Source organism: Crinia signifera, chromosome 3, assembly GCF_055691185.1.
Source record: "Crinia signifera chromosome 3, ASM5569118v1, whole genome shotgun sequence".
Lineage (NCBI taxonomy): Eukaryota > Metazoa > Chordata > Amphibia > Anura > Myobatrachidae > Crinia > Crinia signifera.
In genome coordinates this window covers 274,965,399-275,109,577 of record NC_139219.1, presented here as the reverse complement: position 1 = coordinate 275,109,577, position 144,179 = coordinate 274,965,399, and the positions used below count along the sequence as shown (strand labels likewise).

Sequence of the window (144,179 nt, the reverse complement as noted above, 5' to 3'; positions counted from 1 at the left end):
CTGCTCGTTCATCTTGTTTGCTAATTTGTTCTGCATGCAGAAAGAGAACAGCCAGTTTTGAAGGATTTGGCACACATCGGTCACTGTGTAGGCACGATTAACGACTGCAAATCATTAACGCAAAACACCAAAGGGAGCCCGGTTGTGTATGGAGATTTTTACTATGTTTAATCTGGTGGCAGGAGATTACAAACGGGATACAACTATCATTTTCCTGCATGAACACCTGTGGTTTCTATTGACTCCAAACTACATTATGGGCCTGATTCTGGTTTACTTGCACATTCTCTCTCGAATGGACAAAATCATGTACAATGCAGGTGGGGCAGATGTAACATGTGCAGAGAGAGTTAGAGTTGGGTGAGTTATTTTGTTTCTGTGCAGGGTAAATACTGGCTGCTTTATTTGAACACTACAATATAGATATACGTTTGAAGTACAAACCATACCCAAATCTAACTCTCTCTGCACGTGATACATCTGCCCCCTGCAGTGCACAAGGTTTTCTCCATGAGTGGTAGAGAGAATTTTATTTTACAAGTGAACCAGAATCAGGGCCTATATTGTTTGTCTTCCTTTATTTTCTCTTCCAAGCAAATCCAATGAAAGAAAGACAAAGTGAAATTTGGACCAGGTCACAAGGGTTACTTATGGACATTCAATTTTTTTTTTTCACGCAGTGCATTATTAACCCCTTCCGACATTTGACGTACATTTACGTCATGGCCGGGATGTACTTCCCGACACATGGCATAAATGTACGTCATGCCATTTAACTGTCACCGCGTCTATAGACGCGGTGACAGTTTAAACATGTCTGCTGTCCCTGACAGCAGACATGTCCCTGCATGCCCAGGGGGGGCTGCAATGCCGCCCCCCCGTCGGCGATCGCTGTGATTGGCTGTTCAGTGTGAACAGCCAATTACAGCGTTTTCTGTGTCACCGGCGAATAACGTTCGCCGGTGACACAGGGATCGGTGGTGATTGCTGTACAGCACCAATCACCACGGGGTGTAAGGGTGACACTGGTGTCACCCCACCTCACTTCACCCGCCCCCAAAGGCCGTGATTGGTTCGTCGGACCGACGAACCAATCACAGCCATGGAGGGTGATTTAAAACTAACGGTGTCTGCACTGCAGACGCCATTCCGGTCTGGAATTGCGTGCAGTGCGGTCACCGTGCCTATCTGCCGCGATATACTGACCTGATCCTTGCAAACACTTAACTGATCACTGCTTGTAGCGTTCCTGGATCTTGTTACTTCTTGTGACTTCCTGTGTTGTGCTGTGCTGTGTTGTGCTGCTGCAGTGTGTTCGAGTTATAGATAGAGAGATAGAGAGAGATAGAGAGATAGTGACAGATTGTGCTATATATTTTTTATATATATACAGCTGTACTGCGTGTGCAACTGATTGCTGCCCCCCCCCCCCCCCTTTTGTGCTGATCAGTATAAATTAACTGATCAGCAACTTTTTGGGGGCGCAGGGTTTTTTTTAATATATATACCTGTCAGTGCTGCTGCTGCTGCAGTGTCATAGAGTGATAAATAGTAAGAGATAGAGAGATAGAGAGAGATAGTGATAGAAAGTGCTATATTTTGTGTCTGCTGCCCCCCTTTTGTGCACCCCCAGCAACTTTTTGGGGGTGCAGGGGTTATTTTGTATATATATATAACTGTCAGTGCTGCTGCTGCAGTGTCATAGAGTGATAGATAGAGAGAGATAGAGAGAGTGACAGAGAGTGACAGAGAGTGCTATATTTTGTGTCTGCTGCCCCCCTTTTGTGCACCCCCAGCAACTTTTTGGGGGTGCAGGGGTTATTTTTTATACATATAACTGTCAGTGCTGCTGCTGCAGTGTCATTGAGAGATAGAGAGAGATAGAGAGAGATAGAGAGTGCTATATTTTGTGTCTGCTGCCCCCCCCCCTTTTGTGCTGATCACTATATCTGAGGTGATCATCTCCTGATGAAGACGCGAGCTAGCGTCGAAACGCGTTGAGCAGTATCCAGCACCTCTCCACCGCACCTAACTGCCATTTGCCTTTTTGCACAATACCAAGGACTGCACTTATCCCGCACATTAATCCGGACCGGTTCATCCATTGCTTCCAGGACTTCGTTTAAACCAGCAGACAGCAGCAGTGTCATGCAAGGTACATACATACCAAAAGGACTGCCATAAAAATTATCTGCTTGGATCACCTGGATATACTGGGCATTTACCCGGATTGGGACACTACCTTTGCAGCCAGATCATTAAGGAGACTTCCCCTCCCCCCGTCTCCCCTTGGTAAATATAAGATTTATTGGTGACTACTGTGGAGATACTTGCATCAGAGAGCCTCTGTTTCATGTATGTTTATATACATTTTTTAAATTTTTATATATTTCTATTGTTATGAATTATTATGAGAGCTCTCATTAAAATTGTATTTTTATTAATAAATGTTTTGATTATCAACATGTGGTAGTACATACTTTTTCAGACAACCTAGCGCTGTACATCCATTCTTTTCTTTTTTGCTTATATTATTGGGAGAATTACACACTCCCTGTACAGCAGCTTTGGCCGTGCCTGCGGTTCATACTTTTTTTCTATACTTTTTTTTTATATATACCTGCCAGTTGCACCAAAGGTTGTGCACCTGCTGCCCCTCACTGGTAATCAGTGTCGCATCACTGATCACGTTTTTTTTTTTTTTTTTTGAGGGTGCTGTGGGGTCTTTTTTTAATTATTTTTTTTTTTTGATCAAATTTTTTTGATCAAATTCCTGTTGCCTTTGAGCGCTGTTCAGTGACGGACGTTACTGACCAACATCTGTGCTCAATTTTTGGCGCAGGACCTTTTTTTTTTTTTTTTTTTTCTGCACTACATACACACTACACACTACATACTACATAGAAATAAAGTTTGTACCCCCCCTACACTATACACGTGTTGAAACATTTCACTACCAGAAACACAAAAATAAAAATGGCATCCCAAATGTCATCCCAAATGTCATCCCAGTCATCCAGAAGAATGTATTCAGCGGAGGAGGCATATGCCATGCTTGCCTCTGACTCTGACACAGCCAGTGATGCAAGCGGGGAATTTGAAGGATTCATCTTAAGCTCCTCTTCCTCCTCTAGTGATGAGGGACCCCCTCAAAGACGCCCCCGTAGAGCAGCTGAGACACCCCCCCCCCCCAATAATTGATCTCGTATGGACCCCACCACCAGACAATTTTGAGCCCCAGGTTCCTGAGTTTTTGGCCATCCCAGGAATCCAATTTGATTCCACAGGTCTCAGAGAAATTGACTTTTTCAAATTATTTTTCTCTGATGATTTTATAAATTTAATGGTGGACCAAACTAATTTATATGCCCAGCAGTTTATTGCTCAAAACCCCACGTCATCATTTGCTAGGTGGACCCCTGTAGATGCAGTAGAGATGATGACGTTTTGGGGTCTGGTGTTTCATATGGGCATAGTAAAAAAGCCAGAAATTAGGCAATATTGGAGTACAGATGTTCTGTACAGCACCCCACTTTACCGTATGGCCATGACCCGGACTCGTTTTGAGTTAATCCTTAAATTTTTGCATTACAACGATAATGCACAGTGCCCACACAGAGATGATCCCACCTTTGACCGGCTATTCAAAGTCAGGCCGGTCATTGATCACTTCAGTGCCAAATTTGAAGAGATGTACATCCCAGATAAATTCATTTGCATAGACGAATCCCTTATACATTTTAAAGGAAGGGTTAATTTCCGCCAGTACCTTCCCAGTAAGAGGGCAAGGTATGGCATAAAAATGTATAAGCTGTGTGAAAGCACCTCAGGGTACACTCACAGGTTTAGGGTATATGAAGGGAAGGATTCAAGAATTGAACCGCCAGAATGCCCCCCCTCCCTCGTAGGTGTTAGTGGAAAAATTGTCTGGGATTTAGTGCACCCCTTCCTGGATAAAGGTTATCACCTCTATGTGGATAACTTTTACACCAGCATCCCCCTGTTTAAGGCCCTTGGTTCAAGAGGTACAGCAGCTTGCGGTACTGTCCGCAAGAACCAAAGAGGCCTCCCAAAAACGCACATTGCCCAAGTAATGAGAAGGGGTGAAAGCAGGGGAATATGCACCAAAAAATATGTTGTTGGTCAAATATAAGGACAAGAGGGATGTCCTTATACTGACAACAATTCACGGAGACAGTACCACCTCCGTCCCTGTACGAGGTACCAGTACCCACACCTCAAAACCTAATTGTATCCTGGATTACAATAGGTACATGGGCGGAGTGGATCTTTCAGATCAGGTACTGAAGCCGTACAGTGCCCTGCGGAAAACAAAAATCTGGTACAAGAAGCTGGCCGTGTATATCATCCAGATGGCACTGTATAACGCTTACGTGCTATTCCGTTCTACCAGCCAGAGGGGGACATTTATGCACTTTCAAGAGGAAGTCATAAAGGGCCTAATATTTGGGAACCAGCAGGCAGAGGGCCCCAGTACTTCTAGTACTGGCCCCCGTATTGTACCAGGGCAGCATTTTCCTGATGAAATCCCCTCCACTGGAAAAAAAGGCAGGACACAAAAAAGGTGCAAAGTTTGCTATAAAAAGGGAATAAGAAAGCAAACTATTTTCCAGTGTGACACTTGCCCCGACAAACCCGGCCTATGTATAAAGGAGTGTTTTAAAATATACCACACATCTATGGATTATTAGGTTCATAATTTCACCGTGCTTCGGGGGTCTTGCTAATGCCACATAGCACCCACCATTTATTCCACCAGAATCTGAGCCGCAAAATCCAAAAATCACTCCTTCCCTTCTGAGTCCTGCCATGCACCCAACTGGTATTTTTTGGTCACATGTGAGGCATTGCCATACTCGGGAGAAATTGGGGCACAGATTTTGGGGTGCTTTTTCTCCTTCATACCTTCTGAAAATGAAAAATTTTGAGCCAGAACTGCATTTTTGTGTAAAAAAATGTAATTTTTCATTTTCACTGCCCAGTTGTATCAAAATTGGTGAAACCCCTGGGGGTTTGAAATGTACACTATACCCCTAGATGAATTACCTGAGGGGTGTAGTTTGCAAAATGGGGTCACTTGTGGGGGGGTTCCACTGTATTGGTGCTTCGGGGGTCTTGCTAATGCAACATAGCACCCACCAACATTCCACCAGAATCTGAGCTGCAAAATCCAAAAATCACTCCTTCCCTTCTGAGTCCTGCCATGCACCCAAATGGTATTTTTTGGTCACATGTGAGGCATTGCCGTACTCAGGAGAAATTGGGGCACAGATTTTGGGGTGCTTTGTCTCCTTCATTCCTTGTGAAAATGAAAAATTTTGAGCCAGAACTGCATTTTTGTGTAAAAAAAAATAATTTGTCATTTTCACTGCCCAGTTGTACCACAATTGGTGAAACCCCTGGGGGTTTGAAATGTACACTATACCCCTAGATGAATTCCCTGAGGGGTGTAGTTTGCAAAATGGGGTCACTTGTGGGGGGGTTCCTAACTTTTAGCATCTTATGGTGCCTAGAAACCTACATGGTGCCTAAAAAATAATCTCATAAAAAGGAGGCTCCAAAATCAAGTAGGTGCTCCTTCTATTATGAAGCCTGTGGTTTGGTCAACGTGCACACTAGGGCCACATATAGGATATTTATGAAAACAAAAGAATTGGGGGAATCAATTTTTAGTCACATTTCTCTAGTAAAATCTACTGTGTTCCTTAGAAAAATGTATTAAAATTGCAAATCTGCAAAAAAAATGAAATTTTGAAATTTCACCTACACTTTGTTTTAATTCCTGTGAAACACCTAAAGGGTTAACAAACTTCCAAAATGCTGTTTTGAATACTGTGAGGGGTGCAGTTTTTGAAATGGCATCATTTATGGGGGTGTCTCACATACAAGTCCCTCAAAGTCACATCAGAACTGAACTGGTCCCTAAAAAAAAAATCAGCGTTTGAAATTTTCTTGAAAATTTGCTATTCATATTGTAAGCCTCCTAGTGTCCAAAAAAATTAAAAGGAAGTTGAAATAATGATGGAAACATAAAGTAGACATATGGTCTATGTTAGTTATTAACTATTTTGAGTGGTATGATTATTTGTCTCACAAGCAGAAAATTTAACATTTTGCAAATTGCTAAATTTTCCATTTTTTTACGACATTTTGGTATTTTTCACAAAAAAAACACAGACTGTATCGACCCAAATTTACCACTAATTTGAAGTACAATGTGTCACGAGAAAACAATCTAAAAATCACTGGGATAAGTAAAAGCAAAAAAAAAAAGTTATCCCCACTTAAGTGATACATGTCAGATTTAAAAAAAAAAAGGGCTCTGTCAGGAAGGCAAAAACATGCTGCGTCAGGAAGGGGTTAATATGTTCTCACTGGAGAACACTGGCCCTGACAGATTGCTCAGCACACACATTGCTGTGCAGTGCTGAGCGATCCGCTTTGAGCGGGTTTACTAGTTTAATTTATTGTGTGTAGGATGCATATACTTGTATATTAGTACATTATAATAGCTTAAGCTGGCATTATACACATCGGTTTATCGGTTTTTCTTGCTTTAGAAGATTCTCTCTCCCCCTCTCTCCCCCCCCCCCCCCCCCCCCCTAGACCAGGGGTGGGGAACCTTTTTGGGGCCAAGGGCTGTTTGTATTGGAGGAAAATGCCTCGGGGGATATATATATATATATATATATATATATAAGAATTACATTATGATTAATTAATCAATTATTTTTTTATTTATTATTTTTTTATTAATTAATTTTCTATGTATCATGAAATTAATTATGTATTCCCCTATATATGGATTAACTGATGGATCAACTTCATTAATTGATGTATAATTTTGTATGTAATTTTTTATACAAATTATATATATATATATATATATATATATATATATATATATATATATATATATATATATATATATATATATATATATATATATAGTCTGTGTATATTAAACATTGTAATAGCAGATGTGTGACCCCAAGCATGTTCTGATGTCACATAATACTTATACTTCTATGTAATAAATAAAGACACGGAGACTTGAATTTGGCAGAACAGTTGTTAGCTGAATTTTATTTAGAAAGAATTTTTATGCTAATTTTTGTTATTAATTTGTTTGTTTATTTTATATTTATTTTTATATTATTTTTATATTTTTAATGGTGGCCCAGAAAAGAGCGGCTTTTAACTAAGCTCCACCCAACTCCCATGCGTAATCAATCTAACATAGAAAGCGGTATCCACTCAACCCACAGCACTGGCTGCCACTCCTCCGAGTGGGTTCGCCATCCCCGGTCGGGTAATCTAGCGAAGGCCTAAGCCAAATGAGAGGCGAGCGCACCGCAACATGACCAAATACGCAATAACATAACTTGATAAACCTCTTGAATCAATAACTTGCCGCTCTTTCCCGCCAACGCGGGGCCTCTGCCCAGAGGCCCCCGCCCGCCACCTGCTACAGGACCGAACCTACAACTGCAAGCAAGTCCTCGATGAACCAATACAGACCCTCCTTAACTAGATGAATCCCATCAGGCCTAAAGAGCTGATGATGCCTGAACTTTATACGTTCGTGTGGTACCACAGCCCCCCCAGATCCGATCACCCATTTAGCAACAGCTGAATTCAATTTCTTCCTGGCCTCATCTATGGCCCTACAGTCTCTCGCACCTCTCCAACACAACCGGGGGACCACAAAGGACCAGATCAGGGTGCATCTAGGCCAGGCACCCTTAATGGCAGCCAGGTCATCAATAATCAGGGCCCGCAACTGCAATTGGGACATTTTCCCAAGATCGTTACCACCAAGGTGTATCACCAATATTTCTGGCAAGCCAAACCACTTCACCTTCATCAGTAGGAATGCCCTTAGCTCGCGCCAGGACATTCCTCTCACGCCCATCCACCTCACCAAATGACCAAAATCACATGCGGGGCCCTCGCCTGCAGTTATCAACCTGGCCGCCCAATGCACAAAGGAGTGCCCAACTATCCATACTCTGCATGCATCGTAGCCCACACCTATAAAGAAGGAGATGTTACATCAGTTAGAGCCTGCCTCTAGTATTCCGGAACATAAATTCACTAATTTTAGAAGGGTCTGCCAAAAGAAAAAAAGAATTTGGTGGTTGCTGCACAATTTGGTGCTGAAATGCTTCAATGCCAATTGAAGCCACTCCTGGACACAGAAGGGAAGCCACAAACAAAGGGAGGAATGGGTTTGGATGGGAGTTTGGAAAACAAGGGATTACTCGGCCGGAGGAAAAAACGTCTGAACCTGCTGAGGGACTCTTAATTGAAGCCGAATTAGCCGAATCAGAAATAGCCGAATTCAGTCCGTCAGTTCAGGTAAAAAAGCGTGAAAACTCCGGACGCTGGCCCAACAACAGAGCGTGGCTAATCCCCGAGTAGGAAACAATCGGGCAGGGGTAACATAGGAGTACAACCAAACAGCTGGAAACCATACATGCACAGACAGTTTAGGGCAGGAGGTGAGGCCTAATATACTTTCTGTATGTCGCTGAGCGCCAACGCCCTAGCCTCTTAATTTCCTTAACTGACCGCTCAGCGCTAGCAGCAGATGTTGCAGCTCCAATTCTGAAGGAGTGGGTGCCAAATTCCCCTGGCGACAGACCCAGGCTACCCAACCATTTCCTGAGCATCCAGGTAAATTGATATCTAGTCAAGGGAGACCCATCGTAATGTGCCAACCATGACTTAGCCCCTGCTGGTCGTACCAGTGTATAACGCTCGGCCATTGCCACCGGACAAGCTGACTTGGGTATAACAGAGCCTATATGCACCCACGTCCCTCTCGCTGCTTGGTCAGTTTTGGATCGTCTAATCCTGCACCAAAGAGACCCTGCATCTATGCGAATGTCTGTGTATAACAGCGCAGCAACTTTAACTTTCGATGCCGAAACCAGCTCTAATATTCTAAAAGCCCCATGGAAGGCCATGGAAAAGGCTAAACTGAACAGTAACGTCTCAAACTCGGAGTCCGCAAACAAACTAATTTTATCCAACAAGGATAACAAAAGAGGGAAGCTAATGGGGCGTCTACAATCGGGAGCTACAGGAGCAATGCGAGCCCAACCCTTCAAGGCCCTACGCACTAGGAAGCACTTTGTAAAATCATGCTTCCCTTTCAGCTGCGCAAAAAATGATATTCCTGCCAGGTACCGCGCTGCGACAGCTCTGGATTTTCCTGCCTTGTACAGCCCCCAGACAAAAGATAGGAATAGCTTGTTACCACGCATACCTGGCTGTGCCGACCCTCCAGAAAAAGCCTCCCATTCCGACCAAGCCTGGCGGTATGTTCTAAGAGTAGCCGGCGCTACCGATAATTCCGCTAGCCCCTCCAGTCCGGGCTGATGACCTGCCAAATATAAACCGGGCACGAGACCCCAACAACGTCAGCATCAGGCGCCAGCTCTCTAAAGCGTTCCCACTGAAATCGCGAAAGCGCGTCAGCTACTCCGTTCTGAGTGCCCGGGACATGCCTAGCTCTAAAGAGGATGTTAAAACGTAGACATTGCAGGAATAGCTGTGCCAACACTCTTAGCACTAAAGGCGACTTGGCTTTTTGGTTGTTAATCGCATGCACTGTGCTGTAGTTGTCGCACCAAAAGAGTACACTGCGATTAGCAAGCCGTGCGCCCCAGATTTCCATTGCCACCATGATCGGGAACAGCTCAAGAAGCAACATGTCCTTCGTGAGGCCCTTAGCAGACCACGAAGAGGGCCATGTCTGTGCGCACCAACTACCGTCCAAAAAGCATCCAAAACCCGTCGCGCCAGCAGCATCAGTAAATAGCTGCAGGGAGCAATTGTCAACCACGGGGGCCAGCCAGATACGGATGCCGTTGAAGTCCTCCAAAAAGGTTGACCAGACAGCTAGGTCGCGCCTGATCTCAGCGGATAATCGCACCAGATGGTGAGCTCTGGCGACTCCAGAGGTTGCTCTCTCTAGCTTCCTACAGAACAGCCTACCCATTGGGATGACTCTACAGGCAAAGTTAAGCTGGCCTAGTAGCGACTGAGCCTGGCGCAACGTAATCTTACGAGAATCGCAGCAAGTGTCAATGACTCCTTTCAGCTTGGTAACTTTCTCCAGAGGTAAACAGCAGTGCCCTAAAACTGTGTCTATCTGGATCCCCAGGAACGACAGGCAGGTCATAGGGCCCTCGGTTTTGTCTTCCGCAATTGGCACCCCAAACTGCGAGAAGACAGAACGAACCGTCTCTAGCAATACAGCGCAGCTCTTGGAACCGGCAGGGCCAACGCAAAGGAAATCATCCAGGTAGTGAGCGATCCCGCCCATTCCTGATGATTTTTCCACGCACCAATGCAAAAAGCTACTGAACTTCTCGAAAAAAGCACAGGATACGGAGCACCCCATCGGCAAACACTTGTCGATGAAGTACTCCTCACCTATGCGGAAGCCCATGTACCTAAAAGCATCGGGGTGCAAGGGCATGAGACGAAATGCCGATTCAATATCGACCTTCGCCATCAGTGCCCCCGCACCGTTGGCCCGGACCATCTCTAGTGCGTCATCAAACGACTGATAGGTCACTGAACAGAATTCCTCCGGGATGGCATCGTTAACCGAAGAGCCTGCTGGATAAGAAAGGTGCTGGATAAGTCTGTACTTACCAGGAACTTTCTTTGGCACTACCCCAACGGGGGATAGAATTAGATTGGGCAGGGGAGAAGCAGGGAAGGGCCCGGCCATGCGACCTAAACGCAGCTCGGTGTCAACCTTGTCCCTTAAAACTGAGGACAAGGCGCGAGCAGACTGAAGATTTCTAAACTTCCCCCCAACCACTTCGCTCTGTATAGGGAGGTGAAAACCTTCAGTAAAACCTTGTAACAGAAAAACAGCAGACTCTTTGTCCGGGTATTGGCGGAGCCATGGTGACATGGCTTCCACCCTTACCGGAGTAAAGGCTCTATCTAGGGTTGCCTGACGCGGAGGGCCTTGGTGCTGCCGAGGCAAACGCCCCTCGAGAGGGGCGGCCACCTCGAAAGCAGTTAAATGCAGGATGATTCCCTGAACAGTTGATGCAGACATGCTTGTATCGGCACCGCTGTCCCTGATTGCAGAAGGAATTATTAAAGCCATAGCATTTGCCTTTGGCAGCACCTGGTGTAAAGGACCTCCCGCCCGTAGGGAAACGCTTTGGCCCGGCCGTGTCACTCCCTGTGGGACGCTGAGTCACCGTTGCGGCAGGGGTAGCGGCGACAACAGCTCGCGTGCTCTCCACCGCCTCTACGGGAGTCCTGGTGAGGGCCATCCAGACTTCAACGTCCTTACACCCAAAATCTATGATATGTAAGCAGTCCTGCTTGCGGCGGAACTGCTCATCATATGTCCTCCACGCTACCCCACCATATGTGCGTCTCATCTCGTGTACCATGTGAATGTATCTAATGATGTTCATATGTTCACGTGGCCTATCCTCCAGATAACATGCGGAGAAAACGCAGAATCCCGCCAGCCAATTATCATAAGAGCGGAAAGCCTCCGCTCCAATACCTCCCTTTGCCTTAGCAGCTTTGTAGGCTTTTTTGGACTCGTCAGTTAGGCTGAACAAGTCCACGAATTCTCCTTTTTGAATTTTGGCCCAACAGCTTTCCCTAAGACCCCGAAGCACGGCAGTGTAGTCACAGTGCACGACCCCAGGAAGATTGCGGCGCTTGCGTTCCCTCTTAGTAATTGATGCTGCACGCTTACGCTTGCGACTAAGCGCCTGCCGACCCGCCTCCTTTTTAGCATATTTGGCTGCCCGCTTGCGCGCCTTCTTAGTACTGCCTACCTCAGACCCACCAGCAGATGAGGAGGAGGAGGAAGAGGAAAAACGACTAGAGCCAGACCCCACCGTGGATGAATACGCCACTGAACCGGCCCCCTCATCTGTATTCTCCTCACCTGTAGACTCAGGCTGTGCCGCCCAGGTGTCGTCATCTGTGTCATCCTCCAAATCAGCCTCTCCTTCGTCCGCAGGGTCAGCTTCTCTCTCATCAGGATCTGAGGAAACAACAGACAAAGGCCTGGCGGGCCTTTCTGCCCTGCTCCGGCCCGACCTGCGGCCGCTAGAAGCAATGTTAACATCCTGCCCGCGAGAAGACCTAGGCCTGGAACCGCGCCCTGAGGGGCTGATGTTTCTAAAAGCCCTGACAAATTCCGCACAACCAGGAATGGCTTGCCCCCTAGCAGAAGATCTGCGGTTGGCAGACCGTGATGAAACGGCCTCCTCAGGACCCTCCTCTATCAAAGGAGCCAGAGCCCCTGCCATTGACGATAATGCTGCAGATAATAAAGCCGGATCAAATGCAGCAGGGGAAGGCCTGCGTGCCCTGCTGGGCCCCCTTGTGGGATCCCTGTCCCTGCTAACACTCCTGGGCAACCTACTACTCCTAGTGCTACTGCTACCCCTCGATCTAGAGGGAGCCTGTGTCCCCTCTTCTTCATTATGACTCTGCCTCTCCCATGACGGCCTATAGCCGTACATGGGGGTCTCAGGATCAGGGGAAGGAGAAATGCCCCTCTCAGACTCTCCTGATCCTCCCTCTGGCCCTGTGTCAGTGTTTTCCGACACCCCCCTGCGACCTCCCGGGGGCCTAGGCCCGGGCGCCATGTTGCGTGCTCGCGCTGAGCTGCGTAATGGCCGCCGGTCTGGGCTAGCCATCACGCTAGCTTCAGCGGCGCTGCTCCTATCTCTGCCGCCTCCCGCGCCCCCCGTCCCGCGAGCAGCGCGGCGGGCGCCGTCCACAGACCTGCGCCCGCCGCGTGATGCTGTTCTGCCGCGCCTGGCCGGCTGCACGCGCAGCGGGACACCGTCATCATCCGGCACCCGCTGCGCTGCAGGCGCGGCCTCTCCCCGAGCGCCCTGCTGCAGTGCCTAGGCGTCCCCTACCGCGCCCGGACGCCTGGAAAGCCTGGGGGAAGCTGCTCTCCACCAGCGCCATGCCGCGGCGGGCGCTTGCTGAACCGTCACGCCCGCCGCGCGACGCCCTCCGCCCGCTAGCCGCCGACAGCTCCAAGTCAGGGAGCGCAGGGACCGCAGCGTCAGCCACGCTGCCCCTACGCCCTCCCCCGGAGCCACCAGCGGCACACAGAGCAGAGTTGTCTGCATGAGGTGAGGACGCAGCCCCCCTCCCTGAACCCAAGGCCTCCGCAAAGCGGGCAGGCGGCCTAACAGCACGCCTTGAGCGACTGGGGGCAGAGCGGGACATGTTCCTGACTAAAGGGGGGCACAGAACTAGGGGTGAATTTTAATCTAACTGGGCCTAACCTGCAGAGCAGCAAAAACGTGTACTCACTCAGAAAATTTTCTGGAAGAAGAGGAAGACTCCTCCTTCTCCCAGAGTAATGATTAGAGCCAACAACCCAAATTCAAGACAGCCATAGGCTCTCCATGTCACATGACCTCTTAGGTCACACCCAGCTATCATGTTTAATCTCCTCCATGACTATGCAGCCATTACGTTTTTCATTATGCATATAATTAATTTAATTTATGTATTATTAAGATTTATATTGTTTTATATGGAATTGATGTACCACCTATATTTGTAAAGCTATGACTGAAATTTTGCAATTGACTAATTCATATCACTGATAAATATCACATTATCATTTTTAAAAAATATGGTGCCCCGTTCCCACTGATACTAGGTAAAAATGCACTTAAGCCCTTTAAGATAACACTCATAGAAGCTAGGTATGAGAGAAACGTCTCCAATAATAGCAGGAGGAACATATAGAAAGTATGAACTGTCCCCTGATGACGCGCATCTGAAATAACCGGCGGATCGTACACTTCCGCAAAGAACTTCCTGGTTAAAGATGGCGGTGCGTTCCACTCCGCATCAAGTGGAACGCAAACCGCTTATTAAACCAAATAAGACATTTAAGAAAACTCTTTCAAGAAAAATTAAAACAGAGAAGATGCGCACTTAGTAGTGGTTCCCTCACCCCTAAATATACGATTTTAAGACACGGTTGAAGCCCTAAAAAAGAACTGGGAAAAATAATGAAACGCAATGCACTATGGGGCGTTTTTTTGAAAACACACGTTTATATTTGCATTTATGAATAAGAATAAAAATAAAATCACCAGCCCACACACAAAAGTCTATTCACATACTAAGTTAATACATAAGGAAAAAAACATATATAAATATAAATACTAATAAAAAATAAAATCACTTGAATTGATTGGACAAAGAGAAATTATGTCATAGTCAGTCCCTATATATACCCAGAGCAAGCCAGCATTCACTCACTTGCTGCTTGGATCTCTAGGAGAACACACATGTCCCACACCTAAGGGTAAGATACATAATTAATTTTTTTCTATTTTCTTAATTTTTTAATCTTAAGTGAATTGCAAAGCGCAGTACCAGCTAAAGATAAAATCTCATGTTATATGTATGTATATCTCTTGTCAGGATCTTTGCTACAAAAAAAGTCCATGACCACAGAAATTTATGGTTGAAAATTCTGAGTAAATGGATCTAATTATTTTATGGATCTAATACATTCCTATTTTTAATATTGGACATGCTCCCTACTAAGCTCTAGGAGGTATGAAGTAAAGAAAATGTCCATTTTTTTAGATCCAAATAGGATACTACTATACCTGTATAATTAAAAATGAACCCCCCATTATGTTTTCTTTAGAAAGTCCACTGTAATTTAAAGATATTCTTCTGAAAGAAATTCACTATTTCATCTAATGTCTATATACAGATAAGGTATGTACAACAAACAACCAGATCATATTTATATATATGTGTATATGTGTGTGTACACGTATGTGTGTTTACATATACATATGCATATGTGTAATTATATGTATACCATTTTAACACCTAAAAAGAATTATTTTTGTGTAAACCCACCAGGTTCTATCTGGGTAAAAAAAAACATTGGGCCTACACAGATAAACTCTATCTCATCCATTGTCAAATAAGACCTGACTCTGAAGGGTATTAAACATTACATTCCTAGTAAAAAGGTATTTACCATATATGAAAAACCAAATGTACAATTATGTTTACAAAAACTCTAGAAAATTCTAAAAAGAAAAGGTCTAACAAACCTATTGATGAACAAACTATCCTAAATTGACTATCCATAAGCCTGTTCCTCCTATCCATCTATATATCTTCATAACTGTAATTTTATGTATATAGATATAGATATATATTATATAGCGAGCAGCACTCCTTCTCCAATTCATCAGCCGGGTGCCTTCCAGGTATCCCAAGGCAGGGATCCACATATACTTTCCACAGATCGGGCGGCACTCACAACAGCAAAAGAAATAGTCGACAGCCTCTATGTCGTCATCAACGTTTCGAGATTTTATTTCTTATCTCTTCATCCTGATGAAGAGATAAGAAATAAAATCTCGAAACGTTGATGACGACATAGAGGCTGTCGACTATTTCTTTTGCTGTTGTGAGTGCCGCCCGATCTGTGGAAAGTGTATATATATATATATATATATATATATATATATATATATATATATATATATATATATATATATATATATATATATATATATATATATATATATATATATATATATATATATATATAACAAATTTTTCATGTAAAAAGTTTTTTTATATGTATGTAATGTCCTGAAAAATGATTGTATGTATACTTTTATAGATCACAAACCCCTGATGAAGCTTCTTACCGAGGCGAAACGCGTTGGGTATTAGATCATGTTTTCAAAATAAAAAGAAAAATTTCTTCAAAAGAACTACTTCGGAAGTGTATTTTATTCAATTTTATTATTGTACTATTGTTTTATTGTATATTTTATTACATATGGACATTACAAAAATAGGGCGCTGAAGACACTATTGTTTGGTATAGAAGGTGTTACAATCCCTACTAGTAGGGGATTGAGTGTTAACAGCGACCAGTAAAAGTATAAACTAATAGCGCAACTTTAGAGATTTTTGTATATATATATATATATATATATATATATATATATATATATATATATATATATATATATATATATATATATATATATATATATATATATATATATATATATATATATATATATATATATATATATATATATATATATAGCACCTTGATAAAGTGGCGACACAGCCACGAAACGTTGGGATACTACTGCCTCTGTGTGTTTATTCCTTTACCGCGAGTGCCACCGTCCCCCCCACGCTGTACATCCTTGTCTCCACACCGGAGCCAAGTTAAGGAGGGCACCGCTGTTCTTCACTGCATCCCTGCTGGGATTTGTGCATCTTTTGGAGTGCCGCCCCAATAAATATATATATATATATATATATATATATATATATATATATATATATATATATATTTTTTTTTTTTTTATTATTATAAAAAACACACTTTTGCCCTGCGGAAGCCGTCCCACACTCTGGCAGCTGCTGCAGTTTAAGTCTGGTCTGTGTGGTCCGGTGGCCGTGTCTGCACACTGCATATGAATGCAGGGATAATATGATGACACTGCTTGTGTCTTCACTATTATCAAGCACCTCAGATACTTTCTCCTATAAACGCACTGCATTGAAATGTCCTCAAAGCAAATGAGCACAGGTGGCGCTACAAATCCACATGAAATACTGAGACACCGGTAACACATTGATACATGTTTAGTGGAATATGACTGACCAGCATAAAACGAACAACTTGTGCCATCTATTAATAACTTCAGCTAGTCATTGTGAATGTGGGATAAAGGTGAAGATGGAAGTGACCTTGTGCCGTTATAAAATCACATGCAAACAAGTCACATGATTTATAATAAATGGCATAATGCCCGCTAAATGGATACTTTTCTGGTTGGTATACACTGTAATTAACTTACATTCTTGATTCCATATTTAAAAAGTTACTTAACGACTAGTTGACCAGAGACAGTTTGTACCTTTATGTTAATGTTAAGTGCAACCAACATTTTTCCAGAATAAATAAAAAAAACACTTTATATTGGCTTGCTGGACATTGGATATTGGGCGGCCAGTTCTAGTTTAGCACAGATCGCTCAGCACACATGGGCTACACACATGCTTATGTACCAGCTATGTGTGCGTACCAGTGTTTGTCAATCTGACTAGATTTTGACAGCATGCATTCACGATCTACTCTGGCAATGGCGACGCGTGGATTCGCACATCACCGTCGCTCGGGGGCATACACACCGAGCGATCTGTGCTTAATTTCTAAGTGAACTGGACAGATCGCTTAGAAACAGGGCTGATAAATCGCTCCATGTATATGGCCTTAAAAAAACTGGGTATACAGCTAAACAATACAACGTTTACACTACTATCCGATGGAATGATAATTTAGCTACTTGTTTCCTAGCACGGCCACAATCGCGGGCATCGTGTACCTTTAAGTTAAGGTACACGATGCCCGCGATGGACCCGATTTCCTTTGAAATCAGGTCCATTTTGCCGGCAAAGGAAAAATCGAGGGCATTGCGTTGGTCGCGACCATTAACATGGCCCCCGACGCGACTGACGCGATGCCCCCGATTTTGCCATAGGCTTCAATGTTAAAATATTTTTAACATTGAAATCGGGAGCATCGGGTCGGTCTTGTGCCATTATAATGGCACAAGATGAGATGGACTTGATTAAGTCCATTTTACATAGGGAACAATGTGAAATGGGGCAATGTGACCCATTTCACATTGTATATGGCCCCGTCATGGGTTACGCAAGCCCATTGTGAGCGTCACCCCACGATTGACACCAACCCGAAGCGTGGCGAGCGCAGCGAGCCCGCGAGGGGCGGCGGTGCGCGTCCTCCGACCTTTTCATACCCCTACGATCCACGTCGTTGTGGAGTTGAGAATATAAAGTGTGGCGAGCGCAGCGAGGGGACGCGTATACCTGTGAAGTTATACGCGTCCGCTCGCCACGCTTCGGTATCGGTGGCTCGCCACACTTTATATTCTCAACTCCACGCCGACGTGGATAGTAGGGGTATGAAAAGGTTGGAGGACGCGCACCGCCGCCGCTCGCCACGCTTTGGGTTGGCGTCAAGGGTTAAAATTGGGGGTCTGGGGAATAGTTTACATTGAATCCAATGTAAAATAGGGTCCCAGGGACCCTATTCACATTTGATTCTATGTAAAAATCGGGTCGATCGCAAAAACAACAAAAACAAACAAACAAAAAAAACCACACACGTTCCTTCTAGGCCTTACCCAATAACAGAAACGAGAAAACCCACTGAGACACAGCAGCAGTCTGCAACCTCCGAGCCAGAGGGATGTTCAGAGGCGCAAATTCCACCTTCATCCTTATTCTAATATGTTCTTTGTAGAGGAAACTCTAGTTCCCAACACTCTGAGGAGAAATAAGTTTCAGTCAGAAGATTCAAGTAACAGTTAAATTGTTACTACCACCAGCAGGTTCTGGATTGTTTACTATGCGCACAACGTCATATGTCAATCTGTCTGAAGTACTCCTGTTTGATCAACTGATCAGCTTGCCCACTCGTCAGTTCGTCCCAGTTGCTCCGGAGGAAAGATAAGTGTTGGTGCCCTCCTACAGAGATTACGAAGCTGGTGGGGTGACTGCACCCCTTGTGTCGCCACTGCTTATGGCACTTGGCTCAGCCCCCATGTAACACATCAGTACACTGATTCATTGAAGGAGAGGTGCCCCCTTCACGGCAGGAGCCTGACAGCAGCCGACTTCATGGTCTCGGACTGTTGCTCTACTGTCACTTGTAGTCATGTCGCATGTTACCAGAGTGCAAAACTATAACTGGGCACACACAAGCAGAGATGGCCACCTGAGCAGAGATGCCTTCTACAGGAGCAGCTTAATTGCAGCCACTGCAAGTCATGCAACAGAGCTCAAATAAGTACTGTGCTGGCCCATTCCTTGAGTGCCAGATGTCATGATGTTGCATGCATAGTGTCATTGTACGCAGAGGGGGTGAGCCTGGAACCAACCATAAATGCATTGCTGATCTGTGCATCCCAAGAAAGCCCTGCACAGGCTGCAGAGTGACTCTAGACCTTATGGACCTGGCTATAACGTGAGCTACTAGATTACAGGTTCTTTATTGCAGTCAATACATGATCTAATATACAGCAAGAGAATAGTCTTCTGCAGATCTTTTAAAAGAGTTGCCCCAAAACAATGTGATTTAGATGAGAATTTTATTCGAGCACATGCAGATTGCTTCACACACAGGTCTTGTAACAGCAATATCATTTCTTGTGGACAGCATTAGTGCAATGTGTTTTCTGTAGAGCAGTGATTTTCAACCTTTTTACCTTGCGGCACACTAAATAAGTTTAAAAAATTCCCAAGGCACACTATGATCCCCACAGAGCAAAACACATTGGCCCCCACAGGTAACAAAAATAAAAGACATTGGCCCTTTACATGAAAAGAAGAGACCAGATTAACTGGTGGTGGCTGTAAACTGGTTTGGGAATCTCTATATCTGGGGGCACACTTGAGAACAGCTCAAGGCACACTAGTGTGCCACGGCACAGTGGTTGAAAAACACTGCTGTAGATGAAAGAGGGTTTATTATTGGAAAACAGATATAATAATGTAGTATTATGTGTTCCTGCATGACACAAAATAAATATGAAGATACACTTTGTTATATAACAAATGCATTTACAGTTCTTTATAACTACTAATGCAGGACAATATGGAACAAATTGTGCTTATTTCATAGTTCCATTAAGTCATCACCTGCAGTCTGGAGACTCACTTTGTACTTTTACACAGACAAACAATTAAACAGAAGGAAAATAATAGTGTTAATTTTAGCACACGCTATCTTTGAAAACCCATGCAGTTCCTCTTCCCTGCCTGGGGTGTCGCTGTCTGCTGTAGTGCTTCTAGCACAGTGTGGTCTGTATTTCACCACCGATATGCAAACCAGACCTGTGCTGTAACCACCACAGCAGACAGCGACACCCCAGGCAGGGAAGAGGAATTGCATGGGTTTTCAAAAATAGCGGGTGCTAGAATGAACATTAAATAAGAAAATACTCACAGGCTGTGTATACAGCTTGTGATGTCAATGTGTGCCCCCTGTGAGTCACAGGGGGCACACATTGGCATCACAAGCTGTATACACACCATGCGACACGTACTGTGTTTTCTACCGATATGGACTATATAGTGGTAGTTCAGATCGATAACAATATGCCCCAATATACTTGCAATGGGCTGGGAACACAACACTGGAAACCTCTCACATGCGGTCCTTAAAGCTGCAGATTTTCAATAGCACAAATGTCATGACATTTTACTCATGTTTCTAATTGATTTTGCACTATAACCACTAGAGGGCGCACGATGGAGCTATACCAGTGGTTCCCAAACTTTTTTGGTTTAAGGCACCCTCTGGGTCTCCATGATTTCATCAAGGCACCCTTAACCCAAAATAATTACTGAAGTGTCCCTTTTTTAAAGTTTTTGCTTATTTAAAGCAAAGTCGCAGCCCCATTTTCGTTGGGGCAGGTGAAGCAAATCTTTGATAAGCCGCAGCTCATACTGGTGAGACTATTACCTCTGTAGTGCCATTTACATATAATCACCCCTTTAGTACCAGTAATACACATAATAACCCCTGTAGTTTCACTTGTACACAATACACCCTGTAGTGACACTTATACACTGTTGACTGTTTGGAAACAATGGGCTCGGTGCCAGTCTACACATAGGGACCGTTCCATCCTATACACAGAGGGGGCAGTGCCGGCCTATAATAGGTTGCAAGTAGACACTCACCCCTTGGGACCGGGCACTCCTCCCTTACACCCAGCAACCACCCTCTTACACCCATACCTCAGCCCTGTACCATGCCCCCTACCTCACACACAAATCCATACCTTCTACCCTCTCTGGCACAGCCTTACCCTAGCCCTGCACCCCCCCTCACACACCCATACCCATGCTTAGCACCCAGCACCCTCCCTCACACACCCAAAGCCAAGCCCTGCACCCAGCACCCTCCCTCACACAGACATACACACACACCCAAAGCCCAGCCCTACCATAGTCACCTGTATTATTTCAGCACTGGTAGTACTGTAGCAGCTGCAGCAAGAGCAGTATGGTGGAGTCTGCCAGGGCCAAGTTCTGAGTAGGAGGCAGGGTGCTGGCAGGGGGTGGGCTGCAGGCTGGCATCTGAGTGCAGACTGCAGAGCAGTCTGAGCAGCAGCAGCAGCTATGATGCAGCACCATGACAGCACGGAGGAAGCCTGGAGGCGGGCCTTGCACCCAGAGGAGAGACTGTCAGTGGTGAGGACAGACTCGCTTCCTCCTCTCTTCCCTCTCCTCCCCCACAGTAGAATGTCTGGCCGCTGGGGCACCTTCTCCCCTTTGCTCTCCCTGCCAACTGTTATATCCCTGCCGCAGAATGCGGAGAAGCGTGCGCGCAGCGGCTCACGGGGGTGCAGGCAGGGGATCTAGCTCCTCTCTGTATGTCGCTGCTGCACGCTTGCACCCGGTCACCTGTTAAATTACACCGCCCCCGACACAAGCTGACTCACACAGCACATCTGCCGACCCTGCCGTGACCATACTCCAGCCATGTGAGTGCTTCTCATTTGCACACCACCATCGGCACTGACTCACTGCTGGACCTGCTCTCCACATTAGGGCAGTTGGCCACGGCTCCCCTGTGACAGCGCTGCGGCACCCCAGGGAGCCGCGGCGCACAGTTTGGGAACCACTGAGCTATACAAATCCAGCTGGAGTCATGATTTCATCTCAAACAGGACTTTTCTCTGAGTGACCATTAGTTTGATCAGGTTTAGCCACTATGGCCGGTTTCACACACTCCGGCTCCTGCCGGACGGTGAAATCCCGCACGGCCAGGGAGCCGTGCCGCACACATTAGTTGTAAATGGACATTATGAGGGTATTTGCCAAAGCTTGGACGTTTTTTGAAAGCTACCATAAATATCCTAAATTATGCATGGATCACTATGAAAAGTTGCAGTAGACTGCGTGTAGAAAGCTGCCAACCATACAGAAAACACCCTGTGTCACTTGCACGAATCGCAGATCAGTATGGCGTATTGGGGTGCAAAATGTATTTTTTTTTTATTGTTTTTATGGACGGGGCTTGTATAACACTGTGTGGAGGCAGAACAATCACACACGGAACTTCTGAAGGGATGCAGTCATTTGGTCTACAGCATGATGTTCGACAGTCATTAGGTCGACATGGGAACAAAATAGGGGGGAAAAGCTGACTAAGAGCCTGCCTGTGTACTGTACCCCACTACACTGACTGACAGCTTCTGCCCTCTGCGCACTGACACAGCCTACCTAACAAACGACCACTGACCAGTACAATACCCAGCACACACCCCTCTGCACAACAGCCCCCCCCAACTGACTCAGACCCCTGCCAGGCAAGTAACACACCCCACAGGGACTGACTACATGGCAGAGCTGTGCGCAGCTTGGAAGCGTGACACTAAATGGCGCCGAATTCTCCGGATGCTGAGCCTTTAAAGGCTCTGCGTCTCGCGAGAATCAAACGCAAGACTTCGCCACACGGCTACACTCAGGTCTCCGAGCTAAGCTGGAATCTTGCGAGAGCGGCTTGCGGCAGGCAGTGTTCCGATTCCACGCAATCTGAACCACTCATCTCTAGTATCAATGCTTATTTCCATAAAGAGTGTAAGCTGGCGAGCAGGGCTTACCTACCTCTAGGTCTGTTGCAGTTTGTCTTCAATTATAATGCACAGCAGAATACGCAGTGCTATAAGAAACTGTTAATTGTAAAATAAATAACATTAAAAAGTTAGAAGCTGATTGGCTGGTACTTTAGCTCTCAGTTTTATCACTGTATGAGCTTTGAAGAACATCCCCCTAGCTCAGTCTCAAGTAAAAACAAACAACAATTATTTGGGTTAGGTTTCATATGGTTGTAAAAACTGGTTTAGCACTTGGGAGTCAGACCATAGCCCTCATTGAACATTATGGGGATCGTGGTCAACAGCGCTAATTAGACTTCTACAGGAAAAGTGTGTGGAAACTGTGGCATCAGCACATTAGACTATATTTATCAAAGCTCAGAAACTGACATAATCTTGAGATAACGGGGCCCATTTTTCGTCACAAATATTAAGTTTTACCTGTATGTATCAGAAATCTCTATTCCCTGCTTGGGTCCCTCCCACACCACCGCCGGCTGCATCCCCCATAGGCTACTATAGGTGATGCAAAGCTGCCCGATGTTTCAACATTGGGGGCGTCTCTTCAGGTCTCTGGGCTACCTCCGTTCTGAGCCAGTGTAGCCTAAGGGCTACATATTGCACTTCCGCCGGGACATTGCAGTCAGCGCTGATCACGCATGTGCAGACCCCCGGCAACACGTGTCGCAGGGACAGGCTGTCCATGCAAGTGCAGGATGATACACCCCCGCGACAGGATCACATTTTATGTGCGATCCTTAATAAATGGGTGTGGATCGTATTGTCGACAGTCATTAGGTCAACAGGTGTCTAGGGCGACATGGGGTTAGGTCTTTTGGACCCGAATGTCGACACAGTTGGAAGTCAACCACAGCCCCTCGCTTTGCATTCAGGCACACTATTTTATTCTCCCACCACGTCCTAGTGGATGGTAGGGCATGAAATACCGCCTGTCGGCTCAAAAGACCCATGTCGACCTAACATAGGGAAAAAAAAATAAAAAAACAAAAACACCTCACAAAACAGTGTATCTTACCTTTCTACAAAATTCTTGGTACTGGTTTCCTAGCACGGCGCCCATCAGGTCCCATCGCATACCATTACTTAAGGTATGCGATGGGCCCCAATATTCGGGTTTTAAGACCTTCATATACAATTTTAAAATTGCATCACATGCCATTACAATGGCATGCGATGCGACACGATTATACCCGATTTCCAATTGATTACAATGTTAAATGCACCCACACACCCGATTTTTTATTGTACACCCACCCTGATGGGTAATTATTATGTCAAATGCTCCCCCATTGTTAACGTCACCCCAGTAGCAACGCCAACCCAAAGCGTGGCGAGCGCAGCGAGCCCGCGAGGGGCGGCGGTACGCGTCCTCTGACGTTTTCATACCCCCACTATCCACGTCGGCATGGAGTTGATTTTAGATAGTGTGGCGAGCGCAGCGAGCCCTGCGAGGGGACACGGACTACATGTGAAGTAATCCGCATCCCCTTGCTGCGCTCACCACACTATCTAAAATCAACTCCACGCCGACGTGGATAGTGGGGGAATGAAAAGGTCGTAGGACGCGTACCGCCACGCTTCAGGTTGGCGTTGCGTTAACAATGGGGGGGCATTTGACATACTAATTACCCATCATGGTGGCTGTACAATTAAAAATCGGGTCGCATCGCATGCGAACTGATCTCATACAATTAAAATTGGTGGTGCCGTGCTAGGAAACAAGCACCAAATTTTTTTATTTATATAAAAAAAAAAAAAAAAAAAAAATATAAACACACGCTACAAAGAAACAGATAGCAACAGAAAAGGGACAGGGAAGGAGGGAATTAAGCAAGGTTAAAATACAAGTCTGTAAAGGTCACTGGCCAAAAATCATATCAGGCTTTAACACATCAAAATAGTAGAGTGTAACAATATTTTCACTCCACAATAAGTTATTGTTTAAGAAATATTTGTATGTTGCCACTGTTACTTTCATAACCATTTCTGCCCATAACTAGCCCAATATTTAAATTTGCAGAATATTTTTTTTTTTTTTTCAGTGAACAATATTGTAAAATCAAAGAATCCGACTATCATATAATGCAGGCAGCATGTAGCCCTGTATATGATGCCAGGGCAGAGTGACAGATAATACTGGGACTTGCAATATAACAGCCACAGGGAGATCAAATCTGCCCTAACAATTGTAACCTGACTGACTGCAACATTACAACTACTGCAAAGCACAGTGCAAAAATGCTCTGCTCCTGGACTTCCCTGGTAATGTAGGATTGCCATCACCTGTGGTGAGCTAGGTAATTGATAAGAAAGGTGTTTCACCACAGGTGATGGCAATCCTACATTACCAGGGAAGTCCAGGAGCAGAGTATTTTCTCCAGCATGGAGAGGGTCAGGTAGGCAAGTATGGCATAAAGGTACTTTCTATCCACATGGAAATTGGCTTTGGACACTATGATGCACTGGCAGTACTGATCAGTGATGACTGCAGATACCATGCGGTGCTTAACACTGCACTCCCCAATCTCCAGCATAAAGATACACCGCTGCAGTTTGCCAGCTGATCAGTATCACACAACTAGAACAGAAAATTTTGCTGAGGACGACGCTATTCGGATAGAGACTAGTGCAGTAACAGGGCGGCAGGGGGCACAGCCACTGGTATCACCTACTTTACTCAGTAGCAGGAAGATCCCTGGGCAGTGGGCATGTGAGCAGGCAGTTCCCGTCCTGCAGTGCTGCTGGCTGCGTAGCTGGAGTGGAGGACTTCCCTGCTTAGTCCTTGGTTGAGGTGTACATGTACTGTGCTGACATTAGACACCGGGGGAGGCGCCCGTAGGCAGACACCCAGCTGCTGCAAATGTTAACCCTTCCTGCACCGCTCAGGCGCTGCTTGCACCACTTCTGTGCTCACTGCTCAGTGCTAGGATTTCATAGTTGATAAGAAGCAGTGTTCCGGGGAGCTGAGTAATGTGTCATTCGTTACATGAGCTCAGCGCATCCTGTTGCATAATAAGGGTCTCAATTAATTGAAGAAATACAGTATCGTCTCGTGATGGCTGAGTCTCCGCTTTGCAACAGTAAAGCAGAACCAGTCACTGCCACAGGGATACAGTCACTAGGTTCAATCTAGTAGCAGTGGCGTAGCATACCTCCCAACATGACCCTCTCCAGGAGGGAATCGGTGCATCTGTCAGAATGAACTTAGGTCTACAGTCATTAGGTCGACCCCACTAGGTCGACTGGCAGGAAGGTCGACCTGACTTAAGGTCGACATGGGCCAAGGTCGACATGACTTAAGGTCGAATTTGCATAAAGGTCGACATGAGGAAGGTCGACTGGTCATAAGGTCGACATGGGTTTTTCACTGTTTTTTTATTCGAATGTCGACACAGTTGACATGGACACAGTTGGCAATGAGAATCGGACCCTCGCTTCGCTCGCAATGCTTCGGGCAGGGTGCCTCGCTGCGCTTGGCACACTATTTTATTCTCCCACCACGCCCTAGTGGATGGTAGGGCATGAAATACCGCCTGTTTCTGGACATCCCTCATAATGTATGATTACCTTCATCTGTGTAGAACAGGTTAATTGATAAGAAAGGTGCTTCAACACAGGTGCTGGCAATCATAAATTAAGAGGAAAGTCCAGAAGCAGAGCATTCTGTCCCTCCCGGAGAGGGTCATGTTGGGAGGTATGGCGTAGCCACCGTGCGGCAAACCCCACAGTGGCGGGGAGGCGCTGAGTAATGTGGGTGCCGGGGACTGCGGGAGCTATGCTGCGATCGTGGCCGGGAGCCGGGACCTACTTTGTCTGCGTCCCGGTGCTCCTAGCCTCCTCCTAGGGTTAGGTCTAAATTGTAGTGGGCTAAAGGACCTCCTGACATTACAGGGGAGGAGAGGGGGTGGAGAGAGGAGGAGCAAGTTCGGAAGAAGGGTCCCAAACGGACCCTCGCAGGCTCATTGCGCTCGCCATGCTTCGGGCACGATGGCTCTCTCCACTCGACACCTGGTTACTAGAGGCAACCAGTGGTGGCGTGGATAGTGAAAGAGCAAGCCCCCAGGCCTTGCTCCTCCCCTTGGGCGTGAAAGGTCCTTTAGCCCACCACCATAGGTGTGCGCAGCCCATTTTTTTTAGGGGGTGCACCATTGTAGTGGCATGTCCATCACCGCCTACTGGGCTTGACCATCACCACCTATTGGGCATAAATGCAAACTTATTCCACAAGGAAGACGCGCTGCAGAAATGTAAACTGTAATGCTCATTACACATAATGCCACACACTGTAATGCCCATTACACAAAATGCGACACACAGTATTGCCCATTACACATCATGCCATGCACAGCATTGCCCATTACACATAATGCCACACACCATAATGCCCATCACACATAATGTTACACACAGTAATGCCCATTTCACATAATGCCACACACCATAATGCCCATTACACATTATGCCAGGGCTTGACAAATTTTTGTAAAATACGGACACAAGGGACAGTGCGCGCCGAAGGCACGCACCAAAAATGTACACCATAATGCCTAGTACACATCACACAGCCATTGCATAGTATACCACATGCTCTAATGCCCGTTACACATTATACCACAAACCGTAATGCCCATTACACGTTGCACCTCGCACTGTGATGCCTATTACACCTCACACCATAATGCCAAATACATATTAGGCCACATACCGTAATGCCAATTACCCATTACGCCCCACACTGTAATTCCCCACACCGAATTGATTATTACACATTTTCACACACGCTGGAATGTCCATTACACATTATTCCACACACAGCAATGCCCATTACACATTTTGCAACCCACCAAAGTACCCATTACACATTATACCACACGTATATAGTTTATACATTATATATTATACCACACACCATATTGCTCATTACACATTATGCCACACACCATAATGGCCATTACATAATATGCCATAAAAGTGTGCTTACCTACATGCTCGTTGTCAGGAATAACATGTTCGATGCCAGGGGGTTACATGCTCCTAGACACAGGGAGTTGAGTGCTACTTGCCACAGGGAATACATGCTTGTTGCTGGTGGTAGTTACATGCTTATTGCCAGGAGGGATTACATGCTTGTTGTCCAGGGGGGTTACATGCTCGTTGCCCAGGGGATTACATGCTCATTGTCTGGGGGGGATACATGCTCTTTGCCCACATATAAGGTCCCCCATAGTTCTGCATACATATTGCTCCCCATGGTGCCACACGCATAATGACACCCATAGTGCCGCACGCATAGTGCCCCCTGAAGTGCCACACACATAATGTTCCCCATAGTGCCACACACATAATGCTGACCCTTTAGTGCCACACACAATGCCCCAATAGTGCCACATACATACTGCCCCCCATAGTGCCACACACATAATGCCCCTGTAGTGCCACATGCCTAATGTCCTCTGTAGTTCCACACACATAATGCCCCGCATTGCCACACGCATAATGCTGACCCTTTAGTGCCACACACAATGCCCCAATAGTGCAACATACATACTGCCCCCCCATAGTGCCACACAAATAATGCCCCCACATAGTGCCTTATGCATAATGCCCCCTTTAGTGCCACACACATAATGCCCTGTATTGGCACACATATAATGCCCCCATAAAGCTATTTACACAGGAGCTGCCTGGAGCCTGTGGAAGGAGGGGAGAGCTACTGTAGCAGCCACTGCCTCGGGGTGTTGTGACAGAGCTGCCGCTGACAGGCAGTGGAGAGAAGGAGGAACTGGGCGGAGGGGGACAGTGCTCCCGCTGCCAGGCAGAGGGGAATCTGCCGCTGCGGGGCAGAGAGGGATGTAGGTGTCGGGCGGAGGGGGACGGAGCTCCGAGTCCCGCTGCCAGGCAGAGGTTGGAGGGGAAGCTGCCGGGCGGAAGGGGGATGAATGTTCCGGACGAAGGGGCGGGGTCCGGGGAGATGCTGCTGCCAGGCGGAGGGGGGATAGAGGTGCCGGACGGAGGTGGTAAGGAGCTCATGTCCATGCTGCTAGGCAGCCGCAGATGAGGGACTAATTTGCAGCTGCCAGGCAGGCAGCATCCGGCCAGCGGGCAGCGGCTCAAAGGGGAAGGAGGTGGCGGTGTCATTAGGAGGTGCCTGTGCACCCCTGGCACCCCCTGTGCGCACGCCTATGCCCACCACAATTTAGCATCTACCCTCCTTTTTCTCCTCCTAGCTCCTTATGACGAAATGTCCCTCAAAAAATGTCCGCCCCCTTACAGCAGACAGTATTTAGGATGCTAGAGGGGGCAGCAGCGGCCTCCTTTAGCATCCTTTAAAATGGTCTGCTGTAAGGGGGTGGCCCGGAGGAGACTAGGAGTGCAAGATAGATATGCAGTCCCGACTCCTGGCCACAAATGCGGACATGTAAGATGGGGGGGAGAGGGGGGCGCCAACATTTTGCGGCGGGGGGAGCAACATTTGGCGCTACGCCACTGCCTAGTAGGTTGACTCAATGAATGTTGACAATGACATACATTGGGTCAACCACTAAAGGACAGGGCTTAGGTCGACACCGGAAATAAGTTGTGACATGGCTAAGGTCAGAAGGTCGACACAAGCATTAGGTCGATAATGGTAAAGTTGTCAATCAAAATGGTCAACATGGGTTTTTCATGCTTTTTTTGTCCCAAATGTCGACATAGTGGACACTGTAAGTGTACTGCGCCCCTTGCATGGCTCGCTTTGGGCACACTATTATACTCTTCCACCACGCCGTAGTGGATGGTATGGTATGAAAAACCACCTGTCGCCACATATTTATATATCTAAAAAAAAATTCATTGAAATATTCTGTTATTATTTTGTGTATACTATCAGTTAGGTGCTAGGTAATTGATAAGAAAGGTCTTTTCATCGCAGGTGATGGCAATCATACATTAACAGGGAAGTCCAGGAACAGAGCATTTTCTGCTGCGTGGAGATTGCCACGTAGGGAAGTATGACCTATGCCTGCTTTACCTGCCTATAGACGTGTCCAAACCATACTTGCCTACTTTCGAAAACTAGTTTCAGGGAGATTATAGTTGGTGGTAGAATTTTGCACAGCGCCCCATTGAGGGGGGGGGGGGTTGTTATGCTCCACCCAAAGGACGTGTCTAGTTCTAAATATGGAGAGATTGTGAAAAGAGATTGTCAACGTAGCACCTAAAAGTGTGGGTGTGTTCTGCTACATCTGAGAGGGAGCTTTTCAAATGACTTATATACAAATGTAGATGAGCCCCAAAGCAGTTAGTAAGAGCTACTATACTTGGTATAGTCTCGTTCATTCCTTACCCCCCCCCCCCCCCCCCAAAAAAAAATGTAACAGTGTAATGTGGGCTAGGTGAAATGAGGGAGATTGCTAGACTAATGAGGGAGAGAGGGAGATTGCTGCTATATCAGGGAGTCTCCTGCAGAATGCAGGAGGGTAGGCAACTATGGTCCAAAAGCTTGCTGGTCATGGCAAATTACAAGTAAGAGATGTGTATGTGACCACGGCCTGCTGGTTCCTAGAATTAATGACCAAGGATATTTAACCCTTGCATAACTACAGCAACTTAATCAAAATGTCAAAATGTGATATATGTGCACAGCACACTTTACTGCACTATTTCAAAGCTACTCGAATAAGACGCTGGCTGAGTCGCTGACTACAGCCTTGTCCTGCCTTCTTTCTTGACAGGTCTGACACTGCGTTCCAAGCCTCGCAGTCGCCATGACTCTGGTTTACGATTGGCTGAGTACAGAATCCTCTGCTCCAATGAGTTGCTCTAAAGACCAGGCTTGTACCAGCTACAGATATGATGCAACGCTCGGTAAAGATCGGTCGGTTGTCCTACACTATGCCTGCACAAATAATGCCGCTAGAGCTACGTTTTAGGCTGTTTTGTTATTTTATACATTGAATGTTCAGCAATAGATAACTGTTATCTATTGTGCTATATAGTATATAGGACCATTGACTCCCATGGAGGCGCTTCCAGTGGCTAAGGCGCCGAAGACAGCTCATTGTGTTGGGAAGGACTGCTGGGCTCTCTCTCTCTCTCTGAGGTCCTGCCGGTGCCGGTGCTGGTGCTGCAGCTGCTGGAGCGTGAACCATGCCTACTGTCTCAGTGAAGAGAGATCATCTGTACCAGGCCCTGGGCCGGACCTACAGTGAGTGATGTGCCCGGTCTCCTATTGCTGGATGCCCGGCTCCCCGCTGTCTGTAGTAAAAGCATTGTGACTGTAATTCCCTATGTGGTGGTATTCTACTGTGCCATGCTGCTGCTCACTCCCTGCTGGAACACAATAATGACACTTTGTTTCCTTGCAGCTGATGAAGAGTTTGATGAGCTTTGCTTTGAGTTTGGCCTAGAATTAGATGAGATTGTAAGTATCGTTACTTGCAGACTTCATTGATGTTACTGGTAAAGTCAGCTGCTGCCTATAATACATGAACATTCTATATCGAGGCTATCATCAAAGGCCTTTCTGCCTTTGATGCCATAGATCCTGGGTGGGCAAATTATGTCCAGAATGGCTATTGTGTCTGGCATGTCACCTACTCTTCCACAAAATATATGCTGCCTGCAGAGCATTCTGCAGTGCACACAGGGGGGCTGCCAAGGATACCCACCACCCCAGAACTCGTATGGTACATCAGGGTCACGTGTTGCACCTTACACTTCACTTCCAGTATTGTAACACAAAATGCTTTGCAAGTGGCCCTCAGGAGTTCTTAAAAAAAAAAAACGTCCCATCAGAATTGTATTTGAAATGTACAGTATGGCTGGACACACACTATGGAGTATGTTAATGATCTCGTTCTTAAACACACCAACAATATTATTCAGTGCTGTCACCACACACACACACACACACACACACACACACACACACACACACACACACACACACACACACACACACACACACACACACACACACACACACATTATAGCCGTGTTTCCCAACCTCGGTCTTCAATGCCCATTATCAATGTTTTATTGATAATGGGCCTTGTCAATGTTTAATCATATCCATGCTTTTGCCATTCCTTTAAAGTAACAAAGCTTGTATCCATATGTTAAAGGTTTAATTGGTTCATATAGAATACATAATCTGATTGAAAGTTTTGGCATACAAAGGTGGGAGGTTTCAATATTTGGTGATATATGGCCAGCTTATAGAAGCAGAAGGATTGTGATTTGGAGGAGATGATTTAAAGTTTTATAAATGGCTTTTTTTTTGTGGTAATATTCAGATTTTACAGATTTGTATACATGACTGATTAATAAATATGATTTTTGGGATCATATGTTATGGACATGGGATGAGAAGGTATTAATGTAATGTGTGTACCATTGTTCCATTCAAGACCTCTGAGAGGGAAATCATCAGCAAGGAGAAAGGTGATGGGAAAGCAGATGAGGCGTCAGATGTTGTCCTGTTCAAGATTGACGTCCCCGCCAACCGATATGATCTCCTGTGTCTGGAAGGGCTGGTCCGTGGGCTGCAAGTGTTTAAAGAAAGGTATTGTCTTTATATATTAAACACATCGACCAAGAACCTTTGCAATCTACAATAGATCATACCTACGTACATGAACGCCTATTTCCCTATAGATTGTAAACTTGTGAGCACGGCCTTCCCAACGTTTTGACTGTCTGTAACTATGCAGTTTGTTTTATCTTTATCTACAAATTTAAAGCACAATGGAATCTGCTGCGCTGTATAAGAAACTGTTACCAAATAACTATATTGAGATACTGAGATAACCACATCTATATTCATCTTTCACAACCTTTATTAGCTTTAAATCTTGTAAGAAGGGGACTAATCACCAGAACTCAAATTATATAAAAATACTGTAGGTAATGCCTTCTTCTGAATGGTTTGTTGGTCACTGTACAGTATATTACACTCATGTAAATGTCCTCTTTCACAGACTTGTAAATCTGTTAAGGTGCCCACACACTAGAAAGATCTGCGATCATAAGATGTGCGCATAATTTAGCCTTGAAATCTTTTTTCTGTCCTGGACAAAAGATTTCAGGCAAGCGCACATCTTTACCAAAGATTTTTCTTAAGATCCCGTGTGCGTTCCTATGGATCTTTTGTTAAAAATTCTGATCTTTCATGCAGCACGTAAGATCAAAAGATCCACGGGAGCGCGTATCCGACCAAAATCGGCCGATTTTTGAGCCATTATCGGTAAACATTGGGCGATATATCGGCTGATTTATTGGAAATCAGACAATCGGACCAAAAATCGTTCTAGTGTGTGGGCACCTTAACACTGTTCTTCTTTGCAGTTTGTGGTCTCAAGAAGTGGCACTTCTCTGAGTTAAACATTTTCATGTGGAGTATGACTGAAGGCTTTTTACTGTAAAGCTTGTAGTACAGTAATTACTGAAATGTGGATTTTAGTGCACCCTATAACTCTGTCCATCTTAAGGGACGTGTACAAAAGCAGTAAATGTCAAGTGATTGGAGCAGATTGCAAGCCTCCATACATTCAAGAACATAATTCAGCTGCGGGAAACAATATCAGCACAACTCTAGGACACAACAACTAGGAGACTGCATATAAAATGATGTCTAATACTGGTGCATTAGGTTACTTGCGTACTGTAATTAGATGAAACTATTATTCAAGCGGGAATTCTCTAACATCTTACAGTACCTATGTTATTTTTCAGGATAGCTGCTCCTCGGTATAAAAGGATTACTCCAGCTGACAGTCAGCTGCAAAGAATGTTTATCACAGAGGAGGTGAGATTTGAATTCTGTTCTGGTAAATGTAATGCAGCTGTATGTACAGGTAAATACTGTATGTCTTTATGTTGTTTGTGCAATCGGTGCTAGTTGTTAGTAATTCTTTTTACTTTTACAACACTCATTGGGGGGAGTCTTACTAAGTTGGGAGTTCTATTCAACATGAAGTGTTGCTATGGGCAACTAATCAGAATCTACTTATTTATTTAGCACCTTCTAGAATATAATAGTATCTGATTGGTTGCCCATAGCAATATCCAAAAATAGAACTCCCATCTTAGTAAACGTATCTCATTGTGGGGATGCCCCAACCAATATCCTCCTAATTGTCATTTTTCAAACCCAGCCTGCAACATGGCAGTAAGAAGCTGGTTGTCTATCTATATACTCAACTTTATCACTTTTTGAAGCTCGGTGCATCTGACCCATTGGGGCTTAAGAGTCCATAGGGGTACAGAATCTTACTGGTTGGCTAGCGACTGGGTTTGGATGAGGATTAAGACGCTAGGCTTCTATAGAGCAGTGACTGATGTGAATGTAAAATATTGAGTCTATATAAAAAAAAAAGTTACTAAATATTGTTGAGTGTAGATTGATCAGTTTGATGTTCTGTGTATTAGACGGCAGCAGTACGTCCCTATGCCGTGGCGGCGGTGCTCCGGAACATAACTTTCACACAGGATCGATATGAAAACTTCATTGATCTGCAAGAAAAACTTCACCAGAACATTTGCAGGTATCAGAATGTAACATGTGTGACTTTAATGTGATCATATAGATCATATAGAAAGTATCAGAGATGTGCAGGTTCAGATTTACTCGGTTCTTATCGCCAAATCATTGCAAGTTCAGATTTTTCCGATTGGCTGTCATGTATTTTGGATAGCCAATAAGATGCCGCTGTGAGAACTCTGGGTAAAAGCCACTCTCAGGATGTAATAGCACAGCTATCTGAAGGCACCATTCGGATTCGTCAGACTAGTCATAGGCAACAACTTATATAAAAATATTGGTTGTATGGTAGGGCATATAAATCCAGTTTACAGGAAATTTACACAGAGTGTCGACATAGTGAATAAGAATAGGGTATCTTCGTAGTATTGTAATGTCCACTTAACAATAAGAAAATATACAATATAACAAAAAGCAATCCCCGCTATAAACCCCCACCCTGTATAGCCTACCCCCAACCCAGGCATACTTGGATCCCAAGAAGAATCTACCTTCTCCCTACTAACTACACTATCTATGACTACCTAAAACCCCCCCTCCCGCAAAAATGGGGACAATAGACTAATGGCCCTAAACTTGGCAGAACATGACCCAGCCCCCCCTCAGCAAATATAGATATATATCAGATGTGGCATTTGTAAGTATGTCATATATTAGGCAAACATCGGCATAAGCAGAGAGACAGAATATATATGAGAGGATACATCGGTATATGTTAAAAAAAAAAAAAAAAAATCACAAAAGTAAGAAAAATAAAGAACAATCGGGGCCGAGAGAAGTGGGAAGACATTTTAAGCCTCCATATACTATGTGGAACTCATCGGGCCAGTCTTTGCGTCCCAGAAAAGATCCATATGTAGCTTGTAGGAGGACTTCAGGTACCCGCGTACCCACTGGGGCAGAACCGAAGCACCTGCAGAATACTGTCCAGGATCTCAAAGCTGGCTACAGGAGCAATGTATATAGAGTCGGGTATACCATAACAGCATCTGGACATAGAAAGGTAGGACATCGCATATTTCAAAATCTAGACAGGGCCAGAAAGGAGCACTCCTCCAGGGTCTATGTACGTTGCAGTAGCATGGTGATGAGGCGGAAAATTATCATTCACACAGTCCCCCTCTAGAGCATAACCAGGCGTAGGATCAGTAGGGACTGTGACAGTCCGTTCCTGAGACATGGAATCCTCGCCCATATAACACTCCTCCAGGATAAAGGAAGTCCCAGCCTCAGTTGTAAAAGTTGCAGAAGCATAGTCTTGGGGTGTAAAAATAGTAGTCGGAACAGCAGGATTAGCACTCTTAGATGAAATAGAAAAAGCACAGTCCTGTACTGAGCTCATGACAGAGCCTATAGGCAAAGGCATTTATAGCCTGCAGGATATAGTGTAGAGAGGCCGCCATTTTAGCATTAAAAAAAACAAAACGATATACAGCCGCAGTAAGTTGGATACACGAACCTCCTGCCTGGTAGAAGGGAACTTCAAACGAAATTGGTGGCGGCTAGCACATCACCAGGTCAACGATTATTTATGGCAGGGGCAGCTGGGCTGTAAGTAGTCACCTGACTAGCAGAGGTTGTACCACCGGAGCTTGGAAGTGACAGGAAAGAATGTCCCACCTCTCCATTCAGACCCGTGCTGATGGCTTTGCTGAAAACAGGATTTTGTACAGGATTGATAAGGGAGAGCTGGAAGACACGCTAGCTAGTCAGGCCACGCCCCCCAAATGATATGCATTTATTATTTGTTCATAAGATACAAAGCTTTCTTTGCCTATCTTAAGCATTGTGCCGGGAACTCCCATCCGCACTACCACCACTTGGTCATCTATAGGGAAAGATGGCAGAATTGTTCAGTCTTAGTATGTTTGTCATGCAGGCGGAGGACACTGGTAGCCATTGGCACCCATGATCTCGACACAATCACTGGACCATTTATCTACACTGCTAAGCCACCATCCAGCATCAAATTCAAGCCGCTGAACCAAAAAAAAGAGTATACTGCACCAGAGGTGATGGAACTGTACAGGGTGAGTATTGCATTTAGTGTATAAGCACAGTATATTCTTTTACATAAGTATATGCACGATTAAGAGTTTGCACGTTATGTAAATCAGACCACTGAAGTATGAAATACTTATGGGCAACAGATTCCAATGTTCCCATGTTTAGGTCTGTCCCTCCCTAGGTGAAATGGAAACATTCTGCAAGTGTATAATATATATATATATATATATATATATATATATATATATATATATATATATATATTTATTCTATTATTATTCAAAAAGGTGTTTTCGGTATATTCAGTGGTTTGTATATATTTCTTGAGCATGTAACACAAACTGAATGCATTTATTGACATCTGTTCTTGCTCTGTTTGCCACCTCCAGTAATTGAAGTCACAACAATGAGCCATTGCTCTCTGCACCCTATTTAGATTCAGAATCATCCATTAATATGATTTTATTGTCTGCAGACTGACAGCCATCTGAAACACTTTCTGCACATCATCGAGGATAAACCAGTCTATCCTGTGATCTATGACAGTAATGGGATACTGCTCTCCATGCCTCCGATTATCAATGGTAATGGTTTGCTTGCATGCTTATATGGATTTTAAATATTAGATTTATAGTTGACACACACGGCGATGCACACAACATAAAATACAGACCAGGACCTCACACTGAGGGGAGGAAGGGGGGTTTTGAACCAGCAGCTGCTAAAAACAGGATAGTTAGTCCTGGTTTAGGGTAAAAAGACAAAAGTGTGTGTGTGTGTGTACAGATGGAGACACTGTCACCTATCCCTATAATAGGATTTTGAGTAATTGGATTACCCTACTAATCCCCTACTGCAGTGTTTTTCAACCACTGTGCCCTGGCACACTAGTGTGCCTTGAGCTGTTCTCAAGTGTGCCCCCAGATCTAGAGGTGCACAAACCAGTTTACAGCCACCATCAGTTCAACTGTTATTTATTGGTCTCTTCTTTTCATGTAAAGGGCCAATGTATTTTATTTTTGTTACCTGTGGGGACCAGTGTGATTGTTTTTTATATGGGGGCCAATAGCATTGTTTTTTTTTTCTGTGGGGGCCAATGTGTTTTACTCTGTGGGGATCTCATGGTGTGCCTTGGCAATTTTAAAATCTTATTAAGTGTGCCGCAAGGTAAAAAGGTTGAAAATCAGTGCCCTACTGTATTGTTCTATGATTATATTGCAGCTGAGAACAATAGGATAGCCATAGCTAGCCATGCTGAACCATGGCCTAAGGAAGATAGATGAGATGGGCTCCTACTGTATGTATGTATGTATGTATGTATGTATGTATGTATGTATAGATATCGATATATTCTAATTAATAATCAATAAATAGATTGTATTGGCTTTACATCAGTGTATTTGTAAATAATCATAACTGTTTAAAATCATACATAAAACCAGTCTTCTGCATTTGCTGAACATAGATTGTGTTCAATAGCTGTCGCTGTGATGGCGGGCTTAGATTGGGAAGTTGGCGACAACATAAACTTTTACCGGTGTCTTGCTTTTTCTTTAAGGGGATCACACAAAAATCAGCCTGAAGACCCGCAATGTCTTCATAGAGTGCACAGCTACCGACTTGACGAAGGTGATGGCAATCACACATTCTTATCTACACTTGTAAGAAGTCTTGGATCATTTGCTTTTATTCATTATTAACGTGGCTTTTTGTGTTGTGCAGGCTAAAATAGTCTTGGATATTATGGTCACTATGTTCAGCGAGTACTGCAAGGAGCCATTCACGTGAGTAACCGAAGTGAAATAAGTTGTAGGTGTAAGCAATGACTTACCCCTTGTCTTCACATGTTATTGCCTGGCACAGCAGCGCATGCTTCGCGTTTCTCTTCATGGGGGAGATTCTCTAAACTAAAAAAGCGGTAAAAACCCAGTTATCTGGGTTTTTACTGCATTTTGGGATGCTCTAAGCATCCCCCGCCGGGTTACCGCGGTGGGGGCATGGCCAGAAAAATCTGGCCATGCCCCATAGAAGCCTATGGGCTTCTAACGCGACACCCCCCCCCCCCCTCCCCCTCACCTGTGTCCGGGCAGCACACAGCTGTGCTGCCCGGACCTGTGACCTTCTCCTCCCTGCACTATGATCATCTTCCGGGTGCAGGGAGGAGGAGGGAGCCAGCCCCCCCACACCGCAGCAGCACAGTGTCGGGTAAGGGGGGGAGGGGGAGCCGCCGGGTCCCAAAGGGACTTACCGCAAAGGACAGCTCTTAACGCAAGAGCTGTCCTTTGCCATAATTATCGCATATGTTACAGCATATGCGATAATTATATATGCGGTAGCCGGTGATAGGGGGCGGTAAGGGGTCGCGGATGTAAGAGCATCCCCCCCCCTTTGTGACTAAACGATTACCTATTCTCACAAAGATAAAGGTCGCAAATAATCTTTTCCATTTTAAAGTATGGTTATGCTATTCAGGCACGGAGCAGGGGTGCTGCTGGAGAAGTCAGGAACTTCCCCATGGAAACCTGCTCTGTGACTAGACATACTCTGTATGAATAGACCATATGTTTTACATGTAACACGTGTGCTACTGTACTTCCTTTACTGTCTGTGTTCTTCATACACTCTATAGTACTGTCCATTTACAGTGGAGCCTGAGATCTCTGACTGGGTTTTGCTATACAACTTCTGGCTATCTCTTTTTTGTTTTATTTTTAAGGACAAACTGCAATAAAGAGGAAAAAAAAAAAACTTCTGGCAAATAATTCTGTATATCTTTATTTTTCAGTGTTGAGGCAGCTGAAGTTATTTACCCCGATGGAAAGAGTTGTTTCTACCCTGTAAGGAATTCTATATTTGTCCACTTTTTGAATATGTTATAAGAGTGCCTCCCGTCCTGTGTGACATCAACCTTAAGGCTCATAAACATGGGGTGATTTTTTTCCTAGCCTACATGCTGAGCTATTTAATATAGGTGGCTAGATTGCCCATACACATGTAGTAATGTGTGGTGGGTGATCTGTGCTAACCTGTGTTCTCTGTGGTTCGAACACTGGTGATTTACATGCAGTCAAGATCTGAGCCGGTGATGTGTGGGACTGCGCATCGACGTTGCTCGGGGGCATACACACGGACTGATCCGTGTTTAATTTCTAAGTGATCTAGACCATGGGTCTTCAAACTGTGGCCCTCCAGATGTTGTGGAACTACATATCCCAGCATGCCTTGCCACAGTTTTGCTATAAGGGAGTGTTAAAACTGTGGCAAGGCATGCTGGGATATGTAGTTCCACAACATCTGGAGGGCCACAGTTTGAAGACCCATGATCTAGACAGATCGCTTAGAAAGCAGGCTTTTTATAGCCCAGTGTGTATGCCCCATTACACTATCCAGAATACTCTAGTACTAAATGTTCATATTAAAGCACTATTTTGATGACCCTAGAATGTCATTTCTTATACTGACAGAAATCATGGCTGTGTAAGATTTGGTGCTGGTCCCTTCGGTCAGGGCACACTGCTTACACCAGTGAACACCACTCGCTTTGCGTTCCAGGTGTATATATGCTTCCCCAGGTGCACGGCATCCATTGTCTACTAAACATATGGGACTGCACTTTCGCAACTGAGCCGGAATGTTTGCTTAATTTCTCCCAATATTGGGACATTGCCCTTTTGATTTACTCTTTCTCTCCAAGTTACACTTTTGGTTATATTGGCAGGCAGAAATGTAATGCCCATTTTTTTGTATGACTTATTCTGTGACCAGTTTCCCTTTTTTATGTACTGTCTGAGTTGTATATTTTTTTTGTTATTGAATTTGTATTTTCTATACTTTTATATCCTGTATATATTTCTTAGTTTGCACATTATTCTGTTATTAGGTTTTATTTGGCATTCTTCTATATACTGGCAAAACCTCAGCCAGTTTAGTGATATGACTCAGGTGTGTGAAAGGGAGGGGGTAATACTGAGTCTACACATGTAGATATTTGTGCCAGAGATTTACCATGGGAGATTCAACATGAAAGTGCCAGTGATGTGCACAGTGATTAAGCATTGGGGGATTTAAGTTAAGCAAGTTAACACTGATCGCTATCGCTCTCTACAAGAAACGTGGGTGATGTACAGTCTCTTGTTTAGCGATATGACTAGATATATCCAGCAGGCTGGTTATACATCTCCCGCGATAGGGACACGCGGGGCCGCGCATCGCTATCGCTATGAGCCCTACACACACAGCGATTTTGTATTTTAATGTCTATTCAGTGTAGTTAAGTCAGATTGCTTAGAAAAATGGTTTATTATCGCTATGTGTGTAGGCCCCAAAAGAAAATAATACATTGTTTCCCCTAGCACACTGAATATCCATAACCAGATTTAAAGACCACATGATGATAGAATTCAGAGATCTTGGTTACCCATGTATTTGCAAATATATGTAAGCCCCCAAGCCGTCCGCCAATGAGTACTGGGGAGTCCTTTTTGCTATAAGTGTGAGGCACTCCAGAAATCGGCATAAGACAGAAAGCACAGAGCTTCAAAAAGTTAGTAAGTGTAAGAAGCCAGAGCAGTGCACAAACGTGATGATGTCAATAAAATACTAAAGGAAAAGGGTTAGTGATGGGATTATTAGTAAGAGAAAAGGGTTAGTGATGGGATTATTAGTAAAAGGAAAGTGTTAGTGATGGGATTATTAGTAAGAGAAAAATTAGTGATGGGATTATTAGTAAGAGAAAAGGGTTAGTGATGGGATTATTAGTAAAAGACAAGTGTTAGTGATGGGATTATTAGTAAGAGAAAAATTAGTGATGGGATTATTAGTAAAAGGGTTAGTGATGGGATTATTAGTAAGAGAAAAGTGTTAGTGATGGGATTATTAGTAAGAGAAAAGTGTTAGTGATGGGATTATTAGTAAGAGAAAAGTGTTCTGTAGAATGTGGTAGTTTTTAGTTTGCATTCTGTATTGTTGCAGTCACTGTTGTTATATGCCAGCATGGAAACTCTTGCAGCAATAAATAACCTCAGAATTGATAAAGACTGTATTTTCTCCTGATGGTAAAAGCACTGTAATAGAACAAGGGAGGATCCTATCTAATCCTCCTCTTATAAACACTGCGTTACTGGCTGGGGAAGAGGGTACTTTCATGTGAAGTGGTTCGAAATCCCGGCGTTCAAAATTCCGACAAGGGGGGAACTGGATTGCCCCCTTGCTGGCTCGCTGTGCTCGCCACACAGCGGGCCCGGTGCCTCGCTACACTCGGCACACTAATTTATTCTCCCTCTGTGGACACCCACAGAGGGAGAAAGTGTTGGGATTCCGGCATCGGGATTTTGAACGATGGGATTCCGACCGCCGGGATTGTAACTGCATCCCCTTTCATGACCCCATCCTGAGCCTCCTATGTATACCAGGTGTGATAGCGTACCAGTGTGTGATCTGTGTGTGTTTGGTTTGCAGGAGCTGGCATACAGAACAGAGACACTCTCTGCTGAGAAAATGAACAGTAAAATTGGAATCCGGTAAGAGGAGTAGAAGTTATTTGTGCTTAGGAATAAGTTGGCAATATTATCAAATCTTTTTATTATAGTTGCTAGTCACAAACATAATGGCTTGTATGACCAGCTGGTAATTAGACAATGGTTTTGGATGCTTGGGCTGCCATCCTCCTCTGTAATATTTCTGCATCTCTAAAAATGTTAGCAAATCATTTAGAAATGAATACTTCAGCAAGTGCCCCTCTCACGTGGGAAATACATGTGTTAAATAAAAACAAGTATGCCAAAAGTACTCCAGTTAACACCAAGGGGGGATGTAATAGAGTTCTCACAAGGTTGGGGGTTCTACATTAATAGAAGGAAAGGAAAAATATCCTGGAATATATCCATCCACACTACTCCTAATATATCATCAGTTTAGAATGCACTGAGGAACATTGTGGCAGGGCTGTTCCTCCGTCACAGAGAACTAGCCCATCTTGCAGTGCACATACACCTTGGTTCTTAATCACCAATGGTCAGTCTATTCCCATATGAGTAACTGGGGGGACATTTTGCATTAAGCTGCCCTTCATACTCACTCTTGTTATAACTGGTCCGTGAATTATTAGACTAAAAATCTATCTGGCAAGTGCTCTAGAATTGATGCCAGGTACTGTAATTAGTTTATTTTTGCTATAATGCATATTATTTTATGAATTTCCTTGTGAGATGATTTATAGTCCTCCACAAAAGTCAAAGAAAATGAATTCACTGAGGCAATTTAATCCTTTATCTATTTTGACAATATCGGGAAATCTTGAAACACAGCATCTTGTTTTTATTTCTGTCCAATGAGAATAAATATTTGGGGTTTATTGTAAAGGTGCAAACACTAGATGATTTCTTAAAAGATACTCATGATATCATATCGGAATTATATTTTCGTCCAGTATGTACACCCTATAAAGGGTTTTTTTTTTTTTTTTTTTTGATCATTTGCTCCTAAGCATGGAAAACAGATACAAATTGGTCAATTTAAGGCCCATACACGCTAGAAGATATGAAAGAAGAAAGATTGGTGAACAATTTCCCTTGTGCTGATCATGAAAGATACTGTGCTTCCACACTGAACCATGGGTGCAAACAGCATGAGCAATATTGGTCCATTTTCCAGCGTTTGGGACCAAACGGTGGATTGTAATTTGATCCCAGAAATTTCTAGATTTTCATTCCAACCAACCAGATTAGAAAGATAATCTTCTAGTGTGTATGGGCTTTTAGGTCTCGGTCAAATTAGCCTAACTGCAGCTGTATGCAGTACTAGTGGTACTGGCAGACTAACAGTTAGTACTTAGCAACCCCATATTGCTGCATACATATGCAAGTCTGTGGTGAGATTGGGCCATGAGGTAGGGAAATTGTGGGTCTGTTTCTGGCATTTCAATGCTGTTGGAAGGGCAAATTACTGCTATTGCAACTAATTGGTTTCCCCAATTCTGAGAATACATCCTTGATGGTAGGCCAGCAATGCCTAGAAGGATTTACTTATGTTGCAATAAGATTCAAGACACTGAAAAGACTTGCATCTGACCGTAGTACTCTCTTGTATGTATAAAGGTTGTGTACTTTAACTATAGTTGTAACAGTACTTGTGTAGTAATCCCTGTCCCAAAGGAGGATAAGGGGTCAGTTGGGCAAAATATCTTGTGAGCTACATTAGATGGGACCAAATTGGTTGGCTCTAATGTCTCTGCTTCTTAATGATAAACAAGCCGTAAGCAATTTCGTATGCTTCGTGTTTTCAGAATGAGCTGATTTGTGTGAAATCCCAAACTCCCAGATACATCCTACATTGTTTTGCAGCTCTGCAATACAATAAATAAAGTATTTTATTGTGTTTGTAGCCAATTTTAAAAGCTTTGTAACACAGTATGCGGTCTTCATGTTTTGAATACAGAAAACTTTATTCAAGAGAAAAATTCCAAATGCTTAATATTTTTGTAGGCTGCACTTATTTGTATCCTGAAGAAGGGGCGTATATACCGAAACCGATAATAAACACTGCTTGCTTCATTTTATACTAAAGCATCTGAGGGGTGTGGATGAGCTCACAGACTATGTCTAGGTTGGTATTAAAAGGTCAACATGCGCTAGTTCGGCATTGAGAAAAGGTCGACACAATCAAAATTACCATATAGAAAAGGTCAACTCAAGCAAAACTTCAACATGAGGTTTTTTTGTGTCGATGTTGACGCCAGAGCACATAGACCCACAGTTAGTGTAGCGCGTATCCTCAGATGATAACTTCCTTCGCCGTGCTTCAGGCCAGGTGACTCGCTGCTCCCGGCACTCTTTATCATTCTCTCGAGTCTATGTGGGTGGTAAAGCATCAAAAATTCCCCAAAATGTTAATAAATCATAAAAAGCAACCTTGTGCATATCAAACTTTTGGTGTCTACTTACTGACTGTCTACCTTGACACTGTATGGGGCAGATTTATTAAGCTTGGAGAAGAGATAAACTGGAGATAAAGCGGAGAAAAGGTAAAAGGAGATAAAGCACCAGCCAATCAACTCCCAACTGTCTTTTTCAAACACAGCTGATTGGCTGGTGCTTTATCTCCTTTTACCTTTTCTCCGCTTTATCCCCAGTTTATCTCTTCTCCAAGCTTAATAACTCTGCCCCTCTGTGAGCCATCTTGATACCAGCTCCTAGTGCTGCTTTTACATTATTGACTGTATTGGGGGGGGGGGGGGGTCTTTGTTCAATAAAATCTTCACTGCTCTGCTCCCTTTTGTCATAGATTAATGTTTCATACACCTAAACCTTCCTTGATAAATTGTGTATAGGATTGTGAAAACCACATCCTATTTTGTCCTGTACTTAAGATTATTTCAAACAAACAGAAAGACGCCTACCGGGTATCTGTTATGTGAAAATGGGATGGTCTCTCTTTGTCCATGCTACTTCTGATCAGCAGCCACAAGCCTTAGGTAGAGGGTAAAGGCACAGTAGGGACGGTGGCTGAGGCAGAGTTACAGATCGGGACTGGGGTTGGAGGGGTACGAGGCACGCTTCACAGGCTGAAGTGCACATGTGACTAAGAAGCCCTTTGCATGAGGGAACATCACTCCCGTGGGCATCACGGATAGTGTAACGGTTAGCATTACTGCCTCACAGCACTAAGGTCATGGGTTCAATTCCCACCATGGTCCTAACTGTGCAGAGTTTTTATAGGGAGTAAACCCTGTACTTGCGTGGGTGTCCTCCGGATACTCCGGTTTCCTCCTGCAATCCAAAAATATACTGGTAGGCTAATTGGCTCCCAACAAAAATTTAACCCTAGAATGTCTGTGTGCATGTGGTAGGGAATATAGATTGTAAGCTCCACTGGGGCAGGGACTGATGTGAATTTTCAAATATTCTCTGTTAAGTGCTGCGGAATATGTGTGCGCTATATAAGAAACTGTAAATAAATATAACACAGCACTCAGTCTCACATTAAATGTTGGTGAAAGCGCCCTGGATTGCTGCTATGTGTATATCTCTAGGGGTCACTACACTCCCACCAATACCATATACAAACAAAAAATGAAAAATACACTTCAGCGCTATCCAACAATAAGGTGAAATCCTTTTTTTGATATTGATTGTAATCGCAATGGACCTGATATTTTCACAGTGGAATGTAAGGACTCCTACTGACCTCTATAGGGGTCCCTATGTTCACATAAAGGTATCTTTATGTATATCACCCGGGAAAATTCTTCTTCACTACACAAGTTCCTGAGGTATGGAATCACTCCGCTACTGACCTGTATATAAGGCCCTATTTGCACATAAAGGTATCTTTATGGCGGAGTCCCCAACTTCTGTATCACTCGGCAATCAATTTCCATAAACCATATGCACACCAGAAGCCACGTGGATCAACACTCACCCCAATAAGAGGCCCTATTTTCACCAAAAGGTTTCTTTGGTCTTTTTTTCTTTCTCCAGTAATAGAGGATGTCATCAACCAAGATGCTCCGTACAAAAGATATTTTATTTCAGGTACATATTCAGAATAAAAGCAGACAATAAAACTATATTAAAAGTTTGAGACCATTTGCTATTTTCATCTAGCAAACACCTTTTTCCTGTTCTGGATGCAGGAGGGGAGTGTGAAATTTCTGGTCCCACACGTCAGTGTACAACTTGTGTAGTGAAGAAGAATTTTCCCTGGTGATATACATAAAGATACCTTTATGTGAACATAGGGACCCCTATAGAGGTCAGTAGTTGCCCCAGCAGTGCTCCAGTGTAGCCCCACCCCCATAGTTACATAAGGAGAGTAAGCAGTAGTGGGTGGATGCAGCTGCATGTGATTCCACCCCCCCCCCCCCCCCCATCTACTGCAGTGCCACTCTTGGCCATTATGTGGCACTGTAAAGCCCTACTATTTTCCTCTGACTGACTTGATAAAATTGCTGCTACTTGTCCCCTTTTAGTCATAGATTAATGTTTCATACATCAACACCTTTTGTCTGCAAATTCTCTAGAAAATTGTGAAAACCGCATCAAAATCCATCCAGCGGTTCTCAAGAGTAGCCAAACGGACAGTCAAATTTTGTGTATTATACATACATATTCTGTATATTTTACTCTACAAAGTGCTCTGTATGTGAATTTATATCATGGATTACTTCTGCCATCAGGGAGACACCGACTAACCTGGCCAAGCTACTTACCCGAATGTGTCTGAAATCACATGTAATGGAAGATAAAGAGCAACTCGAGATTGAGATTCCTCCAACCAGAGCAGACATCATTCACGCCTGTGACATTGTAGAGGATGCAGCTGTAGCCTTTGGTTTCAATAACATCCCAATGACCATCCCTAAAACATACACCATCGCTAACCAGGTGAGTGGATCCTCTTTGTATATAACGCTTTACCAATGTACTGTATGCAAGTAATAGCGTGTCGTGATCAATGTTCCCTCTAATGTTACGAAGGCTGTGTGCGGCAAAAGATTTTGGCTGTGCAACTTTGGAAGGAAATTAAAAATTTTGTGCGTCACTTATATATAACTGGGAAATGACGTTCAGCATTTGTGTTAACTTTACTTCAAAATGATATTAAACATTCCAAACATTCAAAACACAGCACACAATGTAGTTAATGGGTAAAACAGACATTAATTGAGTCCATAACTGAAAAAAGGACCACTGCTGCTTTGTGCGCTCTGTTGTAATGTCTGTGCGCATGCTCGTCGAGTTGTGTGCGCGCGCACACGCGCACAGCTTAGAGGGAACACTGGTCGTGATGGCAGAAAACATTGCACTAATCCTATAAATGCAATGTCAACCATTGGGGTGCTACCATGTAAATCACTGCCAATGATGGCAGATGCCATGAATACACCACTAGTGTCTTCACCTCCTGCCATGTAAACATCAAATTTTCTCTTCTAAACAGATTGCTCGTTGCCATACTGTGCTGAGGTAGAATTATTTTGTGCATTTCCAAAGTCTTTATATTACTTTGTGGTTTGGTTGGTCTCTTTTTTTTGATGTGTGTCACATGTGGTGTATTGCCAGGATTGTACAGGTTACGGAACACTGATGATATCGTTGTGCTGCACACAGCAGAGCAGCACGAGACCATATTAGTCTCCTGGACTGTCCTAGCTCAGTGTATGCACTGATTGCAGAGGAGGAACTATCCTACAACTTGGGATGTGCTGTGTACATATCCCAGTTGCTATTGAATAAATGGGCTTAACCACCTATTGGATTACGAACAAAGAAGAAAAAAGAAATCAGTTTAACTAGGACGCACTCCTCATTCTCATAGTCTCTTGGGACCTAAAAAACAAACCTACTTAGAACTAGGTATAATATTTTATTGGTATAGATTCTTAATAACTAGCAGGCCATCATTTAATGTTCACAATACTAAATTTTATTTATTATATTTGGCCTGCTAGTTATTAAGAATCTATACCAATAAAATATACACCTAGTTCTAGGTATGTTGGTTTTTTAAGTCCCAAGAGACTATGTGGATGAGGAGTGCGTCCTAGTTTAAATGATTTCTTTTTTCTTCTTTGTTCGTATTGCATAATAGTGAATCAGTAGAGAGCACCCTAGCTAGTAAGGAAATATATTTGGATAAGATTCCTTTCAGGCGGGTATTTATCCATCCACAGATACATCATTTTTACCCATTATATGGTGCGGGTCTCCCACCCTTTCTTTCTCCACCTATTGGATTAAAGGCTCCCATACACTTATGCGACTACGCATTTGATTTTTCCCGATGTCAAACACATCCGATTTGGCTACTTTTCACCCGATTTCTCAGCCCAATCCGTCTGAATCTGGTGAAAAGTGGCCAAATTGTACAATGCATGGCCACCTTTAGGTGACTAGTCTCCTGAATTGGAACAAAACAACAAGATAATGTCGGGATTGCTTATATTCCTTTTATATGAATTCTTTATTCTCCTACGATTTATGGACTAGGATGGGACCTCTTTCCAGAATTGCCGTGTGCTTTTTTTCTTAATAAACAATTTATTTTTTCCAAATAAATGTTACATAATCTATGACCAAGTCTTTACAGATGCTGCATTTTTCTTTATCGGTCAGAAAATCAAGCCATTTGGCAGCATACCAGCTTAACCGAACGATGGCCGTTCACGTTACACTGTTGAGCATAACGTGTTGCTCACTGTGCCTACTAGTCAGTGCCGTATTCATCACAACTGTTATAGAAATGTTCTTAGTGTCATCATTAATCAGTCACAGCTGTCGTCACATAGACCACAGCTACAAGTGACATTTTATCTGTGAATTCTAAACCCTTTCAGAGCTAAGCTACATGTCTATTACAGCAGTTTAAAGGATTTAGTGATCTATTATTTTTATTTTTTACTTTGGGTCTGTTTTTTAGTTGCACACTCTTCACACAGTTGAGTACTTATCGTTGGTCTGCACAATGCATGTGAGCTGTAATGGAATTTTGATTGTGAACACACACCTAAAATGCTAACTACTCCTCACATCTATTAGGTGAAGTGGTGCCACCACTGACCACTAGAGGCCACTCAAAGGACCAAATGGCTCTTTTGTGTGCTAAAAGATATCACAACAGAAAATGAAAGCAATTTTTGCAGGGACACGGATCTGCTTCAATCTTGATGGATATGGACAGAAGGAGCTGTGAAGACAGAGCTTGGTGGTAGGAGACAGTAGGGACTGGGGTGGGGTGATGATTTGTGGGCTAAAAGCTGTCACAGCTCAAAGAGAGAGTACATTGCAGAAGCTGTCATTTTGATGGACTTTTAACTAGTTGAGTATTAATTTGCATACAATTGGCAGGAAGCAACAGGAAACTGGTAGTGACTGTAAAAATGCAGGTGTGCCCAGGTGGCTTTCTGGTGTGTTGGAGATTCCATGTGTAGATAAGTTCTCCAGCGTCTCAGTTATAGCGCTAATACTGTATGACCATGCACAGGGGGGTATTCAATTACCGGCTGCCCAGGGCCAGTGTAAGGTATCTTAGCACCCTAGGCAAATACTTTGAAACACTCCCCCCCCCACTACAACTAGTCAGACATACTGTATGTACACCTACACCCTTCACCTATAACAGAAGACACAGTCACCCCCACAATAGACAGACAGCAGAGAGACCATCATAACCCCCCCTAGGCAAAAAACACCATATAAACAGACATCGCAGGCATCAAATGTATACCCCCCACCCCCACATACGCAGATATAAAATTTGTAGCTCACACCACCCCACACCATAGGCATCATATTCAATATTCATTGTCCCCCAGCACCCCCCAAAGACAGACTGGATGTCTGAAGTATGCCTTACCCAACAGGAAGACATAGCAAGCATCACATTGATCCCCCCCCCCCCCAAAGGAAGACATTACATTCATCCCACCCCCACCCATAGAAAGATATCCAAGGCATCGCAGTCATCCCCAGCAGCAAGTCATGGTGGTAGGCATTACTTTGAGTCCCCTCCTGCCCACCCCATCCTATAGGCAGACATTGGAGGCACAAACACCATTACACACACACCCCAGCTCATGGATACACAAGCTCCCTGCCACTTTACCTTGCACCATAGAGAAATCTGTGTCAGTGGCTGAAGAGAGCGCCGCTACCAATGCACTTCTCTCCTCTCAGGCGAGAACAGCCTGAGAGGATCTGCTCCCCTCACCTGCCAGCGGCTGCTTCTCTGAACATCAGCTGCGCAGAGGGGAGTCACAGGCACTACCACTGAGCACCGAAGTCGAAACAGAATGAAGGCAGGGCACGGCGGTTTCTAGGTACTCGGCAATGGCCTGGCGGGTGCCAACTGCGACCAAACCTGCTCCACTGGGGTACTGTGCTACTCGCAGCTACTACCTAGCTCCAGGGGCGGGGGTTGCTGTACGCGGCCAAGCCTGCCTGCTCCCCTCAGGGAGTTCTTCCCAGCTACACGGGGGAGAGGTGCCACCAGCTCCAGGGGTGGGCGTGCTACCCATGGGCGCTAACCTGCTGCACGGAGAGGGGAGGCAGGGTGGTTGCCCCGTGCCGGCTGGAATGATTAATGGGGTGGGGGGGAGGCTGCTTCTTTCCTGCTCCTTGCAGCCCTCCAGTGGCCAGTGCCCTAGGCAAATGCCTAATGCTGCCTAGTGGTGGCGCTGGCCCTGTGGCTGCCCAGGTGAGTTATCATTGTATCCTTTGGTTGGGTAGCCTATGTCCTGGGGTGTTAAATTTGTCACATGCCAATAGTCATACTTCCCACCTGCCTCTGTCCCCCCAGTGAACACAACAATTAGGGACAATTCCCCTGTATAGGCTTTCACTAGCTGGCTTATACCCCTTTCCCACTAACGCTCTTAAACGGTAAATTGCCATTATTTTAAAATCCTTTTTAAACGGGTAGAGCTGCAGTGGGAAAGCTCCAGGGTGCTTTACCCATTTAACAAATTTCGGTATTTGTTAAACGGGTAAAAAGCAGTGTCCTTCCTGTTTTTAGAGCCTTTTTGGGGGGGTAGTGAGAAATGTCCTTAAACAGTGTTTAAGATCCCTCACTGGTCCTCCCCCTTCCCTGGTACCTGGCCTACAAACCCCTCCTCCGCTCCTGCCCTGCACCCCCCCCCCCTCCCCTGGTAACTGTCAGCTTGCAGCAGTCTGGGCAGTGTGTGGCAGCTAATATGCCCGCCCTTCATGATAATTGGTGCATTTGTATAAGGCAAGAAATGTGGTCATTGTATATAATGTCAAAGCCCCGTCCCCTCGTCTCCTGTCAGCAGTGCCAATGTTCTTATACAAAATAATAAACAATCAAGCAACAAAATGTACATTAGTACAAAGAAAATTGTACAAGCGTTTATATATGTACTGCAAGGTGCGATTCTAAAATATAATTGCTACAGTAAATTACAGGGTGAATATTTAAGAAGTACTATTTTATTTGTGGCATACTATTAATCTGGTATTTTATCATACAGAGTAGATGTGTTGAAGGGATGTTTAACTTTATTTTATATGTAAGCCATACAAATACTGTATGTCTCCCTGGGGTCTATGTATACCAGGCAGCAGGGGGCCCCACTTGTCTGCTGCTGTGAATAAAGCCATACTCCAGCACTGGAGTTCTTCCAACCCTCCTAAGTTCTCTCTATTTCAAGAAGGCATTTGTTGTTTTTCATTTTTAAAACAGATTGGCTGGCGGCCTTATTGCATAAAATTAGGCTAGAGTTCAGAATGTTTTCAAACTATGGGAAAGCTTTGTGGACATCCTGCCAACATCCACACTGTTGCAGGTTAAATCCGGTTTTCAATGTACGGGTTTGTATGACACCAGAATTTTGCTGTAGGATGAGCCTATTCAGTTATAATTGACTTGGTTTTTATTAATGTCCTATGTGTAGGTTAGAGGTGTTCCCTTGAAGGATGGTGTTGTGTTCCCTCCTTTCTTTAACCCCTTACCGACGCAGCCTGTTTTTGCCTTCCTGACAGAGCCCTTTTTTTCAAATCTGACATGTATCACTTAAGTGGGGATAACTTTTTTTTGCTTTTACTTATCCCAGTGATTTTGAGATTGTTTTCTCGTGACACATTGTACTTCAAGTTAGTGGTAAATTTTGGTCGATACAGTCTGTGTTTTTTTGTGAAAAATACCAAAATGTCGTAAAAAAAATTTCTGCTTGTGAGACAAATAATCATACCACTCAAAATAGTTAATAACTAACATAGACCATATCTATACTTTATGTTTCCATCATTATTTCAACCTCCTTTTAATTTTTTTGGACACTAGGAGGCTTAAAATATGAATAGCAAATTCTCAAATTTTCAAGAAAATTTTAAACACTGATTTTTTTAGGGACCAGTTCAGTTCTGATGTGACTTTGAGGGACTTGTATGTTAGACACCCCCATAAATGATGCCATTTCAAAAACTGCACCCCTGACAGTATTCAAAACAGCATTTTGGAAGTTTGTTAACCCTTGAGGTGTTTCACAGGAATTAAAACAAAGTGTAGGTGAAATTTCAAAATTTATTTCTTTTTGCAGATTTTCAATTTTAATACATTTTTCTAAGGAACACAGTAGATTTTACTAGAGAAATGTGACTAAAAATTGATTCCCCCAATTCTTTTGTTTTCATAAATATCCTATATGTGGCCCTAGTGTGCACGTTGACCAAACCACAGGCTTCATAATAGGAGCACCTACTTGATTTTGGAGCCTCCTTTTTATGAGATTATTTTTTAGGCACCATGTAGGTTTCTAGTCACCATAAGATGCTAAAAGTTAGGAACCCCCCCACAAGTGACCCCATTTTGCAAACTACACCCCTCAGGGAATTCATCTAGGGGTATAGTGTACATTTCAAACCCCCAGGGGTTTCACCAATTTTGGTACAACTGGGATGTGAAAATGAAAAATTACATTTTTTTTTACACAAAAATGCAGTTCTGGTTCAAAATTTTTCATTTTCACAAGGAATGAAGGAGACAAAGCACCCCAAAATCTGTGCCCCAATTTCTCCCGAGTACGGCAATGCCTCATATGTGACCAAAAAATACCATTTGGGTGCATGGCAGGACTCAGAAGGGAAGGAGTGATATTTGGATTTTGCAGCACAGATTCTGGTGGAATGAATGGTGGGTGCTATGTCGCATTAGCAAGACCCCCGAAGCCCGGTGAAATGATGAACCTAATAATCCATAGATGTGTGGTATATTTTAAAGCACTCCTTCATACATAGGCCGGGTTTGTCGGGGCAAGTTTCACAGTGGAAAATAGTTTGCTTTCGTATTCCCTTTTTATAGCAAACTTTGCACCTTTTTTGTATCCTGCCCTTTTTTCCAGTGGAGGGGATTTCGTTAGGAAAATGCTGCCCTGATACAATACGGGGGCCAGTACTAGAAGTACTGGGGCCAGTACTAGAAGTACTGGGGCCCTCTGCCTGCTGGTTCCCAAATATTAGGCCCTTTATGACTTCCTCTTGAAAGTGCATAAATGTCCCCGTCTGGCTGGTAGAACGGAATAGTACGTAAGCGTTATACAGTGCCATCTGGATGATATACACGGCCAGCTTCTTATACCATATTTTTGTTTTCCGCAGGGCACTGTACGGCTTCAGTACCTGATCTGAAAGATCCACTCCGCCCATGTACTTATTGTAATCTAGGATACAAATAGGTTTTGAGGTGTGGGTACTGGTACCTCGTACAGGGACGGAGGTGGTACTGTCTCCGTGAATTGTTGTCAGTATAAGGACATCCCTCTTGTCCTTATATTTGACCAACAACATATTTTCGGTGCATATTCCCCTGCTTTCACCCTTTCTCAGTAATTGGGCAACGTGCGTTTTTGGGAGGCCTCTTTGGTTCTTGCGCACAGTACCGCAAGCTGCTGTACCTCTTGAACCAAGGGCCTTAAACAGGGGGATGCTGGTGTAAAAGTTATCCACATAGAGGTGATAACCCTTATCCAGGAAGGGGTGCACTAAATCCCAGACAATCTTTCCACTAACACCTACGAGGGAGGGGGGGCATTCTGGCGGTTCAATTCTTGTGTCCTTCCCTTCATATACCCTAAACCTGTGGGTGTACACTGAGGTACTTTCGCACAGCTTATACATTTTTATGCCATACCTTGCCCTCTTATTGGGAAGGTACTGGCGGAATTTAACCCTTCCTTTAAAATGTATAAGTGACTCGTCTACACAAATGAATTTTTGGGGGATGTACATCTCAGCAAATTTGGCGCTGAAATGATCAATGACCGGCCTGACTTTGAATAGCCGGTCAAAGGTGGGATCATCTCTGGGTGGGCACTGTGCATTATCGTTGTAATGCAAAAATTTAAGGATCGTCTCAAAACGAGTCCGGGTCATGGCCATACGATGAAGTGGGGTGCTGTACAGAACATCTGTACTCCAATATTGCCTAATTTCTGGCTTTTTAACTATGCCCATATGTAACACCAGACCCCAAAACGTCATTATCTCTACTGCATCTACAGGGGTCCACCTAGCAAATGATGACGTGGGGTTTTGGGCAATAAACTGCTGGGCATATAAATTACTTTGGTCCACCATTAAATTTATAAAATCATCAGAGAAAAAGACTTTGAAAAAGTCAATTTCTTTGAGGCCTGTACTATCAAATTGGATTCCTGGGTTGGCCAAAAACTCAGGAACCTGGGGCTCAAAATTGTCTGGTGGTGGGGTCCATACGAGATCAATCATTGGGGGGGGGGGGGTCTCAGCTGCTCTACGGGGGCGTCTTTGAGGGGGTCCCTCAGCACTAGAGGAGGAAGAGGAGCTTAAGACAAATGCCAATTCATCTCTTACTTCACTGGCTGTGTCAGTGTCAGAGGCAAGAAGGGCATATGCCTCCTCCGCTGAAAACAGTCTTTGCGATGATTGGGACATTTTTATTATTTTTAAGTGTAGTGTTTCAACACGTGTATAGTGTAGGGGGGGGTACAAACTTTATTTCAACACGGGGATATGTAGTGTGTATGTAGTGCTTTAACACGTGTAAGAAAAAAAAAAAAGCTCCTGCGCCAAAAATTGAGCACAGATGTTGGTCAGTAACGTCCGTCACTGATCAGCGCTCAGCGGGCACAGGACACCCACAAAAGCACCGTGGGTGTAAAAACAATTTAAAAAAAAAACCCCACAGCACTCTCCAAAAAAAAAAAATTAAAAATAACTGCTGAGTCAAAGGCAACAGAAATTTGATCAAAAAAAAAAAATTAGTTCAACCCTGTGCCAAAAATGCTGATCAGTGATGTACATCACTGATCAGCGCTCAACGGGCACAGGACACCCACAAAAGCACCGTGGGTGTAAAAACAATAAAAAAAAAAAAACCCACAGCACTCTCCAAAAAAAAACAACTGGTGATCAGTGATGCAACACTGATTAGCAGTGAGGGGCAGCAGGCACACAACTGTGGGTGCAACCTGACAGGGTATATATATAAAAAAAAATAACCCTGCACCCCAAAAAAGGTGCTGATCAGTTAGTTTATACTGATCAGCACAAAAGGGGGGCAGCAGGGGGCAGCAGATACAAAATTATAGCACACAATATATATATCTCTGACACAATGACGCTGCAGCAGCAGCACAAGCAGACAGGAAGCAAGAGCAACCAGGAAGCAACCAGGAAGCACCAATAGCTGGCAGCACGGATGCCACCAACGCTGATCAGGTCAGTATAGGGCACAGATGGGCACGGAGACCGCTCTGCACGCTGTTCCTGACCGGAATGGCGGCTGCAGGGCTGTCTCTGTTACCTCATTTGAGGTGTATTGGCGGTGATTGGTCCGTCGGTCCGACGGACCAATCACAGCCTTTGGGGGCAGGTGGGGTGAGGTGGGGTGACCACCAGTGACACCCTTACACCCCGTGGTGATTGGTGCTGTACTTAACAGCACCAATCACCACCGATCCCTGTGTCACCGGCGAACGTTATTCGCCGGTACACAGAAAACGCTGTAATTGGCTGTTCACATTGAACAGCCAATCACAGCGATCGCCGATGGGTGGGGGCATCGCTGCCCTCCCTGGGCAATGAGGGAAGATGTCTGCTGTCAAGGACAGCAGACATCGTCCCTCTGTCAGCGCGTCTATAGACGCGGTGACAGTTAAATGGCATGACGTACATTTATGCCATGTGTCGGGAAGTACGTCCCGACCATGACGTAAATGTACGTCAAATGTCGGGAAGGGGTTAAAGTTTATCTCATATTTATTATTTTCTTGGTTATGTATTTTTATTTTCTCCAATTTGTATTAATGAAAAGTTTCTTCGTTGTTGAATCAGCAATCGTAATTTGTCCCAAATGAATCAAAATACACAAACTATATATAGGGATATAACAAATAGAACATACCCTCTAATCAAAGATTGAACTTGATGGACGAAAGTCTTTTTTTTTTTTTTTTTTTTTAAGCCTAAACTACTATGTAACTAAGCAATTATCCCTTTTTTTCGGCTGGCCATGTTATTCCTTGCTCTTTTTTTTTTTTTCTTGCTCTTATAATACTGGCAACTGTACTCTTTAAAGCTGGTCATACATTTGTCCGATTTGGCCGCTTTTCACCCGATTCTAGGAAGGTCCTCGGTGGCTCCAGAGTGATTGGCTGCGACTTCTACAGGGGAGAGGTCGCAGTAGTGTATCGGAGGCTTAACTTTGGGATAGGTGTAATAAAAATGTTTTAATTAAAAAAAAAAAAAAAAATGTGGGTATGTCCCCATACTACTCAATGCATGCCTCTATGTACACCTAACCGGTGCTTATTGTTTTGTTTTTCCTTAGTTTCCAATTAATAAACTGACAGAATTATTGCGTCAGGACCTGGCCGCAGCTGGATTTACAGAAGCCCTGACCTTCGCCTTGGTATGCAGGGATATATAGTTTGGCTATCATCTTTTCTGCCATTTTGGCATTTAGGATCAGATGTATTAAGCCTGGTAAAGTGATAAAGTGGTGTTGAAGCATTTATAAAGTGTAAAGGGTCCCATACTTGGTACAATTGCTGGGTGCAATGAGATGCGTGCTCCCATCACACATCTCATCGCACAGCACAAAAAGTACGTGCTGCACATACTTTTTGTACTAGATCTCATCTCATTGCACTGCAAAACCTATGCGATGGGATGCAATCTAGTCCAAATTGTATACAATAACTGTACCGTGTATGGGCACCTTAAGAAGATAACTCACCAGCCCAATCAACTCTTTACTGTCATTTTTCAAACACAGATGATTGACTGGTGCGTTATCAACTTTCTCTTTATCACTTTACCAGGCTTAATACCTCAATGTCTGACCCTCTTATTCATGTGTTGTAACTGCAGTGCTCGATTGAAGATATTGCTGATAAACTGGGAATCCCTGTCTCCTCCACTAATGCAGCGCACATTGCAAATCCCAAGACGACGGAGTTCCAGGTCAGTCATCTTATGATCCTTAACACTTCCATTGCTGAAGGGATTTCTCACCCACGTGCTGAGCCTGGTTTTACACTTTTTGCATTGGCCACATTTCAACATTAATATCCATATATTTTTATGTTGAATCCACAGAAATTATGTATTTTTTTTATTATTATTTTTTGGAGAGGTTTTCTTTTGAAGACTTGGTGCTAGATTTACTAACCCAAGGCTTTTCTAAGCTGTTATTTCTTGTGGGTTTGGTCTTTTTGCTCCATCTAACATGAAAAAAATCTACCCAGAATGACCAAAATATTTGTTCTCTTTATTATTGATCAGTGTTCTACCAACACTATATATTTTTCGGGCGATCTGCCTGGCAAAATATCTCTGCTGTCTGGCAGTTATATGGCCTAAAGACACTCCGCACCGATGGAAACGTCAGCTCAGTGCGGCTCCGAAGTGAAAAATGACAGTAGCTGTTTGTTTATCACTTTTTGAAGCTTGGTGCATTTGGCCCTAAGTGAGATGGGAGGGTTGTAAGATGGACTGCTGATTACCTGCTGTGGTAAGGTTTCGTCTGTACCCCCTCCCAGTTTGCACCCCTCCTCTGCCTGCCGCATAATGTTGTCCAGCAAGAAAATATTCTGGGAAGATTTTTCAAGAAAGTACACCAGCAGCACATGCGAGTTCTTAAGGGTTATTTCTTCACCATTAATCTACACCATGGTGTGTCAAGATGTAGTGTGTGTGTGTGTGTGTGTATGATTTTTTTTTTTTATATAGATAATAGATTATATATTCTGTCATAAATACATTCTGTTACCAAACCTCTGACCTTGTATAATATTGATCAGGTGGCTCGCACGACCTTACTGCCTGGCTTGCTGAAGACTATTGCTGCCAACCGCAAGATGCCTCTTCCCATAAAGTTGTTTGAGATCTCCGATGTGGTAACAAAGGACCCCACTCGAGGTAAATACTAGGCAATACCAGATTGATTACACAAGCTATAAAATGGGAGCTGCTCAGTCAGATATGTAATGCTTCTCAGGTGCATGAAAGAAGTAGTTATACTAAACAAGAAACAGGAGAAAAGTTTTCCACCAGGACACAAAGTAACAGCAATAATACTTGAACAGTTCATGAAAATTCAGGGATCTTGGTTGCATATATTTGCAAGGATGTGGATAAAGTCACCAGGTGATATCAAGGCTTCTCTTATACCTCTTTTACACCGCCGAAAAATCCGGGTCAGCAGCGGGTCAGACCCGGATCATCGGCGGTGTAAATGGAGTATATCTGTGTCCATTTACACGGGTCCTCTACCCAGGTCCTGACCTGGGTAGAACCCGAATAGGACCCGTGTAAAGGCCGGCGTAAATGGTCCAGCTGCTGTCCCCAGGTGCTGGGAGAAGGGGGTTGTCTGCGGCTGCTGAGGGGAAGTGGGGGTACCTGTCAGCCTGAGGTCGCAGCCGGAGGGGATGATGTGCGCCGCTGCTGCTGTACCTCCCCCCGCAGCCGCGAAGTTCCTGCGGCGAATGGACAGTCAGCATCGGGGGTCCCTCCGGTGCATGGGAACTAGTGTAAAAGGGGTGTTAGTAATACCTCTGAGGTACAGCTCCAGCTATGCAACTCCATATATAACTGTGAAAAGCTGAGCAATATAAATCTCTAGGAGCCAGGCAGTTTCATCCATTGGCTGCACGAACATTCTGACCAGCTAAACCTGAATCTTATTCATTACAAGATATATGAAAGACCTAAGACTGGGGTAGCCAACCCTAGTCCTCGAGAGCTACCAACAGTGCATGTTTTGCAGGTCTCCTCACAGAATCACAAGTGAGCTAATTAGCTCCATCTGTGTATCTTTTAAATTGTGTCAGTGATTAATGAGTGCAGCTGTGCAGCAGCTAGGTTGTCTGGAAAATGTGCACTGTTGGTAGCTCTCGAGGGCTAGGGTTGGCTACCACTGACCTAAGAGAATGTGTTTGCTGTTAGCTTCAGTGTAAAGGCCCCCTTACATTATGCGATTTGGGCGCGATTTTGCCCGATTCGGATGAATCGGGCCGTGAAATCGTCCCAAATCGCATATGGAGACATCCCCTCCGACCCTATGCGCGGCCCCGTGCGCATCGGATCGGAGACGGGAGGTCGGACGGGCTGCACATAAGATTTGTTAAATCTTATGTGCTGCCCGGAGCCGTGCTCCCCCGCAACAGGGGACCTACCAGAGCAGAGGGATCAGGCGCAGGGAGCCGGGCAGCATCAGCGGGAGCAGGGGGGGCGCAGAGTACCAGGGAGCCGGGCAGGAGAAGACGCTGCAGCAGCAGCACTTCCAAAAAAAAAAAGCCCATACAAACGCATAGGAAGCCATTGATTGGCTGAGACCTCTCTCAGCCAATGAGCGATTGGCTGAGACCTCTCTCAGCCAATCGCTCATTGGCTGAGAGAGGTCTCAGCCAATCAATGGCTTCCTATGCATTTGTATGGGGTTTTTCTTTTTTTGGAAGTGCTCGTGCCACTCGCGCTGCTGCTGCATCATCTTCTCCTGCCCGGCTCCCTGGTACTCTGTGCCGCCGCCCCCCCTGCTCCCTGCCCAGCGGCTTCTTGCCCGGCTCCCTGATTGCCCCCCTTCCCCCCCCCCCCTCCCCGCCCGCTCTCTGATTGCGTGCATATCCCCGCTGCTGTCCCCCGCTCCCATTGTCCCTGCAGCTCCCCGAGAGTTGCATGTGATAAATCGCATGCGATTTATCACATGCAAAACTTGGCACATGAAGTGCCATCGCATGTGATCCGTCCCGGGGAGCTGCTGGGACAATCGGGTCCGACTTGTCGTTATGACAAGTCGGACAAATGTAAGGGGGCCTTTAAACTCCGACCGACTTTAGAACATCAGAACAAGTATTGATTTTTTTTCCCACATAGACATAGTAAACAAACCACAGATTGCACGCCCAAAATAATAAACTACCAGCTGACCGGATATTTGAGTTCTAAATCACATTCTATTCAATAATCAACTTATTAACAACTTTTTCACATGTAGAAATAGCTTCTGCTGATTAAAATACTATATTCAGTATGTGAGTGCGTGTGAAATGCTACATTACACTGTTTATCTAGAAAAATACTATAATTTTACATTTCTTATGCCGATACAGCTGAATATAGGCATATTGTAATCAGCAGAAAAGATGTTGCAAAAAAAGATGCGATTTAATGGTCACAGAAATGACGGCCAGTGCTACAGAGGTCACATGATTTGTATAATGCAACTTGTAATGCATGGAGAATAGTGGTATTTGAGTCTGTATTATTATGGGCCTGTTTTAAAAAAAAATAAGCCGAATGGTTTATAACCTGTGTTTGTTGGTTAGCTGATTTGTTAGCGCTGTAGAGTGCTTAGGTCTGTTCATCTGTTCTTGTATAGGATCATATAGAAGTACAATGTAGACCAAATATGTGTTTTAGGTTCCCCCCATTTGTGTGTCAGGTTGTGGTTTACTTGTATGTATATGTACCAAACACACAGGAAGATAGAATCTAATGTACACAGATAAATTGGTCTACACTGTATTTATAGACATTCTGCAGTTCAGATTTCTTTATTATACCATAATGGATAACAAGCTCAAAGTAGTGTCCAATTTGTCAATTCTATTTCATTCATTTGGCTAATAACTAGTGATGAGCGGGTCCGGATCTCCGAGATCCGGATCCACACGGACGTCCTGAATCCGAATCCGGATCCAGGACGTCCGCGGACTCCCGCGCAGGCCCGGAGCCGAAATCGAGGCCCGACGTCACATTGGTGACGTCGGATTCTCGCGAGATCCGGATTACATAAAAGCCGGGACCCGCCGCCGCCATCTTCATTCTGTGGGGCGACGCAGAGCAGGCAGCAGTGCTGCCAGAGAGGGGGGTTTTATTTATTGCTCCGTGAGGGGGGTTTGCTGGAGCGTTGTGTGTGTCACTGTGCTGCTTGCTGCTAAAGAGCTGCAAGTACAGAGGGGGTTTAATCATTTTTATTGTGCTGCTGGAGAGTGATTTTTTTTTCTATATTGCTGTAGCCTGCTCATCTGTAATTTGTGTCACTGCTGCTGCTACAGAATACTACAGACAGAGGGGGGTTTATTGTACTGCCGCAGAGGGGGTTTTCTTTCTTTATTGCTATAGCCTGCTCATCTCTAATTGTGTCACTGCTGCTGCTAGCCTGCTACAGAATACTACAGACAGAGGGGGGTTTAATAATTTTTATTGTGCTGCCAGAGAGGGTTTTTGTGCTGCCTGGCTACCTGTTATATGGTTGTAAACACCTACCAGGCAGTCACCTCTGTTGTTGCCAGTGCCACTACCTTGTACCTACCTCTCAGAGTATATAAAAAAAAATAAAAAAAAATTAAAAATATATAAAAATATAAAAAAAAATAATTAAGTTGTTGTTGTTGCTGACACCACTGGCTGCCGTTAGATATCGCAGACTCAGTAATTAAATTTTTAACTGTGGTTTGCTGACGCCACTTGTTGTGTTACCTACCAGTGTATCCACTTTTGTATCTTGCTGCTGTTGTCACTGGCTAGTGACAACAACCAGCTGATATCTGGGTATCCAGTTTGCTGCCACCGCTGCCGTTACATATATCGCAGTAAATAACTCCGGTTTGCTGACGCCACTTGTTGTGTTACCTACCAGTGTATCCACAAAATAAATATTGTATCTTGCTGCTGTTGTCACTGGCTAGTGACAACCAGCTGATATCTGGGTATCCAGTTTGCTGCCACCGCTGCCGTTACATATATCGCAGTAAATAACTCCGGTTTGCTGACGCCACTTGTTGTGTTACCTACCAGTGTAACTATCCACAAAATAAATATTGTATCTTGCTGCTGTTGTCACTGGCTAGTGACAACCAGCTGATATCTGGGTATCCAGTTTGCTGCCACCGCTGCCGTTACATATATCGCAGTAAATAACTCCGGTTTGCTGACGCCACTTGTTGTGTTACCTACCAGTGTAACTATCCACAAAATAAATATTGTATCTTGCTGCTGTTGTCACTGGCTAGTGACAACCAGCTGATATCTGGGTATCCAGTTTGCTGCCACTGCTGCCGTTACATATATCGCAGTAAATAACTCCGGTTTGCTGACGCCACTTGTTGTGTTACCTACCAGTGTAACTATCCACAAAATAAATATTGTATCTTGCTGCTGTTGTCACTGGCTAGTGACAACAACCAGCTGATATCTGGGTATCCAGTTTGCTGCCACTGCTGCCGTTACATATATCGCAGTAAATAACTCCGGTTTGCTGACGCCACTTGTTGTGTTACCTACCAGTGTAACTATCCACAAAATAAATATTGTATCTTGCTGCTGTTGTCACTGGCTAGTGACAACCAGCTGATATCTGGGTATCCAGTTTGCTGCCACCGCTGCCGTTACATATATCGCAGTAAATAACTCCGGTTTGCTGACGCCACCTGTTGTGTTACCTACCAGTGTAACTATCCACAAAATAAATATTGTATCTTGCTGCTGTTGTCACTGGCTAGTGACAACAACCAGCTGATATCTGGGTATCCAGTTTGCTGCCACTGCTGCCGTTACATATATCGCAGTAAATAACTCCGGTTTGCTGACGCCACTTGTTGTGTTACCTACCAGTGTAACTATCCACAAAATAAATATTGTATCTTGCTGCTGTTGTCACTGGCTAGTGACAACAACCAGCTGATATCTGGGTATCCAGTTTGCTGCCACTGCTGCCGTTACATATATCGCAGTAAATAACTCCGGTTTGCTGACGCCACTTGTTGTGTTACCTACCAGTGTAACTATCCACAAAATAAATATTGTATCTTGCTGCTGTTGTCACTGGCTAGTGACAACCAGCTGATATCTGGGTATCCAGTTTGCTGCCACTGCTGCCGTTACATATATCGCAGTAAATAACTCCGGTTTGCTGACGCCACTTGTTGTGTTACCTACCAGTGTAACTATCCACAAAATAAATATTGTATCTTGCTGCTGTTGTCACTGGCTAGTGACAACAACCAGCTGATATCTGGGTATCCAGTTTGCTGCCACCGCTGCCGTTACATATATCGCAGTAAATAACTCCGGTTTGCTGACGCCACCTGTTGTGTTACCTACCAGTGTAACTATCCACAAAATAAATATTGTATCTTGCTGCTGTTGTCACTGGCTAGTGACAACAACCAGCTGATATCTGGGTATCCAGTTTGCTGCCACCGCTGCCGTTACATATATCGCAGTAAATAACTCCGGTTTGCTGACGCCACCTGTTGTGTTACCTACCAGTGTAACTATCCACAAAATAAATATTGTATCTTGCTGCTGTTGTCACTGGCTAGTGACAACAACCAGCTGATATCTGGGTATCCAGTTTGCTGCCACTGCTGCCGTTACATATATCGCAGTAAATAACTCCGGTTTGCTGACGCCACTTGTTGTGTTACCTACCAGTGTAACTATCCACAAAATAAATATTGTATCTTGCTGCTGTTGTCACTGGCTAGTGACAACCAGCTGATATCTGGGTATCCAGTTTGCTGCCACTGCTGCCGTTACATATATCGCAGTAAATAACTCCGGTTTGCTGACGCCACTTGTTGTGTTACCTACCAGTGTAACTATCCACAAAATAAATATTGTATCTTGCTGCTGTTGTCACTGGCTAGTGACAACCAGCTGATATCTGGGTATCCAGTTTGCTGCCACTGCTGCCGTTACATATATCGCAGTAAATAACTCCGGTTTGCTGACGCCACTTGTTGTGTTACCTACCAGTGTAACTATCCACAAAATAAATATTGTATCTTGCTGCTGTTGTCACTGGCTAGTGACAACAACCAGCTGATATCTGGGTATCCAGTTTGCTGCCACCGCTGCCGTTACATATATCGCAGTAAATAACTCTGGTTTGCTGACGCCACTTGTTGTGTTACTGATATATATCCACTTTTGTATCTTGCTGCTGTTGTCACTGGATAGTGACAACAACCAGCTGATATCTCGGTATCCAGTTTGCTGACACCGCTGCCGTTACATATATCGCAGTAAATAACTCCGGTTTGCTGACGCCACCTGTTGTGTTACCTACCAGTGTAACTATCCACAAAATAAATATTGTATCTTGCTGCTGTTGTCACTGGCTAGTGACAACAACCAGCTGATATCTCGGTATCCAGTTTGCTGCCACCGCTGCCTACCGTTAGATATCGCAGTACATAACTCTGGTTTGCTGACGCCACTTGTTGTGTTACTGATATATATCCACTTTTGTATCTTGCTGCTGTTGTCACTGGATAGTGACAACAACCAGCTGATATCTCGGTATCCAGTTTGCTGACACCGCTGCCTACCGTTAGATATCCAAAATATGGAGGATAAAAAAAAAGGAAAAGATGAGGAGCCACTTCGTCGTGCTTCTGAAGCTGATGCCACTAGTCATCATGACATAGGCGATGAAATGCCATCGACGTCGTCTGCCAAGGCCGATGCCCAGTGTCAAAGTAGAGGGCATGTAAAATCCAAAAAGCCAAAGTTGAGTAAAAGGCCCTTAAAAAGAAAAAGCAAATCATTGGAGGAGAAACTTAAAGTTGCCAGTGTGCCATTTACAACGCGGAGTGGCAAGGAACGGCTACGGCCATGGCCTATGTTCATGACTAGTGGCTCAGCTTCACAAGATGATCAAAGTCCTCCTCCTCCTCCTCCTCCTCCTCCTCCTCCTCCTCCTCCTTCTCCCACTTTAAAATTTAAGAGATTTAAGGTGTCACCAACAAAAATCCAGCAAACAACTCTGCCTTCCAAAGAAGACATGGTATCACAAATCCCAGTGGAGAGTCCAAGGGTGTTGGTGGTTGCGATGCCTGACCTTCCCATCACTGTACGGGAAGAGGATGCTCCTTTCAGCATTCGCAGCACACCCTCTGCATGTGCTGGAAGGATCACAGACAGTGCAGTTGCAGATGTCGATAATGAAGGTGTCAGTGTTGTACACCAGGAGGAGGATATTGATGAAGCTGGTGCTGAGGGAGAAATTGACGAGGAGGACGATGCTGATGCGGTTTGCTTAAATGAGGCACCGGGCAAGACAGTTGTTGTCCGTGAGATCCCAAAGGGCATCACCATGCCTGGACAGAAGACCAATAAATCCACCTCTTCGGTCTGGAATTATTTTTATCCCAAACCGTCCAACAATTGTTTTGCCATATGTAGCTTATGCAAAGCTCAAATAAGCAGGGGTAAGGACGTTTCCCACCTAGGGACATCCTCCCTTCTACGTCACTTGAAGAGCGTTCATAAGTTGCTGTTTAGTTCAGAAACTGTGGCTAAGAATGTACACAGTCCAGGGACAACTAAATCCCTTTGTCCTGTTGTGTCCACGTGCCCAACTACACCGCAAAGTCCCTCCTCGTCAATTTCTTCCTCAATGAGGATTGGGAGTAGTCCTATAGGCCATGTTACTTGCCTGACTGACTCCTCTCCTATCCGGGATTCTTCTGGAGGATCCTGCATTGCTACGCCTCCTACTGCTGCCGCTGCTGCTGTTGCTGCTGGGAGTCATTCATCATCCCGGAGGGGAAGTCGGAACACTTATTTCACTAAGCAATTGACTGTCCAACAGTCCTTTGCCATGAAGATGAAGTATGACAGCAGTCATCCAATGGCAAAGCGGGTAACTGAGGCCTTAGCAGATCTGATTGTATTAGATGTGCTTCCGGTGTCCATAACTGCTGGAGTAGGATTTAGACGATTGATGGACTTAGTGTGTCCCCGTTACAAAATACTGTCAAGATTCCACTTCGCTAGACAGGCGATACCGAAGCTGTACAGTAAAGTGCATAAAAGTGTTCTCAGTGCCCTGAAAAATGCGGTCATACCCACTGTCCACTTAACAACGGACATGTGGACAAGTGGAAAAGGGCAGACTAGGGATTACATGACCGTGACAGCCCACTGGGTAGATGAATCACCTTGTCCAGCAGCAACAACAGCAGCAGCACCAGTAGTAGGACCTGGGAAATGCCAGCTCCTTCCTAGGCAGGCTACGTTGTGTGTAACCGCTTTCCGTAAGAGGCACACCGCCGATAACCTCTTACAGAAACTGAGGGTAATCATTGGGCAATGGCTTACCCCTCTTAGACTCTCCTGGGGATTTGTGGTGTCAGACAATGCCTGCAATATCGTGCGGGCATTAAAGCAGGGCAAATTCCAGCATGTGCCCTGTTTTGCTCACACGATAAATTTGGTGGTCCAGAGTTTTCTAAGAGACAACAGAGCTGTGCAGGGGACTCTTTCGGTGGCCCGAAAAATTTGTGGCCACTTTCGTCATTCGGCGGCTGCATGCCAAAGACTGGAGCGGCAGCAAACACTGTTGAACCTGCCCCTCCATCAGCTGAAGCAAGAGGTCGTAACGCGGTGGAACTCAACCCTCTATATGCTTCAGAGGATGGAGGAGCAGCAAAGGGCCATTCAAGCCTATACATCCACCTATGACATAGGCAAAGGAGGGGGTATGCACCTGACTCAAGCACAGTGGAGAATGATTTCAGTGTTGTGCAAGATTCTCCAACCCTTCGAACTTGCCACACGTGAAGTCAGTTCAGACACTGCCAGCTTGAGTCAGGTCATTCCCCTCATCAGGCTTTTGCAGAAACAGTTGGAGAAAGTGAAGGAGGAGCTGAGACGGAGCGAGTCCTCTAAGCATGTGGGACTTGTGGATGAAGTCCTTCATACGCTTTGCCAGGATTCGAGGGTGGTACAAATTTTGAAATCAGAGGAGTACATTTTGGCCACCGTGCTCGATCCTCGGTTTAAAGCCTACGTGGTGTCACTCTTTCCGGCGGACACAAGCCTGCAGAAGTGCAAAGAACTGCTGGTTAGAAAACTGTCATCTTCTGAAGTGGAAAGTGACTCAGCAGCACCTTCTCCTTCATTTTCTCCAGCAACTGGTTCTGCAAGGAAACAACTGCGATTTCCTAAACCCCCCGCTGGTGGTGATAAAGGACCAAGTTTGGACATTTGGTCTGGGCTGAAGGACCTTCCAACAATTTCTGACATGTCTACTTCCACTGCCTATGATGCTATCACCATTGACAGAATGGTGGAGGATTATATGGGTGACAGCACCCAAGTAGGCATGTCAGAGAGTCCTTACCAGTACTGGCAGAAAAAAAAGGAAATTTGGAAGCCCCTGTACAAACTGGCTCTATATTACCTCAGTTGCCCTTCCTCCAGTGTGTACTCCGAAAGAGTTTTTAGTGCAGCTGGGAACCTTGTCAGCAATAAGCGTAGGAGGTTGCTTCCAAAAAATGTGGAGAAGATGATGTTCATAAAAATGAATTATCAATTCTACGAGAAAGACCAGCGTCCACAAAGTACACAGGAACCTGTGGTGGTGGATTCCAGCGGGGACGAATTAATACTCTGTGAGGGTGAGGAAGAACAAGATACTGATGGTGGTGAGGAATCGCTGGATGAGGATGAGGACGACCTTTTGCCTCTGTAGAGCCAGTTTGTGCAGGGACATATTAAATGGCAGCTTGTGATGTGGGGGCCCAAACGAACCAATCATTTCAGCCACAGTCGTGTGGCAGACCCTGTGGCTGAAATGATTGGTTTGTTAAAGTGTGCGTGTCCTGTTTATACAACATAAGGGTGGGTGGGAGGGCCCAAGGACAATTCCATCTTGCACCTCTTTTTTGTCTTTTGAATAATGTGCTCTTTGGGGCCTAGTTTGGGTGGGAGTGCCGTAGGACAATTCCATCTTGCACCTCTTTTTTGTCTTTTGAATAATGTGCTCTTTGGGGCCTAGTTTGGGTGGGAGTGCCCTTGGACACTTCCATCTTGCACCTCTTTTTTGTCTTTTGAATAATGTGCTCTTTGGGGCCTAGTTTGGGTGGGAGTGCCGTAGGACAATTCCATCTTGCACCTCTTTTTTGTCTTTTGAATAATGTGCTCTTTGGGGCCTAGTTTGGGTGGGAGTGCCGTAGGACAATTCCATCTTGCACCTCTTTTTTGTCTTTTGAATAATGTGCTTTTTGGGGCCTAGTTTGGGTGGGAGTGCCCTTGGACACTTCCATCTTGCACCTCTTTTTTATCTTTTGAATAATGTGCTCTTTGGGGCCTAGTTTGGGTGGGAGTGCCGTAGGACAATTCCATCTTGCACCTCTTTTTTGTCTTTTGAATAATGTGCTCTTTGGGGCCTAGTTTGGGTGGGAGTGCCCTTGGACACTTCCATCTTGCACCTCTTTTTTGTCTTTTGAATAATGTGCTCTTTGGGGCCTAGTTTGGGTGGGAGTGCCCTTGGACACTTCCATCTTGCACCTCTTTTTTGTCTTTTGAATAATGTGCTCTTTGGGGCCTAGTTTGGGTGGGAGTGCCGTAGGACAATTCCATCTTGCACCTCTTTTTTGTCTTTTGAATGATGTGCTCTTTGGGGCCTAGTTTGGGTGGGAGGGCCCTTGGACAATTCCATCTTGCACCTCTTTTTTTCTTTTGAATAATGTGCTCTTTGGGGCCTAGTTTTTCTATCTGCCACTGCAGTGCCACTCCTAGATGGGCCACGTGTTTGTGCCGCCCATTTGTCTTGCTTATCATAGTCATCCAGCTACCTCGGTGCAGCATTTTGGCCTAAAAACAATATTGTGAGGTGTGAGGTCTTCAGAATAGACTGTAAATGAGTGGAGAAGAAAGCTGATGGGGTTAATAATAGCATAGGAGCAAAAAAACACCTAAATTATGCAATGTTAACCATTTTTATGCTTTTTTCAAAAAAATCAGAACCCAAAACCCAAAACCTTTAGGGGGTGTTTTGGCAAAACCCATTAGAACCCAAAACCTGAAGGTAATCAGAACCCAAAACGCGAAAAAGTGTCCGGTGCACATCTCTACTAATAACATACACACAGTACTACAGACTACTAGTTTTCCTGTATATACTGCTATACTTTTAGTGGTAGATAGATGGCAGCACTCTAGTTCAGTGATTTCTCCCTGAGTTTCTGGGTATGGTATAACTTACCTACAGTCGGGATTCCGACAGTTGTTTCTCCAACATTGGAATCCCGACTGTCAGGAGCCCGGCAGAGGGTGTGCGAATTCAAAGCCCCTTGTGGGCTCAGTGACTAGCTGAGAGGTGCATATTCTATTCTCCCTTTATGAGGGTTCTGGACCCCCCAAGGGAAAATAGCTTGTGCAAGTTGGGATCCCAACTGTCGGGCTACTGGCAGTCAGGGTTCCGGTGTTGAAGAAACGACCATCGGAATCCCGACTGTCGGTGACTCATCCCGAACCTGATTTTCATATCCCAATAGCATAGGGGTGTAGTCAAAAGGTCGACATGGGGAAATTTTGACTTTTCTTTTTTTTTTAATGATTGTTCGTAGTTTACCATAGAGAGAGAATAAAAGTGTACCGACCACCGCAAGGCACCATGCCTGAAACATGGCAAGTGCACACCGTACATTTATACGGTGTCCATGTCGACCTGGGTCAAAATAACACCAAAAAAGTCAAAACTAATGTAGACCTTTTGCTTGTGTTGACCTTTTGACCCAATCAACCTTATGTATGTTGACCTTTTTGATGTGTCAACCTTTTCACTATCAACTAATAGTGGTTGACACTACCCATAGTACCCATAGCATATGTCCTGTACCCATAGCATATGTCCTGTTTTGGGCTGACGCTGTAATTTTCCAATTACATGGTTTGTTTTGTTTCCCTATTTTTTTCCCCCCAACATTACATTTACAAGTTAGGATAGAATTCCGATGAGCGTTGTGTTTTTCGTCCCCCTCAAATCACTTTACTGTAAATTGTAATAATACCTGCACTTTCTAGTGTTGACCAGCAGGGGGCAGGATAATGTCAGCATTAGAGCTACCCAAGAGAAGGAACTGGTACATGTTATGTTGCCTTCTTCCACCAGAGGCTTCCATCGTACTACAGATAGGTGTCTGTGGAGAGGTCATTTTGTCTTATTTTGTTTCTCATTGTTTTCTGGGCTTTACGTTGCGATAGGAATGCTTATTATAATTGTTTTTCAATTCTGTATTGTTTATTTAACCCCCAAACTCACCTGCACATGGATCATTATATAAGTTCTGCCGAGTGACGCAGACCTCTGCATGAACACAGCTCTTAACGGGCCTACACACGGGGAATGCTGAAGCAATGAGAGCGAAGCTAGATTGGTCAGAACGCTTCAGCAAGAACGGAGCTGATTGGCTGGCACTTAATCTCTCTCTGCTTTATCACTCTTGAAATCCTAACCTATACACTTTATATAAAGTGTGTATAGAACGGTTTCCAAATGTATATTTAAAGTGTTATTCAGCCTTATTCCTTAGTGAACTGATTGTTTGCTACTAGTAATAATATCATGTAGGCAAAATAGTTTTTGACACTCGCCCCTTGTGGATTGCAGAATTCTCACTCTGTCCTTATCCAGGGTATCCCGGTACTGCCAGAGATTTTGGGGAGCACCTATGGTTTGTGTGACCTGGGGCATAATGGTGCAGCAGCATCCTAATCCCTCTGGATATGCGCTCAGCAGGGCACATTATATTACACGCGCTTCCCTGTTGGACACATACTAGGCTGCATATGGTGCAGTGAAGGAATTACAGGTGCAGCACAGTCCGTGTTAGTGGAGGGCATCAGCTCTTATGGCAGCCTGCGTTGTGCCATGGAGGGAAGGACAGTGGTCATTTTTGCTTTTTCCACACTTCTTCATTCACAGCCAGGCGGTGACCGCACTAACCAGGGCAAGTTGACACCTACTATCCTGGCGGAGTTGATATACAACACCTGGAGAGTGGGCGATGATCGGTTCTACAGTCTATACTCTGAATGAGAAACGCAGTCTTGCGAGATGACATCAGCACGGCAGTGATCAAATGCTCACATATATTATCAGTTAAATCTCTTTTAGAACGTGCTGCAAAACCATTACTTTTTAATGATTCCTATCCCATTTTAGAATAATCTGACTATTACATTCAGCATTCCCAAGTTTTGCAGTGGGCCACTATGACCTACCATTAATCAATAAGCACAAAGGAATGTTCACTAAAACGGATAGGACTGCTGATTGGGTGGGAGGCAGTGACTTACACCCTTGTACCATTGTCCTTGTGAACAGGACCGCATGTCTATGGTTTCATACTGTACATCCGGCTCCAGTACCCAACTAACCCAGCATCAACTCTTGTGGGGCAGTACCATAATGGTTATAACTGTTATGGTTGCTGTGTGGAAGATTACTAGATGTATACCCCTTACCCTTATACTATGCCTTATTATATTTCACTTACTGAAAGGATAGAACATAGTGCTGTACATTGAGGAAGCATCACAAAGAAACAAAAAATGGCGCTCTTTCAAATGAGTTTACGGTCTGTAGTCTGCAAGAATGGTGACACATGGAATACTAAATGCAATTGGGAAACTTTGGGCCTTATTCTAGTTCACTCTTAGAGGCAAATTCCTTCTCAAATGGACAAAACCATGTGCACTGCAGGTGGGGAAGATGTAAAATGTGCAGAGAGAATTAGATTTGGGTGAGGTTTTTCTTTAAAGTGAGATCTATATTGCAGTGTAAACATAAAGCAGTCAGTATTTTCCCTGCACAGAAACAAAATAACTTGCCCCAATCTAATTCTATCTGCACCTGTTACATCTGCCCCCCTGCAGTGCACATGGTTTTGCCCCTCTGAGAGTGAACTAGAATAAGGCCCAATGTCCGTTCAATTTCCCTGACATCCTACATGCGGCAACATGTCTTATCTGGCAATACAGGGCACTCATGAGTGGCAGCCCGTGTGGTTTCCTTTTATAAGATGCATTGGCATTTGGCCCCTTGTGTCCTGGTTACCTCAGTGTGCAGCTTAGGTCAGGTTAGGTGCTCTTGGTCTATTGCGGCCATTCCTCCTCCGATCTTTTGTTATGTTTTGTATGATATGTTGTGTACATGTATATGCTGTGTTACATGTAGTCCCCTGTGTCTGTATTGATGCGGTGCGTATGAGTAATTGCTGCTCACTGCAGGGGTAGCTATAAGAACAGATAAAGAGGTTTGGGCCTCCGTCCTCCGGACATGGAGAGTGCACTGGAGATACAGAGCGTTTGAAGCTTTACAATGTGCAGCTGGATCGGCTCTCTCTCCCGTCTGTTCTCAATTTCTTTCCTTATTTCTACAAAGAGCACGTCTGCAGCTGATTTGGGATTTCCCTTATCTTGTTCTTCTACTGTTTACGCCTTTCTCCTGTTATTTTCCTTCTCTCACTCTTAATCTTCCTGATTGCTACTTGTCATGCTGCTCTCAGCTTTCCCACTATACTCCGTTTCTATCAGTATTCTTTATGTAATATTGCTCACTGTGGAAATCCACTTAAACACTAGTGGGGTTTGTGTAAAGCCGCATTTAAGTCTATAAATTTACTAGTTACCAGCCCATCAAAATGACAAAACAACATAACTGCTGTGTGCACCCAAACGGAGAAACACTTGAATTGCTCTATTGGGCACCACCTAGTGGTTGCCAGCATGCACAACACTTCTCTACCCCCATAGAGGTGATGAGCAACGTTAGCCTTGTGTTATATAGGATTAGCGCTAGGTGCATGTGATATGCACTGTGCCTGTTTATTTTGGGCTGGATGCGATGCATCTGTGATAAAACAAACTGGGTAACAGCAGACAGACTTGGAGGTTAGAGGGCCCTGCTGCAAGCTTTCAATCTATAGGGACATAGGAGGGAGACACAAGGACAGGCACCAGTAATAGCATAGCAGTCCCACCAAGTTACAGGTCCAGAAGGGAAGCTATATAATACATAAGTGCCTCAGAGGGTTATGCGTGTAGAACTTGAATATGATAGGCTTGCCTGAAGAGGTGAGTTTTCAGGGAATGCTTGAAAGTTTGGAGGCTAGTGGAGAGTCTTATTGTGCGTGGAAGGCGTTCCATAGGGTGAGAGCAGTCCTATGTAAGTCCTGTAATAGTGAATGGGAGCTAGTGATCCGTGCAGAAGAGAGACGCAGATCATGTGCAGAGCGGAGTGGTCGAGATGGGAGATATTTTGTGATAAGTAGAGAGATATATGCTGGTGCAGTGTGGTTAATAGCTTTATATGCGAGTAGAAGTGTTTTTATATTGAATACGGTAAGATACAGGCAACCAATGAAGGGCCTGGCACACACACCCTTGTTAAATAATGTTCAATTAAATTAATACATTTTTGTTCAGTAAGTCATTCATTGGAAAAATATATACAAGATTTCTTATAAATATAATTATTTTTTTAATTATTTTTAAATCCAAGGAAATACAAGAAGTGATGCTTAAGTGGCACTGCTGAAGGAGAGAAGAATGAATTTGAAACACATTCATCAACATTCATAAGTTCGACATGGTTGTAATGTTGACATGCTGTTAACATTTTGACACTGATAAACTGTTGACATGATATAGAATGTTGACAAAACATTGTCTCTAGTCTTAAGGACTTGCCTGGTGCATTTAAAGATTTAAATTTTATGAAAAGATAGAGAAATCATAAGAGGCATGCCTTTCTAGTTTGTAGGTGCCTTATTTATTTCTGTAAAGCGCTGCGGAATATGTGTGCACTATATAAGAAACTTAATAAATAAATATTTTATACAAAGCATTCTCCTAAAGTACTGCTTGGTTAATATATATATATGTGTGTGTGTGTGTGTGTGTGTATGTAAAAACAAGATAAGAAGGAGCGCACACATAAGCAAAGTAGTCAGATTTTACTGAAAAAATGTATATAAGCTCTCATATAAAAGACAGCCGGCATGAGAATAATCACCGCTCATAGGCACGCCGAGGTGCGGACACTGGGGACTCCAGCCACTCCGACACGGATGTAACAGCGGCAGCGGTGTTCTTCGCACAGCAGCAGAAGACGGACGATATCCAGCGGACAGCAAGTGATCCGGTATGTCAGATGGAAACGCCCCAATGCGTTTCGTCATAGGACTTCGTCAGTGCCTATGAGCGGTGATTATTCTCATGCCGGCTGTCTCTTACTTTCCTGTATGTGAGCTTATATACATTTTTTTAGTAAAATCTGACTACTTTGCTCATATGTGCGCTACTTCTTATCTTGTTTTTACATGTGGTTGTACTGAGGCTTGACTAGCCTTATTGAAGTGAGCTGCACTTATTGAAGTGAGTGACACACGGACGTCCAACTGGTGGATTGTGGTGGGACAGGAGCTCATAAGGAGGAGGGAAGGTAGAACAAGTTACAGTTTTCCATCTGTCCTCACTTTTGTTTTATTGTGTGTACTGCCCTGTCCTCTGCTTACAGAGCTTCCTTCTGTCCTCCAATCATAAGTCACAGTTATAGGTAATTTGATTTCCTTTGTGATCTGTCTGATGTATAGATAACTGGTCCATCTTTGTAGACTCACTTTAACCAAGAATGATCTTCTCCTCATCCCTTAAGATGTCGGAGCGCGTAACCACAGACACCTGTGCGCTGTGTACTACAACAAGAACCCAGGCTTTGAGGTGATCCATGGCCTTCTGGACCGCATCATGCAGCTGTTGGATGTGTGCCCTGGCACAGAGAAAGGCTACCAGATTAAAGCCGCTTCCGGTAAGAGGCTGTCTCTCTATCTGTGTCCGACGCACCAGTGAGGTTGTGTATGTCAGTAGAAGAACACCGGTATCGGGATAGAAAACTGTAGATCAAACTACCCTGAAATTGCATACATTGTCCATACCGAAATGTGTGATCTTGGAGCTACCGGTAAGTGTGGCATGTGCGTGCAATTACTCATGGGCACACCAGCAATTAAATCAACCCCTTATGTCCAGTACACACTGGGTTATCCCCGTTGCCGCTGATATCGGTTGCATTGGGTATCTGACACCAGCAATTGCATACACACCTACATGTACACGCACACACATACATTCTAGGGTTCATTTAGTTGGGAGCCAATTAGCCTACCAGTATATTTTTGGATTGTGGGAGGAAACCGGAGTACCCGGAGAAAACCCACAGCAAGCACAGGGTGAATATACAAACTCTGCACAGTTCGGGCCATGGTGGTAATTGAACCTCAGCGCTGTGAGGCAGTAATGCTAACCATTACACCATCCGTGCTGCCCCTAATGATTGGAATATATGTTTTTCACATCCTTCTGATTAGCTGCAGGTATTCAACAAATATTGCTGCCAGTTTGTATTGCTAGACTAAGTGGGAGCTGCAAGGACTTACAAATAGGACAACCTGTTTTTGAGACATTTTGTGTTTTTTAATATAACCGACGAGTTCATTGTAAAGGCCATAGAGACCTGAAATAAAGGTTATATACTGTAGTTGTAAAACTTAGACGCTGATAGTACAAATATACAACAACCACTTTGGGATACATTTACTAAGATGGCAGTTCTATTGAAGAAGCGATGTTGTCCATAGCAACCAGTCAGATTGTATTATCTTGTAAACGGTGCTAAATAAATTAGAATCTGGCTGCTATAGGCAACATCTCATCTTCAATCAAACTCACATCTTAGTAAATGTACCCCTTTGTCTCCTAATTTGAAATGAACATTGTTTTATAAGCAATCCCTGAAAATGACTTGTAAAGGGGCATACACATGGGGAGATTTTGCTGAGCGATGCTAGATCACTCAGATTACTCCGCACATATCGATGCACAGCGATGTGTCAGATATTTTGAGGATATCTCGAGCAACATTGGCACTCAAAGGATTAAGCTTTATTAAAGATAATCTATGCCCTCTTCCCCATCCCGAACTTATATTTGTTCTGTAATCTAGAGTTTATTGTCATCAGAAAAGAACTTGTAGAAGGAGTTCCCTCCTTCTTCTTTTTTTTTTTTTTTTGGGAGGGCGCCTCCCAGTTTATAGGTGTCACAAAGGCCACCATCCCGTTGCTCTTCAAATATCCTTGTATCAGCGCACTGAGGGGTAGATTTATCATCAGGGCTACATCGTTCTTTATGAGCCTAGTTTCGCTTCACCACTTTAGCAGCCTTGCCCATCACCTTGATGTATTATTTTTTAGTATACGTTATGGGAGTGCGTTATCCCCACACAACGGGGATACGCCTCCTCCCATAACGGTGGTGCGCTCCTCCCTGGGTTGTAGTACTGCGCATGCGCCGGGTTGCGTGCCTTGCACTGTGTCCTCGGCGCATGAGCAGTTGCTTTTAAAGGTCAGTGCCGCTTGCTGGTCTCCGACGTCTTCAAATTAAGACTTTGCGAGCGCCGGGTAATATTCGCCGGGGATGCTGTATACCCGGCACATACGCAGATTTAATTTGAAGACGCCGGAGACCAGCAAACGCCACTGAACATTACAAGCAGGAGATCTGCAGCGCCAGAAAAAGATGGCGATCAGGGACGGGGTTTCATTCTTTATGTATCAGGTAAGGTGCAGGCGCTCTTTTTAAAATCTCGTCCCGCCGCACGTTAAACACCCGCATGACGGGTGTCCTAGATCAGGGGAAGAGGTATCCCCAGCCATAACGCACGGGGATAGCGCATATTCCCCTGATTGACGGATAATAAAGTGACGATATTGTGCAACACTTCTGTCTCCATCCCCCATCACCAGGAAATTCTGTAAGGAACAGGTAAGTATTCATTCTACTTGTTTGCATTCCTTCTGTGCTGTGGGTGAGTGGTACCCGCCCTGCACATTCACTTATGACATGCTAATGGCAAGTCCTTTACACTGAGGGGGATAATTACACATAGGCTGGAGGTTTCGCCAACAACATGCTCTGGCCGCAGTAGCACACAGGTGTGAGGGGAGCGAGCAGTGGGCATGTGCAAAACATTTTCTAATGAATGGGTTTAATTAAAAAGCGCTAAAGAGAAAGTGATTAAAAAATATATGTGCTGTCAGTGTGCTGGAATGTTAGCTGGCCTTCATCTGGTTACCCTGTAGATTTAGCCACATATGTTGTGCTGTGAACATATGTATATTATTCCGTTTTTCACGCACCTTCTGTCCCTTTAACACACTTAGGGAGTGTGCACCTGACCTGGGTCACGATCTCTGGACCCCTCAATGGGGGCAGGGGCTGCGAAAAATTATCCCAGTGAAATTGTGATGTCTTTAGTGCTAGATTTACAGGACTGGTAATTGTAACTCAAGCTGTGCGTAGCTGCTGTCTGGTCTCCAGGATTTGTCTGTTATGAATTGTTAGCTCATCTGTCTAGCGCAGCTGAAATCATGTCTCCTATGTAAGCAAAATAAGAATCCAATCGACCACCCCATCAAAAGGAGTAAAATATCCTATATAAATCCATTTTCAGCATTCAGATTTGTCTTCCATCATCATTGCAGCAATCGCGCTAAGCAGCCCTTCTAGTCGCACCCAGGGGCTAATTCAGCCCTGTCCACTGTGCTGCGATTCATAACCCGAGCGATTATCCAACGCATGGTATGCAGAGCACATGCGCTGGATCCCCTTGTGTCGCTGGCTGTCTGCAAGTTGATTGGGGGGGGGGGGGGGGTTTGTAGATGGCACCCTTGTGTGGTTTATTTTTTTATGTGAGTGGTGCCTAAAAATGCAGAAGGGCTTGGCTGTGGGGAGATAGGGCCGCTGACGTCACCCGTTCTCCTCACCGTCATCACAGCTCAAAGTAAGTCTAGGGGGATTATTAATGACAAATTTCCTTAACAAAATGTGGTGCACTTGGCTTTTTCCGTATGACGAAACAACATGTTAAGATATTGTGTTGGGTGTAATGGAGAATATTTATCTACCTAATAAGGAAGCCTCGGGTTCATATTATCTATCGGTTTAAAAAAAAATGGGGAAAAAATTGATGTGTTTAAAACTTGTGCAAAAGTCCAATACGTGACCGTGTAATGCTGATAGCAATAAAAGGGGATTGGGGCCATTCCAATAAGATTGGTTGATGTGTCGCTACATATGTACTGTACAATATGATACAAAGCTGCACTTGTTAGCTAGCATTGTCACCAGTGTCACGCACTGCCAGCCTCTGTAATGTGACCTGAAGTATATATTTTATACAGTGACCCTAAGGCCAAAACATGACTGACCATCTCAGAGCTTCATGTTCCTGTATTGGACAAGATAAATATGTGGCAAGAAAGGGCTGATAAGTAACATAGGGGCAGATGCATTAAGCCAGGTGAAGTTCTAAAGTGGTCGGTGGTAACGCACCATCCAATTAGCGCCTAACTGTCAAGTTACAGGCTGAGTTTGAACAATGGCAGTTAGAAGCTGACTGGCTGCTCTGTCATTACTGTCCACTTTATCACTTCACCAGGCTTAATAAATGTGTCCCATAGTGGTCTTTGTACTCAGCATTGGAGAGTCAAAGTTCTAGCCAACCAGCTATTAACTGTCATTTTTCAAACACAGCCTGTAACATGGCAATTAGGTGGTGATCATTTCTCTCTAAAGCTTAGTCCATAGACTCCCATTTATTGAAATACATATTGCAGAAAGCTTTATCTTTTTAATTTTGGGTTGGGAGAGTGGATTTTTCTTTACTTTATAAATTATGATTTTTTTTTTTTATATGATTTCGCCTCGAGTGACTAATTGCATAGCTCTAGCCTAATGACACGTGTGAGGATAGACTACTGATTCTATGTTATTTATATTTAATATATTGTAGGTTAGCACGGACACTTTTGAAGGAGGGGGAATTCCATTGGTTTCTATTTCTGGACTTAAATGAAACAATTAACTGTGAACAGGTGTATTAGGTGTTTGCACCTGTTGTCTGTAAAGTGTGCTAAATTGAATATTGACCCCTCCACCCAGGAAAGTAGCTTGCACCTCTGTAGGCTGGGTGGCACCCCCTCATGCATTAAGCGTGTCACACTTCACAGAAGCCAGCAGGCACAATTACACTGTAAGTCCACCTGTAACTGCTGGCTACCTATGGAAAAGCTCAGTGCGCTTCTCTTAAGTCTTAAGTGGGCATGAAATGCAGAGAGTGCTTTAAATAATAATTAAAAGTGAGGGAAACTCCGAATAGAAAAGTAATTGAGGTTTAAGCCACTCACTTGTGTAGGCACAGCGGGAGACTCATCCAATGATAATACAATGTTGACAGTAGGTACAGTTGGATAGGTCATTATTACTAGCTCCCTGTGGGGTCTCCTCTATAATCAATGCCTTTGATCTGTATTGTATTTTACATTAATACAAATCTTGTTATTCTCTGATACCCCCACCCATCTCCTTGACACCATGTTATAATTTGGTATGCTTATCGTTGCTGGCACTTGCACATTCCTTATTTATAGTCAAATAAAATATTCTATTTTGATATATTTATGTCAGTGATTGACTGACTGGTGTCATTAGAACCCTGCATCATATACTCAGATGTTCTAAATGGAGGCAGATTAAGTACCAACCGATCAGCTCCTGATCGTCCTCGAACACAACCTGTAACATGGCAGGAGCCGACTGACTGGTTCTTTATCTCTCTCCATTTTGTCACTCTAAGGTTTACTACATCTCACCTATAATGTGATAATGGAAGCACCTTTTTGTAAAGTGTTGTGCATGTTTTAATATAGTGTTTAAATATGTAAAATGTTTTACTGTATGTATTTTGTATTTATTTATTGCAAGTGTTTACATGTAGCAATTGCCGTCATAGGGGGAAGTGCAAACACTGAGGGGAAGAGTTATGGGGCCCTGAGGAAGATCTGTGAAGCGCACGCCGGCAATACTAGCCGTGCGACTGCGCTGCATGTACCTCACATACTCCAATCTGTGTCCGCAATTCTAGTCCTTTTAAGGACTCTAATGTTACAGGGTTTAAATCTGTGTCCACAATATTAGTCCTTCTCAGGACTCTAATGTATTAATATTTGTGATATTGTTCCACTAGCCAAAATTCAATAGCCTGACCTGCCGGGGGACTCCGTGGAGCACCTCCAAGGCAGCAGGACGTATACTCCGGGATCTCTCAAACTTACATTTAGTAAGCAGTGACACACGTGCCTATCAGTTTACCGGCACGCTAAATTCCCCATATCTATTGTACTTTTTTCTCTAAGTGGAATAGGCAGTACAACACGGGGGGTCTGCCATTCCACTTAATACAACATACGTACCTATCACGGTAACTTTATATATCTATGGCACTTTTTCACATAATGAAGTGGGCAGTGTAACACTGATCTGCCACTACACTGGTGAATTCGCCCGCTGAAATAGTTACCTTTTTGGCTACAGCTTGGTGTGAACATAACCTGTCACTATAATAGGCGATTACTTGCCACCAATATAAAGTCTATAAAAAAGCAACATTGTTGAAACCGTATTGTACACATTAGGAGATATGTTGGAGATCAGTCAGCTCATACTTTAAAGTCCGGTGCGGACAAAACTGTAAAATCTTTTGTGTAATAAATATGCAAAGTTAAACATTGAACAAGAGACATATTTGAGAGGGAATCCGGTGGGTTCTACTCCAAAGCACAAAACACATACACACCAGGAGATTTGATGATATCACTTAATGTGTGATGTCTAATCTCCCTAATCAGTAGATCATATAACAAAACTGATTGACCCCACTATCTCCAAGACCAGTCTAAAAGTTAGACTAGTCTCTTTGGACCACAGACATAGTTGTTGTCTGACACAGACTTGATCCGTTATATATACCTTTAATAATTAACCCTGACATATTGAAAATATAGGCAAATCCAGCCATCAGCAATAAGAGGGTAAAGGTAAAAACCTAGAGAGATCTCTGGAATAAGGAGTCTAGTACATGCAGGCATTGCATGGGCAGTTTTTAACATGCACTGTAGTCACTTTGTTTAATGTTTTATGTAGTCTGTTATATTTCGCAGTTTTAAGTAAACCAATTAAAAGGTACATTTTATTGTGTAAAAGTTTTTTTCTCTCTTGGTGCACCACACGTGACAATCCCTACTCTGCATATCGTTACATGTGTAGGCCCCATAACTCGTTGGAGACCGTCATTTTCTGAGCGATTTTAGTTAATTAAACGACATCGCTCAGAAAATGCCCCTACATCGCTGTGTGTGTAGGGGCCATAGTGATATAGGAGCCCATTAGGTTTATCGGACCAAAGCAGCAAATCATCCTAATTCACAATGTCCTCTTTCTGATATGGGGTGGGACTGGTGTTAAATCTGGCGGTATTTAATAGCATCCAAGTTCGTTATGGGGGATTCCAGCCGAGCAACCGTGTTTAGTTCGACATTTGAAAGACCTACGTAAGTTCTTCAGGGTTTTTATTTTTTTGCTGTCAGCCCTTAATAACTGTACCACTTACCCCTACTTTGCGCTCTATACCTTATTTCCTATAGGAATCCGCATTATGGTGTAAAAAAAAGAAAGACCATTTTTAAAAAAAATACCTCATGACCTTTTCCACTATCGATCTTTTGTTCATGTTGACCTTGTACATTTGGTCCCATCAAGTGGATACCAGCTGAACTCAGCCAATTTCTTTAAATTATTGCTGCTTTGAAACATGTCAAATTTCGGACGGCTTCTCCAGTGAACTCGGACACTACTATATCTCACTAAAAGTTCCATTGGATCTGGGCCGAGTGACAATTGCCTGATGCAGCTATATGTCTGTGCAGGTCCAGTGAGACAGGTCACATTAAGGTCAGTCCCAGTCTGACCCATTTAGTTTAATTCAATTCCTGCTTTCATCTTGTTTATGTAGCCAGAACAAAAACTAACTGTGTTCATTTGATTACAGTTTCCTGTAAGGTATAAAGCATTACATACCTCAAGACTCTCTGGATGTACTGTTCTGTGTAATGGCACAAACCTATTGCACAAATGACCTGAAATAGAATGTAAGCTAGTCTGTGACATGGCAGTTGGGAGCTGATTGGCTGGCTGTTTTATCACTCTCCATTTTATCACGTTTGAAGCTTAGAGAATCTGGCCCCGGGTTTGAAAAACTGTAAAGAGGAAAATAGGAACCACAGATGTTGCTACAGCTTCTGTATCAGGAAGGGTGTAAAGCTCCCAAAAGGTAACAAAAGGAAAAAGGTGTATATGATACAGTGCTTGGGTTTCACTGTAAAAATTACAAATACCAATTTAAGAATTTATTTACATTTAATGAATAAAACATCACATATAATAATGCAGAAAAAGAACAAATTTCTTGAAAGAGAATTCTCTTGTGACTAAAAAATGGGTATAAATATAAGAAACTTGAAAAAATGCCAGTTCCAGCTAATATACAAGTTCCATGGGGAGAATTAGTGTCATGTCCATAGCACCTGTAAATGTATAGTTACCAGATAATTGTAGTCTCCTTGCTGGAGAGATGGAGAGAGGAAAAAAAAAAAAACACTTTGATTCCTGCAATTTATATTGGGTGGAATTAAATATTGTTATTGCAATTCATTTATTATTAACCAGCATTTGTTTTGATGACCACATTTATTTATATGTGCAACTTTAAAACATGGAGGGCAGAAAGTGACGGCACAACAATAGGCAATAGGAAAGTCTTTGTGTGGCTCGCTGCGAGGGTGCCTGCGGATCAAACACAATCTGCAGCTTTCCGATGTTACAAGTGAAGCTCAGCTGCAGATGAAAGACCCTTTAAGTGTTTCTTAGATTTTAGTCTTTAAAGCCGCTTCTCAATTGCTCCCTATAAGCCTTCACTTCCGCACATCCTATCAAATTATAGGACTGCCAAGGTATGTTTAAGCCTATAATATTACCTTTTAAAGAATTTTTTTTTTTTTATTCTTATTCCCTGTTTTAATTTAAAGGCTCTCACAAAAAAAAGACACTGAAATGCAGTATTTCAGTGGATAATAAGGACGATCTCTTTGATATTTAATTATCCATAAAATGTGATAAAGATTAGTTGAAACAAATGACACTTTCACCTATCCCTTTTCATGCTTGGTGACGTGGAGGCAGCGTAGGGTGAGTCAAGCCCATGTCATTAATAGGTTAAAGTGGCCTGTCTTTCCAAGTATGTAAGTCATAGGGCTGGCTGTAGAAGCTGTAATTATGTGATTATTCACAGCCCAGTGGACCTTGGAAAATAAGGTGACATATATGGCTTAAGGGGAATGAGTGTCTATCCTCTTGCTGTGTAGTGGCTGCTGAACTTCACATCTGTTCGTACGCGGCTGGTTCATATAACCTGTGATAAGCAGACCCAGCTGTCACGTCTCACTGTATGGAGAATCTGCCTGCTGTGGGGATGTAATTATACAGGATGTCACTGCTCTAAGGGCCAAATGATTTTTCTGATCTATTTTTTTCTTGTGCAGGGCCCCTGAGCCTGGATTAAATACTAGATTCAAAGAACATGTTTGAGATCTAAAGGGAAACTGTAACCGCCCCCATTTGAATCCTGTTGTCCTGCATTATTTTTTTTCTTCTTCCCCCTAGAGAAAAAAAAAAATCCGCTTTTGGGCAGAATTGTTAAAGATAGGTCTCTGTAATCTGGTGCAGCACGGATGGTGTAATGGTTTGCATCACTGCCTTACAGCACTGAGGTCATGGGTTCGATACCCACCATGGCTCTAACTGTGTGGAGTTTGTGTATTCTCCCCGTACTTGTGTGGGTTTACGCCGGGTACTCCGGTTTCCTCCCACAATCCAAAAAAGGTTAATTGGCTCCCAACAAAATGAACCCTAGAATGTCTGTGTGCGTGTACATGTGGTAGGGAATATAGACTGTAAGCTCCACTGGGGCAGGGACTGATGTGAATGTTCAGCTACGCTCTGTAAAGCGCTGCGGAATATGTGTGCGCTATAAAAGAAATTGTTAATAAATAAATCATCTACTGTATATGGCAGATTTGTGGCATCCAAAGGTGACAAAAATTAAATCTGTCAGAATGATGGTCTGTGAAGGTAGATTTTCTGTTTATTTCAGAGCGGGTTACATCATGTAGAAAGTGAACTAGGAAAAGGGAACGGACAAATTGCACAACAATGGCCCCTGCCCCACGTCTATAAACACTGTCCGTATAGTTTAGTCAGTGTGAGCCCTGCACCTTTTCTACCACGGGTCTGTCTGTCATTGGAAATGTGTTCATTTTACAAGGCCCAAACACACCACCCCCTTCCCTTATAGCTCTTGGCTTCTGCAAATCCAAATGTGCTGCACAAATAATGGGCTTTGCCTGTTGTGCCCCAGCTAAAATGGGAGAGCGATATTGGGCTCAAAACGCTAATTTTACTGTGTTTTTTTTTGTTTTTTTTTTGTTTATTTTGTTATGCCATTAACTGTTCCTCAATAGAAACATTCTCTGCCATTACATTCCTACCACCATAAAATTACTTCTTTTTATAGTGTATGTTATGAAGAGATTTGAGAAACTGATTGTTTTATTCCACATTTTTCTTTCACTAATGATATTATTGTACCCTGCATACCACATTGCCAGTACACTTTTATTTCAAGTGCGATGTTTTCCGATGAGCAATACTGTAGGGAAATTATACATCATATCTGATTAGTTTGTTCTTGCAAGTGTTAGATTTCTTGATTACTATGCCGAGTCTATTGTTTTACAACAGTTACCTTTTTTGTGTATTTGAATGTCTGTTTTGTGTTACTATAAGATTGGTTATTACGCAACCTGCTATAAATGACTTCTAATATCAGAAACTAGTTGTGGTAGCTGCAACTCCCTTCCAGCAGGCCATAAATTCTCCACTTCTCTTAAAGGACACAAATAAATTCCTCACACCTTTCCTTGATAATCCTTACCCAATTCTCGATGGCCCATATCTTTGTTTTTAACTTCATCCCCCATCTGTCCAATCACTTCACTCTATCAATGACAGAAAAAAAAGAGAAGTGGTCGACTGCGCTGGGTATATATAAATTGTTAACTATACACAATGGGCGGTATTCAATGAGCCTGATTCGCCAGGTTTTTATGGCGAATTTGTGCTGTTTGGCGAATTTCTGACAAAAACGGTGAATCACCCTATTCAATGACCACATGGCGAATACATTTGAAGGTTTTTTTCGCCATGATTCACCGAGTAGCAATCGCTATCTTATTATGGTGAAGTGGAATGTAAACTTTTAAAATAAAGTGTTTTTGTTTTTTACTTTTGGTGTCAAAAAATCAGGAATTTTATTCTGAGGAGGGGCATGCTATTTTTATTCATGTGCTGTAAGTACATGAATATATATTTAATTTTAAAAATACTATTTTTTTTTTTTTTTTTTACACAGCAGCCAGCAGGGGGCGCCGGAGCTGAGCCGCTCATTACATATTCATATATTCACTGCACGATCATTACGATCGTGTGTAGTGAATATACGCCCCCCTGCTGGCACCCCCGGGGGGGCAGCCTGTGCTGCCTGGCACCCGGGGAGCCCACCTAACCCCCCACAAAGGTCTGGGCTAGGCAGAGAGACTACCATCTCTCTGCCTGGCACCGTCCTCAGGCTCCCTGCGGCAATCGCCGCAGGAGCTCATATTCGCCAGTCAGGGGCTCGCTGCCCCTGACTCGTTGAATACCGGAGCCCGCCGGCTCCGGAACGTGGCGAATGTGCAGCGAATCCAAAAAAGGATTCGCTGCACCTCGCAGGTATTCACATTGAATACCGCCCATTGAATGAAAAAAGGTCAGGTGTATGATGAAAAAAGGTTTTACAATTTATTAAAATTTATCACATGTAATAAGACAATAAATAAAATAAAGATAAAAAGTGACACTGATAGTTATATTCACCCTTCGGTCGGTCATAAGAGTCCAAACCAGTTGGTAGATTTGGTGATTTGTAATCCGTTTGGAAAATTGGATGGATGGATCCACACCTGGCAATTTCTTATGGTGATGTAGCAAAGTGAGGGGCCAGTTCACTTTGTTTGTAGACCCCAGAATTGATCATTTTACCAGATGGATAGGGAGACACCGGTATTTGTGGGAAATGGTGGAACCTCTGCATTCAAACCGGGCTTTATTAAGGGGGTGGCGTACCTCCAGATGTTGTAGAGCCACGGGTAGAAGTCCAGGGAACCAAGATGTTACATCCACTGTTGGTGCAATGCGGTGGTATTTAAGATGAACAGTTCTGCTGGGAGTAGAATTCTCCTAATGCACCTGCATTAGGAGAATTCTACTCCCAGCAGAACTGTTCATCTTAAATACCACCGCATTGCACCAACAGTGGATGTAACATCTTGGTTCCCTGGACTTCTATCCGTGGCTCTACAACATCTGGAGGTACGCCACCCCCTTAATAAAGCCCGGTTTGAATGCAGAGGTTCCACCATTTCCCACAAATACCGGTGTCTCCCTATCCATCTGGTAAAATGATCAATTCTGCGGTCTACAAACAAAGTGAACTGGCCCCTCACTTTGCTACATCACCATAAGAAATTGCCAGGTGTGGATCCATCCATCCAATTTTCCAAACGGATTACAAATCACCAAATCTACCAACTGGTTTGGACTCTTATGACCGACCGAAGGGTGAATATAACTATCAGTGTCACTTTTTATCTTTATTTTATTTATTGTCTTATTACATGTGATAAATTTTAATAAATTGTATAACCTTTTTTCATCATACACCTGACCTTTTTTCATTCATTGTGTATAGTTAACAATTTATATATACCCAGCGCAGTCGACCACTTCTCTTTTTTTTCTACCATTGTATTGGGGCTGACTCCCCCTTTTTTAGACTGCTGCTCCATTAGCCAAACAGACTCATACACCAGCGCCTTTTTTGGATATTTTTATCCTTTTTTCTTGTTTCCCACTCTACCAATGACCACTGCTTCTCTTCCTAACTAATTACCTCTTCCCTCTACCACCCCCAAAGATGTCTGCTTCCTACCTCTGGAACTCACTCCCTCTCCATATTTATTTTTATTTATTAACAGTTTCTTATATAGCACAGCATATTTCATTGCGCTTTCCAAAAGGAGACAGTGATACAACAAACAGGGTATTTACAGACAGTCAAACGGTAGGAGGGCCCTGCTCGCAAGCTTACAGACAATCCTACTCTTTTTTTTTTTTTCATCAATAAGTTTTTATTGAAACAGATGTTTTTATATGGGGTACAAAAAGCAAGAAGGGACATTTGGGGGGGGGGGGTCGTGGACATCAAATATAATCAGGGTACATATCGATATATATAGTGTCGCTACGCAGAGCGATCAACAGTAAGACAATTGGTAAAGTACAGCAGTTACGGAACATAACATAGAGCACAGTGTGAACATTTATAACCACTAGGGTGTCCAGGCAGCAAAGAATAGTCCCATTATTGTTGGGCCTCCGGGAGTTCATTTAGACTGAACTGGGGTGAGTCAGTTAGGGAAGTGGGAGGGAAGAGTTTGGCACCCTCACCATCTGTAACGTATATGTGCCATGGGAGCCAACGTGTATGGGGGGAGGAGGGTGTGGGCGAGAGTGGGGCAAAGCTGGTTTCCATATGGAAATGGGGGTTTGTTTTCAGAATAACTTGCAGTAAGGATGGGGGGGAGGGTTGCTTCCATTGCTGGGCTAGGTTCGCACAGGCGGCTATGAGTATATGTCCTAGGACATATCTTTTCTCTGGCAAAACTTCCTGGGGGTATATGTGAAATAAAGCTGTAGATGGATCAGGGGTAATAGCGGTCTTAAGGACAGTAGAGATTAGATTAAAAACTTCAGCCCAGTATTTCAGGATTTTGGGGCAGGACCAGAAAATGTGGTAAATGTTACCTACGCATCCACACAGTCTCCAGCATTGGTTTGAACAAGATGGCCAAAAGGTATGTAACCGTTCCGGAGTCAGAGTCTGTTAATGAGCTTGATATGCATCTTAGTATGATTTAGGCAATGTGACCTTGTGTAGGAGGAAAGGAAGATCTGTCGCCATTGTGCGGGCGTAAATGATCTGCCCAAGTCTGTCTCCCATTTCATATGGGAGGACGTTCTGGAGAAATAAGTGGGAGTTGTCAGTTTTGTACCAGAAAGATATATTTCCTCTGGAATTTATCAGAAAGGGTCTGGATAGAACTATCTGGGAAGAGGCATCTGGGGGAGAGTAGGTCGCGAAATGGGCTTTCCACCAATGTGCAAGTTGTAAGTAGTGAAAGTATTCCGATGAGGGTAATGAGAAATGACGTTGTAGGGAAGCGAAGGGGAGTAAAGATTGGGCGTCTAAAATGTCTCCGAAGGAGACTACACCACGAGCTTTCCATATGTTTAAATTTAAATTGGGTATTAGCTTTGCTACAGTGCTGATAGATATGTTAGAGATAGAGGCCGTCGGGGCTGGTAGAATGGATAATAGTTGGTCCCATGCTTGCAGAGTTGCTTTTGTTGATGGAAGTAAATTTGGTTGGGCAGGCCTAACATGTCTCGGAATTCTAATTAGATCTGATAGTGGGATATTGGGGGTCTGATTTTGTTCAATAGTCACCCAGGCTGTAGGGGAGTCAAGCGCAGTATAGTGTTTAATTGGGGCCAAAAGGCATGCTGACTGGTAATGGTATAAGTCAGGGAGGTCCAGACCGCCAAAGGCTCTAGGGAGCGACATCTTAGAGCGGGCCATTGCTGGGGGTCTGGTCGTCCAGACATATTTTGTCAATATAGAGGAGACAAGTTGTATAGATCTCTTAGGGAAGGTATAAGGGATGGTGCGGAACAGGTACATTAGTTTAGGGAGTAAAGACATTTTAAATGCTGCAATGCGTCCCATCCAGGAGATGTCATATGATAGCCAGGACTTGGATAGATTGGTCAAAGTAGTGAGGAGAGGGGAGAAGTTGGCGTTAAAGACATTCATTGTATTTGGGGGGGTATTTGTATACCTAAAATATTTTGTTTGCCAGTTGTATTTGTAGGTTCAATGTAGGAGTGGTAGGGAATTGGTGAGGTTAATCGGGAGGGCATCTGTTTTAGTGGCGTTAAGTTTTTAGTAGGAAGCTGCGCTATAAGAGGCGAGTGTAGTATGAAGGAAGGGGAGGGTCCTGATGGGGTCAGTCACAAAGAGCAATACATCATCCGCAAAAAGGCTGAGTTTATGACGAAGGGGGCCCAACTGTAGACCGGGAAAGTTGGTGTTGTTACGAATGGAGATGGCTAACGGTTCTATAGAGAGGACAATGATTAAGGGGGATAGAGGGCACCCCTGCCTAGTATCATTTGAGATCATGAAAGAGTCGGATAGCAAACCGTTGATGAACACCCGGGCTGAGGGGGAGCTATAAAGTGTCAGGATCGATGTGAGAATCCGATCTCTGAAGCCAAAGCAAGAGAGCACTTTCTGCATGTATTGCCAGTTCAGTCTATAAAAAGCTTTTTCAGCATCTAGGGATAGGAGAAGAAGGTCTTGCTCCTCAGATTGAGAATCAATTAGATTGAATACTCTTCTGGTATTGTCAGAGGCCTGTCTTCCAGGTACAAACCCTGTCTGGTCCGGGTGCACCAGCAACGGCAGGAATTGATTGATGCGGAGTGCCAACAATTTGGCGAACAGCTTAATGTCACAGTTTAGTAGCGCTATAGGGCGGTAGTTTTGACAGAAGGCCGGGTCTTTTCCTGGTTTGGGTATTGTCACTATACGGGCTTCTAATCATTCCGGGGGAGAAGAACCTGTTGAGGAAAGCTCATTAAATAGGTCAGTTAAGTACGGGGTCAGGAGATCACTAAATGTGATGTAAAAGTCAGTAATAAACTCATCTGGGCCTGGAGCCTTATTGCGGGGTAGTGATTTAATGGCCAACTGTATCTCCGCTTGTGTCCATGGGACATTTAGGGAGTCCAGACAATCCTACTCTTGCCAGCTCCCCTCTCAACCCACACCTTTGTCCAGGCCTACTGACTGACCTTCTGCCTTTTGTCCCTGTCAACTGGCTGACGATCTGCATAACCCATATTTGACTGCTTCTACCCTATGGAGTTTAAGTTGCTGTGTGCAGATTCCTCTTCCTAACACCTCTTCTCTGGTATTGGTTTGCAGTCGGTAGGTACAGGGGTAAAACTGAGATACTTGTGTATTAGCCGGGCGCCCGGTACGTAGTTAGTGTAGCGGCGCTGTCAGAATCAGCGTAGTGTTCCCGTGGCCAGCGTAGTTAGCATAGTCAGTCAGAGGTAGTGTTCCCGCGGCCAGCGTATTCAGTGCCAGACTCTGCGTAGTGATCCTGCGGCCTCGTAGCCAGCGTCTGTCAGAATCAGAGTAGTGTTCCCTCATAGCGTACTCAGTCAGAAGTAGAAGTGACAGTGTAATGGCTGCAGAACCTGTGACAATGTTCAGCTTGGCAAAGACAGAGGAGGAGGCAGTGTTATTCTTCCAGCAGCACCATTATTCTTCCAGCAGCACCATTTGCTGCCACAGACTCAAAGTTGTATAAATGGACACCCAATGCGCCTCAGCATGAAGGAGTCAACGTGGCGCTGCCATATCAAATCGTGCCATAAGAAAGTGAGCATGCGTGCGGCACATTGGTTCCCGGGTTGTCGTTTACCGGTTTTGACATTGGTAAGCTTTATTTATTCATGGGCGGAGGAGCTCGCAACTATAACATTTTGTGAGTGTCAATTGAACATGTTGAACAAAACAGTGGTCCAGTATAATCACCTTATGCGTGAGGCCTGCACTGTGGACCCGATGACGCAGCCCCAACGCAAAATTGGCGGTCCGGGCAAAATCGTTGAAGTCGACGAGAGCCTCTTCGTGCAGAGGAAGAGCCATGTTGGACAGTTGCTGCCTTAGCAGTGGATATTCGGAGGGAGACTGGTGAGTGGTTTGTGACACCAGTACAAAGACGTGATGCCAGTACCCTGATGGCCGCCATCGAGAGGCACATCGAACCATGGACGACCATCTTCTCTAATTGTTGGCGTGCCTACAACACAGAGCAGCTGGAGCTGGCAAGGTACCACCATGCTCGGGTTAACCATCGGTACAACTTTGTTCACACCCAGAACATTGAGCGCCTTTGGGGATCCTGCAAGTGGCGCAACAAACACCAAAGGGGCACTGCACACCATCAGCTCGACTCCTACTTGCAGGAGTTCAAAGACTCTGGGCGCCAAAAACAGTTTCGAGCGTATCCTCCATGCGCTAACCCTGCTCCCCCAGGCTGAGAAAGGCGACGACGCAGTTAACAATAAAGATCACATTAACAGTTAACACATGTTGTCATTACTGTCTCAGATGTATGATATGACAGGTGTGAATGTGTTCCTGAAACACCCCCACTATCCACGGCAGCCCGAAGCATGGCGAGCACACACATTAAGCAACCTGTTCATATCCCCACTATCCACGTCGGCATGGAGTTGATTTTATAAAGTGTGGCGAGCCACCAAGCCCGAAGCGTGGCAAGCGGACGAGGAACACGTGAAGTAATCCGCGTCCCCTCGCCACACTTTATCAATTCAACTCCACGCAGACGAGGATAGTGGGGGTATGAATAGGTCGGGAGGACGTGTAACGCGTACCCACGCAGGGCTCGCTACGCTTCGGGCTGGTGTGGATAGTGGGGGTTAGAACTTGCCCAATGTATGTATGAGGCGCACGTGCTAATAAGACGCACCTGTGTCTCAGACAGCCGGAGCGCCTCTCCGCCGGCGTCCGCTAGTGCAGGGGATCTGGCGGTAAACGGCGCTGTGTGAGAGGCGCTCACTAGGCTTGGCATGGATGCCGGGGATAGAGCCATGGTTGCTGGGGACACGGGGACAGAGCCAGGCTGCCTTGGACTCACTACGCTATGCTGACTAGGCTGACAGCGTAGCTTAGCCTACGGCTGCATACGTACGTATGCTAATTGGATGCCCAGCTACTACACAAGTACCAAAACTGATTTTATGGTTGTGTTAACTATATTTGCATAGATTTGTAGTTCTTACCTGCCATGGGTTCACTACGATTTCGCAATACTTTGAAATACCGATGGTCAAAATACTGAAAAGCATTGGCAGAAAGTCAATATACCGATATGTTCAAAATGCTAACATTATTTTGGTAAATAACACCCCCCCCCCCCCCCCCCGCCATGTATAACCATGCTTGGGTACAGGTGACTTAATTAGTACTTCAGTCAATCTGATTTATCCATCTGTGCTCAGTCATGAATAATCTTAGCTATGGTTAAGGGGAGTTGAGGACTGAGATTGATAAGTACTGGTTGATACTGTGGTTTTTTTTTCTTTTTGTACAGCGCTGCGGACCTATAAATAAAGGATAATAGACTAATAAGGATAGCTAAGAGCTCTGCTTCTCCCTAGTATCATCTGGGCAATATCTGAAACTGGACATTACCATTGAGTAATTAGAACAATGACTTAATTGTCAGTATGGATTCTTAAGACAAGGGAGCCAGTGGCTAAATGGTATTAACTTAAACCTTTTAATGCAGGATGGTCCTAAGCCCGTTTCACAGCTATTGCTGCACAGTATCAGTCTTTCCAAAGGGAATACAAAAATGAGTTTGTGGAGCCAGCTTGTGCCTAGTGGAATACCATATGGCATATTTAAGCCACGTCGTTTACTTACATTTTTTTTTCTGATGTATGTGTCTTGTAGTCAAATAGTAATAAGTTTCATATTGTGTCTGTACCATGAGAGGCAGGCCAATTACTTGCTGCTCTTGGAAATGCAGGGTAACCCAGTCAGTCAGCAATCTAGGTTTAATAAATAATGGGTACTTGTGTAATAACTGGGCGCCCGATTTTAAAATCGGGTCGGAAAAAATCGCATCGCATGCAACCAAATCGCATGCGATTCGATCGACGCGATTTTCCATAGGATTCAATGTTAAAATGGTCCTGTTCCATTTCCCCACTATCCAAGTGGGCATAGAGTTGATTTTATATAGCGTGGCGAGCGCAGCGAGGGGACGCGGAATACATTTTAAGTAATCCGCGTCCCCTCGCCACGCTATATAAAGTCAACTTTATGCCCACTTGGATAGTGGGGAAATGAACAGGACCATTTTAACATTGAATCCTATGGAAAATCGCGTCCATCGCATGCGATCTACGCGATTTTACCGCAAAATTGCATCGCATCTGATTGTATGCCTTAAGTTAAGGCATACAATCAAATAATCGGGCGTCCAGATATTACACAAATACCAAATAATGTAAGGCAGATCGGACAACCCAAAGCTCATTTTTTGTCATTGTGCGACACACACAGTGTGTGTTCGTGATGAGTGTGTATGATTTCTAGTCTCCATTACAGCATCTATATCCATGTACTGAGATTCCTTTCTTGGGGCGAGGGACTACGGTTTATTAAAATGAAAATACAGTACAATAAATGTTTTTTTTATTTTTTTTAATTGTGCAAAACATTCTGCAAACTTTTATTTATTTATGTGAGATTACATTTTTAATCAACAATCGGGGTCTGTAACAGGAAAACATAATTTGGGATATAATATAAAACACAAAATAAAAACTACTCCAGAAGGTGTATTTCTCATTCGGAAGTCTTCATGTTGCTTCTTACAAGTACATTTTGTTTTCCTGTTTTATACACACTTATAATGCTTCTTTTCAATTCCTAGGTGAAGCTGTTATTATATTAATCAAGAAATGCAGGAAGATGGGTAACTGCGCTGGGTGTAGGACAATGGGTACAATCTTAAAAATGGCTAATTGAATAATTCGTTTATAATGTCATTTTGACAACAACAATACACATAAAAAAAATTCTAAAGGTAATGATTAAAATGTCAATGGTAGAATAAATAGGTACAATGACCTGAATACTTGGATAGTCACCCTTTTATCCACCAGTACTGGGGAAATCCGTCCAAGTTTATGGATGTATGCTTGAAATGCTGGTTATATGCGGAATGGAGATTGCATCAGAGGCACCATCTTCCCTTCTTTTGCCATGGCTCAGACATTTTCTGGAGGAACGCCACCTCCTAGGGACCCGGTTTCATTTCCAAAAGAAGTGAGAGGAACTCCATTCCGCATATAACCGGCATTTCAAGCATACATCCATAAACTTGGACGGATTTCCCCAGTACTGGTGGATAAAAGGGTGACTATCCAAGTATTCAGGTCATTGTACCTATTTATTCTACCATTGACATTTTAATCATTACCTTTATAATTGTTTTTTTATGTGTATTGTTGTTGTCAAAATGACATTATAAATGTATTATTAAATTAGCCATTTTTAAGATTGGTACTTGTTTCCTAGCACAGCCACAATCGTGGGCATCGTCTACCTTAAAGTTAAGGTACACGATGCCCGCGATGGACCCGATTTCCTTTGAAATCAGGTCCATTTTACCGTCAAAGGCAAAATTGGGGGAATCGCGTCGGTCGCGGCCATTAACATAGCCCCCGACGCGATGCCCGCAATTTTGCCATAGGCTTCAATGTTAAAATATTTTTTAACATTGAAATCGGGAGCATCGCGTCGGTCTTGTGCCATTATAATGGCACAAGATGAGATGGACTTGATTAAGTCCATCTCACATAGGAAACAATGTGAAATGGGCCAATCTGACCCATTTCACATTGTATATGGCCCCGTCGTCACCCCACGATTGACGCCAACCTGAAGCGTGGCGAGCGCAGCGGTACGCGTCCTATGACCTTTTCATACCCCTACTATCCACGTCGGCGTGGAGTTGAGAATATAAAGTGTCGAGCGCAGTGAGCCACCGAGGGACCCTATTCACATTTGATTGAATGTAAAAATCGGGTCCATCGCATGCGATTTGACCGACGCGATTTTTCCGACACGACCACCCCGATGCAAATCGGTGTGGTCGTGCTAGGAAACAAGTACCTTAAGATTATACCCATTGTCATACATCCAGCGCAGTTACCCATCTTCCTGCATTTTTTGTCTAACCATTGGGAGTGACTACCCCTTTTTTCCATACTGCTGCTTCAAGCAAAGCGCACTCACATCATAGCGCCCTTCCCGATATTTTGATATCTACCCTCTACCGTTATTATATTAATGCCTGTACTAGACTCCTTCTTTAATTACCACCATTGTAGTTCTCTGTTTCCTGAGTGATGTCTTTAACATGTTGGCAATTTCTTTTTGTAGATCCAGCTTTCTTTCCTGGTCGCTGCGCAGAAATCCTGGCTGACGGCAAGTCCATAGGAAAGCTGGGCGTCCTGCACCCCGATGTCATCACAAAGTTTGACCTGACCATGCCCTGTTCGGCCCTGGAAATAAATGTGGAGCCTTTCTTGTGATAGAGCCGAAAACCCTGAGAAGTCGCTATTTATCTTTATGGATAATTTCCAGCAGCGTTCTATAGGATGCAGTTGGCCTGAGATGCATTGAAAAGCGTTACTAATGCACATAACACCGGCCTGTCACTTCATGCCCTTACAGCAAGGGGGGGATTAAGTCTGTGCTGTTCTGCAGGGCAATTATAGCAATGTCACAGTCTGATCTCTTTCTTTTATTTTTCTGGAGCCTACACCTTACATCACCTATCAATGTCACACAGGTGGACCTAGTCTTACCAACGCGATCACTAATCAGTTGTATTTTAACCAACCAGTTACACAATGAGTTACATTTATTGATTTAACATAAGGGTTCCAATGTAAATGGATAATTCTAGGTTTTGTACCTGTTACTGCCCTATAGCCAGCTGTGGGTAAGAACTGATATGTTACAAACTTTGCACTTATACATATATATGATACACATGCAGTGATTGCTAAACACTGCTACACCAGCGTGTATAAAAGGGTTCATTATATGCAGGTGGATAGCTTGTGCATATGGGATGTCTGGCGTTGTGTACTGGTAGTGCTTTCCTTGGGTTCAAAAACACCTTATGTCAATTTTGAGCAAGCAGTTGCTGGACATACCATGATTTCATATAGTTCGCTGTTTACACCAGGGATGGGGAACCTTCGGCCCTCCAGCCCTGCGTGTTCTGCAACCATTTTAGCATAGCTAAATAGCAAAACTGTAGCAGGGCATGCTGGGATGTGTAGTTCAACAACAGCTGGAGGGCCGAAGGTTCCCCATCCCTACCTTACACCAACATCCTTTTTAAAAACAAATGGTCACGATTTTAAGTTAAGTGTTTATTTAGGATAGTTAACAGGCTGCGTTATTGATTCTTTTTGTTCGTCCTGAACTTTCTGACCGATATCTACTTTAGAATAATGGTAGGCTTTGTGCCCACAGTGTGGGTGTGTGTCTGTCTGTCTATGCAAAGGTTGAGTTGGTCTGATAATGAATTGATCACAATGAGGAAGTAGTAAATGAACATATAAATGTTGACAAATGCTGCAGTGACTGTCTCTAGCAATGACCCCTTGCAGTGCTTGCGTGCCGTGCCCTGCAGGGAATTACACACTGTGTATGACATGAAGCGTAGCCTTCACAGAGCGAGCGACTGGCCATCACTTGTACTGTAGAGTGCCATTGTGGTTATGCAAGCTAAAACGATTGTTTATTGGATCTCTACAGATCGGTGCAGGTTGGACATTTATATTGTGCATGGAACAAGGTGGCTGATCATTAAATGTAAGGGTAGCGTATTGCTGGAGTTATTTACATTTTATACCATGTTTATTTTGACAAGCCATTTGCTATTGTATTGTCCCCGCTGGTGGCGTCTGGTGTGAGCGGCCACAGTGAACAGAATGTTCGCCAGGTGCTCGCACCCAGCAGTGCGGATGGCGGCCATAAAAATGCCCACCATTCCCATGGTAATCACCCAGTGGCGTGGGTGCTGGGGGCAGCCAGCTGACATCACCGGATGTCAGCTGGCCGCCATTTTCCCCTCAAGAATACAGGCAAAGCTAAGGCACCTGAGAGTGTCTTAGCTTTGCATGTACCTTCCACATCATTCGATGGTCAGCGACCATCGCATGATGTTGGTGTCTCCCCATTGTCTGCGAATGCATGTTAATGCCAAACATCCTTTTGCAGCCGTGCAGGGGAATTTGCACTGCGAAGGGGGGGTGGTGGTGGTATATGTGAGTGGTGGGCGAGTGAAAAATGACACGCAGCACTGCATGTCAACCAGAATAAGTTCCAATGTCTACTATTACACCACAAAGTTTTTGGCAATTTTTTTTTTACCAACCATGTTGTAAAAAACATGCGAGCGAGGCATCTGACCCAGAGCACAGCGAGACAGGACAAAGGACGTGGTACAATAATGGCGGCCCATGTGCGTGTCGTCATTGACCTTTGATAATTGTTGCAGTTAGAAAGGGTTGACAACCCCTGATCTGCAGTAGAGCATACGTGAAAGCAGTTTAGGATCAATCATTTACAGAAATAAATACACCTCTTACATAGAAATGTGCCTTACCCTTGGAATACCACCCTGACCATAGAAGGCTGAGGTCAATGAACTTTGCAGAATTTGTTCTTATCTACAGTAATTACATCTAGGATAAAATCTATTTCATATTGCCAAATATGTAAACTCTGCTATAGTATGGCTGAAAGCAAGATATGTCCTTGTGGTGTGCTAGATCAGGACTGGCCAAACTGTGGTTCTCCAGCTGTTGTGAAACCACACGTCCCAGCATGCCTTGCCACAGTTTTAGCATTCCTTAATAGCATAACAGTGGCAGGGCAGGCTGGGGCTTGTAGTTTCACAACAGCTAACCCTTAGCTAGGACTGTGCAACATCTACCCCAAATCTACAAAGTTGGAGTTATTCAGATGTGGAAACAAACTGGGCAGATGTAACATGTGCATAGAGAGTTAGATTTGGGTGGGTTATATAGATTTTGTGAATGGTAAATACTGACTGCTTTATTTTTACACTGCAATTTAGGTTTGAGTTTTGAAAACACCCCACCCATTTTGAAATGTCTGCACAGATTCGATCAGTTCCGCCTGCAGTGCAACATGGGTTTGCTCAGTTATGTGTTTCTTTGGTTGCTTACAAACCTGAATAATGTACCACCTGCCGCCACAATAATCCCCTGTTCTACCTGTGCGGCCACAACAAACCTGAATGATATCCAGTGCATGCAGCTCGTCTAACCATGTCCCTAATTCAGACTGGATCACAAAGCAAATTTTTCTCTAATTTATTTATTATTATTTATTTATTAACAGTTTCTTATATAGCGCAGCAATATTTCATTGCGCTTTACAATAGGAGACAGTGATACAACAAACTGAGTATTTACAGACAGTCAAAGGTATGAGGGCCCTGCTCGCAAGCTTACAATCTAGAGGTAAATAGGCATTAGTTCCACCAGAATGCAAAGGTTCCTGGTGTGATATATGATACAGTGACCCATCCGTTTGGTCAGGGTTCAGGAAGATGGAAAATGTGAAACAAAAAGAGTGGATATGTGTTGACTGTACAGTGGGGGATGTGATGAGATAGGAACGGTATATGAAGGTTAAGTGGTTGGTTCTAGACTTTGGTTCTCTTATGGGCAAAACCAATCTGCATTGCAGGTGGGGCAAATGTAACGTGCAGAGAGAGAGTTAACAATTGCGTAATCTAACTCTGCACAGGTTATATTTTCTCCACCTGCAGTACAACATAGTTTTGTCTGTAAGAGAAAAAATGTACTTTGTGATCCAGTTTGAATTAGGCACCATGTCCTCAACGATGCAATGAGGTTGGTCACACAATGACTGCCCCCCAGTGTGTGTATGTAAGGCACTAATTTAGGCTCACTGTGGAATATCACAAAATATCCCTGATCTTTTAAAGCAAATGTTCAATTGAAAAATGAACCATCATCATTCAATACCTATTTTATTTCTTACTTCCCTTTAGAAAAAAAAAACACTTCACATATTTAGAAATATACTTTAATTGTATTCATTATATTTAAATTCATAATTTACATAACGTTGGTGTGTATAGACACTGGTAGTAAGAAAGATGAAATAAATGCTGTGTAGCATGCCCGCAGCATTGGTATAGTGTATATAGTATACTATGTATCAGGGCAGTTATGGTTCGATCCATCAGAGAGGCCATATAAATGTGACGGGCTGCCTTTTATCCATATACATAGGAATGCAACCTCATGTATTACGTGGCCAATCTGCTGACTCTGGATAGGCTGCACTTATATTTATCCTTCTAGAACAACAAGTCATGACTTCTATAGAACTACGTTCTTGCATTCATCATGAACAAAGATGGGGAGGATGATAGAAAGGTAGAAGAATTGATTTTATTTTGTTAAACAAAATATATATTCATGACCTGAATACATAACATAGTGGTGATGGTGACTTGTACAGTAAAAAATAAAAATTAGGTGGCAGATTCAATTACGTGATGGCAACGTGGGTTGTTCGTTTATTGGCCAGTTATGGTAAGCCGATTCTGCTTCCACCTCCATAGGCTTTGAACCGCACCAGCCGTCGATCACAAATTGTGCATAGCCGTTGGATCAGATTCTTTGGCTTGTTGAATCTGCACCTTAGCTTTATAGTACAAAATAATATTGTTAAGGTGGATCAGTTTCCTACATATAGGGCTGTCAGCCATCTTGCAGCTATGTTATCATTAAGGCATTGTGTAACAATTACTTGTTAATGTTTCAGCTGTTTTAGACATACAATCTCACCTTGTGGGTCATGTGTTATATGTCCTAACAGCGTCTCATCATCAGGAAAGATGTACCTTCTGTTACGTGCACATACAATCAGACCGTGTTTACTCGGAATGCATGGATACTAATAAATCCCCTGTTAGGTCCTCATTTTTATATGTAAACTACACAGCAACAAACAAACCAATCAATAGATAATATAACAAACCAGTGCAGTAACTATAGTGCAAACTCTTGCGCAAGTAGAGTGTGTGGAAGGGAGCAGTGCTTTCCAGAAGTAACTTTATATCTTTGGTGTCCTGATAGTAAAGGTCATCTTTATTGTTCAGGTCCAGAATGAAAAAGAAGAAGAAAAATAAACTGAAGCTGTACGTCCGTTTCATGATCTCATTGCCTTTTGTCTGTAAGTTTATTGGTTGGCTTTGGGGAAGTTTAGGTCAGTGTCCGCATCCTGGCTTATAAGGACTTCCCCTGCATAACATGTTCTGTGTAAGAGACCAGAGTGGATGATCCAGAACAGACATATTCTTAGTTAGTTGTTCCACTTCTGCTGAATTGACATTTATAAGTCCAACACATGACAAACCCAAGGAACAAATGCTAATGCCATAACACCAATCGATGTGTAAGTAACAAATTTATAGGGCACCTCAATTTCCAGTCTTTGCCTAACCAGCTGGTTCTGTGTTGAGACATTATACCATCTACCAAGAGCTTTGAGGGAGAGCGTTTTAGCAATATAGCGTGTTATACCCAGGAGCATGACCCCAAGACCAAATCTCAAAAGTTGCTTGAGCAGCATGTTGGCGTTCAGAGGTGGAATGCTGAGTGGAAACAGACCAGTGGGTACATAAGTCAATCCTAAATAATTGGTAATCCAAACTCCTATACAGGTTCCAGCTCCAGCACCCAATATGACTGTTGTGTCTCCTCGTGTCGTGCTGTAGTGATCCAGCTTGGGGTAGTTGTAGCTGAGCAGGAAAGCAACAATAACCGCAACTACTGGACACATTGGGTTTGTCCTAACCATATGATCGATGATATCCCATGCTGGAAAAGTGACTGCTAAAAACAGCAAGGAGAACACAAATCCACATATAACATCCTGTAGACATTGGAAACAAAAACAATAAGATATTAATCATCCCAACAGCATTTTTTTGTCTATAAATTCAATATTATCTATGTTTCAGGTCATCTACATCAGTGGTTCTCAACCTCGGTCAAGTACCCCCAACATTTTCCATGTGCACTCATTACTCACTGACACATTGTAAAAGATACACAGGTGGAGCTAATTATTTCACTTGTGATTCTATGTGGAGACCTGGAAAATGTGCACTGTTGGGGGTACTTGAGGACCGGGGTTGAGAACCACTGATCTACATTATGTAACATGTCAAGAACAGTTATGGTATCTATTCCCTGCAATGTTTAGAACATAAATCTAGAGTATAATAAAAAATATTCCTATTTCCATTTAAAATATCCGACTTCATTACCAACTTAAAACACTAGTAAATTTACTAAGATGGGAGTTCTAGTGAAGATGGGATGTTCCCCATAGCAACCAATCGGATGCTACTTCTTATTTAGCACCTTCTTCTAAAAGATAGTATCTGATTGGTTGCTATGGTCAATCTCCCATCTTAGTAAATTTACCTGTAAAAATCTGTTGTATTGTAGAATGATTATGCTGGTTTTATTTCACTCCTTCCCTTTATAATTTACACTTTTATCCATCATAACCCTCTATATCAGCAATGTGGAACCTTCGGCCCTCCAACTGTTGTTGAACTAGACATCCCAGCATGCCCTGCTACAGTTTTCCTATTTGGCAATGGTAAACCTGTTGCAGGGAATGCTGGGATATGTAGTGCAACAACAGCTGGAGGGCCAAAAGTTCCCCATCCCTGCTCTATATTGATAACCAGAGTATAGCCCACCCACTGACATGGGCAAAGGTAATTTATCTTTAATTCACAGTTATATTTTATGAAAGTGTATAAAATAGCTTTTTAAACCGTTTAGGGATCAACAACACACAATATCTAGAAAGCAATAATTAAGGATTCAAACATTTAAAATCAAAGTTAATACGGTGAAAGTCAACTTCTATCTAAACCTTTTCATAAAATTCTAAATGCAAAATGGCCATCTGAATCTGCCGTACAATGCCAGACAACGCTTTGAACCTCTCCTTTGGCACTCAGTCATGTAACGGTCTACAAAAAAAAATCTATTTAGTAATTCTTGCAAACGTTCCCTTCGGAATTTTAAAGGTTAAATGAAAATGATCCCATGAAACCTCCATGTGATATCCCTGTTTAAAAAAAGTGATTCCTTCAGCTTATTGACAAATCTCCACTAGCCTGGTAGCCACACACTATGGTAATGATCCTGTCTCTGTAGTTTAAGCCTTTCCCTGCTGGAAGAGTCAGCAAATCAACCACTTCTACTATATTACCCAGAACCCATGCTGTGAAGGAACCAATGGACACTATTGTTCATGAGTGGGTAATCCTTTCCATTGAAAGAGCCTTGGTGTACTCATTATGTCCTTCTCTTCTTGCCCAAGGCTCAAATGGCTATGGATAAGTCAAACTAAAGAAGTATTGAGATATGGAGGAGGAATATTCTGTAGGTTAGGAGTCATCCCGTGAGCCTTTAGAAGAAAAGCAATAAGGTCAAGAATGTAGATAGGCGTCATACATCTTAAGAGAGGATTCTGGCGCGGCTAACTTTAATAGGTCACTCGTATAACACCACAAAGACAAAATCATGTTAGGATTGCAAAATGATACATCTATTCACCGAGACCCAACACTGAATGATTGTTCTGCAGTTATTACCCATTTGTATTAAGGGCATTTGTAAGAACACTAAATAGGCTAATGCATACCATTAGTTACTCCCAAATGTACTTGTATTCCATGCATTCAAATTATTTTGTCAACAATTTCTAAGAGAAGTTTATAATTCTGTTTGATGAAAATAACATGCGCCTTTTATGTACATATAAGCATAGTCCTTCGTAAACTGAAGAAACAATCCCCTTTATGTTGTGTGTTCATCTTCTAAAAATAAATTGGATATAAAAATGTATTTTCAGATACAGGGCGGGATGCACTAAAGTGAAAATGTGGGGTTTATACTGCATCACCACCACAGGTGGTATCGCCAGCAAAAGTAATGTGGGGCGGTGGATGTTGGTTCACCCCCCCACATTAACATTTTATATCTTCTTGAATCTGTGTGGCAGGAGTCTCACATCACTACCCCTCTGCTATCCGGGGGTGCCGGACGGCTCCCCGACAGTCGGGATTCCGACAGTCATTACTCCGACGTCGGAATCCCGACTGCTCCCTCGTGGGGGTCCACGACCCCCATAGAGGGAGAATAAAATAGGTGCACTCCCCCCGCTGTGCAGTCGGGATTCCGACGTCTGAGTAATGACTGTCGGAATCCCGACTGTCGGTGAATTATACCACACCCCTATCCGGAGCATCCTGCTCTGTCCACTATCTCTCAGTGTGGACTCTGCTCCTCTCAGTCTGGTACAAGTCCCCTTCATTCCTAATCTCACTAGTCTAATTCACATGAAGGTCCAGTCACAGCACATACAGGGCAATTTTGTGCATTCAGGTAATCGGATTGGCTGTTTGGTTACTGATACATAATTTATAAGTAGCTCATGGAGTTGTGGTGGGCAACCGGGGTCTCCCAGCTCAGTTTTCACATTTGCTTTTTATAGTTAATAACGCTGGTCTAAAATACCTACTGATATGTTATTATAGATTGTAATGTAATTGAGGTAAAACAATACATAAGGTAAAACAATACGCTACCTAGGCAAATGTACTTTAATGGTTTTCCATCTTATAGACAACATTAAAAATGAAGCCGGAACAATTCATCCATCAACTTTAGTGTTTCTGCCCCCTACAACTACCACACTTACACCCGAATACCTCAGGATTTGGAATCATAACTTTGTACCATCATAACAGTGACACTATCAAATCTGACCCACAAACAGGTAGGAAGAGATAGAGAAAGTAAAGGTGTGTGTCTCATTCTGGGCCAGATGTACTAAGCTTCAAAATGATACAATGGAGAGTGATAAACAGCCAGCCAATCAGCTCCTACCTGCCATATCACAGACTGTGTTTGAAAAATGTCAGGCAGGAGCTGATTGGTTGGTTGTTTATAACTCCATTTTATCACTTTTGAAGCTTAGTGCATCTGGCCCTCAGTGTCAGAGTGTGTGTGTGTGTGTACAGTACAGTGTACATGGCAGAACATGTGAGCCTCTCTAAGTATGAGTCTTTAGCAGTCTATTATAGTGGCTCTACGATTTCATAATTTTCTTCAATAAAATCTTGTAACTCACATCTATCCATGTATACGTCGCTCCTTTTTCACTCACACAGACCTATCTATATGTTACCTATTCCCCCAAAACAGATACATATGCTCACCAGTACTGTGTGCATGCCTGTGTACAGCCGACTGAGGGACACCAGCGTGGAAAGGCAGAGGGCAACCATAAATCCAAGCACAAATGGGAACTGTCAAGAGAAAAGAAGTAGAAATGAATCTATTGCATTATTTCCATTCAACTCAATCTCTTTTACTCTTTGCTTGACAATAATGTGTGATGTGATAATCCGATTGTGAAATAATTGGTCTGATAATGGATGAACTGATTGCCCAGGCTTAGTCACTCACTAAGTACTGTTGTGAATATTATGTTCTCTTCTGTCCACTGTTACCAATGGCAGATTCCGTTTTACCTTCACATGGAATACATATGCAGGTTGAGTATCCTGTATCCGAATATTCAAAAACCGAAATATTCCAAAAGCCGTGGTTTTTCCAGAATATTTTGTTTCTTTGTCGTCGTCCCCCCCCCGCCCCTTCCACGGCAGGCTTCAGGATCCTCTTTGGCGGCATCCAGGGGTGCATTGCGCAGGTGTGCCGGTGACGTTGCCAGAGCGCCTGCAAACTCATGCAACTGGGACCGCTGAAGAAGATCCTGAAGGCCGCCGGGGACCAGGTTAGTATGTTTAAAAAAAATATCCAAAAACCGGAAAAATCCCTTATCCGAAATGCTCATGGTCCCGGGCATTCCGGATAAGGGATACTCAACCTGTATATGCTGATTTAGTTTTTTCATCATATTCAGAGACAGTGAAAATTAACTACTGATTAGCTACATCCATTGTGCAAACCAGTGTTCTATAGATCCCAAGGGGGGGAATTTACCAATCAGATACTATCTATTATCTTCTAGAAGGTGCTAAATAAATAAGTAGATCCTTATTGATTGTCCATAGCAACGTCCCAGGTGAATAGAACTCCCATCTTAGTAAATTTCCCCCCAAGTCTGAGGGGTAATGCAGTTCTCTCTCACCTGATAGCGCCCCACGGAGGCCAGCAGGAAGGTAAATGAGATTGCTGTGGCGGCGATGGCGTGTGTGGATGGCATGCCATATTCAGCTTCTACCCTGGTTTCCAGCTTCACCACCGGAGGGGTAGAAGGACGAGGCCATTTTAGGAGATCTTTAGAAGCTTGCCCAATGTACATGACAACCTGAAAGACAATAAATTCACATGTGAATGGTGTGATTCCTCATATAGCCATTTGGCCAAGTTTATTGGTCACAAATATTTCTTAGCCTTTTATGACATTAGTGCAAAGTTTTATGAAGTGGGTTTTGTGGAGATCCTTTTTTAAAAACAAACGAATACCCGAAAGATCCACAGCAATACCACGGGCACTGCAATAATCTGCATGGATAGGTTTTCCTTTTTCAATGCTAGCGGCAGATCACGGAACTCATATTGCTGAACAAGGAAAATACTTTAGCACAGATTGCCCCATCCCCTTTTTTGTGCATGCCCAGCGCACACAACACAATTGTAGTGTTGTCATACAGCCCCAGTCCATCCCTGAGATCTGTTTGTGTACGTATATTTCTAACATACTGCACGGATCATTAGTTGTAAACAACCACTGCAAATCTATCGGCACTTGGAGAATAAATTACCTAAAAACAATTCACAGAAAACACGGATTAAGTATAGAACACCAGAAATCAAGGAAAGACTTTAGTATATAAATATTTAAGTCAACAAAACTAAATTCACTGGTGAAACGTTCAAGAAAGCATACAAAAATACACACACACAAACTTTTTAAGGTGTCTACACATGGAGCCATTTTGGCTTGCGTTGTGCGATCTCGTACTTCGGGCACACTATTTTATTCTCCCACCCCACTGTAGTGCATGGTAGAGCATGAAATAACGCCTGTTGGCTCAATTGTTTTTGAAAAACGCATATCGATTTTTTGACTGTTGACCTTCCCAATGTCGACCTAACGCTTGTAATGCCCGAATCTCGTTGTGATGCCACTGCCCTAAGAATGAAGGAGTGGTGTAAAAGATGGTATTAAGGGCCTTGGGAATGGATATACTAAAGCTTCTAAAACATGTAATTGGAGGTGTTGACCATAGCAACCAATTCAGATTTGGACCCCATGTATCATCCAATCTATACATGCTTGTGACACTCTTTTGTGGGCTTTCATTTTTTTATTTGGGGAGGGAGGAGTTAATATTGTTAATATATTTTTTCTTTAATCCAGTAAATCTACATGTGGGATGATCCTCGTTACTCTAGACTCAGTATCTTTACCTGATTCCAGGTGCATGACATTCTTACATGTATGTATTGCCCCTGCTGCAAACCAGCTGTGCTGGAGTGTTGATGATGTATTTGACAATGGTACATACGCAGGTAATGTATAGCAACTGTCATATTCAAACACCTCAGTGATAGTGTACAGACTGAGAAGGCATTAGTGTAGTTGGTCAGCTTAACATGTATTGCAATATGTGAAATAACGGTATACATATGGCATCCCGGCGCTTAGGATGCCACCAGTAATACAAACCCTGGCATCCCGATAGTGGAAATTCTAAAAGGTTCTCCAACGGCACCCTAACACTCTCCCCTACCCCTGCCTTGTAGTAGCCTAATCCCCCCATACAACCTGACCCTAGCTCTCCCCACCAGTGCCTAACCATCCTGCACCCTGCTACCGAAACCTAACCCCCATGCCACAGACTAACACTAACTCCCCCCTGTAGGTGCCTTAACCTAACCCACACTGATACTGAAAGTCGGCATCCTGAATGCTGAATTAACATTTAGTAAATAATATATATATATATTTTTTTTTTTTACAGACACACAAATATACATATGCACACATCTATATCTCTATTTTTATTCAGACTTTTGGTGCTAGTAAGCAAAATCAGAACATACTTTTATCAGATTGTTCCATTTCTTCATTTATATCTTTACCTTTAGCTGGTATAGTGATAATAGGAAGAATCGCACATTCCCTGCACACAAAATATGGGAAGACGCCTTCGGCAGTGACTCCAGTAACTCTAACAGCCGTTTCTATGGCAACAAAACCAGAGAAGACTCTGGGCTGACGAAGTCACTAAAAATAAGTCTGTCTACAGAGGGGGAAACATAGGAAGTAACAGAGTTCAGAACCAGATCACTGTGTGCTACAATAATGGCATACAGATTAGGAAACATTATATATATATACGCACCGAATACCTGACTTGCACAAATCATATGCACACTGTAATACAGATTGTTTTGCAAATATACTATAGCACACCATACCACGACAGGGATACACACTAGGAGGGATACACTTATATCAGATGATTGCAGCATACAGACAGTCATGTGGTAGAATAATAACCTTACTCCAAGTGTAATATTAGGGAAAGAAAACCTATACACAGATTTCTGTAATGAGACTAATCATACTTGGCGACATTGGTGGCTCTAGAAGAGGGGCTGCGGCGCAGTCCAAAGGCCAGTAAATTCCATCCAGCGATGTTTGGGGTGACAGTGGGTGTAGGGCCTCTATCTGTGCCATGAATTGACTCATCTCAGCCATGATGCTGCTGGACAAAAGAGCAATGCGCTGGTTTCTCTTAACTGTCTGTACCCCGTATTTATAGATTTGCATCACAAAGTGACCTCCAACTGGGCCAGCCAAGAAGTATTATTACACATGAATAGCATGCCCGGACAGCTTCCAGCACGGTCATCTACTACTGGGCAGAGGAGCAGCTAGGTGACATGGTGCCCGGAGCAAGGGCACGTTTTGGCACCCCCCCAGTCATTTTTTTTGTCTTCTAAAATTGCCACACAAACGGAATGCCTATTCCAAATTATGTCACACACCGTAATGCCCATTACACATAATGCCCATGTAGTGCCGCTTGCACATATATTATCCCCCTGTAGTGCCATTTACACACATAATGCTCCCCACTAGTGCCACTTACACATAAAATGACCCCCTGTAGTACATCTTACACACATAATGTCCCCTGAAGTGTCGCTTACCTACATGCTCTTGGCCAAACTTGTTGCTAGGGGGGTTACATGCTCATGGCCAAGATTTGCATCCGGGTAGCACTGGGTGCTCTGAGCTCCCGGACTTTCTCCTTTAAGGCGGAAGCCTTTTTTGGAGGGGTGCAGGGTCTCCATATGTCTGTGGACAGAGACTCTGCAACCATGCAGCGCCGCTTTTCTCGCCAGTGTCACCTGTCTACCAGTGCAGCGAAGGAGAGAGGAGAGGGGGCCGGTGGCACACTATCTCCTCCTAGGCTCTTGGAGCTTGAGCTCTACCGGAGTCACCCCCCTACACCTCTGCTAGTGGGTATCCCCAAGTCTCAGCCAACAGCGATGCCAATCCCATCCTATGTTTATGAAATAATAACGAATGATGGTGTATAATTTAGTTAAAAAGTAATTGGATATGTGCACATACTTTTCCCTGTATCTTACATATGATGATGATATGATCTTGAATGTCAAAACTCAATATATATATATATATATATATATATATATATATATATACACTAGGTGATTCATCGCGCCCTACGGGCGCTCTTCACACCGGCGTAAGGGGCTACGCCCCTTAATTTGTGAACATTTGTATTGTGAGAAATATGGTTAGAATTGTATGAAAGATACCCTGTATTGCAGCTTCTGGCAGTGGGTGAGGGTCCAGCGTGGCAGCACAGGAGTACCGGACGGTGGCCCTGAGTCAGTGTCTCCTCCTACTGGGTGGGAGTTAGGGTGCATGAGAGCAGGAGGCTGGGATATGAGGCATGATAGGGGTATGTGGGCAACACAGCGTCAGCGATTACCCAGTGGTGGAAGTTACGGTTCAGGAGAGCAGGAAGCTGGGTAGTGATAGGGGTGTGTGGGCATACGGGGGACTAAAGAGGGTGGTGGACACTGTGCAGCTTCTGCCAGTGGGTGAGGGTCCAGCGTGGCAGCACAGAAATACAGGAGTCAGTGTCTCCTCCGACTGGGTGGGAGTTAGGGTGAATGAGAGCAGGAGGCTGGGCGGTAAAGCATGATAGGGGAATGTGGGCAACACAGGGTGAGCGGGTCTCCACTGGCGGAAGTTACAGGGCAGGAGAACAGGAGGCAGGGCAGTGTCCTCCCACATTGATGGCAAAAGTATTCAACATCGGCCATAAACCATCGAATATTTGAAAATCATTGATGGTCGATGGGCATCCCTAGAACTGGAGGAGGGTGGGGGACAGTATGCAGCTCCCGGCAGTGGGTGAGCGTCTCCTCCCACTGGGAGGGAGTGAGCGTGCATGAGAGCAGGAGGCTGTATAATAGTGGTATGTGGGCAAGACATTGATAAAAGTTGTGGCGCTGGTGCAGAGGGCAGTGGGGAAACCTGCAGTGCGGCAGCCAGGGCCGGATTTCCCACCTAGGGGCGGTACCTGCTTGTGGTGGTACAGGATCCCCCATTGTCACGGGGGTACGTGAAATGCGGGAGCGGGGGCCGCGGTGGTCCGCTGGGGGGTGGAATTGCCGGAAGGGGGTCTGGGGGGTCTGCAAATTGCGGGAGGGGGGGTGGTGTGTGGGGATCCGCGGTTAGCGGGAGGGGACGGGGGTCAGCAAATCGTGGGCGGGGGCGCGGGGGGGCTTGAATCGTGGGAAGGGGGGTCCGCAAATTGCGGGAGGGGGGTTGTCGGGGTTAGTGAATTGCGGGAGGGGGGGTTGCGGAGGTCCGCGAAATCCGTGAATTGCGGGAGGGGCGCGTGGGGTGCCGTGAGTCAAGGGGGGGTGGTGCGGGGGTCCGTGAATCACGGGAGGGGTCATGAATCGCAGGAGTCGGGGGTCGTGGGGGGGCTGCGATTTGCAGGAGGGGGGGTGTGGGGGGTTGCCGTGAATTGCATGAGGGGGGCGTGAATCAAGGGAGGGTGGGCGCAGGGGGGTGGTGCGGGGGTCCGTGAATCGCGGGAGGGGGCATGAATCGCGGGAGGGGGGGTCGTGGGGGGTTCCGAATCGCAGGAAGGGGGGTATGGGGGGTGCCGTGAATTGCGTGAGGGGGGCATGAATCGCGGGAGGGGGGGTCCCCGAATGTGTGAATTACGGGGCGGTCGCAAATCGCGAGAGGTGCCGAGGGGGCTTGCAAATCGCGGGAGGGGGGCGCTACGGAGGGTTTCGTGAATCGCGGGAGGGGGGGTCGTGAGGGGTTGCGAATCGCAGGAAGGTCCCGCGAATGGCGGGAGGGGAGGATGCAGGGGTCCTGCGAATCGCGGGAGGGGGCTCGCGGGAGGGAGGGGTCGCTGGGGTCCCGCGATTTGCGGGAGGGTCGCGGGGGTCCCGCGTTTCGCGGGAGGGGGTGGTCGCGGAGGTCCAGCGAATCGCGGGAGGGGGTGGTCGGGTCTGGGACGGATATTAGACAGCACTTACATCGACAGCCATTACATCGACACCATTAGTTCGACAGCTCAATAGGTCGACATGGTTTTAGGTCGACATACCATTAGGTCGACATGTCATTATGTCGACAGCTCATTAGGTCGACAGCTCATTAGGTCGACAGCTCATTAGGTCGACATGTTTTTAGGTCGACACTGCCATTAGGTCGACAGAGTCTATGCCGACAGTCAAAAGGTCGACATGGGTTTTTTCACTGTTTTTTGGCCGAAATGTCGACACAGTCGACATGGACACAGTTTGAAGTGTACCGCAGCCGCTCGCTATGCTTCGGGCACGGTGCCTCGCTGCACTCGGCACACTATTTTATTCTCCCACCACGCCCTAGTGGATAGTAGGGCATGAAATACCGCCTGTCGGCACATGTCGGCTCAATAAACAGTGAAAAAACCCATGTCGACCTTTTGACTGTCGACATAGACACTGTCGACCTAATGGCAGTGTCGACCTAAAAACATGTTGACCTAATGAGCTGTCGACCTAATGAGCTGTCCACCTAATGATCTGTCGACATAATGACATGTCGACCTAATGGTATGTCGACCTAAAACCATGTCGACCTATTGAGGTGTCGAACTAATGGTGTTGATGTAATGGCTGTCGATGTAAGTGCTGTCTAACAATAGTCCGGATACCGGGGTGGTCTCGGGGGTCCCGCGAATCGCGGGAGGGGGGTCGCGGGGGTCCCGCGAATCGCGGGGGTCCCGCGAATCACGGGAGGGGGGGTCGCGGGGGTCCCGCGACTTGCGGGAGGGTGGAAAGCGTGGGTCCCGCGAATCGCGGGAGGGGGGGTGCGGGGTCCTGCGAATGGTGGGAGGGGGGGTCACGGGTGTTCCGCAAATCGCGGGAGGGGGGGTCGCGGGGGTCCCGCGAATCGCGGGAGGGGGGTCGCGGGGGTCCCGCGATTCGCGGGAGGGGGGGTCAGGGGGGGTCCCGCGAATCGCGGGAGGGGGGGGGTCGCGGGGGGGTCCCGCAAATCGCGGGAGGGGGGGGTCGCGGGGGGTCCCGCGAATCGCGGGAGGGGGGTCGCGGGGGTCCTGGCAGAGGGTAGGGATGTGCAGGAGTAATGGTGGATGGTGGCTGTGGAGTGATGGTGGATGGTGGGCGTGTACTGTAGCCCTGGCTGGGCGGGGGGAGGTGATGTCAAGGGGGTGGAACGTCAGACACATGAAAGTGAAACTGTTCTACACAGGAACGTTCTCCACAGGGGTTGAGTGACAGATCTGGCTAAATATATAAGAGATATTATTATTATTATTATTATTATTTTTTTCGTTACATTTTGCTGTCCTTATAAACCTTATGGAATATAATGTTCTCTTGGGCATATTTGTGTGACATCTGACATGATGCATACAAAATGACATAAAGCCTCTGACACATTGATTATAATACAATCATTGTACCCTATGACGGTCACTGTGATGTTCTGTGTACTACATGGTCGTCAAAGGATGCTGTGTGACAATCACAGTGTTCTGGCTAGGTTGCAATAAACTGATTCTGTATTCTGCTTATTTGTCCTTATTACTCCTCCTGCCAAAAGCCGGCTGCTCCACTGGCTCCCTCCTTATGTCCCAGACCTCACGTGGGATACAGTATTTGACCTGACAGTCGAGTCTTGATTAAAAGCCAGCATTATATATTTTATTTATGGAGGCCTGCAATGTGGGATGACTGAACTTTTCTTCATTTAAATGGCTAAGTGGTTCTTATCTGTGTTTCTATGTTACATCATGTCTAGAGCTTTGCTACCCCTGATGGGTGCAAAATCCACATTGTTGTGTAATGTTAAATGCCATGACCCTAAAATAAAAAGGACAATCCCCAAAACAGGCCATATCCACCCCTTCATCTCATTACAATAATATCACTCCACAAACGGAAATGTTGCTTGAGAATAGCAGCGTGAGTCTCCAAGGATCACCCTTGGATGATCCTTCTCCAACTTCTAGCCTATCAGAGATCTAGGAACAAGTCATTGCATGCTGCAGCCTATCAGGCTTACTCTGTATAAATGACCTCATATCAAATGACCGAAAAACGTGACCTAAAATGTTCAGCAGTCCTATAAATACAATATCGCACTTTGAAATGACAATTCTCTATAGCCCAACATAACAATAAACACTGTAATATGATGTTATCACAATCACTAGTACTAGTAATGAGAGAACATTTATAAACACCAAAGTACAAGTGGCCACTTCCACAATCCCCCTGTGTCTCAATCTGTACCATATCACTATCAATATCTACACATCTGACCTGTGACCTTTCCCCCTTGTAGTATCGTATGCTCATATTTATTTTTCTCCGAGTTGGCCCTTTAAATTCTCTACAATATTTTATAGATTGATAATACACATATACAAATTACTGTATTGTTAAATACAAAATAAAGTAAACTTACGTACTGGTAGGCTGCACTTAAATGCTCCACTGTGCATTATTTATACACATATGTCCACAATCCTCCAGGCCGGCTGCTTTTATATAGGTCACGGAAAGCAAACTTGCTGCCTACTCAAATGCCTCAGTTTTTTTTTTATTACAATTTTAATAATTTACATATTGCTATACTTTTTAGTTTATTCAGCATCTTTTCTTAAGGAGAGAAGCACAAAACTGTTCTATGTAACACACATGGAGTAGAGGCGGAACTTGTGGGTTGTTGGCCCAGGTGCAAAAATATAATTTGGGCCCCTTTGCTCCACCCAATACAGAACTCAGCAGCAGTGGGTGACAGGGAGAGGCATGGGGAGGCAGTGGGTGACAGGGAAAAACAATGGGTGACAGGGGCAGCAGTGGGCCCTTAACACACACAGCCTGTCATGCACATAGAATCTATACACATATTCAATATGCAATGAAATGAAATTCCTGGAGGTAATGGACGGTCCTGCTGCCTGGGTATGCATATAGATTCATATGCTGGCTGTGTCTCGGCAGCGTGACTGTCCATTAACCCCAGGAATTTCATTTTTACCCCATTTGGGGTAAATTTACCCCTGTTCCCTGACCACTGTTCTATTGGAAGTCTTTCCTGCCAGTCTCAAGCATGCCCAATTGGAAGCTGCTTCCTCCCCACAAAACTGCCATTCACAGCTGCGATAAGCAGAGAACTGGGATTTAGGACAGGTCATAGGTCGACACCTGAAATAGGTAGACATGGCTAAGGTCAATAATGGGAAGGTTGACCGTCACAAGTTTTTCACGTTTTGTTTTTGCCGACATGCTGTATTTCATACCCTACCATCCACTACAGCGTGGAGGGAGAATAAAATAGTGCCGGAATCATGTCAGATTAGTGAGCCATGTGAGGGGACGCAGAACCCTAAGACCGTGTCCATGTCGACATTCATGATGACCTTTTGACTGTCGACCTAATACTTGTGTCGACCTTCTGACCCGGTCAACCTTAGCCATATCCACCTATTCAGGTTTCGACCTTCATGCAGTCAACCCTATAACCCATACCAACACTGGCTTTTTGGGTGTTACATTGCACAGGTGCCAGGACCCAGCCGAAGTCAGGGACAAGGCGGCAGGGATTCAGCAGAGCGGCCTGCAGCTGGCCCTGAGCATTGCCGGTCTTTCCATAGCCTGTTAAAATGTATTTAAAGCTGCCATTATATACAAAGATGATATTTTATGTTACGTATGTGTGTGAAGACATAGGCCAGTATTCAATGCTCCCCATTCACCGGTTTATTTTGCGAATCGGGCTGTTTTCACGCGCTGCGGTGAATCTTTTTCACTGAAAATCTGAGTCACCCCATTCAATGCTCACTGTTCGCCGAAAGGGATCAGTGAATGGCGGCCAGTTCTCCGTTTCATGCTCGCTGGAATTCGCTGGTGTATTTCAATGAGGTTTTCACTGGGATTCGCCGAGAGTGTATTCAATGCTAGGATGAAGAACTGCTGGTGAACTGGATTGTGTTCTTTTAAAATAAAAGGTTTTCTTTTTATTTCTTTTTTTTTTTGGTGTAAAAAAAAAAAAAAATCAGTAATTTTATTCTGTGAAGGGTCATGCTATTTATATTTTATGTATTTCATTTTAAATCTTTTTTGTTTTTACACATTCGCCAGCAGGGGGCAGGGAGCTGCTCATTAAATATTCACTGCACACTGGTCCCGCTCATTACATATGCACGTGTGGGACCAGTGCTGCAGCTCCCTACCCGCGTCCCATGCCAGCTCTCCGGGGGGACAGCTTCTGCTGCCTGGGTCCCCGAGAACCCTCCCCCCCCACATTCCGGAGCAGGCAGGGAGGCTTCCATCTCCCTGCCTGCCGCAGGGGTTAAAAAATCGCTGTATGGGGCAGCAAGCCCCTGCGGCGTTGAATAGGGTATGATGGAGGGCTGGCAGCGAATGCTCCAGCCCTCCGGAACCCTGCGAATGTGCAGCGAATCCTAAACAGGATTCTCTGCACATCACGATAATGCTCATTGAATACTGCCCATAGAGGGTAGGTGCATTTTGGGATCTTTATCATTTGGTGCCATAGCCTTTTATCTATACCGTGTATGGTACTGTACATGTTTTGAAAATAGTGGAAGCCATATTTGTAGACACAAACTTTATGCAGTCCATTGCTATTGGTTGTGTACTACACGTATTCTATCCTATATTAGGTAAGATATGTCCGCTATTGTTAATTATTATTATTACCAGTTAGTTATTTATATAGCGGACACATATTCCGCAGCACCTTTCAGAGAACACTTAAGGGGTGTACACATGGAGCGATCCTTCTAAGCGATTTTAACTACATACTCAAAATGACTTAGAAGAATGCCTTAAAGTGGTCATTCAGAGGTGGGGGAACTCATTTCTCTATGCCACCTAATTACACCCCCTCTCCTCCCCCCATTGGGTAGAGAGAGGGCCAATGGTAGGGTTTTTGGCACCACCCTGCAAACTAGAATGCTTTTCTGTGAGAAGTACTGTACAGGGCCAATGTGGTGGTTAAAATCTTCCACCTCAACATTCAAGGTGGTGGAACTCAGTTCCACCCCGTTCCCCCTCACTTTAACCTCTGCTTAGAAGGTTAGTAAAGATCGCTGTCAAGGTTAGACAAACTGCCCTATAATATCGCTTAGTAAAAAAGAGTTGCCAGGCAAGAATATTTTGACTAGATCGCTGACTGTCTAGTCAAAACCGCTGCTATTCGCTGCTGAGGAAGATATTCACTAGGCGATCTGCAATGATTGCCAACCAAGTATGTTAATTCTAGTCTAGTCAAAATCGCCAATAGACAAAATAGCTGGTGCATTTAGTCAAATCGCTTAAAGTCGCTCACTAGCAGAAATCGCTCCGTGTGTACACCCCTTTACACTCACGTCAGTTCCTGTCCCAGTAGAGCTTGCAATCTATATTACCTACCACATGCACACACATTCATTATTGGGTTAATATTGTTGGGAGCCAATTAACCTACCAGTATATTTTTGGATTGTGGAAAGAAACCGGAGTACCCGGAGGAAACCCATGCAAGCACGGGGAGAACATACAAACTCCGCACAACTCAGGGCCATGGTGGGAATGGATCCCATGACCTCAGGCTAACTATGATAACGTCCGTGCTGCCCCAATGTTTATACAGTCAATGGGGGAGATTCTCTATGCAAGAAATGCAGTAAAAACCCCATTATCGGGTTTTTACTGCATTTTGGGATGCTGTAAGCATCCCCCGCCGGGTTAACGCGGCGGGGGGCATCGCCAGAAAAATCTGGCGATGCCCCATAGAAGCCAATGGGCTTCTACCGCATCCCACCGCCGCCCCGCAACGACCCGCTGCCGCCCGCACGGGCCCCCGCCACCCCGCATCGCCCCTCCTCCCTCACCTGTGTCCGGGCAGCACAGCGCAGTGCTGCCCGGACCTGTGACCTCCTCCCTGCACTGATCCTCTTCCGGGTGCAGGGAGGAGGAGAGCCCGGTGCAGCAGCAGCAGTGCCAGGTGTGTGAGGGAGAGGGGAGCCGCCGGGACCTGCTGGGACCCGGCGACTCTCACCGCAAAGGACAGTTCTTAACGCAAGAGCTGTCCTTTGCTATAATTATCGCATATGTTAGAACATATGCGATAATTATAAATGCGATGGGACAGCGAAGGGGGGCGGAGATTCTTAGAGAATCTCCCCCAATATCTACCCTGCAAAGTAACAATTTATATTAAGGCAAATTACATTTCAAGATGGCGCGGTCAGACAAATAATGGTGATACTCACACACCAGACATAAATCATGCGCCTTGCAATAAAAGAGTCGATGTTCCAAAGAATGAAAGGCATGAATGTGATATAAAATATTTCTTGTCCCAGAGCAGCAGCGAACTTGAAAAGATAATACAGCAAGTAATTGCGCACCACGTACTTCCTGGCTGGCTCCTGCAAGTAAGAAAGAGACGGAGTCATTACAATAAAGCAATATAATTTAAAGATTACAGTCACATATTCCTGAATGTTATATATTGCCTACTGGGCTGGACCGTGGATTTGGTTTGGTGATCTGACCAAATCCAGGTGGTTTTGAAGAGATTTCCGACAATAACATTGGACTTGCCCTCACCTCTGCTATTACTGCAGAGGGTTTCAACACAGTGCATCAGCACTAGGCTGATGTACTGTGGAGCTTTTACAGGGATCGCTGGAAGGAGGAGTTTTTAGCACCCCACTTTGAAATCCAAGATGTTTATACATTGCCATAAACATCTTGGATGCTGGCAAAAACCTCCACATTGCTTAATTGGCAGCCATTTGAGCAGTGTTTCGTAAGTAATTACATTAGTTTGCTAAATTATTAGCGAGTGTGAGAAGTTTGAATTAAGTTCTGAAGGGGATCCAGTTTATGGTATAGCGGATAGAAGCGGTCTAGATCGACCATGTTATGGTCAACCCGTCTAGTTAGATGCCTAAAGATGGTCGACTGCGTCTAGATTGACAATATCAGAAGTTAGACACCAGCGTTAGAGCGATGGGAGCATGGTTGATGGTCACATGTTTTTTTACATTGTTTTTGGTGCCGAATGTCACCGGGGTCCCGAGGAAACTGAACCAAGTCCACCTGTGACATTCTGCACCAAAAAAAACCCAAATGTTTAAAACCTAACTTTGACCATGTGACCCATGACCACCCTCCCATCACTCTAACTCCGGCGTCTAACTTCTAATATGGTTGATCTAAACGTGTTCAACTATCTTTAGCCGTCTAACTAGACAGGTTTCACTATGCGAGGTTGACCAGAACATATGGATATGGATATGATGGACAGATTGTAGTGGAGAGAAGTGAGAGTTAGGGAGGCTAGATAGATGGAAGGTAGAGTAGTCGAGTCTAAAGGTGACCAGTGAATGGATTATGGACTTTGTTGATTCCAGGATGAATAGGGGTCCAATTCCATAGATATTTCTGAAGACAGCCTGACTGCAATAGGTATGGAGTATGTGATTTGGAGAAGAGGAAGGAGTCAAGAATAACTCCAAGCTAAAGGAGATGTTGATGCCATCAAAAGATACACTGTGAAAACTGATTGCATTAAAAAAAGAAAAGAGATAAAATTGAGGGAGGTTATTTGGGAGTGCGGTGAGGTTATTTGGGAAGGTGAAAAGATTATCAGCTATGTTAAAGACATGTTTAAGAAATCACTGCAACATCCAGGAGGAGACATGAATAAGGAAAATGGGGGAATGGTCAGGTGAGTAGAGGTTGATCTAAGCGTTGAGATGATATCAGAGGCTAAATGTGATTATGAGATGACCTAAAGAGAATGTATAGAGGGAGAATAAGAGGAATCCAAGAACAGAACCTTGGGGGACACCATCTGTTAGTGGACGTGGATTAATTAGAGCAGAGGAAAAGAAGAGTAGAGAGACGTGGGGGTAATTAAAGAGTGTCAGAGTTTTCTCACAAGTGTGCTCTGGATTTTCTGGCTTATGCTGATTTTTTTGGGTACCACACTATGCACCTACATATATAGTAATAGGGACCGCCAATACTAAGAAGCCTTGACAACTGACTTGGGGCTTATCCAGTATTTACCCCTACCTTTCAACCACCTGAAAAAAATCACTAAACTAATTGAACATCTTCCAGTATATATGCACATTTATATAGTTCCTCTGCAGGGTAAATACTGACTGCTTCTGCATGCAGCCCACACATGTTAGACAGATTCATTCTTACACCACACCCCACCCATATCTAACTATCTCTGCACATTACATCTGCCCCACCTGCAGTGAAACATGGTTTTGCTCATTTGCATGTTTTTTTGCTTTGCCAACAAAGCTGAATCAGGCCCATTGTAAATCTTTTTTTTTCCAATATTTGTCACATCATTATGAAAATATTACCTTTGGACTCAAAGACATTTATTTTGGGTCATTTATTAGTCTACAATATTTTACTTTTGCACCTTTTTGCATTGTATGCTTTTGGAGAATATTCGTTTCTCAGCTTGTCTTCATATTTACTGTATTCTGTATCACTTTTGATCTTATTTTTTCTGTTTTTTTCTAATAGGAGTATGAACATTTTTAAATAAGAGTGCGTGAATCCACCGGAGGAGAATGCAATGGCAGAAGTGATGTCTGAAGGGGAAATCTAGAACTCGGTGATGGCTTGGAGATTCCGGAAGTTGGTGATAAAATGGTCATGGGTAGAGCCAGTTTGTAAAGACATATGTAGCACTCCAGGGGCACAGGAGAGAGGGACAGAGTTAAGGAAAGATATGTGAATTAAATGATCAGGTTTGCTATAAGGAGACCAGGTTGATTTGGAGCCGGGAGATGAAGTGAGCGTATGGTTGATGCAGGTCATGGTTTTTATTAAAACATAAATGTTAGACCTCTAACTTGAAAGAACACAATAGCATTGCTCTTCAGGCAAGCCTATCATATTTAAATACCACACGCATAACCCTCTGTGGGGTGAATTTATGAAGCTTGGAGAAGTGTTATCTATCCCCATAAAGAACGTTATGAGCAAGGTGATAATGGTTCAGCCAATCAGCTACAATATGTAAATTGACAGGTAAGAGCTGATTGGCTGAACCATTATCACCTTGCTCATAACGTTCTTTATGGGGATAGATAACACTTCTCCAAGCTTCATAAATTCACCCCTGAGGCACTTATGTATTATATAGCTTCCCTTCTGGACCTACAAGCTATGCTATTACTGGTGCCTGTCCTTGTGTTTCCCTCCTATATCCCTATAGATTGTAGGCTTGCAGCAGGGCCCTCTAACCCCAAAGTCTGTCTGCTGTTACCCAGTTTGTTTGATCACTGTCTACAATTGTAAAGCGCAACGGAATCTGCTGCGCTATATAAGAAACTGTAAATAAATAATAAAAAAGGTGCAGGCCTCATCCCAACTGATATGACCCATGGCCAAACTGCTCTGTCACCGTATCATACAGCACACCAGGAACCTTTGCATTCTGGTGGAATTAATGCAATAAAGAATACAGTATCTATCCTTATGTATCAATGCCTATTTCCCTATAGATTGTAAGCTTGCGCGCAGGGCCCTCCTACCTTTTGACTGTCTGTAAATACCCAGTTTGTTGTATCACCATCTCCTTTTGTAAAGCGCAACAGAATATGCTGTACTATATAAGAAAATCTGTTAATAAAAAAATAAATATGGGTGACCCATTTTTTGGAGTACTGACCCACAAGTTAAGCAACCCTAATCTTATTATGATGGGTATACATCTATGAAGACTTAAAATGTGCTGACATTTATGACATAGTAACATTCAGACAATGTTTTGTAAGTATGAAAATTATTGTAAGAATCCAATTATCACTGGCAAAGCTTTGTCAGTATATTTGATCATATAGGAATCTGTTATAACAGACATTAGAGATGTTCTTGACTGGAAAAGAGGTAACGTTGTACTGATAAATATTGATTCAGTAATGACAGTGTGTAGTGCGGTAATTATATGAATCTCTCACATTGTCATTGATGTCTGTGGTCCTTGTGTCCGATCTAAGATGCTAGTGACATGTGATGCTATGGGATTAATAGGCATCCTTAATGCTTTAGAAAAGTCTATGTTAACTCAGGAAGCACAGTGTCAGCTGCTGGCACATTACATCCTTCCCCTCCCACGGTGATATATATTGGGCAGGAAGTCTCCGTTTCAGCTACAGACATTAGAGATAGAAAGAAAATTTGTGGAAAGTACGGGCGGATAGATAATGTTAGCATGACTGGTGCAATAGACTTTCTGACGGATAAAGATAGTCATTGTCATAGCAAAACAAATTATATGTTGTTATTATATATTATTATAATACTGTAACTCAAAAGTAAATGTTGCACAGCCAGTTAGCAACGCAAATCATAGTGTATGCCCCTAGTGGCCATATACAGTAATGCAAGGACTGTAATTGAACAAATTGTAGTCATCAATAACTAAACTGACAAATGAACATCGGCTTTCCCAGAACAGCAGGCCCTTCCATAATATGATATGACTGAAATTGAACATGTTCAGTAATCATCCCCAGCTTACAGAAAACACTATCTTTGATTAATACAGTTCCTGGTTAAAGTGCCGGAGAGCCAGTTTCCTTTCAAAACAAGTTTGGAAATGAAGGATTTTTGGACAAATGCATCTTTTATAAAATTTTTGGGTGACTTCCACTGAAAAAAAGACCTATACCTGTTCTGTGCTGTTGTCTTTCCTACTGGTCTGCTTTTGCAATCCGGATGACCGGATGACAGGACGACAGGGTCTAGATCAGTGATGGCTAACCTTGACACTCCAGCTGTTGTTGAACTACACATTCCAGCCTTATGTTCAGTTATGTGGTGGTGGTCATAGTTTTGGTTCTAATTGTCTGTATAATTTATGATTGGCAGCCACCATCACAAATTTACCTTTCACTTTGAGCAAAAATAATTTGTTTTGGGCCTAGACCACCAAGCCAAGGCACCGCTGCATGTATTCCAAGGCACCCCTGGGTGCCTAGGCGCACAGTTTGGGAACTACTGCAGTAGGGGATTAGCAGAGTAATCATATTACTCACTTAATCCTATTAAAGGGCTATATGAGGAGAGATTCATCTGTAGGTCAGCCATGAATGGTCAACAGAAAGAAGGTTGACATGGACAAAAAGATAGACATTCACTAGATCGACATTGACAAAAGGTTGATTCAAGCAATAGATAGACATGGCAATGGTCGACACATGAAAAGGTTGACATGAGTTTTTCACAATTTTTTTCTCTCCTTGGACAATATGTTTTACGATCCACGTAGACTATGATTGTGAAAGGAAAACAGTGCAAGGGAATGCGCTACAGTTATTCAGGGTCCATGTTGACAGATATCAACATTGACCCCCCAAAAAAAGTGGAAAATAATGCTGACTCCTTCATGTGTCCTCCTTTTCCATGTCAATTAATTGCTTGTCAGGTCAGTAGTCTAAACAGAATTTACCAATTTATTACTTTCTGGAGATCCTGGCTCCTGTGTTCTCATCTACTTTGGTGTTCATTTCTCCCATTCTATATATCTGCCACGGTGTCTATCAGATGGAGCTCTACAAGGGTCAGGTCCTCTGGTCTTCTCCATCTATTCCTCTTCTCTTGGACATCTAGTACGTTCCTTTGGATTTCCGCATCATATCAGTGCAAATGGTATCCATTATATATCTATCCTCAGCAGATCTTCACCATCTGTGCTGGCCTGCTCTACTGAAAGTTAAGGTGGCCATACATCTTACAGATCGATTGTCAGATCTGGATGGTTGGAACAAAAACCTGGTAATGGATGAGTGACAGTTTTTGGCAGTTTTCCAGCATTTCAAAGCAAATTGTCAACTGTCATTTACTCTCATCCATTACCAGGTTTTAGTTCCCACCAGCCCAATCTGACAATCGTTCTGTAGATGTATGGCCTTTAGTCAACAGCAGATACTTACCTGATATCTATATGTATCTGCTGACAATGCAATAATAATCCATGTCCTCGAAAATCACCATATGGGTCTGAACTAACCTTTATTTCTTCCATTCAGCCTGTTTCTAAATCTTGTTACAGATATTAAAGACACAAAATTTGCTCTCAAGACATGACCAACGTCTTGCATTGGCTAGGTCAGTTTCCTTCCTTCAGTCTTCCCTTATCAAATTGATACTCCTATAATGTTTTATGAAAGCGATGGATAAACTAATTGTTCCCTCTATTGTTTTTCCATTCTCTATATTGGTTGTTTATATTCAGTCCAATGTAAACTTTTCCACATGTGGGATTCTAATAATGCCAATCACTGCTTTAGTAGGCAGCATACAACGGGACCACTCATTACTGTTCGCTTAGGGGATGGATCCGTAAGACCAAACTTGCAATACGCAACAATTAAGTAAAGCTGCACTCTGGCCCTCCGGGACTTCGAGCTAGTTTTTAAATCATCACATTAGAACAAGGGAAAAGGCGCTTTGCTTACCCATCCTGGGCACGTCACTGTGACTTACAATGCATCTAGCAGTGTGCAAGGCTTTTGCCATAGTTGACTCTTGGGTCACATGTGACCCTGTTCTAGAGGACATCAATATGTTTTGAGACCAGCCTGGCAAAGGGAGGCAGAGCCAGCTCCCGAGTACAGCAGTTTCTCATGGGGGGGATTTTGGGTTGCTGGCAGGTGGCAACCGGTGTCTTAAAATTAAGGCCTATGTTATTCCACGCTTGTTAGCTATCACCCGTCCGAATGTACCACGGCTGGTAAAGTTCTTAAGGTGGCTGCCGGATGGCTGGGCTGATGTGACCATGGAACTAACTGATGGAACCATTACCTTATGTACATTGTGGTACAATGCCACTAGCACTGTGCATGAAGGATCAACACCGCTTGGTGGTTATTTATCCTACACGGTGTAAAATATATCCATTAAACAGATGAGTCTTTCTCCAGTGCCCCATATCGGTTTCAATTATGTGCTTGCAGATACTATAAAAATAATTGCTGTTCTACAGCAGTGTCTGTGTAAATTGTATAGGATAGAGGTGCCATAAAATAACCATTGAAAGGCCATGTCCAGCCTCCAGGCCAGCAATTGGACAATCCTATTCTAGGCAAGAGGATCTATTCATGTTTATGTCAATTTCCAAGAAATATGCAGTGCGACGGAATCCGACAAGGACTGTGTAATAATTTAAGTGCACACAATAAACTGAAGCGTGACATCAGCAGCTTCCAGGAACTAAAGTCCTCAAAAATGTTACAGATGACTAAAAATCTAATAAGAGATTAGTGTTTATTCATTGAGATGGTCATGTGGTGTAGAAGGAGTTAATTAGGAGGATACAATGCCAGAAGGGTTTGGGCTACCAGAACATGTTGAAGTCAGCCTGATAATTGCGCTGTTATCTTATACTTGGGATGACAGATGTGATTTAATGGAACAGCATGAATGTTGCATACAGCAGTTCAGAGATATATTATCTCCAGATAATGGATTATCTCATTGACAGTCATGTTTGAAATGCCTCAACTACAAAACTGTCCTTGTTGACGATTATCCCCCCCATAATAAACATGGGATAGTCATAATGTTTTAACCTTAAAATAAATAGCCCTGATGTTTCTTTAAAGACTAACAGTGATCAAGTGGTTTTATCCAACTGAGTGTAAAATGGAATGTGGTTCTGTGTTTAGCTGTCACTAATGGGCAGAAAGGACCAGAATAACCACATCCAAAGCATTCTTCAAAAGAGAAAAAGGGAGAGCTTTGTGCAAACTCAGCTGAGTTCCTGATACACAACAGCAAACTAGGAACGCCGAGAGACTGTTTGTCACTATCATCATCGCTTATTTATATGGCGCCACAAGGGTTCAGCAGCGCCTGATAATACATAGATGAGCAAAGAACAATACAAGAAAGATTGTGATTTACAATACAAATGCAAATTAGGACAAGTACATGGTAAATAAAAAAAGACAGTTGCAACAGTGGACACTGATGCAATTATAACAGTGGCAGAGATATATTCTAAGAAAAGCACATGAGGAGAGAGGGCCCTGCTCGTTAGAGCTTACATTCTAAAAGGTACGGGGTAGACAAACTGGGGTGATACAGCTGGGATAGAAGCGAACATAAACATAGGGTTAGGATGAGAAGTGGTTAGATTTAATGAACAAGTGGGTCTTCAGTGCCCGTTTAAAGTTTTGTAGGGAGGTGGCAAGTCTATAAACTAAAGGAGGGGAAAGCCAGCACCCATCAAACTGAAACACCACCCACATTTTGGAATTACTATCCTGTATATCAGTGGTTCCCGAACTGTGGCCCTTATTCTAGTTGAATCGGTCGGATGCGTATTTTCGGACAGGAACCGAGTGTTCTTAGCCCCGCCTTCCATACGGATCGCTCACACCGTCCGTATGCGGTAAGACGCCGACCGAACAGACCATGAGTGGATTTTTCATGTGAACACCTCCTCCATCTGTGGGAACCTCCCCATCATTCGATGGTCGCCGACCATCGAATGCTGGACTGAGTGGTCAGGCAGCACCGAGTGCTCCAGACCACTCGAGCATTTCTCCGTGCAAACGCAGGGATATGGGCAGGCAGCTGGCATCCGGCTATGTCATATGTCCGCCCCCTACACATGCGTCACGGCCAGATTACCATACGTACGCCCAGCGTTTTTTTGGGAACGCCCATGAAACGCGGGGTGTACACATATGGTAATGAGCCCAAACAGCCCTTCACGCCCCTCTCCACCTCCTGTTCGGATTGTTCCAACTGATCGTTTTCTGTACAGAATTCACACAGTATACGGATGTGTGCGGCGTTCGCACATACGAAGATACGCCTCTGCGTAAACACGCCTCTGCGCAAACACCAACCATCGGCCGTCCGTCCACATTCGGAGCCATCCGACTCAATCAGAATAAGGGCCTGTGTGCCGTGGCACCCTGAGGTGCCTCGGAGCACTTACAAGGGTGCCCTGGGTTGGTGGTAGAGGACCAATTGAAATAATTTATGGTCAATGTAATAGACAAAACCAGAGCTTGTGGCTGTCAGTCATAAAATGTGTGGTCAAACAGAAGCAAATCCTGTCCCTCACCACATAACTGAACCCAAGGATGACATAGAAGCACAATTTATTATTGTTTTCTAAATGACTTAATAAGATACTTTTGGCCTAGTGGTGTCACAAAAGTTTTTTTGGATACTCTAGGGTGCCGTGATGCTGGGAGGGTCCCGCAAATCGGGTCCCCCTCCCGGCCCCCCGGTAAGGTGGGCTAGTCTTTTCCCTACAGCCCCGGCTCCCCCCTTCCCTGTGGTTTAAAGCTCCGGGGAGGGGATGAGGCAAAAATGACGCGATTCGCGTTATTTTGCGTCATTTTAGCCCCGCCCACTATCCACGGACCTGCAAATTGATGCTGCTGGGGGCGGGACTTAGTGACATCATCCTCGTCCTGCCCCCACAACGTAGCCTCTCCTCGCCCCCCTTTCACTCCTCTCCGGGCTTCTCCCAGAGGAGAGTTTTAAAAAGTCGGCAAGTATGAGATAGTCAGATGGATTCCAACTACTTTCTGCCAACTCATACAGTATGGGCCTTATTCAGACCTGTTTGCTAGGCTGCGCATGTTGTAAATGCCACCCACTGCCTGTCCGTGTGCCCACCCCCCCTGCCGCGTGAATCCAGGATGTGGACGCTAACACATCCCCTTGCATGCGGCCGCACAAGTGAAAAATCATTAAATGGTCACTGAACATCGTGTGACATCTGATGTGACATCAGCCGCCCGCCGCGAGCAGGCATCGACCCGCCTGCATTTCCCAGGGAAACGCCCAGCGGTATCATGAGGATGCCCATAAAACGCTGGGCGTTCCTCTCCTTCCACCCCCTTCCCTCTCCTGCAATGCGAACGCCTCGGCAAGTGTGATACTTGTTGAAGGCGTTCGCACAAGGGGTCACACAATAGGAAACGGGCCTGAATTCGTCCCCGACCGATGAACCCTACGGGCCTAATTCAGCATGGACTGCTAATAAGCACAATAACCGCCCCTTGCACAATAGCCATGCATTCGCAGATCCACTCGCATGTGAGCAAGTCTAGGGCTTCCACTAATCTGGAGATAATTATTTGTAAATAAACTACGGCCAAATAAAAGGTATAAGCCTCTCAAATACAGTACATGAAAGGATAAAAGTAATACTCTGCAGCAATGCGTACTGTGCTTTCCTAATCTCCCGGATTGTCTGGGATACTCCTGAATCTCATATGACACATGGAAGAAGTAGGCAAGTCCCCTGAACATCTCTCTACACTGCAACCACTGCCCGGTCCCACATGAAATAGGCAATATCTTCTGTGTACAGTAGTTCTACTCTCTACAGTCAGAACAATGTATGCCCGTCATGTATTTAGTGCTGTAGAATCATAGCTACCTACCCTCCCGCATTCTGCAGGAGACTCCCTGACATAGCAGCAATCTCCCTCTCTCCCTCATTAGTCTAGCAATCTCCCTCATGTCACCTAGCCCACATTACACTGTTACATTTTTGGGGAAAAAAGGAATGAGAGACAGATACATTTACATTGAATCATCAGCACCATTTCCCAGCACTTTACCAAGTATAGTAGCTCTTACTAACTGCTTTGGGCTCATCTACATTTTGATATAAGTCATTTTAAAAGATTCCTCAGATGTAGCAGTTCACACCCACGCTTCTAGGTGCCACGTTCACAATCTCTTCATATATGGAGCTAGACACGCCCTTTGGGTGGAGCATGACACACCCCCTCAATGGGGTGCGAGGCAAAATTCTGCTACCAACTATAATCTCCCTAAAACTAGTTTTCAAAAGTAGGCAAGTATGTGTAGAATATTCCCCGTACAATGAATATCCATATACAGTACAAATGCAGACCAGGATAAGCGAATACCAGGCTGAGAGGGTTGGAAAAGATGGCAGGAGGGAAAACGCACACAGATCATAATGTAATATGCCGCCTCCATCCATTATCGTGAAGCCGAAAGTACTACTTTAACGTATGCAGGACTATCACTTAATGCCTAGCTCTAAAAGCACAAGCCTGCCTCCTCTCTGCTGGATATAAATACACACAGCATTGGAAAAGTGCTGGTAAAGCAAGAATGGCAACAGAAATAGAAATAAAAAAGCTACAAGGAGCGAGTGAGTATAAATAGAGCTAGCACTGCGTGCCTAGGTGGCTTATTCGGTAGGTGCAGGATACATAGCAAAACCAAATTGCTACAATTAGAAATGGGGATTTTCTTAGTAATGTATGCATACATCACAGCCTCTCCATTCTGCACCCAGTACAGGCCTCAGTATTTATCAGGTCGCCCATATCTTTTTGGTGGAGAGGTCATAGGTGCCGATTTATTTTTTTGCTGGTGGGTGCTCAAGCCAAAAATATAGAGGCGTGGCTTCATGGGGAGGGGGTGTGGCCACAAAATAATACCAATTTATATTACGGAGCACAGTTGTCTCCAATATTCAAATTACGGCAACAGAGTTCCACATACATAAATGCCCCCACAGTGCAATTACTCCGTGGACAGAATACACTCTTCCCGGCATACTGTTTCCCTGCTGGCAGGTCTGGCAATGTGGGTGCTGCAGCCGCAAATTAGCAAGTTAATATGTCGGCCCAGCAGCGGGTCTCGGGCCCGTGGGTGCTCATCAATTTCCATGGGTGCTCAGGCCCTTGAGCACCCACAGAATCGGCACCTATAGGAGAGGTGATCACTTTAGTTCCAACTACACCCAGATGCCCTGGTCCCATTACTGACCAACCAACTATACCATCCACAATTGGGACCCCACTGCGGATGCCATTCATACCCGCCACTAACATCTACAGCCTTAAATACCTACCGGCTAAAGGACAAGACAGGTATATCCAGCTTACCTACCATTTCTCCAGAAAAGCAACCTTGCCAGTACTATTGGTATCCATCAATACCCAAATAGCTATTTGGAGGTACCCTTTTGGGACACTATACAAGACCTGTACGGGACACTATTCCACTAGAGGCAACGGGTGACTATAACCATCCTAATACGCTTCATTACTACTTAGATACCCTTATAAAATCTCAGCATGATTTATCAATAACTATACTATTGTTATGTTTTTTTATTAAAATTATATACATTTATAATTTATATCTTATTATTGCAACTTTTAAGAGCCGCAAAAAAAAACCCCATGTCTCTTTGCCTGATGGACACTGGGACTGTGATATGAACATCGCTACTGCTGCAGGCATGTTATATGAAGAGAGAATATCTGACTTCACCCTCACACTCTGCCCAGCCAATGACTGAGGACTTCCAACTAGTTACTCCCTCCCTCTTGTGCCTCCAAGATATCACCTGTGCTGCTCCCCACCACTAGAACGCTCTCTTCCATTGCCTCAAACGCGCCCTCAAAATCCACTTTATTTATTACTAACAGCTCTCACCCTAACTTAATGCACAATGGGGCAGATGTATTAAGCCTGGCGAAGAGATAAACTGGAGATAAATTTGAGATAAGGTGGATGGAGATAACGTACCAGCCAATCAACTCCTAACTGACATATTTCAAACACAGCTGATTGGCTGGTGCATTATCTCCTTCCACTTTATCTCAACTTTATCTCCAGTTTATCTCCTCGCCAGGCTTAATACATCTGCCCCACTGTCTCTCCCTTCTAGGGTCATCTCTATGTTTTTGTCATTCCCCTTAGATTCTAAGCGGTCATGGGCAGATTCTTCCCCCCTCATGTGATTTTCCCTCCCTCATAATCTTCCTGCTGCCCACAACAACACCAATCCTTTGGGCTCAGCAGTTAGCTTTGTGGGTAGTATGACAGCATATGTAACTATGTTTATCTAGTTATATTCCATGTTCTGCAATATTTTGTACTGTAAGTCTTTTGTTATTTTCGTTCTTGTTTTGTTTGTACTGTTTCTGTACTTAGTAAAGCATTGTGGATCTTTTGTGGTGCTCTATAAATAAATGATAGCCTTAGCTACAGTACCAGGACAAACTCCGGAATTCTTGGTAAAGAGAATAACCACCTTATGTAGAAACCTATGGGGGACTGTTTGGGTAATTGGAAATGGGGACTGAAGCAGTTATCCCTGACATAACCTGAGGTTGTCCCCAGATACATCCAAGGAATACCTTAAAATGTGCAGATACGTTTTGATGGGTATATTCTGCTAATTTGAAAAATAGGCCCCTAAATCAGTAAAACATTACCCGCATGTACATTTAAACACTTGTGCCAAAAACCCAAACAGGAATTTGTACACCATGCATCTGTGGATAGTTGGGCCAAAGGAGTTGCTTTATTATTTTGATTTGAGGGTGGTCCTTATTGAGTTTAGCTTGGTATGAAGGAGAGGCCCTAGTGGTTTTGTGTCTGATTTTTGATAATAGGATTTGTGGCATGGTTCAGAATGGCAATTGTTATTAAGGGTTGTTGTGTTGGTTCCCAGGGGTGTGGTCCATACCATGAGAAAGTGTGGCATGGAGATCAGTTTAGTATAAGGACATCATCGGTCCAGGGTGGGTCGCGTTTCCTTCTCTTTTGGATGGGTTGGCATCTCAAGTTGTTAGCAATGTTGGCAGTTTTTTTCATTTGCTGGTTGTATTGTCCCAGTAAGGGTTGGGCAAATGGCCTTTCCCCTTATGAGTTGTTTGGCAAGGTTGTTGGGCAGGTAGCCTCATCCTTGTCAATTTTGGGGCTGTAGACCATCTTGTTATGTTCTGGGTCATCTAGGTTATGCTTTATACTAGGCTGTTCATCACCCCACCACCATAGATTAAAACCTAATTACCATATATACTTGAGTATAAGCCTACTTTTTCAGAACATTTTTTATGCTGAAAAAGCCACCCTCGGCTTATACTTGAGTGAGGGTCCCGCTTAAGTCGATAAGTTTTACCCGTTTTTTTGTTGTGAAATTAGGTGCCTCGGCTTATATTTGGGTCGACTTATACTTGAGTATATACGGTAATACCCCTAGAAATAAAAATCTGACCCCTCCACTATTGTCTGAGTCTTTATTTCTTATTGTAAATTTTTGTGTGTGCTTGAAGTGCATCAGATTATAGAGAGTTTAGAGACACACATGTGTTTCACTCTGAAAAGCATAGTAATTTACACAAATTACCCACAATTACAAATAAAAATGAAAGTAAACAAATATCCATAAATTACTCTAAATGTAAGGGAAAAAAGAGAGACAGATAGACCAAAAATACAAAAAAAGAAAAGAAAAAGACTCCATTTGATGTAGGCCATGCTCGGTGCATCTCTATCGGGAAAGCATTCCACGACAAGTAATGCTTTGCCACATCACATGTGAAGTAGAATACACATCTTAGTAAATATCCCCCAATGTGTTTTTTTTGTGAGAGCAAATGATGTGTTGCATTTGTGTATGAGTCCCTCAGAGGAGGTGCACACCTAGGCGGCTTACACAAAGGAAATGTTCTTATTGTCAAACCAGAACGGTGGTTTATCCTCACCACATAATCAGGAAGAATGTTTGTGTTCTAGACCTCACATGACAAAGCCAGCGACACAGACTGTAAGGGCAAACCAGATAATGCTGCCCAGCAAAGAGATTTCATATTATAGAAAAATAGCAGTTCCTTTTCATTGAATCCTAAACCATACACAACTTCTTTGTGTGTGTATTTAGATGTCATCTAGACATTTCAATCAGTGAATATCCTAGTAACCAAATGAGTTTGATCCAAGGAAGATGATACATCCAGATGGAATTAACAGAGAGGAAGACGAGCATGTGATTAATTTGCGAGCGGTCTGCCAGCACTTCTAGAGGAGTGTGGGAGCTATTGAGGCTCTGTCACACACCATTTGTGGTAATGAGCGTAGAATGTCCTTGCTGATAAGTATTTGATTGTGAAGCCCTGTTCATCAAACAATATCCTCATTTGTTTGATTGGCCACAATTTGTAATGGAGCTCAGAAAATGTTTGCTGCCCCGTGGCAAGGTTACAATGCGGCAGACACAAAGGAGGAGACCAAGCAGTATTGATTTGCAGGCATCTAAATTGATCATTTTAAAGCTGAGGCAATTTTTTTAATAAGATAAGTGAAAACAAAGCGACACATTGCAAAACTAAAAATGTACTTTACAATACAACTACTACTAGCACCAGAGGAGGAAAAGCCTGTGTGTTTGTATAACCAGTTTTAGATCTCATTGCATAGGGCCAAGATTAAGTTTAATGCTGGGTACACACCAGAATCAATTCCCCCAATTTCGATACAATCTCGACCGATGTTTTGTTTTCTGATTCCAATCCGATGTATGTCCCCGCTGGTCGTTCTGTCATTTTGGAGATCCTACCTGCTGTCAGGATTTGTAAAAGATCCCCTCTGCTGTGTACAGATCATGAGAATATCGTGTGCTCCAACAGATCGTACGATCGTCTCACGATCTGCTCACAATCATGATGGTTCTGGTGTGTACCTAGTGTCACGCTCTTAGAAGCACCAGCTGGAGAGTAAAGGAGGCTGGGTGCTTAACGTATGGTGGTTGCATCCACGACAGAAGGGAGTGAAACAATGAGGGTAAAATATAATGAATTTAATGAAGATATTGCAGACAGTGATAATGATGATAAAAACGGTATATGGCAAGTATGCAAATATAAAGTCAATTGTCCAGTAAGTTATTATAATAGATGATGGAGCTTGGTCCTTGAAGAATATTGGGTACTTATGTATTATCTGGGCTCCCATGTTAAATGCACCCCATTTTTTCATACCCCTACTATCCAACTACGCATGGAGTTGATTTTATATAGTGTGGCGAGCGCAGCGAGCCACCGTGCCCAAAGCGTGGCGAGCGGACGCGGTCTCATAAGAAAAACGGGAGCCCAGATATTACATAAGTACCGAATATTGCAATATAATTGAAGAGTGGAATAGAATATAAACCGAAGTAGTAATTAAGGGTTGCAGAAGGAATTGAGGATTGGATGACTTGAAGAACGAATGAAGATTGTATTGCAGATTGGATGAAGGTTGGAAGATTGGATGATGTGGATGATTGTTGGAAGATATGGATGATTGGATGATGTGGATGAAGGTTGGAAGATTGGATGATGTGGATGATTGGATGAAGGTTGGATGATTGGATGAAGGTTGGAAGATTGGATGATGTGGATGATTGGATGAAGGTTGGATGATTGGTTGCAGATTGGAGGATTGGAAGATAATAAATGAAGATAACTGGAGAAGAGGAATCCTTGCAGTATATGGTCGTGGCTGCTGCCAGAGGTAACCTTTGGAAGTGACTGTCAGGAGTATAGCAAGGTGAGACCCCTTTGAGGATCTAACCTCACTGTCCACATAGGCGGTAAGCAGAGTCCGGTGGTACTTGATGAAGTAAACGGCCAGCAGGATCTTCTCCAGGGGAAGCTCAGGATTGTAGTGGGAACTACAGAGCCAGGTGAGAGCGGAAGCTCAGGATTGTAGTGAGTACTACAAAGCCAGGTAGGAGCAATGATGCTACGGGATCGACATCATTGTACTGACTGCTGGACTAGCCTGAGCAGCCAGTACTTACCAGGTGAGCTGTGCTGGGATTGGTCAGGCAATCAGAGAGGGAGGCGGAGCCGTGCAGGAGAGGCTGGGAAGCCCTGATTGTATGCAGCTGCACAAGCACCGGCCTTTACACAGACACAGACCAGGCGCAAACACACATAGCGATATGCTACTCATGTCCTGCTTGGAGCGGGAGCACAATACACCAGTGTCACCACGCGATGACAACACGGCCACATGTACCCCAGTGGAGCCAGAGACATAGCAGAGGTGAGCGCCATGGTTTCTAGTGCACCTAGAGGGTCCAGGGCTGGGCACAGTACAGGGATCTTGGGCAAACACCATGGTGGATGTAACAGTACCCCCCTTTTTAGGAGTGGCCCCAGGACAGTCTCTAGGCTTACTTGGGAATTTTCTGTTAAAGTTTTTCACTACATTAAGAGCATGTACCTCAGAGGCATATTTCCAGGAATTCTTCTCCGGCCCATAGCTTTTCCAGTAGACGAAATACTGTAACTTTTTGAACCGGATGCGAGAGTCCAGAATGTAACCCACTTCGTACTTGAGGCCCCTATGGGTAGAAACTTCAGGAGATTCAGGTATGGCATAATAGAGTTTGTTTCGCATGCATGATTTAATTAATGACATATGAAAAGAAAAATTTTGTAGATAACTTGGTATTTTCCCTTTGCAGGTACTTGAGTTGAGATTTTGAGTTCTCAGGAATGGCCCAATGGAACAAAATGTAACCTTCATTAAAGCAATATGTAGACGAGCATTTCTGGTGGACAACCATACCTTGTAACCTACTTTCAGAGTAGGAGTAGATCTTCCCTGATTTATAACCCTTTTGTACCTTTGTGAGGCTTTCGCTAGCGACTTCCGGACTTTCTCCCCATGTTGTCGATGCTGTTGGAGAGACAAAGTTACTGCTGGTACTGACGTAACCGGCACTTGCTGGGATTCAGGGACCCTAGGATGGAAGCCACAGTTAATAAGGGAAGAAGAAGAAGACAAATGGTATTGATCATGCCCAAATTTGGCCCATGGCAATACTTCCACCCAATTCTCTTGAGAGGAGGAGACATGTAAACGAAGAAAAGTCTCTATGTCTTGATTGACCTTCTCCCTTTCATTATGGAACTGTGAGTGGTATGCCATACTAAAATTGAGCTGGATGTTGAGAATTTTACCCAGGGCTCGCCAAAATTTTTTCATAAATTGTATGCCCTGATCGGACACAATTGCCTCGGGTGACCCATGGATCCTAAGAATTTTTTTAATGAAGAGATCAGCCAGATTGGGTGCTGAAGGTAACCCTTGTAAAGGTATGAAATGAGCCATCTTAGAGAATCTGTCTATGATGACCCAAATGGTGGTGTAACCATCTGATGGTGGGAGGTCGGTGATAAAGTTCATTGACAGGTGGGACCAAGGTCTCTTGGGAATGGATAATGGTCTCAATGGACCTACTGGAGCAAGTTTGGAGGATTTGTTTTTTGCGCAGTGAGAACAGGAAGTAACATAGTCTTGGATATCTTTCTTTAAACCTGGCCACCAATACTGACGTGACAGGAATTTGTAGGTTTTCTGAACCCCTGGATGGCCAGAAAACTTAGAGTCATGAACCCAACGAAGAAGTTGTTGTCTCAAATTAGACTTGACAAAAGTTTTACCTGGTGGAAATTGCATTGTTGACACGGTACAAGCGCGTGGAATGACCATAGGACTTTCTTTATGGTATTTTGCTTCCTGCTTCGACTCCCATGACCTAGACAAGGCATCCGCCTTTCGGTTCTTTGCTCCAGGAGAAGACAATCTAAAATTAAATTTTGAGAAGAACAATGCCCATCTGGTTTGACGGGGGTTAAAACATTGAATTTTTTTTTAAACATAGCAAATTCTTATGAACAGTGACGATGTTAACAACATGAACTGTCCCTTCTAAAAGACACTGCCACTCCTCTAAAGCCATTTTCATCACTAATATTTCGCGATCCTTTATACCATAGTTCTGCTCTGCCGGGGAGAACTTTTGGGAGAAAAAGCCACATGGGGGCAACTGTCCTTTAGCTCTCACCTGGGAAAGTACTGCACCCACGCCGGAGGCAGAGGCATCAACCTCGAGAGTAAAAGGCAACGAGACATCAGGTTGAATCAACACTGGTGTAGAGATGATTTTCTTTTTGAGTAACACAAAGACATTAATGGCCTTGGTATTCCACTTGGAAGGGTTGGCATGTTTGCGAGTGAGAGCAGTTATTGGGGCAACGATTGTAGAGAAGTTGCTAATGAATTTGCTGTAATGATTTGCGAATCCAAGGAATCTCCGGATGCCCTGGAGGGTCTGAGGATGAGACCATGACTGAATGACTTGTGTTTTAGGCACAGACGAAGAGTAAGTACGACTTCGGGGAAATTTTGTCCCTGGTACTAACTTGATTGAACTGTCCCACAACCAGTGAGAAGGTACTTTATCACTGATTTGTTTAGAGAACACATCCGAGCGTTCTTGGGACTGAATGGATGATTCTTCTGGTACTTGGAGAGAGACATGACGGATTGGTACCAAAGAGTTAAAACATGAAGTTGTACAGTGAGTGCTCCATGTTTGGATTTGAGACGTTACCCAATTGATACTGGGATTATAGATGCGTAACCAGGGTAGTCCCAGGACGATTGGGTAGGAGGATTTGGGAATAACAAAGAATTGTATTCTTTCTAGGTGTTGCCCAATTTGCAGCGTTAAAGGTTGAGTTTTTTGTGTAACAGTCTCTCCCAGTATACGATTCCCATCCACTGCGGTGAGACACACAGGGTGGTGAAGCGGTGTAGTGGGTAGATGCCAACGCTTAACAACGTCAGCGGTGATGAAGCTTTCTGCTGCTCCTGAATCGAGAAGAGCCGGCAACTGTCTGAGCTGATTTTTAACCTGCAAGGCAACTTGGAGAATGCAATCTTGGTTGTTTAGAGAGGTGTTCACTACCCCTAACCTGCCCTCTCTTTTACAGATTAGGTTCTGGCATTTTCCCGGCAGGAATCGACGGAATGCTGGGGATCAGTATAGACAAAGGCGTTCAACTTGGCGTTGATTACGCTCAGCTGGTGTAAGTTTGGAACGGTTAACCTGCATGGGTTCTGCCGCTGGTAAAGAAGATGGGTTAGAAACAAGAAAATTGGGCTTGGAATCAGATCGAGTTTTCTGTAGATCTCTCTCTCTGAGCCTCTTGTGCACAATGAGATGAGATCTTCTAATTTGGTCGGCAGATCCCTAACAGCAAGCTCATCTTTGATTTTGTCAGAGAGTCCATTCAAAAATGCTGCTAGAAAGGCCTCCTCATTCCACGCCAACTCAGCTGCTAGGATTTTGAACTGAATTAGGTATTGACCCACTGTTCTGGATCCTTGGCGCAGCCTTAGGATTTCTGTGGCGGCTGAACTGATACACCCTGGTTCATCAAAGATAATTTTGAAGGTAGCGATAAACCGGGTATAGTCTGTCAATAGAGGATCAGAATTTTCCCATAAGGGAGATGCCCAATTGAGGGCTGAGCCAGTAAGGAGCGATATCACATAGGCCACTTTAGACCTTTCGGTGGGAAAATATGAGGATTGCAGTTCAAAATGAATTTCACATTGGTTGATGAAACCCCTACAGTTTTTGGGGTTCCCATCAAATTTATCTGGAGTAGGGAGTTGAAGGTGAGCAGTAACTCCTGTCGCAGAAGACATAGGTCCAGGTGTTGGTGCAGACGTAACTGCAGATCCTTGACCTTTTTGCAACGTGGCTTGCATAGTGTCCAGACTTTGTGTCAGGCCCTGGAGGACTTGATAAACCTGTTCCAAGGCGGTCTCCTGTTGATCCAGGCGAGCCGCCAGTTGTTGTGCAGGAACAGTGCCCTTCTTTCGACCTGATGCTGGATCCATGAGTCAGTACAAACTGTCACGCTCTTAGAAGCACCAGCTGGAGAGTAACGGAGGCTGGGTGCTTAACGTTAAATGCCCACCCAGACCCGATTTTTAATTGTATCCCCACCCTGATGGGTAATGACAATGTTAAATGCCCCCCCATTGTTAACGCCACAACACTATCAACGCCAACCCGAAGCGTGGCGAGCGCAGCGAGCCCGTGAGGGGCAGCGGTATGCGTCCTCCGACCTTTTCATACCCCCACTATCCATGTCGGCGTGGAGTTGATTTTATATAGCCCCGAGCCTGAAGCGTTGCGAGCCCCGCAAGGGGACGCGCATTACTTCACAAGTATTATGCGTCCGCTCGCCACACTATATAAAATCAACTCCACGCCGACGTGGATAGTGGGGGTATGAAAAGGTCGGAGGACGCGTACCGCCACCCCTCGCGGCCTCGCCACGCTTCGGGTTGGCGTTGATAGTGGGGTGGCGTTAACAATGGGGGGGCATTGAACATTGTCATTACTCATCAGGGTGGGTGTACAATGTAAAATCGGGTCTGGGGGGGGGCATTTAACATAGGAATCAGGCATCTGGGTGCCTGTACAATTAAAAATCGGGTATAATCACGTCTCATCACATCGCATGCGATCATATGGCATGGCATGCGATGCAACGCGATTTTGTGGTTGTACAATGCCCTGCGATGGAAATCGGGGGCGCCGTGATAATACACAAGTACCAATTAGTGTAAGCGGCACCTTTAGAAGTGACTCAGTGACAGGGGCGTGCTTTCAGCCAATATGATAGCATGCCCCTCTGTCACTGAAGGCGATGTGTTGCAATTTGACACACCTGCCGGTGCGAAAGCTCGGCCCGCTGATTGCTGCGGGTTATGGGGGGGGGGGTTGTTACGGGAGGTAACCAGCCACTGACTTCACCGCTCACCACTGGGTCACACGTACTGTACGCAGATGCCCTGCACCTGATGGCATAGGGAACCAGTACGTTACCCTTTGCTGCTTGGGGCCTGTGTTGCTGAGGCACGGGCATATCTCTACATCTGATATCATTTATACAGTAGGTGATTACCTATTGATGTGATCAGTCACTGTCTCATTTGATTGCTTGGCTGTTTCCACAATGACACTGTTTGTCTGATGTGTTTCCCAGGTGCAGTAACCAACAACAGTATGGTAGATACATCAATAATATAAACTCAACAATAGTTTAACAACATCTGAAGGACAATGGGGTAGATGTATTATTAACCAGCGTTAAATGCATATGCTGCACTTAACGCTGGTTATCTGGGGGCATAGCGTTATTTTTATGTATGACCAGAGCACCTATCATTCGCTAGGGACAGCCCGCCGATTAACGCTAAGCGTCACTGTAATACATCTGCCCCATAGTCACTTACACCTGAAATGTTAATATACACAGACTAGACTGAATCTTAGAGGCATCTAAACCTGGCAACACATGCTGCAATGCCATCTGCCATATGAACTGATGCCCAACAACAATCCTAGTAAAATGATTATCGGAAATGTGGAAACTGCTGGATGGTAAAAAAAAAAAAATGGCAGATATTGAATGAAAACAGAAATGATGCAACCGCAGTGACGGGGTGCCGAGCGCCTTCAGTTTCACCATTCATTAAGAGGACAGTTATACTCAATTCAAAACATTTTATGTTCAATAAGGAGTTATCAAATTAGATGGAATTATACCCCTTTTACACCAGAGGTTGGACCCGGGATATTGCCTCTCCAGTCCGGGGCGGGGCGTGGTGTAAATGGGCTAAAAAAAAATAACCCGGGTCCTGTTTCCCGGGGATCTGACCCGGCAAATGTTCAGGGTCGGACACGGGGCTTATCCGGGGCTCAGGGTGGTGTAAATGGTCATTATCCGGGTTATTTAGCAGGGAGAAGGCCACGAAGAGCTGATTGGTGCTTCTACCGCACAGGGCACATGGAGCAGCAGCAGAAGCAGCGTTACAACGCTGTTTGCAGCCTGTACCCTACACTACAGCAACATTCTGTGCTGGAAGCACTCTCCCCAGTGTGTTTACAGCCTCAGCTGCAGCAACACACGCTGGCTGTCACACAGTGTGTCCCAGTGTGTTATGAGTTTTTATTCATACGCATCTTCATCTTTCTTTATGAGAATGCATTACATCTATAAAGATTCCAATGTATGATGATTTTATGCATATTTTCAGCTTAATAAAGCAAAAAAATTGAAGAGTGTCATGTTCCATTTCTTGTGACCTCATCATCAACAGACCAAAAAGCCATTTTTTAATGACACCAGCAAGGAAAGGCAGGGCTGATCCGTTTTCAGTGTAAAAGGGCATTACCCGGGAATAACCTGGATTGAAGTGCAGTGTAAATGGGGTCTGAGGCAGGGCATGCCCTGGCAATTTCCCGTGTTCAATTTCCCGGGTCCTACCCGGCATTCTGGTGTAAAAGTGGTATTAGATATGATGGAGGATGGAGGAAGGGAAATGTGGAGGAAAGTGCACCATACTTCTATTCTTAACAGCATATTTTCCCCTTGTGTGCCCATCCGTCCAGGGGACATTGGGAAGACTTACAGATGGAGCCGCCGTCATTCAGTGGGGGTCTGGTGGTCGGATCGCCAACCACCAGCCCCCGCCAGAAGGGGACGTATGCACACAAGATGCACGAGTGTCCCCCTCCAACGGAGCTGCCCGTCGGTCCCCACCACCTCCCCGTCGCTGTATGCCGGTCGACGTACCCTCCCCCTAACCCTCCCGTCTTCCTGAAGTGGAGACGGGCAGGGTTTGGGTCCCCCGACACCCGAAAAATGGGAGGCGCGTCCAAGTCAGATGGAGCGCCTCTCCACCGGCGATCGCCAGTGGGGGCATTCTGGCGAGCCCCGGCGCTGGCTGAGAGGCACTCTATCTGTATCAAAACATGGAGAGATGAAAAGTGGAGAACAATAATGTACCTACCAACCAATCAGCTCTTGTTGTTTTCCAAAAATAGCCTATAAAATGACTGAATTACATCATATTATTAGATCCTAGTGCATTAGAAAGGTCTATTCATGTCCTTTACATGCCTCCCAACATTTTCGATGGAGCAGTCTGAATGTTTAAAAATTAGGGGCGCGGGCGCAGCGAGCCCCGCGAGGGGACACGGAATGTATTTGACGGAATTGCATGCAAATGGCATGCGATATCGGGAGTCGCTTTGAAACAACATCCGTGTCCGCTCACCACGTTTCGGGCTCGGTGGCTTGCTGCGCTCGCAACACTATATAAAATCAACTCCACACCCTAGTGCAGGCATGTCCAACGTTGGCCCTCCAGATGTTTTGAAACTACACATCCCAGCATGCTTTGCAATAGTTTTAGCATTCTCTAATAGCAAAACTGTGGCAAAGCATGCTGGGATGTGTAGTTTCACAACATCTGGAGGGCCAACGTTGGACATGCCTGCCCTAGTGGATAGTGGGGTAATGAAATGGATAGTAAATCGCATGCAATATCGCATGCGATATCGGATGTCAAATCGCATGCGTGAAACTACACAAGTACCGTATAATTTCCTTCCGCAGGTACCCGCACTTGGATTTCTACTGCAGAGAGGACTGGCCAACACTGGAAGCTCTAAGCGAGTATAGTGTAATTGATTGTACTGTGAATTAAAGTTTTATTTTTCTACGTGTCTATGTATTATTTAACTATTTGTTCTGTGGTTCTCCAAGTCCCTGCATGCAGTGTAGGCTTGCTGGGAGTATTTGTTCTCATTTTTACACCAGAAGAACAGCCTGGTGCCCCCTGCCCTGGGGACAGCCCCGGGCTTCAGCCCAGGAAGGAGGTATCCTGGAGGTCCCCACTCCCCCAGGGTCCCTGCCTGGGCTGAACAGTTGGGGGTATAATGCTTTGGCCGGGGGAACTAGTGTAAATAGTTTCCCCTGGCTGTGGCATTACCCTGTTGGCTGTTTGGGCCTGGTGCTGGTTCTCAAAATACAGGGGGCTTTTCTCATTTTGTCAGGGCTGACATGTCTGAATGGCATTGTTCATAGGCTACAGTAAATCGAATGTACCCACCTGCTGATGGCTCGTGATATATCGATCGATATATTGGCCAATAAGTACCCAGCATTAGGCTACCTGTGATAGGAAAAACACTGTTTAGGAGCAGGCTTTTCACTGCGGCCCCATAGGGATCCCGAGCATGGTCAATTACTGCGGAAGAACATTCCGTATTGCATTGATACAGAATAGCAACAACAGTATGAGAATTCTGCTGCCCATACATATGTGCGATCGGATTCGCAATGCGATGTCCATCGAACCCGATCGCATCTTGTGGTGCTAAAGTGCATGCCATCTTGAGATGGCACATCGGGTGCTGGAAGAGGGTGGGCAGAGGGCGGCGTTATGTAGTGCAAGAAGCGCTAGCGCTGTGGTGGCGGCAGAATTGTTTAAACACTGGGCAGCCCTCTGATTGGCTGAGATAGCTCTAAACACTTCTGCCGCCACCGCTGACAGCCCCCTGCCACCCGCTAGCGCTTCTTGCACTACATAACACCGCCCTCTGCCCGCCGTCTCCCACGCGGTCCCTCTGGCCCCCTCTCACCATCCCCATGCGGTCCGTCTGTCCCCCACCTGCGGATCGCATTCGAGCATCGCATGTGGTTAAAAACCACATGCGATCGCTCCTGCGATTCGATAGATATTATGTGCAGCACAGAAGATCTTGAGACCTGACATTCGACCGGTGTGCCTGCGCATCGCATCGAATGTCCCCTTAAAAATGCATACAATCATTCGATTTCTCGGCCAGATGCCGTCCAAATCGAAGGAGGATTGCATGAGATATCTCACATATGTATGGGCAGCAATAGACGCAAGTCACCCACTAATGTGTGACTGCTGCATTACTCATTTATTAAGGTGTGTTTTATAATCTCTCACTGAGGTAAATATTGTGTAACAGTTCCTGTAACAATTGTACCATTACATGAATAGATGTAAAGCACTAGTGTGTAGTATATAGGGACATGAACTGCTGTACAGAACTCTACTGCTACACCTCTTGGGAAAGAGGGGCTTTATTCACAAGAAAATGGGGAAAAAAAATGCATTTTTATTATACGGTCAACAGTTTCACCTACAGGCGATTCACCGCAAACTCTTAACAATGCTGCAAAAAAGAAACAAGTTTATTCATACAACACCACACCCACTGCACAGTGGTACAAATAGTTGTACAGAGTGCCTGAAGTGTCACAATGACAGGAGGACTGTCCCTGATTCAACTCCACGTTACTAAACTGGTTTACTATGGAAACTAAGCTGTAAGAAGAGAGACCATGCTGCAAGCTAGAAACCTAGCACTTTCAATGGAGATGCCTGGCATATTTCTATTACATAGTCAGATCACTCCTTGCAAAGTGATGAGGATTATAATATTACTTTATCAGTAATGTTGTTAGAAAAGTGTATTACCTGCTTGAGTGTTCCATTAGAGTAAGATCCATTGCTGTAGCACTTATGTCCATTTTCATGGGGAACACCTTTGCCCCCAGCAGCCTTTTCCCTGCCTCCCTGGAGAGTCTGTAGAGAGGTATGGCCGTTAGACTCGCCCTTTGGCTGTAGGGTCAGACCACAGGACCTCTGGAACTGGGCCACCAGCTGAGGATCCTGCAGAGAATTCAGCAGCAGCAGGGCCATGATTTCTGTAATTGAAACAGGATAAGTTGTAATAGAACAGATTCAGCCCTCTCCTTGCCCTTTGATCAGCAAAGATACAGCAAAAAGACTAGCATAGATCGTGGGAACAGGTGTACAGGGCGGTCCTAGTGCCTGCACACACCTTACACTGAATCTGCACCAGTAACACTTTCATTGCCAATGACATCAAGCTCCAACACACACTTCATACAAAGAGCAATCATGTAACAACTGACCCAGCATGCTGCCTACACAGACGTGTCCAACCTGTTCTGCTTGTACTCAAGTGCAGGACAGGTATGAATGACAGTAGGTGGGGAGTGTCTGTCCCACAGGCTGCAATATCAGGACTATGGAGTGATTGTTTAGACAAGCTGTACACAATGTTATAAAGTTTATTGTATCTATCTTCTACAGTACAATGGGCTGCTGATAGCATTGCCGATTAGCACATACACAGCGGTCTGGACTTGGGCTTCTTGCTCCACAAAAAACTAATATAGACCCACATGTGCTTTTAAAACTGACTATAGCTAAAATATTTATATGCAAAAATAATCCAAAGAAAAAACAATTGCTCACATATATGTGTTTTATTTTGGTACTTCCTAGCATGGCGCCCAGATTTTCTACGTACGGCACCGTAAGGAAATCGTATTGCATGCGAGCGCAGCCAGCCACCGAGCCCGAAGCGTGGCGAGAGGATGTGGAATCCATTGAAAAGTAATCTGCGTCCCCTCGCTGCGCTCGCCACGCTTTGGGCTCGGTGGCTTGCTGCGCTCGCCACACTATATAACATCAACTCCACGCCGACGTGGATAGTGGGCTAATGAAAAAGTCGGAGGACGCGTTCCGCCGCCGCTTGCCACGATTCGGGGTAGCATGGATAGTGGGGGGGGCATCCTATCTTTTACATGTATTCACTGACTTAGCCCATAAAAAATATAGGATGCGATAAAAAAATTGCATCTCATCTCATGCCACTAATGGCCTGCGATGCGATTTTTTATCGCATCCTATCTTTTTAATGGGCTAAGTCAGTGAATACATTAATAAGATAGGATGTGATAAAAAATCGCATTGCATGCCATTAATGGCATGCGATGCGATTTCCTTACCCTGAATAGCCCTCTACGCAAATGGAGTAGTAGGGGGCGCCATGCTAGGAAACAAGTACCTTTATTTTTTATGGTTAATATGTGGTTTAATGTGTAGAACTAGTTAACTGATGATAAAGATACGTAATCATATTACAGAGATAGCAATCATTAATTAAGAGGGGGTTCC

At 44.3% G+C, this 144,179-nt stretch overlaps 3 protein-coding genes across 6 annotated transcripts in view; 1 reads left to right on the top strand and 2 right to left on the bottom strand.

The window, feature by feature from the left end:
- The window catches only part of MOGAT1 (monoacylglycerol O-acyltransferase 1), a 46,075-nt gene extending 20,342 nt beyond the window's left edge, over positions 1-25,733 (bottom strand). The window contains exons 1-3 of one of the 2 annotated variants that reach the window (XM_083178079.1): positions 25,460-25,733; positions 22,777-22,841; positions 18,282-18,423 (exon numbers count right to left, since the gene is read on the bottom strand). In XM_083178079.1, coding sequence (XP_083034205.1) covers positions 18,282-18,375 — 94 coding nt within the window. In that variant the 5' untranslated portion in view covers positions 18,376-18,423; positions 22,777-22,841; positions 25,460-25,733. The remainder of the gene's footprint in view (positions 1-18,281; positions 18,424-22,776; positions 22,842-25,459) is intronic. The other variant, XM_083178078.1, reaches the window with a different exon arrangement.
- Positions 25,734-30,818: 5,085 nt separating this feature from the next.
- Positions 30,819-95,802, top strand: FARSB (phenylalanyl-tRNA synthetase subunit beta). Its single transcript, XM_083178074.1, has 17 exons — positions 30,819-30,975; positions 31,136-31,191; positions 32,180-32,334; positions 33,504-33,576; positions 34,200-34,315; positions 36,191-36,341; positions 36,794-36,902; positions 37,877-37,947; positions 38,041-38,102; positions 39,104-39,155; positions 41,776-41,837; positions 46,493-46,700; positions 56,641-56,721; positions 57,183-57,275; positions 58,115-58,232; positions 74,770-74,922; positions 95,341-95,802. The coding sequence occupies exons 1-17, from the start codon at positions 30,918-30,920 to the stop codon at positions 95,490-95,492; spliced, it is 1,770 nt and encodes a 589-aa protein (XP_083034200.1). The 5' UTR covers positions 30,819-30,917; the 3' UTR covers positions 95,493-95,802.
- Positions 95,803-99,412: 3,610 nt separating this feature from the next.
- On the bottom strand, positions 99,413-143,107 carry SGPP2 (sphingosine-1-phosphate phosphatase 2). Of its 3 annotated transcripts, XM_083178075.1 has the most exons (6): positions 143,035-143,107; positions 142,668-142,897; positions 116,915-117,073; positions 105,232-105,411; positions 104,297-104,386; positions 99,413-100,920 (listed from the first exon to the last, which is right to left on the bottom strand). In XM_083178075.1, the coding sequence occupies exons 2-6, from the start codon at positions 142,890-142,892 to the stop codon at positions 100,378-100,380; spliced, it is 1,197 nt and encodes a 398-aa protein (XP_083034201.1). In that variant the 5' UTR covers positions 142,893-142,897; positions 143,035-143,107; the 3' UTR covers positions 99,413-100,377. The 3 variants fall into 3 exon arrangements, with proteins under 3 accessions (XP_083034201.1, XP_083034203.1, XP_083034202.1); XM_083178077.1 differs by lacking the exons at positions 142,668-142,897; positions 143,035-143,107 and having other exon boundaries at positions 116,919-117,043; XM_083178076.1 differs by lacking the exons at positions 116,915-117,073; positions 142,668-142,897; positions 143,035-143,107 and adding an exon at positions 107,193-107,323.
- Between the last annotated feature and the right edge of the window lie 1,072 nt (positions 143,108-144,179).

What these genes read in the sequence shown, in the direction of transcription:
- SGPP2 (XM_083178075.1), bottom strand. Translation starts at nt 142,892, where the DNA reads ATGGCCCTGCTGCTGCTGAATTCTCTGCAGGATCCTCAGCTGGTGGCC. An exon ending in CTAATGGAACACTCAAGCAG is followed by an intron (nt 117,074 to 142,667) that starts GTAATACACTTT and finishes TCTTACTTGCAG; the next exon opens with GAGCCAGCCAGGAAGTACGT. An exon ending in CCTCCGTGGGGCGCTATCAG is followed by an intron (nt 104,387 to 105,231) that starts GTGAGAGAGAAC and finishes TTCTCTTGACAG; the next exon opens with TTCCCATTTGTGCTTGGATT.
- FARSB (XM_083178074.1), top strand. Translation starts at nt 30,918, where the DNA reads ATGCCTACTGTCTCAGTGAAGAGAGATCATCTGTACCAGGCCCTGGGC. An exon ending in AGGTGATGGAACTGTACAGG is followed by an intron (nt 36,342 to 36,793) that starts GTGAGTATTGCA and finishes TATTGTCTGCAG; the next exon opens with ACTGACAGCCATCTGAAACA. An exon ending in CATGCCTCCGATTATCAATG is followed by an intron (nt 36,903 to 37,876) that starts GTAATGGTTTGC and finishes TTTTTCTTTAAG; the next exon opens with GGGATCACACAAAAATCAGC.